Source organism: Drosophila bipectinata, chromosome XR, assembly GCF_030179905.1.
Source record: "Drosophila bipectinata strain 14024-0381.07 chromosome XR, DbipHiC1v2, whole genome shotgun sequence".
Classification (NCBI taxonomy): domain Eukaryota; kingdom Metazoa; phylum Arthropoda; class Insecta; order Diptera; family Drosophilidae; genus Drosophila; species Drosophila bipectinata.
The window spans coordinates 20,012,300-20,150,400 of NC_091735.1; the positions used below are offsets into that span (position 1 = coordinate 20,012,300).

The following is a 138,101-nucleotide window of genomic DNA, read 5'->3' on the forward strand; positions in this document are numbered from 1 at the left end:
AATTTGCATAAAAATGAATAATTTGTATTTATAATTGAAGGCTAATCAAAAAACAGGTTTAAAAATGAATTTTTATATGTTGGCTAAAAAATAATTAAATAGCGATCGAAAAATAAAAAGCCTCCCCCACCCACTGTGCGCCTAGAAGAGGAGCCCCCATAAACAAAAAAAAAAAAAAAATAAAATCAAAAAAACAACAAAGTACGCAAAAAATAAAAAAATAAAAAAAAGAAGCAACAGAAACCAAAGAGGCAAGAAAAGCGATTACGGCAACAGGCGCTGCCAACGTCGCTGCCAACGTCAGCGCCAGCGCTGGCGCCCCCAAACGGTTGGCAGCGCTTTGGGCTCCAAAGCGATTTAGTTGGCCGTCGCTGCCCGAACGCGTCTCCCGTGCTATTTTCTAAACACTACATACATATACATTTTAATATTCCAACCGAATCATATAAACCAAATACACCCAAACGTATTTGTAATTATGTTTATATCTGTGTTACAATTTTACGATTGATTTGTGTTATAAAAAAATGTAGGAAAAAAAAAATACATCAGATATGTGTTGACAAAAAACTTAGATAAGAGACCAAAAGGCAGGAGGTGTTGCTCATGTCTTTGCATTTTCCGTTTTTCTGGCACTTTGTTTGGATACACTGCAAGAAATACAATGTAAACAAAAAATTAAATACACTATAAGATAATTTAGACATTTTGTAATAAAATGAATAACAAAACCGTAAACGAAATAATATTGAAATAAACTTTAAATAAAAATATGAAATCTAAAAGTGATTTAATACAAATCTAACAATTTTTTTCATGTGCATGAAATTATACATACAAGTGGAAAATAAAGAAATTCAACTACAGAAAAATACAAATTATTTTAATGTTTAAAATAATGCCACCCCGTGTATTAACCCAAGAATTTTTTTCTGTGTAGCACTCCCACGTAACCTAATGAAATTAAAAATCCAAACAAAATAAAACAAAAAGTGAGTGAAAATTAAAGAATTAAAACAAACAAACAAGTGATCATGGCCGGCGATGCAGAGAATAAAAGGGGTTATCGCACCATTTTCCGCAGTATTTCCCAAGTATTCTACACGAATACAAAAAACTCCAATCCCCAAAATAATAATAATATCAACAACCAAAACAACAACCTCAATGGTAGTAGCTTAAATATTGACAACAACAACGAGGGCATCGGGAGATTAACAGTCACGCTCACAAGTATAACACCACCCACAAATACATGGACCTCGACATCCCCCACGATATCCACATGTACTACGGATTCGATAACATCCTCGTTGGCATCGGCGGAGAATATATCCTGTCAGGAGTGCGATGATCAAAGTAGAGAAACGGATTCTCAAATAGATCAAGAAATTGAGGAAACCCTCTCGGATCTACCAACTCCCAATGATTTGGATCGTTGTGCTGTCAAAAATCTATCCGAGAATCAGAAATTACGAGCCAGTTCAATGCTGGACTTGACCTCCAATAATCGCAATCAAAGTGCCTTGAGGGTAAGTTTATATCACCATGATAATTACCAGGGGGGATTGCTATGTATATAATTAGGCGCCTGTCCAGCCATCCATCACAGACATCCATCAAAACCAAAGTAGTTTATAAGGTCAACAACAAAGAAGTAATCAACTTTGGAAAATTAACCTTAAACTTGCTTGTAAAGCTATTCCAGACTTTATGGCTCTATCTAAGATTTTTATTTGATATATAGAGTCAAAGGTTAGGGATTTTGAATATAATAAAGTGAATAATTAATATAGTGAATATAAGGATGATTTACATGCATATTATAAAGTTTTAGATATTTTAATTGATTTTTGGAATTATTACATAGTAAATCTCTCAAAGTACATAGAAGAACCAGTACCTATATAAAAAAAACCAATAAATCCACCAAAACCCTTCTTGAAAACCTCAAAATTGTGATATATATCAACAGCTTTCTATAAATTCCCTTATTTATGATCTTTAGATTAATTAAATGTCTTGAATGGACATACAAAACACACCTGTTTCTATTGCATTTTAAATTTCCCCCAATAGGCTTTATCAGTTTGATTTATCGCTGATTCATGGGGATTACCAAGCCCACTAAATAAAACTATAATTTTTGTGCTCCGTTGGTCTTTTATTGGAGGCTTCAAACGTGTATGTAAAGCCGTGTCCAAAAATTTGCATTCAGGGTGAAAGTTAAGTCCGAAAGAGCCCCCATAGCTGAAACTGGAAAAAGATACAGATACAATAGAGATAAATCTTGAGAGTTGATATCCAGTTTAAGAAGTCATTTTAGACTAAAGATTGCTTGGACGATCCGGACCAAATTATATCCTGAAAATATCTGGCCGATATTTATAATTACCCAAAAAAGGGTACCCCTTCGTTTTAATGATATTCTCTAAAATATCTGACAAACTTATAGAATCTAACGGCCAAGTTAAAGATGGCATTAAAGCTCTCCATGATTAAGATTTCCACTGGAATCTTGATGGCTATATCCAATAATTTAAAACTATGCTCTATGCTAGATTTTTCTATTGGTAGCGAAATGGATGTTTTTCATCGAAACAGATCCATCCATCCATCCAGCTCCTAAAATTAATCGATTTTTTTCGAACTCTCTGTTTGAACTCTTAAGCGATCAAATGCTAAACTTAGTATCAGTATCTTGTTGAATCAATTCGAATTTTGCAAGATACTAATTCGGGATTACTCATTTAAAAAAAACTATCGTAAAAATTAGTAAACAAAAATTTGATATTTTGTACCCCGATGTTACAACGCTTATGGACTTTATAAAAAACGGAATATTTGATCTGTACTTTTTGGCTTTGAATTGAATGCTTTTCGAATGCCTACAATTTGGAACTGGGTTTTGTGGGGTTTTGTAAGGTTACCGAACCGCATAGAGGTTTCTATTATTTGCCCAGTAAGCCCCCGCCTCTGTTACCACTTTTTGTTAGCCCCCCTTTTCTGTTTCTCTTTTTTTACGCCGCTTTTCTCCACCTCTTAACCCACGAAGTGCACTGATGCAATGGCAAATGCAATGTTTATTTTTTTCATTATCTTGTTTTTTGTTTAGTTTTTTTGTTGTTGTGTGCTTTTTTTTGCTTTTGAATCTGTGGACTAATTAACGGAAAAGCTTTGCGTTTTTTTATGGTTTTTGAAGGGTTTTATAGGAAAATTAGAAGTATGTTTGTATTTTTTATTGATTTTGTTTGATAGTTTTTGTTTAAAAAGGGCCTTTAGGGTGTTTTTTATGCTAAGTCCCTTACATTAAAAGCTAATGAGCTGAAAATTGGTATGCAAGCTGGTTTTTATATTACATAATTTATAATTTAAAATCAATATAATCAATTACCTATATCCTCCAAAAAAACTGATAAACTCAACCGTCATTTTTTAATTTAATAGGATGGTTAGTTCTATAGATAATAAGCTAAATTTTGGCACAAACACTTAGTGTTAAGTGATGCAATAAATAACTTGAAATGAAACAAATATGTTAATAATATCCCATCTAAAATACCCACCATTTTTTAGGTCTCTTCTTATTATTAAGTCAATTGCTTTGGCAAATTTCTCTACAATAATCGAGTGAGTTTATCATTTGGTTCGTTGACTGACAAATTAAACAATTTTGTCATCAGTCAACGGGCACAAAACGCGGTCACAGATAGAGAGATACATTCGTATTATTCATCATTTTCTCCCCGTGCTCTTGATTTATTTATGCATATCATTTTCTTGCTCTGATTTGCTCAAAACAATTTCTTTTTCTCTTTCTCTTACTCTTGTATTTTTTTTTAATCTTTAGTTTTATTTTTTAAATGCTATCAGAGCGGTAGCAATGGTGAATATAAAGTCTCCCATCTGATTGACACTTGAGATGACATTCTCATTTCAATGAGAATGAAAATGAAAACCAATTCCAGTTCCAATTTCAGTTTCCAATTTTTTTTGGTTTAACCCTACAAATGTGTGATTTCCTTTACACTTTTTTCTTTTTTAGAGAAAAGATTTCTTATAATCAAGTTACAGGATGTTTACAATCGGGATACTTTTGAAGTTTTACAGTTGTCTTTTAGTCGGTTTGGCTTATGATGATTAGTTGGATGATCTATCTTTTTAAATAAAGCGTTTAGACATTCCATAAGATATAAAAATACTTATATCTTTCAAATCTTGAAGGCTAAGCCTGAATGTTAAGACTACAAACCACCATATCTGCTTTTAAATTCCGAATTTCGTTTCCCTTTAAACTAATTACTTAATTTTATAATTATACATATATTCATTTAAACAAAAAACTTCTAATAAAAATTAATTGTGCCATTTAACAAGCAATTAAGTTTGTTCTTTGCTGCCAAATTAATCAGGCAAAAATGTCCATCGACATAATTGCCATTAAGGGTCATAAAAAAACACACACAAAAAAAAAAAACACATTTTCAAATTGTGATTACTTGTTGAGTTCTCTCTTTTTATCGCCAAATTGTTTAATTTATCAATTATTGACTAATTCCAGCGGATTAGATTTCATTGGCCAATATGCATACAGTATTTAAGCAGCTAATGAGTCACACTTATGGGCCAATAAAAAAATTTAAAAACCATTTAGAGAGTGTGACTCTTCCTCAGCCAAGAGCTGTAACCGAAGTCACCCAATCCCACCCCTTTATACCATATCCGATCCGATCCGATCCGAGGCTATATAGTGGCTGCTGTCGCGCTTAATAAAATTCATTAAAAACAAACAAAAAAAAAAAAAAAACTGAAAAAAACGAGACAAGACGCTCGGAGGCCCAACAACAATAATAATCATAAAGTTAATGGGAGGGGGGAAATAAACAATTCAGACACATGCAGCCTGCAGCATCAGAGAAGCCCATTTGGCGGGTAGAATAGCCAAAAAATATTAAGGATAATTTTTAAAAAATGTAAGAAGAATATACAAGCCCAAGATTCAGTTTATTCAATCAATTATATGCTTTTTGAGAGATGTATCTTAGGGTTTACCCTTTTCTTAGTTTACCATCTTCATATCCCATGATTTTTACAATTTTGAAAGGAGTTTCATTAGAAAAATTAAGCTTTAATCTGAAAATGGTTAAATCTAAAATGTTGGTGCAAATTTGACGAGAATCGAACATGAAATGGTTTAAGATATGCCTCTTAAGGATCGGATTCTAATTACAAGAGATATAGACATTTTGGAAGACCATATCCATAACCATGTTTCGCGCTTTTCCATTTCTAAAGGGCTTATACAAAAATTTGCAAAACTATACACTTGTTTAAAATACACTTGTTTAGAATACACTTGTTTAAGAAAAAATATTTCTAACAAATGTTAATGCAGATATATAAAGAATCGATCCACAAACCATTTAAGAAGCTTGACTTACAAACCACATTGTAGATTGGCAAATATTATGTCTTACCAGTGATAGTATTTCCCTTAAATCTTCAAAGATTTGATCTTTTCCTATAGTCTCTTCGAAAGAACAACTAGAAGTACATTTTTTAAACATTTTAGATTCAAAATTGTGATGCAGTATTAGGAAAAAATAATTAAATAATGGCTTGAGGCTCAGATACCTTACAATCTTATGAATCATAGAGTATTATTATAATAGAGTTTCTTTTGATAATTTGTATGTTTTAACAATAATTTTATAATGACAATTTTTTAGTTAGATTGTTTTTTAAGAGCACCTGTTTATTCTGATAGAATCTAGCTATTCTTTCTGTGCTTTCGCTTTCATCACCACTTGCAGTCGCTGCCGCTGCTGGCGTCAGCGTCGGCTGCTCTGCTAGCGTAGCAGCCAACTCATTACCGACAAAAACACAAAAACATAAATGCTGCCAAAGACGCGAGTCTGGATCTGGATCTGGATCTGGACAGGGACATGGTTGAAACTGGGGGTTGTGGAGATATATATGGGAGAGAAGGGTTGGGAGGGGATGGGCGGCATGGACATGGACAGGGGCTATGAGCCATCAACCGTCAGCCATCATCCACGGGCCATAAGCGGTGGGTCACCCCTTTTTCTTTGCCGAAGACCCGCAGAAAAAGCCAAACCAAATATGAGGCGGGGTTATAAAAAAAAAAAATAATAATAAAAGACGGAAATTGAAAGCGAAAACATGAAAAATATGTTCTTAAGAAAATCGATGCTTTAGAATAATGAACTAGAGGTTACCCTGGAAATAACGAATTGTATATCGAAGAAGCAAGTATTATTGAGGTTACTTTTAGGAAAGGATAATTGTTTAAAATTTAAATTTAAATAATACATAGAAAAATTCGTCACTAAAATTTACATAAATCATACACATTTGGGTATGGGATTAGGTGAATGTGCATTCTTCACAGAAATCTAATCACTTTAAAACTTATATTTTTATTAAATTATAGAATATACAATTCTAAATATACAATAGAATATTCTTAAAAATAATTTGTAAGTTTATTTAATGATATCTAAAATATTTTCCAATATTAAATATTAATAATATCCATTTTTTACAAAATCTATATTCCATTTAGTATTATGCTACACAGAAGAATTCTGCCAACATTGTTTGGCCACAAAGTCTGAATGCATTTCTTTCTTTTATTGTGTGTGCTAGTTGTATCTGTATCTATGTATGTATTGGTCTGTGTATCTGTTGGATACATTTGAAACTGACAGCAGCAAAAACAACAACAACAATTGTGTTCATTGTGCTTAATTAATTTAGTTCAAAGATCAAGCGACCATAATGTTGGAACATTCGACTGCATTGCGATTCCTTCAGCGTTTTCTTCTCAATTTTCTACTGATTGTGATTCTCATTTCTGTTTATTATTTTCCATTCCCCCCTTTTAGATGCAGATGCATCCGTCAGATACATAGATGTATTGTATATTGGGTGCCCACATATATTCTCCCTATTTTCCATATAGATTATATAGGGTCTGACAAATATAAACTTTGATGTTTGCCCAACCTCAGGGAAATACCTCAAATATCGGACACTTGCTTGGACGCTGGGACGCAAGTTAAATACAATATAGAGCTGGGAACTTGTTGACTTTTTAGAAGACAATGGAGGGCAGTTGAATAGGTTTCTTTTTATACATATCAAAATATTTAGATTTACAATTAAAAGGATCTTAAAGCCTCAATTTAAAGTATCAAATATAAGACTAGTTATGATGATTAATATTTAAGAACTATCTGTTTCTGGTTTTAGGAACTATCTTTAGAGAATATATATTTAAAACTGAATTTATAATGTTTTCATAATATTTTTAGACAATAATTTTAGTTACAAACCTTTGATTTTTTATAAGAAAATCATTTTTCTAATAATTCTATTGAAAACCGTTCAAGGACCTCTTTTTTTGAGTTATCTAAGTTGTATTTAAAAACTACATTTCTGTTATTTGTCAACTAAATTTGTGACCTCGCTTTCATAGTATTTCATACAAAGTACAGTTCCCATTTCCATATCTCGAATCGCTTGCAAAAATTATACTTATAAAAGTAAGTATTAGGCAAGTATGAGTTTATTTCTTAAGTATCATGAGCAGTGATATAAAATATATATATACTTGAACTGGGTTTTAATATTTATCATTTGTATAGTATATATTATATATATATTATATATTCTTGTGTAACTCCCATGGCCAACCCCCTGTTTTTGTAACCCCACCCTGTCCAAAGTTAGGGTCCCCACCGCCCTTGGAAATGCTCTCGATATGCTTAATTAGGCAACGGGCGTTGGGTATGAAAAGCGTCTTTCATTCGTTGCCACGCCCCATGCGGCATGCCGCACTACCCACTACCCACTGCCCACCTCCCCCTCACAAACACACATAAAGGGTGTGAGAGAGAGAGAGAGAGATGGGCAAACACACATGTTGCCCATGTTCCATTACAAACATGTGGTTCTCGATTCACGATTCTCGGGGGATCGGTTCCGTTTCATTCTCCATACTCCCCAAAAACACTGATCTCTGGAAGGCACTAGTCAGCAGGGTAGTGGTTTATCTTTATTACATTATTGATGAAAATTAAAGGTAACCAAGTTAAGAAGAAAGGGTCAATGATATAGGCTAACTTAGTCTAATAACATTCAAAACAAATAATATTTTTCAGATATAATAGAAAACTTAGCTTAAAACTTACAAAAAATAAAGTGATTCAATTAAAATTATTAAAAAATACGATTACCTCGAGATTTTCAGTTCTCGAACATAAAAATTTACAAAAAGTATAGAATCTTATGAAATTTTTTATAAAAATATAAATATCTGAAGATTCAAAATTTTCAAACCCAAATCTTTGAGACCCCTTAGGACCTAAACCCATTTTTTGTAGACTAGTGTTTGGAGTGCTCGACTTCTCGATGTGACCGGAGGTCGGCATCCCGCCATCGCCATCGCCATAGCCATAGCCTCGCTTTCGACGTCGGCGTCGCTGCCAGCGTCCGTAGCTCTGCCGGCGTCGACGTCGACGTCAGTCGCCACCCAAGAAAAACTGCTCGGCGGCATCTTGAGTTCAATTTCAGTTGATATTCTGTTAAATTTGCGAACGCGTCGCGCCTGCAGCTCTAGAATCCACTCTCCACTAGTCTATATAGACTCTATATAGTAAATCCGATTTCGTAATAATATCGCAGGGCACAAAAAAAAAATAGCAACGAAAAACCAAAGCCCAGCCTTATCAGTGAACTCCAATTTGAATCCAAGTTTTGTTTTTGTTTGTGTGCTGGTTTTTGTGATTAATATTCAAGAATGAAATTCCTGAAACTATCCCCCTGGAATCACTGGATCAATGAAATATATAACTACAATATATAAAACAGCAGATCTATTGTAAGAGAGATAAACCTAGAATGATAGAGAGACAGAGAGAGAAATAGTGATATGAATAATGTGAGATAATACTTAGTGGAACATAAATGGGAAAAACAAGCGGGCCAAGTCCCGCTTTATTCATATATTATATATTTTCCATTCAAGTCTGTACTCTTTTTTTTTTGTTTTATTTATTAGTAAAATGCATTCATATATATATATTTCAATTACTCTGTAAACAGTCGTCATTATTCATGCAAAAGGCCACAAAGTAATGAATCATCGCCATAGTCAGAAATCCGTAGATAATTTACAAGCCTCAGTTTTCCCAAGCAAAAACTCATTCAAGGCTTTAAGTGCCTTTTAGTTTGGGATCTCATTGTTTGAAGAGTTTTTTCGTTGTTTTCTTCAGAAAGCCTGAAAGTAGGCTAGTTGGAATGGTGGTTGAGTGGGCTACATAAGACTGTTGGTGTGATTTTGATTTATTTATAAATTATTAGTATTAATGTGAAGTACAAAGTATGGTACATATTTAAATGATCTATCAGCAAAATTTGTTCTGGCTTCTGACTGAGAGTTATTAGTTATTAGATAAAACATCATTTTTCTAGTTTTAAACTAAGTTTAGAAACTTACACTAGTATTAAAATAAGATTTAAATTCAAGTTGTTGTTAAGTAAAACGTATTATACCTTATAAGTTAGAATTTCTAATTATCTTGGCGGCTTAGTTTCTTCAAATAAAGTTTAAAATATTAAATAGAATTGAAAGAATGTTGGAATAACCTTTTAATGTTGTTGGAATTGGTGGATAACCTCTCTTATACAAGTAATTTGCCTAAAAGTAATTTAATAGTGACCTGATGACTTTATGTTCATAAATATTCGAAAAACTCCCCCATCCAAGCAATCTATGCATTCCACAATTTGAAATTTCTGAATCGCAGCAATCCATGAAACCCAAAAAATGTCGACCTTTGGAAACCAGACTGGGCTAGGAATCAGTTTTAGTTGAGCTGCAGTACGAGCAGGACTGAATATAAAAAAATAAAATATTTTTTTATTTTCTTTTTTTTTTTTTGACCGAAATAGAATTTTAATCCAAATTCAAGTGAAAATTTAATCCAACGTTTAAATTAAGTACTCAATAAAGGAACCGTAAGTATAAGGTGAAAAATAAATTATATAAAATGGAAATTCAAATACAGTATGGTGGTGCCTAGGATCCAATCCGTAGAACGAACATATCCTGCTGTGGAAGCAGAATTATATATATAGGACCTTGATATATATATAATTGTTGAAACATGAACAAGTTGAGTGAACAACACAAAGCCGAATTACAAGAAATTTATGCACTACTTAACAAGAATAATACCGGGACTATAACCATCGATGGTCTGGATGCCGTAATGCAGCAACTCGGACGGAAGGCGACTCATGCCGAACTCCAGGACATGCTTAGGGTGGTCGAGACGGATAAAGATGGAGCCGTGGACTTTGATCGATTCTGCCGGATGATGGTCAGGGCGGAGCGAGAGGAGCAGCTGCGCGAACTATTCGAACGATTCGATCGGAACGGCGATGGTGTCCTGTCGGCCGATGAACTTTACCAGGCACTGGAAGACATGATTGGCGAAGAACCTGATCTTGCCACCGTTCAGCAGATGATGCATGAAGCAGATCGCGATGGGACCGGTCACATCTCCTACGTCAATTTCATTGAAATGGCCCTCAAATACCAGAAGAACTAATGAGCAAACCATCTACCATGCAATAGAGTTATAAGAGATTATAATATCCTCATTCGTTCCTCATCCATACTTTGGGGGCCAGAGCTGAATCGTTGCGTACGGGATGGCCTCAAGGATTCACGGATTAATCGTCCTACCAGAAATCCGCCAATTTCACACTATCTACACTTCCAACAGTATCTACACTTCCAACACTGGCTTTAACTCAACACATGTACTCCACCCTGGTTGATGGGGATGCCCAAACACCCTCGTTATATATTTTGTTACTTCTGCCAAATGCCTAATACCATGATTGCCAAAAATCCAAAAGGTTACTGTTTCTCACTGGGGGGGAAATGGGTTTTTTGAATGCTTACAGTGCCGATGTCCTAGACCAAAAATATGACTCATAAAGAATGATTTTATGATCTCTTAGCCAGATAAAGCGCGATTCTCTACGCCACTTAGCCTGATCAAGAGATTAATGGACAGACGTCGACCCTTGTTTCTTGGCACCTTAACTCCATTAGGGCGCCTCCGGCTTTGGGGCCTGACGTTTTGGATAGCTGGACACTGAAGGAAAAATTTTATCAAATATGTATGCTTTTATTTTAATAAATAAAATAATATGATGAAAATTTCCTAGCCTACTCAGGAGTTAAATAAAGTAGTGTATTTCCTAGTGTTCCTAGTAGGGTTTTATTTCCTATCAGTGACTTGATTGTTACTTTGGGAAGAAAAATTTATCACAATCAGCTTTAAAAATTCCCAATGAATATTAATTTATTATAATAGTCATACATTTTTTTTCTACTTCGGTGATCACTAATCTTTTAAAAATAGTTATAGACAAAAAAAAAGAGGAATTTTAATTTTTTTTAAGTCTTGAACTGAATTTTTTTACTTTAGGCGGAAAACTAAAATCTCCTGAGGTTATCATTACAGCTTAATTAATATATTAAATACTAATTCTTCGGCTATATACATAAAGCAGCCTTCTCGCTCTTCTATGCCTGCAGTTCGTTACCTACGTAAACTGCCGTACCCAGTGATATAGTTATATTTTAGGTATCTAAATACGTCCTAGCCAAAATAAATATATGTATATATTTAGCAAGACTTTTTCTTACATATTTGTCTTTTTTTGTACTAGTACTAGTAATAGTAATCGAGTGTTTAATAATAATTCTAAGCTAGAATAATATAAACTTTTTTCTGGGCCGGCCCTTTTAGATAGCTCTACACTGGGGGAAAAATACATAAATATAACAAACAATTTAATCATTTAAAAAAAATATATAAAATCTTTATGAAGCTTGAAGAAAAAGAAATACAATAGTAGCCACAATAATTATTGTTTTTAAATGATTTCCCAATAAATCAGTAAAATAAAGTTTTTATAAATTTGTATAAAAAATCTATAAGCAATTAAATGTATTTTAGAATATTTCCTCCATTAAAAGTGATACACACATTTCGACAAGTGTATTTTATCCACATTCCGTGGTGCACATTCCATTTACCTGGCGGCACCTGTGTGGCGTAGGTGAGGAAGTCGGCCAGCGTTACACAATTCTCGGCTGGCTAACCTGTTTCTCAGTCTTTCATTCTCAGGGCTTTCTCAGGGGATTCTCCTACGTTTCGCGCCTCTCTTTGGCGTTTAATTTGAATTTAAGACTCGGGGAGAGATCAGGGGACTGGGAGACTGGGGGACTGGGAAGACTGAGGGGTCTCGAGGCTTGGGGAGGGGACACGCCTCTTAAACCGACATGGTTTGGTGGACTCGACCGATGATTCATCCAATACCCATCATCATTGTCGGCGTCGTCATCCGAAACAAAAACAACAAATATCAAAAAAAACACAAAGCACTTTGAAAACCAGTAACCAAAAAAATAAAAATTAAAAAAAGAATGCTCGAACCAGAAGAAATGCAAACAGTTAATGTTTTTTAACCCTCGAGCAGTGATTTGGGCTTTTATGTTTTTTAGCTGCAGGCTAGCTATTCATTAATTAGAAGAAGGCATTTAATTTATAAAAATAAATGGGTGTTTTGAAAAATGATTTCAATTTATGTTAACCTTTAAGGGGCTTTGATGTGGATTTTTAGGATGTTTAGCTTCTTTTAAATGAGATTAATAAATTAAGAATACATATATTAAAGATTTGTTAAGGTTTATGTGTATATAATATTCTTTTTTATAAATCCCAACATCAAGAATATTTGAAAATTTGAGATAATATTGTAAGTATCTTGAGATACAATTAACATCTTGTAGAAAATGGATTTTTGTGCATTTTTTATTTTTGTTTAAGCTTATTAAGAACAATATTGATTACTCTTAAGATTCTACTTTAAATTATTCTTCTAGAGATAATTTTGGTGTTTAAAATATATGTTAATATTGATTTATTGTCAAACATAACAGATTTCTTAATTTCCAACTAAAGCTTAAATCTGTTTAAGTATTTTTAACAAAGAAAATTATATTATGGAAATTGAAATTATTAATTTTTAAACAAAAGAAAAATAATATATTATTTATTATAGAAAAACAGTCTTTGAAATAAGAACCAAAATCTGTACAAAACCAGCCTCCAAAAAATATCTCAAGTGTCACATTTTTTTTGAAATACAATCGGTTGCATTTTAGCCCACCCCGACCACCAATGGGTTAAGCTGAAGAAAAGATATTCCAATTGGAAGTGGAATGACTTGGGCCAATTGAGTGCAGAGTGCAGCGACTCTTCAGGGTGTTGCTGTGTGTACTAGTGTGTGTCTGTGTGTGTTAGTTGGGGTGAGAGTAAGATAATGAATGTCGGTGCAATTGAGATAGAGATACAGATACTCGGGCTTGAGCTTCAAACAAGAAAAAAAAAAAACAAAGTGCAGTTCAAACATCTCACAGTTCAAACTCTCTCTCTCTTCCTCTTTCTCTCTCTATGTATGTATTTGTGTGTTTATTTTCCTATCTGTAAATAATTATTCCATTTTCTCATAATTTTCTCACTTAATATTGAATTATGACACAGCAGCATGCGATAAGAAAACGAAAAAGAGTTGAAGAGCTAGAAAGAGAGCCGGAGAAATGCCCCAACAGCAGCAGCAGCAGTTGGAAGAAAGTCTTCCGAATGGATCGGCGGATATTAACGACAACTTCCGGTTGGGGGAGGAGTCTTTGCACCACATCTACGAGAATCTTCCAGCGGAGAATTCCACGTCCAGAAAGAGTCATCCGATCCCCGAGCTGAGAAAGTACTTTCCCCGCGAGGCCATCTATGAGAATCTGTGTCGCGGCTGCGGCTACGGGGTCTTCGCCGCCCAAGGACGATACTGTCATTTCTGTCAGTGTATCGTAAGCGGCGGTGTGGTGCGAACTCAGCCCACTTCCCCGCCACCGCCTCCCCCGCTCTTAAAGGACTCGAGAGATAGTAATATCTATGAAAATATCTGTGAGATATGCCGGGGAATATACAGTGACAACGAAAAGTGCGAGTGCCAACGGGGGGGAAGGGATACTCCCACCTCGGCCACGCCCTCTGCGCCGCCCACGCCACCCACTACCGGCAAAAGCAAGTCACGCACTCTCTTAAACTATTCGAAGTCCAGTGCCGCGACCTTGACCCGTCTCTTTGGCTCTCTTAAGCAACTGAATCGCTCGGCGTCGCTGCAGCGCAGGATCTTCCAGAAAGAGGCCAAAGAGCGGGAGAAAGTTCGCGCCCCGGCCGGGGGATCCCTGGAGATCATTCACAATGTGGACGAGGTCTTTCGCACCCAGGAGACCTTCGACATGCAGAGGATCTGCGAGCTGAAGAGCCAGCTTCAAAGCAGCCAGAGCGATCAGCACATCTACGGGCGCGTAAGAGAGCCCGAAAGAGAGCAGCGCAAGAAGCCAAGGATTTCGCGCATGCGCCTGCTGCAAATCGAACAGGAAAGTGATCTAGATCAGGAGCAGGAGAGCGTCGAGGTGGCATCCTTGTACCTCAACGAGAGCGTCTGCCACTGGATGACGTCACTGCGCAGTCAGGTCCATCACTACGACGAGGGGGCGTGGCAGCAGCCCAAGAGTGTGCCGGCCTCGTACCAAAGAGAAAGGGAGTGGATGCAACAGGACGAGGAGAAGGAGAATGTGATCCTGCGAAGAACCAAAGAAGATAGCGACAAGCTCGATCCGGTGGATAACTTTAAGAGGAAGCTCCGGCTTAAGAGAGAGCCCAAAGAGAGGCCGGAGGAGCAGCGTCGATGTGCCGTTACACCGGATCTGGTTAGTGAGTTTCTCAGCAACCTCCAAGACGATAAGAAGGAACAGGAAGAACTGGAGATTGCAAGAGTCCTGCCACCCACAACCACCATTCACTCTCTTTGGCAGCTAATGCAGGCCATTGTGTTCTCTTCGTCGCTGCATGTGTGTGTGCGTGGCTTTCTCACCAGCTATGACAAATCGTTGGCTCAATGGCTGTTTCTGCAGCAGCAGCAACAACAACCACACCAGCAACACCGACGCCATCACTCAACGATCGCCATGCGAGCTTATCTGAAAAGAGCGGGAAAAAGAGCTGCGGCAAAGAGAGCTGATCGTGAATCAGCGGGCAAAGAAACGGTGCTTCGGTTAGTCGCTCCGCCGACGCCAGAGAGTGACGACGTGTCTGCGGCGCTTCGTCGTCGGAAACGAAGCGAAGAGATCGTTGGCAAGCAAGGGGGGACAGCAGCAGTAGCAGGGCCAGTGATCGAAAGCGATAACAGCGGCGACGTTAAGAAAAACAATAACAGCGAGGACAGTCGAAGCAACAGCAACAAAAAGAATAACAGTGTACCAGGCGGCAGAGCTTTGATGGCAGCGCCAAAGACAAATGGCGAGGCAGAGCGCCCCAATAATAATAAAAACAACAATAACAGCAATGCAAACAGCACCACCACCGACAACAACAAAAGCTCCAGTGATGACAATGAAAGCAGCAGCAGCAACAATAACAACAACAATACGGGCAATTGCAATGTCAGCGAACAACAACAACAACAGCAAATCACACAGGTCAACACTCATTAAAAAAAAAAGCAACAATAGAAAAAAAAATATATTAAAATGCAAAACTAAAGCACTGAGAAAAAAGGTTAACAGAAAAAAGTTTCAAAAGTGTTTGTTAAAATAAGTGTGCCCAAAGTTGTATATTTTCAGAAAAGTATGGGCACACTAATGTATAATTACATTCAAAATTATTGAAAAATATTTGAAAGTGATACATTTTGCACAAAACATAAGTAAAACAGTGTGACCAGCTACTAAATTATGTAATAAATGGTCACGCTATTAACTAAAACTGTAGAAAAAGTGTCAGAAAATATTTTAAAAATGTTTTAACCTAAAAAATTTGTTTTAAATTATTATTTCATGGAATTTTTTCCCAGTGCTCTTAGTTTTTTTTTATTAAAGTTCGAAATTGATTAACGGTTTGTGTGCAAAAGGGTTGGCAATATACAGAATGTTATGGAATCATAAAGAAAAAAAACAATAACAATAACAAACAAAGTTATCTAATTAAAAACAATCATCAAACAATGCAAAAAAAAAAAAAAAGCAAAAAAAAGAAGAAATGGAAAAACAAAAAAAAAGCAATATGTGAAGAAAAACAAACAAGTCGGCAATGATAACAGAAGATAACCCTAAAACAATCAGCGTTCAATTAACGTTCTGCTTTTGTACCCAATTTTTTTACTGTGTGTTTTTATGTGTTAAAAATAAAACAAAGAAATCTTTAGTGATGACATTGGTTAAAAATAAAAAGGGGAAATTCCCAACAAAAACTCCCATTTGCCAGCCAAGTTTTCAATTTCAAATTTTCAAAAATGTTTTTTTTTTCAAATTTTTAAATTTTTAAAAATTTATAGAATTGCGTGATCAAAGTGCGACGTCCAGCCCCCAAAGTACCAGTACGTAATCCCACAACAGCCTTAAGCAAACCCCGTCAGGAGGAGGAATCCTCACCAAACGCAATGGATAAAGCCGATAGGACAAAAGGTGATCTGGATGTGGATCAGGTGGAGGAGGAGGAATCCATTTATCAACCGATTTGGAAGTTCAAGACCCTTGAACCCGATCAGGATATCATTCAGTCCCAGACCCTCGATGAGGAGGATGAAGACGAAGACGACGAGGAGGAGGAGGACGACGACGAGGATGAGGAGGAGCTGGAGCTGGTGGAGGACTACGACGAGTCGTTGCCCTCCGATGGGGATGCCGATGTGATGGCTCTCCAGGCGGCAGCCGTTTTTGCCGCCGGGGTGCGCCACAAAGTGTCCACGTCGACGCTTACCAAACGCTCCAAGCTGATGATGCCCACGCCCCTGCCTTCGCCCACCGCCTCCATGGACCAGGGGGCGTGGGAAACGGATGTGGAGTTCATGTACTCGAGGGAAGCGGATATGGAAGCCGAGGCGGATGAGGCCCTGAGCCTGGGCAGCACAGTGACGAATAGCACTGCCACCCTAGGCTCTATAAGTAGCCGGGGAAGTGCTGCTGCTCCTGGACTTGCACTTCCGGCTCCGCCACCTCAGGAACCGCCAAAGATCGTGCCCCTCGTTCATGACATTCTGCGGAACATCTGCATCTTCTACAGTCCCCGGGAGCCCATGAAGTACAGTGCTATCTTCTACGATTACCAGCGTTCATACGTCCATCAGAGGTTCATGACCCGTATCCGGCGACCTGCCCCACCGCCGCCCCCGCTCCTGCAGGCCGCACCTCCGCCTCCTGCTCCCCACACCGACGACAGTGGCTGCAGCTGCGAGGCCGAGGATCAGGAGGAGAATCATCGAATCCCCGTCTCCATACCGAAGCCCCTCAAGGAGGAGTGGGAGAGGGCGGTTCTGGCCGCTGGCGCGTTGGGCGGCAAGCGGGGTGTGGCTCCCCGGGCGGGTCGGAAGCTCAGGGTTCGCTCCAATGCTCGACTCCTCCTGACTGACTCGGTGCTGGCTTGGCGGGAACAGCTCCAGGATGTCAACTGCTGCGAGGACGAAGAGGATATGGTGAGTGGGATTATCAAAGGGGGTGTTTTTTAAGGGTATTTATTGTTTAATTAATGAAGTGTTTTTATATGAAGTGTCTTTTATATGAGACCTATTAAGAACATGTATGTATATATATTACATATTTAAAACAATTGATAGAGTATTATGTATAAGTTTAAAGCTACTATGTAGTTTTAGATCTGTAGGATCGTTACTGAAAATGATAATACCCAAGAGGAAGGGTTACAAGAATATACAAAGCAAAGTTGTAATTAAAAAGAATAAAAATTTATTTTTTAAATATGTGTATGTACAGGGATAATTGTGTTCTGTCTCATAAAGGTGAAGGTAGAAAGGCACCTTTAGTATATATACCTTTCCAGGCTCCTTTAGTATATACCTTATAGCATAAGGCTTTTCGTAAAAGGCTTATACCAATAGTACCTTTATAGTAGTACCAATAGCAATAATACATAGTACAAATAGCATAAGTATTTTATTAGTGTTTTACTTCAAATGACTTCTACGGCTTAAACTAAACCCAAAAAAACATCCATAATATAATCCTTTGTCTAAAAACCTATAAAAAGAACAAAAATAGTATTCTAAAAATATGAAACAATTTAGTTTTCAAGTCGTTTTTTCCAGTGCTTTCTTACATTCTCTTTGGGTTTCTTTTCTGTGGCCATTGTCTTCCACACATGTCACTTGTCGCATCAATTAAACCTGGCAAATGTATCTGTATCTTTTGTATCTTTCGGATCTTTTGTATCTGTGTATCTTTGTGTTTGTGCAAATTTGCAAATCGCAGAGTTTCATTGCAATTGTTTAAGCTGATCTATGGGAAAATGTTTTTTTGTTTGAGGGGGCCTTTTAGGGTGTTTTGTTTTGAGAGGGTTACCTAACTAGTAGTTGCATGAGAAACTATACTAGAACTACAATAAATTAGATAAATGAAAGGGGGAAAATAATTGGGTTTTATAGGTATTTTTATGAAGTAACATATTAAAAGAAAACATTTGTTTTAAATGGAAATTGGTTAAATTTTTTGATAGACTTGCCCTTACATTATAGTTTAGAGAGCATGTAAGTTTATATATTTTCCTATATATATTTTAAAAATCTACATAAGCACGTTTTCTGCTTTCTGCATAATTTATTTTTGATTTTATTTATTTTTTTTTATTTGCCTCTCACGTTTGTTGTTTTCTGTTTTCTGATTTCTGTTTGCTGCAGTTGCCGCTGCATGCGAAATTCCATAGAAATTCGCAGTGAGAGAGTTCAATCCCCCCCTACTTTTTTTATAACCCACAGCATGCCCCAACCAACCAACGCCTCTGTCTTTGTCCATAAGGCCCCCCCTCCCTGTCCTCGAAAAAATGTTGATTCACATTTTGCGTTTTCCCCTTTTTTTTTGTTGGTTCGTTCCCCAAACGACAATTATTTATTTATTTGGTATTTTATTTATTTTTCCCCCTTTTTCTCTTTTTTTTTTGCATATATTCTGGTAAATTATCTAACTGAGTCAAAGTTTGGTTTTTAGAAGTTTTGTTATTAGCTTTGTCACAAAAAACCGGTTTTCAAGAGAGAGTATGGGCATTTTATTGATTTTTATTCTGATATTTTCGTAATATCTTTTCAGAGTTTTATAAAATAAGAGTTAAATTATTTTTTAGCTTTTGAATATTTTAAATTTTAGTTTAATATATTTTCTTGCTATAGTTTGTATTTTCGGTTTTTTCCGAGTGTAGTTTTCAAGTCAATGTTTGATGTTCTTTCTCGTATTTATGTTATTCTCGGCAATTTCCTGCCTTCGTTCATCACATTTATCAGCATTTAATTGGTTAATCATTAGTCAAATATTTTTGTAACTTTTCGTTCTTGGAAATGTAAAAAAAAAGAAACGATTTTATAATCTTCAAGTCTCTGAACTTGAGCCTAAAAATATTATCACCTAACGGTTGAAAGAATAAAGAAAAACATGAAATTTTGATTTTTGGTGGCTTAGTTTTTGGTTTAAAATTTTGATAAATTAAAAGTCATAATACCCTTAAAATATATATATATTTTTTGTATTTTTTATCATCTTTTGAAAGTACTTTATGTTTTTTTTGAGTAATGCCTTGAATTTAAGATAAGCTCTTGAAAAATGTCTGGCTGTCAAAACTCAAGTGCTTGAAGCTCTAATTTTTGAATTTAGTTTCTTAAGACCTTTGTTTGGGTCGTACTTCATAAAACCTATATTTCAAAGCTCGGAATAAACTCCTGAAAAAACTAGCCAAAATCCATAACAACAAAGGTCAACTGTATTTGCCTTTGTTTGGTTTATTTCTCAGTTTTTATTTGTTTATTTTCTTTAGTGTTTTTATAGTTATTTTTTTGTTAGTGAATCATGTGGCCAACGGTAAGACAAATGTAGATACATAGATACTTGGATACATAGATACAGATACGCGAATAAAGCAAAGCAAACACATGTACTAGTCGAGGTCGTATCAATTAAATTGGTTTTATTTTTATTTTATTTGTGTTTTTTTTCTGGGGCTAGCACTCCCATAAATTTCCATTTCCACACACAGATATTTTTACGGATATTTACCCAAATGTTCCGTGTAAAATGAAATCGGGGCTTTTTTTTCAACGAAAATGTACAAAATCGAAACAATTCGTCCAAAACACTAATTGCTTCTAATCATTTCAAACGGCGTGGCTTGACTTTGCTGAAAATTATCAAGTGCTAATTGTGAAAATAATCGGGGGGAGTGATGGGGACTGGAAGGGGGGTCTCTATACAATACAATTATCGAAAAATCGAATTTGATATTCTGCTTTGGCTTTCGTGTGAATTTGTTTTTCTGTTTTTGGCCTACAGATTGATTTCACTCTTTCCATTTTTTTTTTGTTTATTCCACAATTTGAGTTTTTTTCTGTTTATTTAATTTGGCATAAACAAGGTTTTTAGCCGTTTCCGTTAGCCATTAAAATTGGTCAGTATTGTAAGAGAATTGGTTCAAAATATGACGGAACATTTAGGTTGCTAACTTGGTTTATTGTGAAATATTACATATTTTCTTCACACAGAACCATTACTTTTCCTTTTCTTTTTTTTCTGCTGAACAAATTAAATCATATGTGTTTGTAGAAAGCTTATATATTCCTAGTCATATTAGCTTACGTTATATGTTTTGATTTTCTGGCCGCCTAACATCTGTTTCAATAGACGCTATTCAGGGGAACTCAAGGTGGCACTTCAAGCTGCCACCTTTTACTTTTCACAAGATTTGCACTTATGGTGCAAATTAAATGTTTGGATATTAAATGACACATAAGTTTCAAAGAAAGCTAGCTAAAAAAAACTTTTTTTTTTTTAAATGGAAACAATCAAGGTTTTTTTTAAGTTTTAATTTAGTTTATTGGCGAAAATATGTTGAAAACTGAATGAATTAAAACTAATTAGTTGGGGATTTTTGCTCAATAGGGTGTTAAAATATTGGCATTTTAATACAAATATAATAATATTTATAATATATAAATTTTAGAATTAGACAATTATGCCTAAATCCATTGCTTCCTTTTTTATACCCTTGCAGAGGGTATTATAATTTTGTCCAAAAGTGTGCAACGCAGTGAAGGAGACATCTCCGACCCTATAAAGTATATATATTCTTGATCAGGATCACCTCCTGAGTTGATATGAGCATGTCCGTCTGTCCGTCTGTCCGTCTGTCCGTCTGTCTGTTTCTACGCAAACTAGTCTCTCAGTTTTAAAGCTATCGACTTGAAACTTTGCACACACCCTTCTTTCCTTTGCACGCAGTATATAAGTCGGAACGGCCCGGATCGGCCGACTATATCCTATAGCTGCCATATAACTGATAGATCGGAAATGGTATAACTTTGGTGTTTTTAGAGTTAGAGGGCTAAAAATTGACATGAGAGCTATTTTTGGCAAAATAATATGACATGCCAAATTTCATATGGATCGGCCGACTATATCTTATAGCTGCCATATAACTGAACGATCGGAAATGACCCAACTTTCGTGTTTTTGAAGATAGAAAGCTAGAACTTGGTACACATTCTATTTTTGGTCAGTTAATCCGACCTACAAAATTTCATTAGGATCGGCCGACTATATCCTATAGCTGCCATATAACTAAACGATCGGAAATGGTATTTGGTAGAAATATCAACTTTTGTATTTTTGAAGATAGAAGCTTGGGACTTTTTTTCTTTATGATGTAATCATAAGGATTGGCCAACTATATCCGATGTTTGCAATATATATCCGGTTTTAGCTGCAAGGGTATATCAACTTCGGCTCCGCCCGAAGTTAGCTTTGCTTTCTTGTTTTTAATACTACTAGAAAGAGTTTTCAAAATCTCTTGTCAGATTTCAAAGCATTTCTCACTTAGACATCTTTAAAGCCATTTTAAAATTTAAATATGAATCATTTTGAACAGTAAACCTAACACATTTTTAATGTTAATGTGTTAATTATTTAAAACTACAATTAACCTAAAATTTAATAACAATTGCTCCTTATATTATATGTTTTTTTTTTGTCCAAAGAGTTTTAGGGAGTGTTTCAAACAGAAATATGTCTTTAGGTTCTACCTTACAGAATGTTTGTCCTATATCATATTAATAGTATAATTACTCAATTTACGTTTATATAAAACGATAAACAAAACATAGATTATGCAATTCCATCAATATTAAAACTATAATAAGATTCTCTCTTGGTAATTTATTGAAACAAACGTTTTTTAAAAGGAACCATTTTCAAATAACAAGTACTTTGCTTCAAAAAAAAGAAGCATTTTATTTGGATTGAGATGATTAAATATAAATATTAATTACAAGCTTTCTGTATTAATTTTACTTTAAAAACATAATAGCCCTTGAAAGAACCTGAAAGCGATTCTATTTTGATACATTTTAAATTAGAAGATCTCTGTAATTACATTACATTTTAGTTAGATATCTCTTACATATCTTTAAATATGTAACTAACAATATAAATAAAATATATCAGGCCTTGTGAAAATATATGTGTACTAAGTATTTCTACTATACTATATAATGTAATACTATATACAAGTCCCATATTGATATACACAGGGTTTTATGGAGCACTTGTACTTTGGTTTAGAATATCCCCCCGATTGGCGTTCGGGGCTGTGTCACCGATAACCGGAGGATTTTGTTTATGTGGCTGTGGAGTAATGGCGCTGCCGCGGTGGTCTGGGGTGGTGCGGAGTCCCAGTGCCAGCTGGTGGGTAGTGGGTGGCGATCTACTAGTGGGCGCGGCAAAAGGCCTTAAATGCAACGGACCCAACACCTTGGAGAGCCATTCTGGGCTTAAACGTTATCTCGAGCACTTGCGATTATAGTTCTGGTTTTTCCTTAAATAAAAAATTAAATATTAAAAAAACATATTTAAAATTTATATTACAAATTTATTGAGAAAATATATTCCATATATATATTTTCATAGTGCAGTTCACACCATTTGAAATCAATTTCTTATCAATACGTTTATTTGTGTTTGTCGTGTTTTGCGGGTCTCTGTTTTACGTTTCGTTCCGTTCCGTCTTTCCGACCTTCCGTCCGGATAGATATAATAGAGTATAGCTAGAGCGAGAGGCTAGATAGTGTCGTCGGTAAAGATATAGAACGAACGAGCGATAACAAATGGCGTCCCGAGCAGCCAAGCAGCGCAGACAAACCACGGTAAGCGATGGCCTGGAACCTAGAGGGCACTACCATCTAGTTTCGTTTTTAAACTACAAAGTTAGTACTCCCTCCTCTAAATGTTAAAAGGGGCTAACGAATTTTAAATATCTCTTGAAATATAATGAAATAATTTGATACAATTTTTAACTATAGTTAAAATAAATTATAAGAACCTATTGAATTTTATAGAATTTCTAAAGTACAGTAAGTGGCAAAACAAGTTAAAGCTGATATTAAACTGGTTGTAAAACTAAAAATTATTTGTCTATAATTATTTAAGAAAAAAACCTATAAACTCCTTAAAAACCAGGGTATCATTTTTCCTTAAAAAAAAAATTAAAAAATAAACAAACGCAAAACACAATAAAACAACCTGACACGAAAAAGTGCAATTAATTTGCCGACTTTACTCCGATTGTCGGATTGTCTATCTCAATTGTGTTTAAACTAGCAATCGCAGAAATCTTCCCAAGAACAACACCACTCATTCGGACCCCCCTTAAAACCCCCTCTTAATACCTCTATAGACAACTTCCATGGATTTTACTCGTAACTTGCTTGAATATTTATGCGGATTGCGTGTCTCACTCTCATGTTCATGTTGTATCTTTGTATCTTTCAGATTGTGCCAGTGACTGACATTCTGCGGGCACAGCAGATCCAGGAGGACAATGAGGTGCAGCAGAGCCAACAGTCTACGATTCTCCAGCGCTTCAAGAGCGTCTCCATTGGCAATCTTCTGGACCTGCCCGGGGAGGATGACAAGAAGTCCATCAAGAATCGCATGCGCATGAAGTGTGAGTGTCTGCAAGTGTTCATAAAGTCTATTAAGTTATGGGTTTTTTTTTTTAAGTGCTGGGGTATATTATTTGGGTCGAAAAGTAATGAAAGATATATCTTAGGAGGTTTTTGAAGCGATTTATTATTATTATTTTTATTATAATGCGAGGAAAACCAATCTTTTTATTATATTTGATCATACTATATTTCTTATTTTTATTTCCTATATCTTACATTACAAAAAATATGTATATTAAAACAAAGCTTATATTTTACTTGAATTTAAGACTTTACTTAAAAAGCTTTGTTAAAAATTTTAAAATTCGATTTTTGTTAAATTATTGGCATTTTAAAATATCCTTGAATTATATTCAAAACTGGTACACAAAAGCTTTAAATTCGTATTTTTCTTTAATTCGATTGCAATTTTAAATAATTTTTGTTTACTAATATTAATAAAATTAAGTAAATATATATTACAAACTAGCTTTCAAGAAATTGTAATTACAACTCCTAAGATAGATCTATTTTAGATAGATCTAGAGCTGCTGGATAAAATTCCTTTTAATATTTCACTTTAGAACTTTTTCTTTTTTTAGCAATTTATAATACTTTTTAAGTATCACCTCTTTTGTTTAAATTTTTTTTTTTTGGCAAAATCGTAAGACTTTAAGCCCTCGTTTATAATGCAATTAAATGGTAACCAAATCCGCTTTGCTTTTGATGAAAAAAAGAAACTATCATTACTTTGGTCATCAATGAGTTTTTCTTTTACAAAAATAACCAATGAACCGGTTTAAACAGGGCGCCCGGCAGTCTGTGTCTTTGGGAATTTCTATTCCAAGTTTAAAAAATAAATGCAGGGCACTGAACAAAAGGAAGAGATATTAAAGGAAATTGAAAAAATTATATAGAAAGAAACTATAGGTTTGGTTTTAAAGAAAGTGCAACTGTGAGAAACTTAATAGAATTTTTAATTTAAACTCTTAATTTTTTTGTTAGCCAACAAATATTTTCTAAGCTGTATAGATGATTTTTTCGAGTGCCTGCCAAGTCAGAGCTTGTTGCCAGTTTGGCCTTTTAAGGTCGTTCGGCCCACACACAGAAAACCCAGTGACTGAGTGACTTCTGCTAAGGCTACCCAGTACAGTGAGGCCTCTATAAGAGGCATTTCCTATTATTAATGAGGCAGGTTTCACTTTGGTGGGGAATTCCTATAAAACTAACCACACACTCACTGCCTGCTGGCTCTCTTTCGGTTTCGGCTTGAATGCAAAAAATGCAAAGCGAGAAAATGATTCATGATCTTGCCCAAAAGGCAAGGAATTTTTAAAAGCGCAATAAACCGAATGAATGAATGATTGAGTGGCATATTGAGAGATTGACTTCGAGAGCTTTGCGTGGGCTCTGACCAAAAAAAAAAAATAAAATATTAATTCATACGCAATTTGTTGTGATTGAAAGTCGGGAGTGTCTCTCAGATAGTTTTGATTTGGATTCCGATTCAGATTTCTACATTTAAGTTTTATATATAGTTTTACACACAAATGTCGAAAAATTCCATGGGCATAGCCCTCATCGATAGACGTTTGTCGGAATGTGGGTTTCAGCCCAAAATATTATACTATTTAAGCCATAAATGAAATACAAATTTTTATTAATAAATTTCTCATTCCATACTTGGCGCCCCGTGACTTCGACGAATAAATTATTGCAGTTGCCGTCAATAGCAATGTGTTTCGCATGTAAGTAATAAAAATTGCTTAAAAAATATGTCATTAAATAAATATATTAATATATGTACTCATTTTTTTAGTAATCGCTCGCCGAAGAGCGAAAAGAAATCCCGTCAGCGTCGCGGCCAAGTTACCAGCCTGTATCTGGATGAGCAGCAAAAGTATCCTTTATTTTCGGCTCCTTTGAATGCTTTGGAATTGAATATGACGGATCATCCGAATGTTCCCCGTTTCGTGGTGGACGTTTGTGCCTATATCGAGAGACCTGAGTGCATCGAACAGGACGGTCTCTACCGTGCCTCGGGCAATAAGGTTTTGGTCGATGAACTGAAGAAGAAACTGACCCACATCTATGATCCGCGTTGGCTCCAGACCGACGACATCCATACGCTGACCAGCCTGCACAAGCAGTTCTTCCGGGAGCTGGCCGCTCCATTGATCACCCAGGAGGCCTACGACCGTCTGGGCCGTAATCTCTCCGACGATGCCGCCATCGAGCGCATGCGTATCGCCTTTGACGATATGCCGGAACCGAATCGCTCCACTCTACGCTTTCTCATTCAGCACTTGACCAGGTGAGGAACTATTTCTTTGAAATAGACAAATTATTCAGTTTAAAAATAAAGTTACTTATCTTTCTTTATAATTTTCCAGAGTGGCTGCTGCCAGTGGCTCCAATCGTATGCCGTCCACCAACCTGGCCATCGTCTGGGGTCCTTGCCTCTTGAGTGCCAACCAGATCCAGCTGGATATCGGTCGCATGAATATGCTAGCCAAGGTCCTGATAGAGAACTATGATCGCATTTTTCAGCCCGATAACGAGCGTCTTGTGTGCTAAACATATATCAGCCTCCTGCTGCCACGCCCCTTTCTATAACATAACATTTAGGTGCCTCAAAAATCACATCACAAAACAAAAGAAGAAACCCAAAAACTCACCATCCACCACGCTTTCCATTTTATTTTAAACATTTTTTTTGTGTGTCTTTATGTCAGCTTTAATTCGATGTCTTTTTTTGTTCACTAATTTTAATAATTTTTAATAATTCTTTTTAAAAACTTATTTATTCATTGGAAGCATACAATCATAGATCATGAAAATACTTACCAAAAAGACAGTAGACTAAGTTAACACTAAAGAAAAGCAAAGAAACTGCTAATAGTATAACATTAAAGCTGCGTGGCGGTACAGTGAGCACTGCCTGTGGCGGACCCCAACAAATATTAGTGAAACATGACGATATATTCACTCTATTAAATTTTTTTTTTGTCTAAATATCATATGTGAAAAGTGATATTCGTTGCAATGCGGGAGTCCTTGTTTGGCAAAAATTGCAAAAAAACTGAATAAAAATATTAATATATACATATATATGATATGCATTATATGGATAAAAACCAGTACAGTAGATAGGCTACATGTATTTTTTTTTTTTGTTACGAAATGCTCGGATTATAAAAGCCAAAAACATTGTATAATTTCTATCTCAATAAATAAATGGAGAACATTCAAAATGTAAATTAAATGGTTGTTTTAATTGTTTATTTTAGGGTGTTTTACGGATTTTTAAAAATAAATGAAGCACAACATTGGTTCTAGCTTAGAGAAACTAGCTGATGTTCTACAAGGAATAGTATTTTTTGAAGACAAATTTTTTTTTTTGTAATTGAATGTGGCGTGTCTGAAAGATGGCACGAATGTCCTGTCATTAAGTGCGTGCACATTTATAAATGTATGTTATATACTCCATTAATTAGCTAAACTATACAATTCATTGTTTGGAGAAATCACCAAGAAATTAAAATGTATATAAATTCTTCCTTATCAAATAACCTTTGACATCAGATCCGTACATAAGCTGTCTACGGAATTGTTTTCTTTTCCATATGCGTGCTATCATAGTCCCAATTCCGTTAAAAGCTCTCTCAAGAAGACTTATGAGAATCTCTTAACCTCAAGCTCGGTCTCAAGGTGGAGGATGATTTAAAAAGCCAGAGCCAAGAGTCTCGCAGCATTAGTTGAAATTCAGTCAGTGATACTTTAAGAAAGTTTATTCTTAACAAAAAAACAAATAAATGATACTACCAGTGATCCTCATCATTGCATTTATTTTTTTTCTAAATTTTATTGAAATATATTATTGAAAAAAAATTTAGCGAAGACATTGAAAAAATGGGGCAAATTGTAAAATCAGAAGAAATGTTAAGAAAGCTTCTGGCTAATTTCAATAATCAGACAAACTCTGATTCAATAATTGCAGACACAAAATGAAGACAAGATGGCCGAAAATAAAAGTTCGGATAATAAAGAAGTGGAAGTGGAAGTCAAAACTAATGATGCGAAAATTCTGGATAAAAACTTCTTAAAACAGCTAGTCCATCACTAGTGAGTCCATTTAGTAAATTACAGGAAATTAAAGTTTTCTAATCTAAGTCGGAAAACACATAAAGAAAAATCATCATTTTGATTTTCAGAAATTTCAGGATCAGCCTCAACCACTGATAAGTTATCTGGCGTCACCAGATAAGCGCCCCCTGAGTTCGAAAATTTAATGTGAAATAATGTAAACTACTCAAGCTAGAGTTGTATGATTTGTCTTTCACATAATTTACTTAATTTTAAAAATAAAGAGATACAATGGTAAGCAAGTTTTCCTTTCTTGTTTAGTTTAATAATTTTTGTAAAGTATTTACTTTTTTTATTTTTACAAAAAAAAAAAAATAATAAATAGCTTCTGATATATTGAGTAGAGCATTTTAAGTAAAAATACTCTCTATGCGGGGCGAAAGGCATACTCTCAAGATCTTCCTTAGGAGTCTCTTTAGATCATAAGGTGAGCATAATTTTTAAAAGTTGAATCTTTCAGTTTTTAAATTATTGAAATAAATACATTTTGTTGTACTTGTACTTGTTGTGTTGTTGTAAAGGTATTTATTTTAATAAAAATAGTGTAATAAACAAAAATAAACAAAGTTTCCTAATCGTCCTAATTTTTCTACAAAAATAAAGTTTGCTAATCGTCCTAATTTTCCTAATCGAAGATTTTGAGTTTTAGTTTTCAGTTTTAGTTTTGATACTAATGGAATAGTTAGTTTGCCAACAGGTTTATATCGACCTTTTGATATACATATTGTATATACATACATACCTATAAAATGTTTATGATGTTGATAATAAAGCTAAAAAATTCTTATAGTTATACTTCTAATATTAATGCATTCAAATTTAAAAAATGTCTTTTACATTTTATTTTTAGCTCTTTTTAGCTAAGGGTTTTAAACCAACATAGCTCAGGTTCTAAACTATATTATTGGTCATGAACATTTTTTAAACTTTAGAATGGTAAGTAAAATCTTTTTGTCTTAATAAACAAAATCTGAGTCTTTTGTGTTTTTTATTCCTGTTCTTAATATATATACATTTTGACATCAAGTATAGGCCTAGTTATTTTCGTTATAACTAGGTTATAATTTTAGTTATTTTCCACCGTTTTCTGTAGTAAATTTTGTAAATAAGCCATTATGAATATGAAGCATACTTTCAGGCTCCAAATTAGACTTATTCCAAGTATATAGAGATTCCCATTGTTTTTCAGTTTTAGTTTGGAAATTTTTGTGATCCATGATGGTTGTTCTACGTATTTCTACATTCTGCCTTTTCTTTCTGCTTTGGGTGAGTTGAGCTGAAATTGAAAATAAGTTACAAGGCTGAATATATTTTAAAAATAAAATATTTACACATACAGTTCACAATTTGTTTTGCTGCCGAAGACTGTTTAAGGCTTTATAACTTAACCAGCAAGCAGGTGGAAGACGTGCCGCCATTCTTGCCTTTCTCCGAGGTTCCCCACAACATCAAATGCTACAGCCGCTGCATAGCCGATGAATACTTTGGCGATGATGACAAAATCGACCTGAAAAAGTTGGAAAACCGAGCCAGAGATGATGAGAAAATTATTTTGGCTGATTGTAAACAGAAGTACGATGACGAAATCACTGATCGTTGCGATTATGCCTATCAAATAATTCAATGCTTGTACTTAGGTAAAAACAACTAAGCGATTGCGTCATAATTGTTGATTATAATTAATCGCTTTGTATATTAAATGAATGAAAATAATGATTATAAAAATAATATTTAATCTCTTTTGAAATCATTTTTGTTGGGCCCCTTTGTTTGGGTAATTATACCTAAATAGGTTTTGGTTGAGTGAGTTTTGTGGTTCAAATTAAATGATAGTTTATTGTATTTTTTTTTTCCTTTATTTTGTATATAGTTTTTAATAAATAATATATTCTTTATAAATGTTTAAAAGTTGTTTATTTCATGAATATCCAGCCTCAATCGCAAATAGAAAATGCAATAAACGAAATTGCAGACTTCCTTTTAGATTTTCCCAAAATTATACTAGTAGGTGAAAATCATAATGAATGGACTTCGACCACACAAAATAAAGATTTGGCAATTTTTCGACCAAATCACACGGAAACTTCTTGTACTCTGACCCCAAAAAACGGGGGGGAAAAAAAACCTTTTTGGGCAATCAGTGAGGCATTTCAGACTCGGCCTTTTCATCAAGTCACTCGAGTGCAAAGGACTAAGGCAACAGGATACAGGACTTGGGATACACGAACTCCTTGGGCGACACTGCGGCTGGCTGCCACAAAAACTTTCTATTTTGGCCAATCACCAAAGAAATACTTGGCCAAAATTACAGAATCCCCCTCTGGAAAAGTGGGCGTTGCGCAAAATTCTGAAAATTTGTGACCAAAATATATATAGATATGTATATAAAATAAATATATATATATATGTATATTAGCAAATATGCTGGTAATGCAATTATGGTTTAGTCTTTGGATAGCGATTTAATTGACAATGCAAATTGAATTAACATTTGTAACTGTCTAATCGAATTAGCCCCAGAAAATGTCCTTGGCATTTGTTGGAACAGTAGCCGTAGTGGCTCTCTTGGCCCATAATTCAATTTCTGATTCAACCAAAGCCCTCCCCTTCTCTGATTCTCCCACAAAACTGCTTTTTGATTATCAAGAAGAGTTACTTGACTCGTTGCAGTGAGAGAAATTTGTCTACAGGATTTTCAGTTTCTTAAAAAGGTTCATTTTTAACTATTCATACTCGATACTAGTGGAGTACTTAATAAATTTATTAATGTATGTTTTATTGTTTATAGAATAGTAAGAAAATTTAAGTAGATTAAAATAATATTAAAAATTGTTCTTTACTATCTTTAAGGTTTAGTCCGCCTTTTATCTGTATATTTTTATTTACTTACACCTTATTTATTATTTAAGGTATTTTGTAGTATTTATTGATTAAAAGTCTGTACTCTGTACTCCGTACTCTGTCAGTACTTATAGGGCGTTTTTTATGGTAAATCACTATTTAGAATTATTAAAAATATCTGCATAATCAAAATGAAGAATAAATTTCTTTGTGTGCAAAATCAGATTTTGGCTTTTGAGGTTTCGGCTGGACTTGAGTTTTTTGGTCCAGCTCAGCAAATAAACTTGGCGTTTCCACTGCGGCACTCAAATGCAGGCTAAAATGGTTGCAGCAAAGTGGTTCCGGGTGGTTCCGGATGGTGGCTGGTAGTGCCAAGGGTGCTACAGTGTGGTGCCTTGTGGTTCTGTGGTGCAATGACCAGGCATTAGAGTGGACCTAACCACTGGAACGTGCCTTAACTTATAAAATGTGGCTGCCAATTGCAGACTCTGGTTTCAAAATGTGAACTATTTATACAATTATTAGCGAAATGTAAATGCCCTTCAATTTCATAAAGATTTTAATATTATTTCTATATCTTTTTATGATTTATTAAAATTTATTGAAAAGTATTTAGATTTAAAAAACCGGAAGCTAAGAAAATTCAAGTTATATTTAGGCTTTTTTTTTTTGGCGCGCCACCTGTTGTTCAATGTTGAATTAGGACGAAACACTCGAAATATCCTTGTGGCATCCTTGCGTCACACAATTGCCGACATTAAGACGCTGGCAATGTGTAATAACTGGCAGCTCGAGATTTAGATGAAGGACACGAACGAGCCGCAGGACTTAGATGTGAGATTGAAAAGCAAGGATGCTGGCGGATGCGGAGATGGCAGGACTTTTGGTTTAAGAGCTCTGACAGGACGCTGAGCTGGCGAATGCGGAAGCGGAGCCAAGAATGTGACAATGCTGAGCCCATTTGACATGAGCATGATATAATAAAAACCGCAAACAAGTAATGCCTATGGAGCCCGCCTAGCCCCGCCCCCAACTACACAAGCGCCTGGTGGTCTAGTATCCTACGAAGGACAACAAGAGATTGGAAGCCTGCTGACTATTCAAGTGCATGTCCATTTTTTTTGTTAGGGCACTTAGAAAATATATATTTTTTTAATGTTTGTAAGAAATATTTAGAAAAAATGATAGTTAAATGATAAATTAAGAGTTAAGTTCTTAAAAGATAATATACATTTAAATAAAATATATTATTCCAATACAAATTATTCAAAAGCCTTAAGCGATATTAAAAAACTTGTATTTCAAAATATGTATATATATTTTTTTCTAAACATAATTTTCTTTATATATCTCTGCATTTAGACATCGAACCTATTCTTGCTGTGTAATCCTTGTGGCAGTGGACAAGCCGTTATCCTTTGGCGTGATTAAGCCACAAGTGCGTGACATTTTAATGCGACATTTATGCCCAGGACAAGAGATTATTATTGAAAATGCGCGACCGGCTCGCGTGACAACAATAGCAGTAAAAATCCGCCGGCGTGTGGGGGGGGAGTAGAAAAACGTAGCAGAAATCGGAGTGAAAGTAGGAGTGAGAGTGGGTGGAGACCAGGAGGCGGTAGCTGAGAACTGCAAGGATAACAACACAACTTGCTTAACGCCAAGACCGAGAGCTTATTTATTTATCTTTTGGCCAGAACTGACATTCGACTGACAACTTTTGTGGCAAAGAAATAGTCCAGGACAACCATGTCCATGTCCTGTCACAGGATTCTGACAGCGAATAAGCCAAACGAAATCCTAGAAAAAATATTTAATTAAAAGCCAAAAGTAGCAGCCGCAAGAATAATGCATTCCCTCTCCATTTCGACTTCCAATCCAATATCTAATGATCAAAATTCAAGTAAACAGAGTAACCGATATTTTGTGGAGGAGTTTCTCCTCTCCATTGGTAATCAATACGAATAAAAGTACTTGTTATCGATAATGAGTAAACAACTCTGAAGGATAATAATATCCTGTGTTAGTTAAGTGCATCGTCTATAGAAGCATTTTATGAGAATGTGTCGGTTGAGTTTTATGACCGCCATTCGATAAGATATATATTTATTTTTTGGGGGAAATATTACACCAAGAATGTGGTGTTATTTATTAAGCTGTAAAGTAAATGATACTTGTGGGTCATAAATACGCGATTCTGTGGCTTAAACGTTTCTTTTCCATGCAAGAATATATATTATTCAAGCCTTAAAAAATATTTAAAAAAGTTAACACTGTACAGCTCTTAAACTTTAAGCTTATAATTTACAAATGTTTTTTAAATGGCACATTTTTTCATAGTTTTTCAATATTTAAGAGATATTATGGCAGATGTGATTTTTTCGCCATCTGTCATCCAGCCTTCCATCGTAATCCAGTGGCTTATTTTTTATCCTTTTTTTATTTTAAGCCATTCGTAGTTTTTAGACTTATTTGCTTGATTGCACCTGTAAAAGCCAAAAAGCCAAACCAATTTCATTTAAAACTCCAACAACTGGACTTTTCTGATATTATTTTTTCCATTTTTTTTTGGCTTTGGAAAAATGTTTGCACAGGATCAACATTTACATCGAAATCATAACATGTCAACACACACATTTTGTAATGCAGCAAAACTAACCAAAAATAGTAATAAAAGTGAGGTCCTGCGACTGGCAAAAAAGGATTGGGGAGGGAGGTAGGGAGGAAATACGGGGATATAATGCAAATGCAAATGAATTCGCGACAGCGGGATGTCGGAATGTTTGGTCGGAATTTCGATGTCCATGTCTCTGGTCTCTGGTCCCTGGTCCATGGTTCGTGGTCCGTGTTCCGTGGTCCTTGGTCGTGAGTCCTTGGTCCTTGGAACAGGTGTTCCACTAGCTTCTTTATGCCAATAAAAACCGCTCACAACCACATTTACATGTGTTGTATGTGTGTGTGTATGAAAATGTAATAACAGAGTTGCCGGCATTGTTTTTTATGGCCTTTTTGTCATTGCGTTTCCCGTGTGTGTTTGTTTCTGATGTAAAAAACTATTTACCCAAAAACTCCTTTACTCTTTCCACTTCTGAAGCTCCTTCTTTAGGTCCTTCCACTCATGCTTTTCCCCTCTCCATGCAAAATGCCACAATGGTCACAAAAATTCCAAAAAAGCAGGGTGAATTGGATTAAGATGGTTTGCAAGGATTTTAAATTTTTTTTTAATTATAACTCAAATTTTTTTCTTGTAGAGTAAAGTTTTATGAGAATTACTTCTTAAAAATTCATTTTATTTATTATGTATTTTTTAACATTTAAATATTTTTTCCTAAATTTTACTAGTTATCTTGTTTAAGAGCCTTAAAACCGTAATTTAGAAAACAATAATATAGAAAAAATCTTAGACCATGTCTATCCGTTTATATATAAAACACAAAAGCAAAAATATTAAAAAAAAATTAAAACTTAATATCTAAAAAAAATAAACAAATTATCCAAAAACCGAGTTACCCCCAATGGAACTCTATTATTTTATTTTTAAAAACGAGATTTCGCATGTAATATCATTTTTGCGGAAAGCAACCGCACAACGCTGAAAAGTATGCAACGGAAATGGCATCTTTTTTGGACCCTCCTGCGGCGAAGGACGTCGAGTCCTGCAGGACTATCCGGTTGTCTCATATCCCAGTAACCAGATCTATATACGTAAATATATATACATATATACATATTTTCCATGTGCATTGGAATTGGCAGCTCCCGTCAGCGTTTTCATTTCAAATTCAAATGCTGTTTGCATAAAAAACGAGCCAAGACATCGAAAGGCATCACGTGCCCAGGAGTTGTGCATAGACAAACCCCCCCCTTTTTTTTTTGTTTACACTTCTAACTTGCCCCTTTTCCGCTGTCCATGTCCGCCAAAAAAACGGCGTATTTAGGGGGAAAACCCATGGAAATAGTGACAATAGCAACAAACGCTTGGCTGACGAGATGGATGAACGGACACTAAGGGCACCTTAAAAAATGTATATTTTTCTATAAAATAAATATATATTTATCATAAAATTAACCTATAGATATTATATAGTTCTTAAAATTTTGTTAAAGTGTTTTTAAGACTTCAAAAGTGTTTCTAAGCGTTAGACTTTTTTTATACAGTTGATTGACTTCTTTTGAGACCTTTTGATGTTTTTAGTTGAAATCTGATATTATAACGAAACATTTATTTAATTCTAAATAAAGTAAAATTAAATCTACATTTTTTCTCAGTGCCTGATGGTGTAGTGCACCAACCAGATTGTTGGCAATGTCGTTGGCCTCCATTTCGCCAAAAAAAAGGAAACAAAAAAATCGAAGCGAAATTGCCAAAGACGTTTCCTTTTTTGGGGAAACGGGGGGGTAGAGAAAAAGGAAAAGAAAAGTGAGCTGGCAGTCGCTTTGCATGTTGGTGTTGGGTTAAGTGGATTGTTTACTTTGATTACAAAAATATGGCAAATGTTTGCACGTTTGATGTCTCACTATGTGAGTGAGTGTGTGTTTTAGAGAAAGGATGCAATGGAGATGATAAAATATATTTTTACGATATTCAATAAAAATTAAATATAAAGATAAATTTAAACAATTTTTAGAACTTACCAAAAAACGAAAATTAACCATATTTGTAAGCTTTTTTTCAGTAGAAGTTCGATTCCAGGGGAAGTTCGATTTTATTTTTTTGATGAAAAGTATAAATTATTTTCCCTGGAAAAAAATTAAAATTTTTGAAGTTTATAAAACTCAAGGAAACATAAAAACTTTACAAATATTAGAAAAATATTCCCAAAAAACCGGACCATCTCTAGATCAAACAAAGCCATGGAGCACTCATGCCCATGCACAAATATTTACATGCAGACAGAAACTAAAAAAAGAAAAAGACAGCTATAGACAAAGAGAAAGAGAGGGGTATAGGGATGGCAGAGGGAAAAGGAGGAAGTACAGTCAGTCAGCGAGACAAATGGCGTTTGCCTTGGCGCGTTTGTAAAATCCAAAAGCTAACATTATTACAAAAACAAAGATAAAAAACGACAAGTTATACATTTGACTTTGGTTTTTATTTTTATGATTTTTACAATTTCAAGTTGACCGAGTGGGGAGTGTCTCCACCTCGTTTTTGTCCTTGCTGGTTGGCTGCATTTTTATTGTCCTGAGCCTGCGAACCGCTCACCAAATGCCAGATGGATATGGAAAGAAACTGTTGATTGTGCCTGGCAATAGTCAGGATACAGACAATGGTGGTCATTCAGGTGAAAGGATTGAAAAGGACCAATGAAGTGGGGAAGCTACATTTTCGAAATTAAAGTTCTTTAACAAATATAAGTATTCTAACTTTAAATACTCGGAAGGAAAGACAACTATAGGGATATAAGATAACCGGTACTTGTTAAAATCAATATTTAAGTAGATTGAAACGTAGATTGATTGATATATTTTTAATAAAAACCCTCTATACATATATTGTTCTTTCCAGTTGTTTAATGATTTTTAAAAACGAATCTAAACAAAAGAGTTCTCAAAAAATACATGATAATAATAAATGCTATAGCCAAAAACCCATATATAGCCCTCTTTTGCAATCCCAGAACGCCTGATTGGTACATTGGCCCCATGTGGGTCACGTCATCGAAAAGGTCAAAGGCATTTTTCACCCACTCGCCCGGGCCTGTCCAGCCTGGCTATTTGCATTTTTTTCAACTGTTTGCTCTCGCCAAAACTAATTTTGACAGGCACAAAAAAAGGGGAGGAAAAGCCATGGCTTTTATTGGAAAAATTTGTATTTGTTTGGGTGGGGGAGGGGGACGGTGGGCTTGAGTGGAAAATCTCGAAAGGACACGCCCACAATGTCAAATAGTGTTCATTCTTAGAGTCGTCCGGTTGCATTTTATTTTATTAATGGGAATTATTTTTTATTTCATACAGAAGAGGATAAAGCGTGCTAGTTGTTATTGTATTTGGTAAAAAGGATGCGTCCACAGCATGGTGAGAGCCATTTATTTGCACGCGAGTGGCAACTGCCCCACGGGGCGTATGCGCTATATAATTTTTCTCGCGCTCTTGGCGGTCTTCCTGCCACTATGCCACGCCCCCTTCCGCCCAGATCCCAGAACCTAAGTCCCCACTCCAAAACCGCCCACGAAAACCGTCCAGCAAAGACCACATGTCGCTCATGATTAATTGAAAGATTTTCCACCAACTTTCCACTGTTTTTTTTTTGTTTTTGGGGCTTTTCTATTATTTCTTTGGAATATTTTTCTTCTTTAGTGTTTTTTTAGGTGTTTTGATTAATGAATGAGGATAGAGAAAATTTAAATAAATAAAGGAGAATATTAAATTCCATCATTTATGACATTATTCCTTCCAATTTGGGTTGTACATATTTGTTATATATTATTTCTAATCTTTACTTTTCTATTATGGTTTCAAAGAAATTCGCTTTTCTTAAAGTTTTGAGCTTTTATTAAAAATTAATTTATTAATAGATTATAGCTGATAGCTATAGCTTTAAATATAGTCTAAATGAATATAGAATTATAGTATTTTTAAAATTAACAAATTTGCTAGTCTAATCTATTATATTTGCATTCAAAAGTAGTGTTTCAATTATTTTCTTAGGCATTGAAAAACATTGAAAAACCGGAAAAAAATATTTGTTCTAATTATTTGTACTATTTTTTAGAAAGAGAAGCAACGGGTTAATCAATTAATATCACCTAAACATTTTAACAATGTTTGAAACTGCCGGAAAGAGATTGCAAAAAATTGGAACGTTGCATCCAACAAGACTCGCCGCATAGATATTACTTGACTTCGGTACATCTATATATAGAACTGTCTCTCTTCTTTCCATACTCTTATGGGACGTTAAAATAAATTAGCAAATCGTGATTGAAATGTTGTGGCATTTATCAGTTTTTGCAATTCTTGTCTTATCACCTTTTTTGTTTTAAAGATATATGAAAGCTGTGTGTGTGTCTTGTGGGGAGAGAATGGCTTTCGATTATTTGGATCTTGGCAGTAGGAAAATGAAGAGTGAATATATTGCAGTAGAGCACTCGGTCTATCCAGTGCTACCCGGCGGAGGTAGACACAATCCTGGCCAGAAACTGGCCACCAGCCATGTCATTATACTCACCCTGATCGTGGGGACACTGTTAATAACATTGTATGGATACTGGGACGTGATGATGTTGACGGTACGTGCCACGGCCCCTCTAACCGGGGAGCTGAGAAACGAATCGCTGGCGGAGCAACTGCATCGCGAGGTAAGGATATTGTGTTGGGTCCTAACCACTCCCAAGTATCACAAAACGCGGGCGGTGCACGTTATGAGAACGTGGGGCAAGCGTTGCAACAAGATCTACTTCATGACCTCTGCCCCGGACGATGAACTGCCCACCATTCTGCTCAAGAAACCCGATCGGTACGAAGTTCTTTGGGGAAAGACCAAGGAGGCGTTCACTTACCTGTACGAGCACAAGCGGGATGAGGCTGACTGGTTCCTTAAAGCTGACGACGACACGTGGGTATTCTCTTATCTCTTGTTACGAGTGCGCCTGATACTCTTTCTGGTAGTCTCGTGCACTTTTCTGGATAATATCCAAAATTATCACTTTATTCAGCTAAAACTTTATCCAAATAAGTTAACTTTATTCATGAGAATAATCCACATTTATGAAATGACATCCAATGAAAGCTTTCTCTAGAAATGCTTAGGTTTTTGTTTTTCTCTTAAACTGACAGTATTTAAAAAGTCCCTAAAAGCTGTTTTTCCCACCAATAACACAGTGCGACTGTGATTTGGAACTTTTGAAGAGACCTAGTAGGAGTTGTTTACTAGGTAGAATATGGTGCAAAACTGTGTTTGAAATATTTCTAACGCCCTCAAAATCTTGATTTACTTAGAAAAAACGGTTTTTTTGCTATTAAAAATTTCTTAACGCGTAATTTTAAGTCGATTTAAAAATTTCCGACGTTTTTTAATAGTTAAATATTGTAGCTTTTGGAAAAAAAATATATGTTCAATTTATTTAAACAAAACGGATAAAAAATTACACAAGAAACTGACATTTTTGAATTTGTTCCGTGTTTTTCGGACTTTGCTGCCATTTTTTCGGTACAACTTCCAAGAAATGGTGTCATTTTTGACACATATCTATATTGTCACATTAATTCTAAATAAAACGAGACCAATTTACGAAATTATGAAAATTGTTGAAGTTATAACGCTTTTCTCAAAACAAGTCAGTGCAATTTTACTAGCGCTCCGTAGTAAAAGTGTGTCATAGAAAGGAATAAGCGCCTGGTATGACTAATGACTGGTATTTATCTTTTTTTTTTTTAATTTATCCTTAAAATGTGTTAAATCTCTTTAAAAAACTTTATTGAAAACAGCTATGTCTTTTTGGAAAATATGCGCTATATGTTATATCCTTATTCCGCAAATACTTCCATTTATTTTGGATTCAACTACAAAATGGTTGGAAATCATAAAAAGAATGAGGTGAGTTTTTTCCAAAATCAAAAATATATTTATTTTAAAAACTTTTTACTTTGTTTTCAAAGACTTACATGTCTGGCGGTAGTGGCTATGTTTTGTCTCGCGAGGCTCTTCGGACTTTTGCAGAAGGTCTAAATGATCCCGGTAAATGCCGACAGGAGGACGATCATGCCGAGGACGTGGAAATTGGAGAATGTCTCTACAATCTTGGCGTAAAAGCCGGCGACTCAAGGGACACTCAGCTCCGGAATCGGTTCTTTCCTATAGCACCCTTTGGGGCGCTACTCTCTGGGAATTACGGCATGGATTTTTGGCTCTACAAATATGCCTATTATAATCCACGATCGGTAAGCTAGAGCATTAGCTTTGAGTTATGTTTAACTCAAATTAATTTTGATTTTTTGATCAGTGCATGGACTGTCTGTCGGATTATCCAGTGGCCTTTCACTATATAAATAGCAAACAGCTCTACGTCTATGATTACTTCGGCTACCAGCTCCAATTCCCTGGACGAAACAAGCCGGAGGTATTGCCCAAGAAACTTTTGGACAAAGACATCGTGATACCAGATGGCGATAATTAGGTTGTGCACAGATTTAACAAACACAACGCAAGTTTCCATCTCCTTTCTACAATCTCGACACATTTTCCATACTATTTTCTCTTTTTTTTTGGGTATTTAAAATAAATGTATTATGACTTTAATGCAAATGATTCAAGGCTTTCTGATATTATTGTCCTTATATGTACGATACAACTTCAAAATTTAATAGATATAATTAAATATATCCTTATAAATTAAAATTAGCATAGTACTTATAAAATAGAAAATAAAGAAGTAAAGTTTTAAATCGATTTTATTCAAATTAAAATGAATGGATATTTGATATATTTTTAAATTAATATTCAAGGTGCAATAAAATGTTAATTCAAAAAAAGAAGCAGTTGGCGCACTTTTAATAACCTAATGTGACCGTTTCGCCAAACATATGGGCAGACAATATGTGGTGCCTCTCAACAATAATACATATTGTGTGGTTTCTTAAGAAGTTTGTATTCTCAAATTGATTACTCCATTTGTAACCACTGTGTATTTATTATTGTATATAGAATACATATAGATAGAGTGCTATTTTGGTATTATTTGAGTACAAAATGCCAAAGTAAACAAGTTGTTACATCTCTACAAATCAGTAGGCGCGATTTTTCATTCAAGGAATCGTTCGAGGTTAACACTGAGAGGCATAGAAAGCCTGATACTGTTTAAAAGCGGTCGCGTCAGTCTAATGAATTAGATATTTTATTATTTTTGCAAAAAAATATACGGAAAGATTGTTGTAATAAAATTGTACAAGTAATGAACAAATTAAATTAAATTCCAAAATTTCAGATCAAGAGAAAATGGGTAAATACATTGATTTGTTTATTTTATATTTATTTTGATTGTATATGGGCTTGTATTCTTATAGACAACGATCTAAAATCTGTTATCGAAATGGATCCAAAAACCATAACTGAGGAAGAAGTGGAGATTAGTGAAGAACTTGAGAACCGTCATAAAGAGGTGGGTTGCGATAAAGTAGTTCTCTTAATGAGGGAGTTAAGTTTTAGGCGTAAGTATTTAATTTAAACCTTAAAAGCTCAAATATCATAAACCTTTTCTTTTAGATGAAGATGAAGAATATATTAAACCGGAGCATTTTTTCCAAAAAGAACCGTCGACTAGCCAGGGCATTGGGGTATCTTCCCCAAAAGCTAAAAAAAACACCAACGAAGAAAAGCCAAAAGAGGTGCACTACTGTCTGTGCTCCATGCCCACTGATGAGGAAATCGCTGCCATGTCCGAGGACGAATTTATGAACTTTCTCCTTGATGCCGCAGTATTCTTTCCCGAGGATATGCGCTGTAAGCTTTTACCGTACACCTTCGACAATCTCAAGAGCCTGACCAGTCGCATCCTGTTAAAGATGGTTGCCCAGTTGTTGGGGGACTGTGAAGCAGATAAGAAACTGGCCGTTTTGTGTGGTCTGAAACATTGCAGGCGCACCACAAAGATCAGCAATCATATGCACAATATAAATCAGACACGCCAGGAGTCGGAAAGTCAGTCGGTATTGGAAGACAGTGCATCGTCGAATGACAGTATGGAGGTTATAAGCCCATCCGAGGACAGAATCGATGTGCCCATGCCAAAGAAGGCTGCTGAAAACAGTGTCGTGTATAATTCACATACTTGCGCTAAGATATGCGCAGTGAATTGCGCCAAAATATTTCTAGAAGCTCTTCAAAATAATACAATAATACCGTCTATTCCAAACATTCCGAATATGACGGCTAAAGATGTCGCCTCGCTATCGGCCCAGCTTGTCACCAAACTGTCGGCTCCGAAAGCCGCAGACTCCGCCGAAACTGGAGACGAAGATGAGAAAATGGTTAAAATGACTGTTGAGGATGTGGCTGCAGTCTCATGCGATCTACTATCCCAGCTGGGCATCAACGTCCCCGGCGATTCTATTAATTTGATTGATATTACTGACGTAGGAGTTAACAGTATCACCACTCAACTCGTCTCCAAGCTACAGGGTTTAGTTGCCGAAGATGATGCCGCGAATGCAGACACAATGTCCGTTGGTGGTGCCCCCAAAAGAGCAGGTATTTTTAATTTGAGTGGCGCTAGGGCTCCAAACTCTACTAGTGGCGGTGAAAAATTGAATGATGACGGTGGCAGTTGCAATATCGATGACACTTCCGGCAACTCCAACGGAGCAGCTTACAACACTGGAAAAAAGCAAACTCCTCCACATCCGCTATTGTCGCGAAAAGAAACAGACAGGTTGACAGCCGCTATTATATCAAGATTTATTGACCAATATTCTGTTAAACTAAGCGCAAAGCTTAGCTCTAGTGTTAGTGGCAAGTATTGTGGAACTACCTATATTGAAATAGAGGCTCTAAACATCTCTGCGGCCAAACATGCCGACATATCGGATGCCGTGACTGAGGATGATACTATACCGTACCCATTCGACATTCACGATTTTCCCAATAAGCCAATGGTTACCGCTAGAAGGGTCGTTCGTTTGTCCAAAAGGCGCTTGGAGCAAAATGGCCACTTAAACGAGTTATTAGCTAGATTGCAAGAGAAGTATCCGAAGCCAAAGCCGCGCAAAATCTTTGGCACCTTGATGGGAATTAAGCAGGGGCGCAAGCCCCTTAAGCTACAGGATGTTAGGTTGGTCACCGAGGGTTTTGTGCCCCATCGCATAGCGAAGCTAGCCGTGACTAGGGTCACTTACCAGGTCGAGGATGTCTGCGACTATATCTTTGAAGAATTGGGCTCATAGAGCGGGCCTCTAAGAAATTCCAATAAGTTGATGGCCAGGCTCGTTGATTTAACGAAATAGTATATGTTGTATTTAAGGGTTTATCATAAATTGTTTTTAATTAAAGATAATATAATAAATCAATATTAAATTATACAAGCAGTATAATCATAGTTATCTTCTATTTTGTAAATATAGGTGTATATGTAAGTTTCTTAATAATAATGTTTAGATAATACATATATCAACTTCGGCTCCGCCCGAAGTTAGCTTTCCTTTCTTGTTAAGCTTTTTCTTGTATAAAATCCAACATCTTATGGGAATGATTAATAAAACATGATTACTATAAATCTTGTCATGTATAAATTTAGTTGTTGGGGATGATCCTGAAATTGATGGAAGTAAAAATGTTGATTTTTTCTCATGTGTTTTCCGACTTTCTCCAACTATTTCGGTTAAAAAACTTTAGTTTCCTGTAAGTTACTAAAAAAATAGACTTAACAGAATAATAAAAGACTTTTAATTACATTTTTATTCATATTTTTATTTCATGAATTTTCGTACAACTTCTTCCTTTTCCAAACTCTGTTCAGAAATTCTAGTTAATTAATTCTTTGAATCATCCCAATTAAAACATAACCGTCTTTGGGGATACCAATTATAATTATAATTGTATCATGGTCGGAGGTACAATAAAAAAAAAAGAAAAGCTAACTTCGGCCGGAGCTTAAGTTGATATACCCGTTTTCCTTTTATTTCAAATGAAAATTTTTATTTCCATACCAAAGTATACTTTTGCTTTTATGTCATTTCCGTTTTTCTCTCAACTCTGAACGTAGTATCCAGATCTAGTGTCGAATCAGGTCTCGACAAACAAACATCAAATTTGCATTCCATCAAAAGAATTTTCCTTTTTCTAAATTATTTCTCGATATTAAAAACTCGAAATTTTGTTGAAATTTAAACCCGATAATCAACATGAATCGAAACGATTCTGAGCCTACCACCTCAGAGGGTATCAGCGAAGAAACCCTGTCGGAAAACTCGTCGGAGAAACCCATTGCGACCGTTTTTTCGCTGCGAGAGGAAGACCCCTGTGGAAGCCGTTTTAGCAGCTCGGTCACTTGTCAGGAAAAATTTATTTCGGATGACTCCTATGACAGCTATACCTCCGAAGATTCCAGTGATAGCAAGATCGATGCGGAGTATCAGCCTGGTCTGGATCAAGATTTCGCAACACCGAGCAGTGGGGTTATAGACTGGAAAAACGACCCTCAACTGCCCACTGGCTGGGAGGAGCGGGTGATGCCCCACACCAAGGAGACTTACTTCTACGACACGAAGACAGGGAAGGTATACTACACCCTGCCTGGGATCAATCTTTTGGACCGTAAGAGGGGTCCTTTTATTCGCATGCGATTTCGGCACATTCTAATCAAGCACGAGGAGTCTGAGTATCCCTGGTGTTACAAGCTGAAAAGAGTGAGTCGCACCAAGGCAGAAGCTTTGGAAAAGATAACCTTCATTAGGAATTTAGTTAAAAAAGGCACGATGAGGTTCGCTGATGTTGCAGCGAAGCATTCCGATTGCTGCTCCGCCGTGTGCGGTGGGGACATTGGGCCCATCATGCTGGGCGAATCACTCGAAAACTATGAGAAGATAGTGTTCCTGTTGGAAATGTATGAACTTTCCGAGATCTTTGAGACTGGTTCCGGCTACCATATAGCGCTGCGCATTCCGTTGTTGATGCCGGAGCAGCAAAAGAGGCAAAAAAAGTTGGAAAAGAAAATGCAAAAAATCAAGCTCGTCAACAATTTGAAAAAGGAGCGTGGTATTCACGTTCCTGACAAGGATTTCTCGAGGAAGAAGACTTTATCCTACGGTGACGCTGACCCAAGATTCTATGGGATCGATACTGATGAGATGTACTCTCAAGATGGCAGGCTGCCTTTGAACGCGGATGCCCCTGATCAACATTGTAAACGGGAAATGTTGGCCGTGCAACAAGCTCTGATCAAGAAAAATGTTGTCGATAATTCCGCTGTCATTGACGAATCAAAGATCAAGCTCGTTAAACCTTCTGCGGAGAAGAGCTCCAGTGACTTTGATCTCAAAACCCTCTCAAGGTTGGATAATTCGAATCCCGACGACTACCGCCTATGGTAATCTATGTACTGCTTAATCTTAATCTATACCAAATGTTAATAATACTTAATGCAACATAAATAAATTTAATTGTAATGTTTTAAGTGCATTAAAAAAATGTTTGAATTCATAATCTATATAAAAGTTTCGTTACTCAGTTTACTTTTGTATAATTTCAATTTTATAATAATATTTGCTATGAAGCTATAAATCTATTGAAGCATAAATCTACGCCACATTTGTTGCACATGACTTGAGAATATCCTTCACGGTTTGGGTTCCTGCACCTGGATGTGCAAGGAAGGAAGGAGTTTGTCCTTTTCGTGAAATTTTTCCAATGCGATACAATATTAAATACTTTCTGAAAAAAAAAAAAATAATTGTGGTCTCCATAGATGAACATAAGTATAACAGAAACGACAAAGACAACAAATACCAAATAATTATATATATAATACATGGCTATATCTTCCCCAATCCTAATACGATTCTCAAGCGGAGTACCTTAAACGATTTCTAGATCAATCCCCCACTATTATCGAACGCCCACTATTCTGCATAATAATCCTGAGACAAAATATTTGTTAGACTTTTTATCCATTTTTCGTGATGGGATCCCTTGAAAATGGGATTTTCCACTAACGGGTCCACAGTAATGGCTATATCTGCCCCGATCCTGATCCGATTCTCAAGCAGAGTACCTTAAACGATTTGTAGATCGATTACACACCATTCTGCATCAAAATGCATCGATTCCCCACCATTCTGCATCAAATGGGATTTTTCCCTATAGGGTCCACAGTAATGGCTATATCTTCTCATATCCTGATCCTTTTCTCAAGCGGAGTACCTTGAACGATTTCTTGGTCGATTTCCCACTATTCTGCATCAAAACCCTGAGACAAAATATTTATTAGAGTTTTTGTCCATTTTCCGTGTGTGTTTTCCCTTATATGGCCGACAGTGATGGCTATATATTCCTGGGGTTTTCTCTAAGGGTCCACAGTAATGGCTTTATATTCCCCACTCCTGATCCGATTCTCAAGCGGAGCACCTTAACCGGTTTCTATTAAGACAGACTGACGGACAGATATGCTTATATTAACTCAGGAGGTGATATGTATACATCGATTTTCTTCAAATCTTCATCTATGTAAATTTCAATTTTTTTTTGGAATCTGATTTTTTCAGTTTATATCTCTGACAATTTTTGTCCGATTTTTGAACGATTTCTAGATAAATTTTCTTCTAGATACATTTTCTTCTCAACCGAACCTTTTGCGAGGTACCTTAAAAAATCTAATCTGATTTCATAAAAATCTTTACTAAAATCTGAAAACAGCATTTTTTTTTATCAATTTTTTGTATGGGATTGGAGTTTTCAATATTTTTGTCCAATCCTTGTGCAGTTTTTTGCGAAACCTTAATCGATTTCTATATTTATTACAATTCTGTATTTTAATAAGTTCTTTTTGTATTTTTTTTCGGATGGTATGAATAAGTTTTTTGAGAGTGCGAGTTCATTTATTACTCAAAAGTCAATTAATTGGCTGTGGATTGTTTATTTTTAGTTTAATTACCAGAAGCACTCTCGCTTTATTTTTGTTGGGAATAGAGGCCAGTGTGAGATTAAGATTATGCATCGACTAAGTCGCCAAAAGCCAATTCCGGGCACTTGACTCTCATTTTCGTAGGCGGCTAATTAAGGTCAAGCTCCCCCACTGGGGGTTGGTGGTTGGGGTGAGCCACTCTCAATACGCATTTCGATAGAGTTTTCTAGGCTAATTAGGAATTTCCCTGCTCCAGCCCCCTGGTTAGTCCCGGAAAAGTCGCGTCAAATGCGAGTGGCATACAAATTTCCCAGAAAACCAAAGCCACAAAAAAAAAACACTTGCCTGTAATGCGGCGTCCAAGAATTGTGGGTGTTTGTGGGTGGGTGTCCTTTTTGGTGGCTGGTGGCCGCCAGTATTGTTTCATCCGACGACCCAGACAATTTCCGCTCGTAAAAGTGGTCCACCGTCTGGTCGGGCTCACGCCAGGACACTCGGGACAGGCCAGGCAGGACACCCCCGACTCTCATGGCCACTGTAATTAATACCAAAATAATTGTATTTGGATAACACAAACGTAATCAAGATTAATTGAGTAACAGCAGGTAGTTTGCATAATTAGAGCGCAGACAGTGGAGCCTCCTGGTCGGTTGTCGGTCCATCGCACTTTCCAGCGCCCCTTCTTCTGCCTTTCTCCTCTGCCTTTCTCCGCTTTCTCCCCAAAACATAATTTGCAATTTCAACTGTCTGCCTGACTGGGCGAGGAAGCCTGAAGGCTGAGGGCTAGTTGGAAATTAGAGTTCAGGGGTCACTTTTTGTAAAGGTATGATGGTCTTTGAAACTATATTATTAATTTTTTATTAAATTTATAAGATTAACTATGTTATTATTAATTAAAATGAAATATAAAATATATAACTGAAATAAAATTCTAAAATTTATTTATTTCATTTCAAGATACATTTTAGACGATGAAATACCCTTAAAAATTTGATAATGGTATCTGTCTTCCAATATCTAATATACTAGATCCCTGATCCACTGTACCACGGTAGTATGTATGTTTGTATGTGTGGGAGTATCCTTCTATGCTTGTGTGTGAAAGGAGGCTCACAAATCATTTTCAGTTTGTACAATTTGTATGTCAACTCGTGTTGGCTTTTCTTTTCCTTTTTTTGGCACACACCTCCTGCCCCTTCGACCCGAAATTCAGACTCGTTGTGCCACTTTTGTTTATGCCTGGCTCAAAAATACACCCCCGCACCCATACACACAAGCAAACAAACGCATACATACATACATGCCGAGTCCTTGCTGCTCGACTGCACTTCCGGCCTTTTGGGCCACACCGCCATTGACTGTTCAACCATGCAGTTGCACTGCCACACACATACGAAGGGGAACCCACACACACACACACGCAATAACGGTATCAGGTTTGCCGGTATTTCCGGCCTTTATGCCTAGCTATGGACTTGGCGAGAAAGCTACAAATCTCAACCACCTCTCAAACACTAGAATTTCTAGGAATTTTATTATTATTTTTGTAATACAATATATATTTTATACTTTTTTTTAAGTATTTAGGGAAAATTAATATTATTGAGGATATTAATAGAATAATATTAAACCTATTAAATATATCCAAGTTATGAAAAAATAAAGTAAAAAATAATAGCAATAATAAGGACCATATGCATATAATCTTTCTTCTAAAAACTAGGTAAAGTAAGAATTAGAGACATTATATCCGGATAAAGTAAGTACAGAAGAATATTCTTCTACTCTAATAATTTATTAATAATATAATAGATAAAAAATATTTTAATAAAGAAAATAGCAAATAAAAGATCATTAAAGAAAGAATCAAATTTAAAAAATATTTTCTATAGGGAGTATAGAAAATATGGAATAGAAGGAAGGTATAGATATTGAAGAAATATTTATGAATTGTAAAGTATAGATGTAAAAGATATAGGTATAGAAACCACAAATATAGGAACGAGTAGATATAGTCTATTGAAGGTATAAAGAGGAAATTATTTATAAGAAAGGAAAGTAAAAGTAGAAACTAATAATTATAGTATAGTAAAATAGTATAATAATTATAGCGATAGAAAAGTTATGTTATAGGAAAATATAGATATAAAAAAGTAAAGGTATAAAAAAGTACTAGAAAAGTATAGTTATAGGAATTTATAGTTATATGATAGTTAAAGTGTAGCAAAGTGTATTTATAGGAAAGAATAGCATATAGCATCTACCAGGCATCTAATTGTAAGAAAATTTATTGAAAAAGTTAAGATGATTAAAGGGATTTCATTTTTAAAATTTCTGAAATAATAACATGTAGTATTTCTATAGAACAAAATATTATCCGCATGGTTCTCTTAAATATAATTATATTTTATGCCTATTTATCGTTTACTCCTTACCTTTTAAAAAAATAATATCTTTTCTTTAAAACAAATAACCTCAGGTTTCAACTCCACTGTACGTGTTATATGTTTATGATGATTTTTTTTTTGAGTGGATGGAGGTGGAGGTGGCTGTCAGCTTTTTCAGCTTCAAACCATTGAAAAGTTCTCAGTTGCAACTGCAAATTATGTTGCCTGGTGTTGTTGATTTTTGTTGTTGCATTTGTTGCAATTTGGTCTTGTTGTTGCTACTGGTGTTGTTGTTGTTGTTGACGCTGACAGGACCTGATAATGGCATACAATGTTTATTTACTTGCTTTAACATTTTTGGTGCTGGTGTTGCTGGTGCTGCTGCTACTCCTGCTGTTCATTTTACTTAAATTTCCATGGCCTGAGCTGCATGCAACATGCTGACAATGAGACACTTGAGCATTTGGCGCCTGATTGCATGCCACACAGCAAGAGCTCTAATACAGTAAACAAAATGGGAGAAAAGTATGGAAAGTCTTAAATATAAAATAATATAAAAAATTATATTATATATTTTTATATCGATATAACACTGACAGAAAAGCTTAAGTAATATTAATTATTAAATTTTAAAGATAGTCATTGGAAAACTTGTTATATTCCTTTTAATGAAATATATATTTTTATAGCCATACCGTTGACAATAATTTTGTTTCTATAATTTTCTTCAGTGCAGTTGCATTGTGTGCAAGCGAGAAGGTTGCCCTTGTCCGTGTATTGCTTTCTCGCTTTGTTTGCTTTTTTGACTTGGACTTAACTTATTTGTTGTTGGCGCTGCTTTTTGTTGTTTGTTTTGTGATGTAGTTGTTGCAAAAAAGGACACATACGCACCCACACACGCATGATGCCTCTGCTTCTGCCTCTGCCGCAGTCGACGCTGTAAAGTGTCGTGTTGGATTTGCGTAATTTATGCTCTATTTGCCTTTCGGCTTCATTTCACTTTTTGTTGCTGCTCCAGCTCCGGTTCCTGCTCCTGCCACTTTTTCCTTTTCGGCCCAAGCAGGACCTGTTCCTCTTCCTGTTCCTGCCACCTCCGCCAACGCCTTTTTTGGATGGGTGTCCCTAGCAGGACATGGTAAGCTTTTGGCTAAGCCGACTGTCGACGACAATGTCCCTACCCTGTAGCTTGCTGGCTGGGTGTTTTGATTTTGTCCATTAAGTGGGTTTCTCAATTTTATTTGATTATATCGTTTTTATAAAATTAATTATTTAATTTAATTATTTTTTGTATTGAACACAATTTATATAAATGGGTGTTTGAATCGGAACATGGGTCGTATACGTAATATTTATGTTGTCATGTCGTAAACGTAATCTATAGATTTTTTTAAACTTAAAAAATTTACAACATTTAAAAAGTTTTGCGGTTTTAAGATCAAATTTCTAAATTGTGAAGTAATATAGTAATAGGGCTTAAAAAATACGCAAATTTGTATATTTTTGATCGTATTTGACTTTAAAACAAGTTGTATACATTATAAGTTAAGTCCTTACGTTTTTTTGTTAAAAATGTTATAATAATAATTTCATGCTCTAAAAGTTCTGTTCTGTTCTGTTCTGTTTCATGTCCTACTATTATATTTTATTTTCATTTCCTCTCTTGTATAAGAATCTGTTACAGAGAGCTTTTTATTTTAAAGCTTTAACAGATCCTATAGACAAGTGAACATGTTTTTGTAGATAATTTTCAAAAAATTACTGTTTTTTTTAAGAGAAAATCTCAAAAGTATGAAAGTAAAATCTTAAAAAATGTCTAAAATGAGTATATGGGTATAACTGAATATAAAATAAATTGCAGTTTTAAATGCCTCTAAAACACGTCGTATACTTAATGTTTGGTTACTTTTTACAACATTTTGTGCAATCGTTTGAAATTTACAAAAACTGTTAAAAAAAAAAAAACAAAATTGTAAAATTACAATTTATTTTATTTAAAAATCTGAAATATAGTTTCTATTAATACTTATTTCCCTTTAAAATGATAGAGTATTTATTTTGTGTTTCAGTCTCCGTTGATGAATATCCTGCCCCGCACCTCCTCCTACCTAAATGAAATCCCCTTAGAAACCTCAGCAGGTGGTTTTTCCACCTTTTCAGGGCCCGGATCTGGCTTCATTATTTTTATAGCATTGCTCAATATGAGAACTCAATAAATTGTGGCTCTCGCACAGTGCGGTGGGGCTATTTTCAACAGGCGATTAGTTTTGCGAAAGGTGCCAAGGCACCTCGACTTCGCCCAGGTCCTTTTCGTCCTTCTTTTTGCGCAACAGTTGAGTGGGTGGCTCGGAGGGTGGCTAATAGCTTTTGCATAGCACACACACGTCGCAAATAAATCTAAATGCAACACACAGCGACTGATAGAGATGGCGAGAGTGTGCACAAGAGAGAGGAAGGATACTGGTGAAAAATCCTTGGCAAATAAAATTTACATAGAATCGAAATGCTTGATTTTCTTCGTTTTTGTGTGTCTTTTGATATTAGTTTTAGTGATACTCTTTTAGATTTGGACGAGAACCAGTTATGACGAAGATATAGAGCTGTCCGCGTGTCCGTCTGTCCGCTAAAGTAGGTTTTTGTGGAAAATCTACATCTGTGTTCCAGTTATTAAAGTGAAACTTCGTATAGCGGTTTATTTATAGAGTAAGAATTATCTTAAATCTTAAATATTAGTGTAGGATATTTTCTTCTTTTAATTTTTAAAGGGTATATTAAGTTCGATTCCCTGACACTTTCTTATTTCTTTTTTCGATTTTTTCTTGACTCGACCGACCCATGTGAATTTATTTGAAAATTTATTGAGTTTTCGTGTTAACCATGCATAATTACGTTTTTCCAAGTGAAAAACTGGCTGGGCGTTACCTTAGCTTTTTCAGCTTTTCAGGTTTTTCTGAATTCGGGCCAGACCTCGGGCCAGAAGCCTTGTTGTGGGCAGGTCCTTGAAGATAGGCTTTTGGCTTTATTTACGAGCCAGGTGCATGACTTTATCCAACCTCCATGGAAATTGTTGTTTATGCGTTTGCGGCAAGGAAATGAAATGAATGTGGGTGGACCTGGGCAGGACTACGGACCTGGCTTTGGGAATCAAGTTATCCTACCTGTCTTGGCCTCGAATTATTATTCCTGATTGCATTTATTTGCTTTATTTTTCTTGCCGGCAAGTTCATCAATAATGCATACATGTCTCCCTTTTTATATGATTTTTGCAAAAAAAAAAACTTTAAAATCAAATAATTTTCCTGTTTGTCTCACAGCCACGTTTATATAGTATTTCTTGTAAAATTTCCATCTGTTTCTTGGCTTTCTTTTCAATTTTTTTTTTTTTAATATAAATACACACTTTGTGCTGTGGCGGTGGGTTGAGGTTCTTCCGGGGGAGATGCTATTCGAAATGTTGAAAGTAATTTCCTCAAGTCTAGTTGATGGTCTGCCTGCAGATCCTGGCTGCTCCTGCTTCAGTTTCTGTTTCAGTTTTTGCTCTTTGTGAAGCAGTAGCAGCAGAAACAGCAGCAGCCTTAAACTATGCAACACACTTCCTTCAAGTAGCTTAAAGAACAAACAGTGGTGGGAAATATTTTAGAAAAATATTGAAAACTTCAAAGATGTCTGCTAATGATTTTTAAAAATAAAAACTCATATCTTTAGGGCTAAAATATTTTTACAAAAATTATATTTTTTAGATTTAAAATTATGGTTGGTCCTCAAGTCAAGGTAAAATATTATTTCAGAAGAGAGAGATAGAGTCCTGATGCTGATGCTGGTCCTGTTCTTGGCCCCTTTGCCATGCAAGCCGATTCCAAAAATAGCAGAAAGGATACTCACCCACACACACATACACACACCCAGAAGGACGGCGTATAAGTCCTCTAATAGAGTCGAAATTGAAGCTTAAGTTTCTACTTTTATTTTGCAGAGAGAGGGCGCCAGGCAGAGACTGACAGTAATATGGTTCCTGAAGAGGAGTCTCCTACAAAAGCAGTATTAAATGAAAAACTAAAGACTTTCAAGCTTTACATTCATACAATTGTATTAAAAATATTATTTTATAAATTAGAGATAGAAACGCAAATGAAAAGGGATGCGGACAAAGGCTGTATTGAATATGCTGTTGAAAATTTGAGGGTATTATGTTTCAAGGAAAAGTAATAATTTGCTAATAAAAGAGTTACTCGACTGTATGATACCTGGTATTACATTTTTCTTATTGAGTTAGCTGAATATAAGTTTCAAAAATATTCCAAAACTACAATAGACCCAACAGGCACCCTAATTGTAAACTGCTTTATGAATGTTGTTTAAGTAATAATTTAATGCTTCTTGTGTTTTTGTATCCAACAGGTATTGTTTGTCTTTGGTTACAATTCCCTTTGATTGTTCTCCATCCAGGGTGGGCATGTTTTAAGTCCGATTTGATATCAGCCCCTGAAAAGGGTGGGTTGGCCACTCAATCTTGAGCAATTTGTCAGAACGACAAACTATGAGTACAATAGACTGACTGATAATTGAGTACTTCTGCCAGAAATCAGAAATCTGGACCCAGTTACTGGATGCTGGGGGAGAGCAGATAATGGTATCCTGGTGGAGGACAGGCAAAATGGCAAAAATGAAAGGCCTGACCAGGAACGAGGACTCAGTAGGACAAGGAGTCGGAATGCCGCTTTTGTGCTTTTCTGTTTTTCTCAATTTTGCAATTGGTTTGTCTTCGCAATTCATTTGCCTTGTTCCTCTCGGTTTGTTTATTTTTTTTTTGGCATATTTCCTTGCCATTCAAAATGGCATTTTCCATCAAGTGGCCCTTTGTGGGCTCATTTAGTGATTTTCTCGGCTCCTTCTCGGTTTTAGTTTTATTTATTGGTTATTTCCTTAAGGCTCTTGGGCATTTATTGAAATACATTCAAAACTGAATTGTAAAACACAACTATTTGCTTTCCTTCAGCTTTTCTCTTTTTTTGTTTTTGTTTTGAAGTCGGCCCCAATCCCCGCCTTAGTCCTTGGATTTTATTTATTTTTTTCCTCTACTGGGCTGTGCTTGAGAGGATGTGGCATAATTTTGCATCATTTTTGGGGCTTGGGTTTGTCGCACAGCCAAATCGAAATGTTATTTATACGCCGTACGTGAGCCGCCTGCGAGGCACTTCCGGGGCTCTTTTTGATTCCCTATAATGACATTTTTGAGGGGTATATATATTTTATAGTTTCATTTTTAATAAATTTTCTTGATTGCAGATTTTTTGGGTTTTCTTAAACTAAAGAAATATATAAGATAGAGCTTGTGGTTGAGTAAATGTATTTTATTCGTAGTTTTTATAATAATATAATATTTATTTCGTCACAAACTAAAATTTTTATAATATACCAAATCTTTATAATATAAATTTGTTAGAGAAGGTAATCATTTCTATGTGTATATATAATTCTGAGATATTTCCACTTCTGGGTACCGGAAGTTGTACAGTCTCGGATATCTAGTTTATTTCAAAAATCAATATTTTTCTAGGATACCTTATACAATAAAGTTATAGATGGGGTGGAATTTGAAGAGGCTAGAGTGTTTTAATGAATGTACATACCTATTTCTTCCCATATTTTTATAAATTTTGTTACATTTCCTACGTATATAAGCATATATGAAGTACGTTCAGTTTAATTAAGATTCTGTTTATAATATTTTTAAAAATCTTCGAAGCTTCTAATCTTCTTCTAAAATCTAAAATTGTTCATATACTTTCTTCTTTTTTTATTCGTTTCTTTTTAATACTTTCTGAGTAGTACTGGGTATCTTATAGCCCATGCCTTCGCTTCGTTCTTTATTATCCGCTCTGCATTTCAGTCTCTGGCTTGAGTTTCTTTGGGTATGTGGGTTTCTTTCTTTCTGATTTTTTTTTTTAGTTGATGACGACAAATGCGAGTGGAATGGCGACAACGTGCAGGGCTTATCGCTGCCATGGCAAAAAGGTGGGGCTTTCTGGGGTTAAGGCAGCACGGGGCACAGAGTGGTATCGTTGCGGTAAGTCTTTTGTTTGTGATAAGATTTTTACGTGTCTACAAATTGGCCAGCGGCTGCCATGGCATCGCCCTTCAATTATTAAAGGTGACCAAGGGGAAAATGCAGGATGAAAAAACGCAAGACAGGATTCAGGACTATCCTCCTGCAAGGATAGTGCAAAAAAAAAAAAAGGAAACCCTCAACAAGGAACTCCCTAATTTTCTTCCCCTTTGTCTGGCATTTAATTAAACACATCACACGGCAGAGTCACGGTGCAAGAGTCCTTTTGGTCCTGGGTAAACCATTATTATGCACTTGACTGCCCTTCAAAGTCACTCGAATTTCTTGGGACTGTTCCGCCACGCCACGCCACAGTCTGTTTTGTTGCTGATAAGTTTGAGTAAATAATGGAATAATGACTCCAATTACCAGGTCTACCAGTTGTAGTTTCCTTAAAATTCGAAATCACACAAGAAAGTTCTTTTAATCAGAAAACAAATAATTAATAGTTAAGGCGAAAACAGACATAATCTTAAGGCATAATCTTGTTTCCTTTAATATTCATAAAACTATATTGTTTCTCAAACATTTATATTTTTTAACTTTGTTTTTTTTTTCAAGTGCTTTGGCAAATGAAAGCCGAGAACCACCTGTCTGGGGCCTTGTACCTGAATGAAGCCTCCTGAATGCCAGGATGCGATTATAAAGTGCATTGGCTTATGACGCTTTTGGTCTTGGGTTTTGAAGACAAAACTGCGAAATAGTCCTTCCTGGCCAGGAAAATGTGCACACCATGCTCTTTGGCTCGTATGCCTGGCGGGTGACGATTAAAAGTCAGTCTTTTGGCAATATTTTTTTTGCTTTTTCTAGACCTAATATTTATTTTTTGAGTACATTCCTTAAAGGATTTCTTGAAAATGTCCTTTCTTTTTTTGTTGACATTGTAGTGTTTGGCCCGTAAAGTAAGTCAATTTATTGAGGTTGCACCTTCTGTGCCACTGCACCACTTTGTGGCAACAGAAAATTGGCTGCACCTCTGCAAAGTTTTTCACTTTTCCCCGCTGCACTTTTCTTTCTTTCCGGCCATTCTTTTCTGGCTGGCTTGCCGCAATATTTGAGCTTCGAGTGCATAATAAATATGCAAACTTTGTGGTTGAACACTCTTTGGTTGGTTATTTTGAGGGTGGTGGTTCCTAGGTGGTTTCTTGGGAAGAGTGGGTGTTTCTTTGGGCGGGTTTCGAGTGGCCTAATCAATGCCAAAATCAAATGTAAACATCCAACTGCTGCCGTTTCGCCCACGTGGCTGCCACTTGACTTTTCCTCACAGTTTCTTGAGGCCAAAAGCAGCGGAGTGGGTGGTGGGCATGGGTCGGGCTGTGGTGGGTCAAAAGGATCCTAAGGCAAAAACAGTACCACAAGCAGCAGCGGAACCAGCAGCAGCCACTCTGTTTCCATTTCTATTTCTATTTTCCAGCTTGCACTTCATCGTCAACGGGCCATCAATGGCAACGTGTCGCATTACTCAACATGGCTACGTGACTTAAATGCCATGGAGCTGCCATTTTGTGGTGCCCCCTTGCCCTCTTAGCCACCGCCTCTTCCCTTTGTGTCTGTCTTCCCCCACCAACTCTCCAGCGTAAAGATGAAGGCGACGAAGAAGAGACCACCGCCACATTACGTAATGAATGAAAGGAGGTTGCCCCACGAAATGCTTATGCAAACAACAGAAGTGTAAGGGATATTACAATGCCAATGTCAGGATATAAAGCATGTATGTATATGGGAACTATGGGGGGGAAGATTACTAGGAACTCTTTAAATAGATGAAATATACATATTTGGAAAGTTTCACCTTAAATGAGGCAATAATATTTTATTATACTTCAATTTCCAGAAAGCCTTTATTCAAGATCTTAATTTATGTTAGAATGCTATTGGTTTCTGACAAAGTGAGATTACTTTTAGAATATTGAGAATAAATGTAAAGTTACTATTATAAAATAGCTATTAAAATATAATTCAGAGAAGAAAGGTATTAAGTTCGAAACTTTTTTCAAATTAAACATTTCTATAGAAAATAGCCCTGGAACTCATAGTCTCTTAAGACCACCTTTCCTAATTCTTGTTATTCAGTTTATAGATGTTATACCCGACTATTCAACTTTTTCGACAAAAAATATAGGGAATAAAATAAAAAATAGCTTTATATAGTAGCTGGTAAACTAAAAACCAGAGAGAAAGATTCTTTTAGTTCGAAACGTTGTTAAAAAATATTTTTTTAAAGAAACAAACCCTAGAAATAATAGCCTTACTTGACCACCTTTTTCAATCAAGATTTTTTTTAAACAAAAACAAATCAATTTAAAAACAAAATGTATCTTAAACTCCTCTTAAAAAATACTTCTTATTCAAGATTAATTATTTTAAAATGCAAAGCCATTTATTTTGTTTACCATCTCCATTTGAGAACTTGGCATTTGCAGGCTGGCCGGCCAACTTTCACACAATTTTCGCACAGACACCAGCTGTTGCTCGAGTTTGGAGTTTTTGTTTAGTTGTGTTTTTTGGCCAAGACTCCCCTACACCCTCTCGCTTAGTCTCTACCCCCGCCTTATTGGGCAAAAGCAAAGTGGAAGACTGTTTGCTTTTGGTTTGGCTCTGTAACTAATCTCGTTTATCACGATTGTCGTGTCACGCTCGCGTCATTTGACCCACACACACACACATCAAATCTCTTGCCACGTTTCTTGCCACCCCCACTGCCCCCTCCTCTCTCTCTTCCTTCCGGCCAAGTCTAGTGGCTCAAGTTGCACTTCTGTGTGTGTGTGTGTGTGTGCGTGTGACTTTGGCCAAAAGGCTTTCTGCCACGTTCATTGTCATTGCCAACATCTTGTGACCGTTGGCGACACGTATGTAGTTTCCACACTTGCCACCTCCCCAGTCATCCTGCCACCGCCCATTTGGGGCACAACCCTTTCGGCCACACACTCTCTAACCGCAATTTGCATTGGCTGCTGTCAAACGCAGCCAGGCGACTGCCAATTTATGAATGGGCCAACAACGAACAGCCAACGACCGGTGACCCTTGACCCCAGCTTGTCAGTTAGCGACCCTTTTTTTGTTGTGCAATATTTTATACATTTTTTAAGCGCCATAAAAATTGAATTAAATATAAATCACAAAAAAATCTCTGCCCAGTCAGGGACCAGCCATCAAGCTCCCTGAAAAAAACCGAATAGATTTTTCAAAAGTGGAAAAATTTCAAGTTTTAAAGTATGTACTCTGAACGGATGATAGAAAAGTTTGTTCCAAAATTATAGATTTTCTTAAAAACTAATTGAAGTTTTCTTTTATTTAAATGTTTAATTCTTAAAAGATATATATAAAAAAATGTATTGAAAAATAAGAAACCGTGACTTTGCAACCAGAACTTTTCATAACATTATATTTATAGTTACAACTTAAATTTATTCAAACAAAAAAAATATTTTGTATTATTTGCATATTTAGTTAAATTTTAACCCTAAAAAAATGCCCTAAAATCAATATTAGATCTAGGATGAGCAAAAATTGTCATTAAATGAGACTGCCACCAGGACCATGTAAAGTTTTCAACTTTTTCGCAAACCGCAAAAATTGCCACATCGTTTTGCAACACACTCCCATCTACACCCGTACACACACCCACACTCTGTATGGGTTGACCATGCCACGCCCACTGGCTAGGGCTGTACGCCTTCCGGTTCGGTGCGACTCTTCAAATTGGCCACAAAAACCAAAAAGTGCCAAAAACGCAACAGCAACAGCAACATCAGAGAAATGCAACGAAATTGTTGCCACTCGTTGAACAACCGCCACGCCCCACTGACTCTGTACCCGCCTTCGTTCCGCCCACCAGTTACGCCCCCTTTTGCACCCCTCTAGCCCGACACTCTTGTCCCCTCTTGAAACAAAAAACAAACCATAAAAAATAGTAACCTTTCTATTTTCATCGAAAGAGAGGCGACAAAAACTATCAAAGCAATTGCTTTTTGTTTCTTTTTTTTTATCTGTTTTTTATCTTTATTTATCTATTATTTCTTTTCAAAGAGAATAAAGGATAGAAAAAAAACCTATTCCCTAAATCCCTTAACAAGTATTTTCCAAAACTTTAACTTTTCACAGAATATTTTTTCAAAAAATCATTTTTTTAAAACTTCAGTAAACTGTCACAGTTTATTGTTTTTGATCATTTATTTGGATTCAGTTTTATATATTTCATTGATTATTATTATATTATTATTATTTATTTGAAATTGTTATTAATATTTATTTTAAAAGAAACTGCGCATATTACTTTAGTAATATTGCTGCCTTTTAATATATATTTTTTTTCATCCACTTTACAGTATTTTTATGCAGTTTTTTCAGTTTATTCGGTTTGTTTTTTTCACGATTGCCAGCCTTACTTTCTCGATGCTTCCTTTGATGATGGGAGGTCAGAATTAATCGAATAATCGATATATCCGTATTCCGTAGAGCTCTCGCTCTCTTTCCGCTTTCCAGCCGTGGGTGCATTTGTGTGCGTAAGTGTTCGCTGGTGTGTATCGGTGTGTACTGCAAATGCGTTTCAATGAGCACCGTTATTCATGCACTGATAAAAAAAAATTAATATTATTAATAAATTGTTGTAATAAAAAATGAAAAATTTTTTTGTAGATTTTGGAGAAAAATGTAGGCTTTATAATGATAATCATTCAAGTAATTATATTTTTTTAAAAATTGTTTTCAGTGCAGTTGCCTGTAAGGGGAGTCTGCAACCGGAGCTTTGTATAAAAGTCATATCCATTGCGTGTTTTTGTCGCGTTTTTTCAAGCGTGCTGTAATTTTTTTATGTCCCTGCGCCGAGCTCAGTGAATCCTTTACCCCATGTCCTGCATCCCATGTCCTGTGTCCTCAGCATACATGTGTGTGTATATGTATGTTTATTGGTGTTGGTGCGGCTAGACGCATAAATATTCTGATTTGGCAAAAATTATATGCCCGTACGTGCAGCGAACGGGTAAACCGATTCTGGATTCAGGATTCAGGCTTCAGGCCTCAAGCTACAGGATTCGAGTACTTCAGTAATATGGCGAATTGCTAGAGTCGCCTGGCAGGACCCCCAGAAGTTGCAGGACGGCTGCTTTATGACAGCGCATAATTTACAAATGGGAGGCCCAGAAAAGCCTGTTGCATAAATTTCACACAAAAACACACAGCAGAAAGTCGCCATTTGCGCCGCCAACGGACGACCGGCCAGTCCTTGAACAAGTCCTTCGGATTTTAAGCGAGTCCTGTGGCGCGAACAGCAGTTTCATTTGCATGCCACGACGGCGGAAGCGGGCGACTGTGGGAATGTTGAGGAACGGGCATCCCTTCCGGCTTTTTTCCGCGGTTCGTTGTCGTCTTATCGCTGCCCTGACGTCTTTCCTATTTTTCGGTTTTGGGCTAAGAGCTGCGGAGTCCTTTTTATCTTTAGCCCACAACGGGATGATGTACGAGCGCGGAAAAACCCAGAAAAGTTCCATTGGCCGCTTAAATGTGCCAAAAAATAATCGATTTGTTTCTTTCTTGTGCCAACTCTTAATCATTAAAGGGGGAGTTATATATTAAATATGATATTTATGAATTTAAGAGTATTTACGCTTGTATTACAAATAACGAGAAAAAATACCTACAACAGGGACAGCTATATATTTATATCCGATAAATCTCTCAACTAAAACTAAAATACTTAGATGATGTTTAGGAATTTTATAATATTATAATATATATGTTTGTTATAAAAGTAAAGAGAAAAAACAATAACTAGACGGATAACGATATTAATCGATATATCCCTTAACAAAAGCATAAATCCATACAAACACTCTAATACTTTTCTGATATCTTTTTTTCTTAAAAAAAAAAACAAAAAAAGAAAGACACTCTCAAGAAAATGTAAATTTTGGCAATCTTTAATATTTGATTGTTGCTTGTCCTGTTTCTGAGATTTCGCATTCCAGAGGCAGCGCCTCTTGCATTATTAATTTTGTTTTTTTTTTCTCGTCGAGATTTTTATATTAGATCTTGAAAGTTGCGTTGAAGATTTTCTATTTGGCCGAGTCCTTTTTGGTTTTCACCCCTCGTTTGGCCGTGATTTATTTGGCTGGATGATTTATGTCGGTCGGGCGAGTCGCTGTCCCTTATCCTTGCCCCTTTCTCCAAGTTTTTCCCAGCTTTCTTTTCCCAGGATTCCCATACTGATCATACTGATTTTGCCTCGAGATTCTGTTGAAGCTTCGTGAGGGGTCGGCGGTACGAGGGGCGCTTACTAACTTTCCTTATCTCCCCAAAAGTGTTTACAATTTCAAATCTCGATTTTCCGTATTAATTATTCAAGTTGCAGTTTAAGTTGGCCATTGGTTTGTTGAAGACATAGTAAAGCATAGTTAGTTAAGTAATAATGTTTTTTTAATTAAATACATATATTTATAAAGATTTCTTGTTTACAGTGCGTATACGTGATATTTATCAATTGATTCATTTTTGTAGCATACATTTTGGGATATCCGATTTTAGTTTTTCGATTTGTTTATATTTTTCATGGGAACCTAGAGGGGAACCACCAGCCATAGCCAGTTTCCTTGGCCCAATTACGAGCAGGATTCCCATACTGATCATACTGATTTTGCCTCGAGATTCTGTTGAAGCTTTTAGGAAATTATGAAAAAATCGTTTAAAGTATTCTATTTAACTATCAGGTAGAAATTGACAATGATATATATCCTATGAGAAATTCTGATTTTCAGCCACAACTTACAAATAATTAAAACAGTGGATATATTTTCTTACGTTTATTTATTCTTTTTTTTTTTTAATTTTTTTTTCTTTTTTAATTAATACCTGAATTTTTTAAAACAATTTTATAACCAAATTAGACGTATGACTGCAACTTTCCCGATAACAAGTAATCTAGATTTGCCAGCGCCTTGGAATTTCAGAATTAAGTTGATTAAACTGAAGATCGAAATCCGACATTCGAGTATATAGAGTCTTGTGGTAAGTCTTGAATGGAGTCTTGAAAAATTAAGCAAGTCTTGAGATTTCTAGTTCAAATCGAGTTTTAAGTTCATTGCAAACCCGGTTGTGACCAAAAATATGGGCTTTGATGAAAAACTAAAATCAAAACCGGCATTGAGAGTAGCAGTCACAGTCCAATAACTCTCATATGGAAGACAGCTGTAATTAAAAGCGCAAATCGATCCAAGGTTGTCCAGGCCGGGGTCCGTCTCAGAAAAGTGCGATTTAAATCCTACGGAATCCGCAGTTCAATCATCAAAATAAACAATTTTTTTTAAGATTTTTACCATCGAGCTGTCACATAAACATAACATCAGAAGCGCACAATTTTGAATTCCTCGCGACAACTTCAACTTGGGAGGAAGGTATTCTCTATAATTGTTAAAAAAAATCAGTTTCAAAATATTTAATAGATTAGATTGGAAAGCCAATAAGTAAAAAATTTTTTCAGTATTACATTTTACATTTGACCTAAGATAACTTAAGACTATCTCATAATTACAGTCAAGTAACTAATAACTGTTCAGATGTGTTAGAACTCTAATTGAAGTGCTTGTTTTTTATAGATTCAATTAGAAACTTATTATCTAGTTTGGCCTTTAACTTTAATGAATTACGTATTATCAAAACTAAAGACGCTTCAAGATAACAAACCATAGTAGTGTCTTCTTGAATTCAGTGCGAATCTATTGAAATTTTTTATTTTTTGAAATGGTTGCTAAATTTTGTATTTCCCAAAACTGGCCTTGCAAAGATAACATTGTCTCTATAGAGAATGTCTCTATGGATATATTACATCTTATTGTAACAATTTTTTAACGTCCATGAACTTTTTTTTTGAAATATTTTGAACTTATTTATATATTATATAAGATTATATTAGCTTTCAAATATTGTTCAGCTTTTAATTAGTATAAAGAAAATAACTACTTTATACTACGCAAAATCAGTACTCACCTAATAAATACACTTTTTTTAAGCTATGTTCTCTTTGGCGAAAAATATTTCTATAGAAAAGTTCAATAATGCATGTTTAGATTACTGGGCGCCTTGAATGTTTCGCTTCGAAATCCAAATTCCACGGTTTGTTCGCCCACCGACATTTCTTGGATTAGCTTGGCTCGAAGATTGTCCTTTTCCCGCTCTTCCTTCGAGTCGACGCGTTGCTGATAGTAATGAGCTTTCTGGTGAGCTTTCTTCTCCATCTTCAGTTCAGGCAGCTCCTCGTCAATGGAGCGGTTCTTGTCGAACATTTTCGAGCGACTAATCGCCCGATTAATCGCAACCATCTTGCGAACTTTATCCCTCAGTGTATTGGAATCCATTCTAGTAATTTTTCAAATGTTTCAAGTCAAAGTTTTTGTTTTCTATTAGGGAGAGTATTTTTTGTGATGTTTTCAGCTGGATAGTATTTTGTTGAATGAGGTTTCTGTCAAACTCCATATGCAATGTCTATATTTCATTTTGTTTCGAATGTTATGGCCAATGTGATCCCTAATTTTATAAAACTTAGAAAAAAAACAGGTTCTTAAACTATAATACGAACTACGTAGAGTTTTTTCCTGAAAAGATACAATTTCAAGATACAATATTTTATGCTGTTGTATATTATTTATTCTATTATTCAAAATATTATCGTATATATCGTACAGTATTTTCCTTATCCTTTTTCCCTTCTTGTACATTTTGGAATAATGGGCCTCAGACCAAATCCACCCAACAAAATAAACACCCGACCGATTAGATATATTCGGAAACCTACAATCTTATGTTGAATCGACCATGAGTCTATTCTAATCACATATTTATACCCTTGCAGAGTGTAGTATAATTTTAATCAAAAGTGTGCAGCGCAGCTAAGAAGACATTTCCGAGCCTTGAAGGTATATCTATTCTTGATCAGGATCACCTTCTGAGTTGAATAATTCTAAATGAATCGAGGGTAATGATTAAAAACAGTGCACCATCATATTCAATGCTTTGAATAACATGTATCTTTAGCTTCTGCCTTCATAGAGTTTCAATATTGAAGTACATTCATCTTAGTCAGTTACTGCATCTCATTTGGGTTCCCAAAAGCCCTGGCAATTTGAATAATCAACTTGAAGTATGAGTATGCCAGTCCCAAGGGGCTGTCGTCGACATTTTGGTTTCGCTGCCAGCCTGCCAGTATTTTGTAATATATCTGTATTTGTCTGTGGTATATATCAGTACAGAGTGCAGAGTAATGTATAGATGATTTCCATCCTGATCTCGATCAAATGTGGAAAATTTGTTGCCCTGCGAAAGCCTCAGAGCTGAGCCGGTCCTCCCAAGCTCCGTCAAACTTTTCACCATATATCCTTCTCGTCGATTCCCAATCTGAAAGTTGTCGCCTTTTTAACTTTCGTTATCATAATATGAAAAGAAGAAATGAGGCCTTCCATTCTTCAGCAACTGCAATCGTCTGAGTTCGATAAAGAACTCATCCCGCGCCTTCGTTCCGAAATTTCCAAATGCAGTTTCATATTCCTTATATGTGCGATTAAATTCTTTTGAATCATAATATTTAAAAAAAAACCTCCAACCAACCAGATCTAGTCCGCAACTCTAGTTTTTGGCATTACTTTATCTTTTTCTCCGGGAAGTTGTTTCGTTAACATTTCTTCACTTTTTACTTCCGCTTCCACTTTTTTATTATCAAAACTTTTATTTTGTGCCATCTTATCTTTATTTTGTGGCTGCGACTTTGTCTGATTATTAATATTAGCCTGAAGGTTTTGTAAAATTTCTCCAGATTTCACAATTTTGCCCATCTTTTCAATGTCTTCGCTTAATATTTTTGTCAACATTCCAAGCTCACTTTTCTCCTTTAGGTCACTAATTTGATCCTTTAAAGATCGATATTTTTTCGGGTATTTTTTTTCACCTATGCGAACTTTAAGTTCGTCAACTTCCAGATGTTTTGATTTTAATATTTCATATTTGGCACTAAGTTCATTGAGTTGAAGCAGCACATCTGAATACCTTTTCTGCAAGTCAGAAAAATCGTTCTGGAAGCGCGATATCTGGGCATATTTTACCAGTTCCCTTTCCTGAAACTCCAAGTGCTTTTTCTCTAAAAGCGAGTATTCCTTTTGAATCTGTGACATTTGAGAATCCTTGTCCTGGCATTTCTGGAAATACCTCAAGAGGGTCTGAAAGATTGGATACCACACAGAAGCAAACTCCTCCTCTTGTTCTTCCGAAAGGTAGCAGGACTGTGGAATTTTAATATTAATTAATTTTCGAAATAATAACACTTTTAATATTACGTCTTCTGATGCTAGGGCAGCGGAAATAAAAACAGTTGCAGAGATGAGGACCACTGGCAGCATCATATTAGTAATTTTTTTGTTAGACAAAATCATTGACTTTCTTGAAGAATCTCTGACTGAATTTCAACTAATGCTGCGAGACTTCTGGCACCCGCTTTATTATACCATCTGTTGAGCTTGACTTTCGCCTTGACGGTTCTGATAAGGAGATCAGTTTTCGTGCGTGTGATTTTTTCGGATATTAGACTCTAGGTGCAAATCTATTAAGAAAATCAAAAAGACCCAGTCATCGTAAAAGGTCAGAAAACATTTGATTGGCAACAAGAACTTAAAATATTCTTAGAAGTTGTGCAGAAAAAAGCTTCAACGCACTGTATACAGACATATAAGAATATATACAGTGCTTCGCACCTTTTTGAAATCAACGTATTTTTTATACCCGGTACTCATCTCTTCCACCTACAATTTAACTTACCTTTCTAGTGTAAACTTTAAACGAATGGATTCTCAGCAACATCATTGTTGCCCCCCTACTAAGTTTTTAAGAAATTGCAATCTGATCTAAGCTTTAAGCTTACATCATATTTATGGGTCTCATCAATCTGAATATAAACAATAAAGTTTTTTTATAAGATGTTTTTTTATAATTAGGCAGTTTTAATAATATTTTATTATTATAGACCTATAAGCGTCCGGTGTTCTTTTTAAGAAACTTTATGTTAAAAAATGGAAAGTAAAATAATTAGCAACAAATGCCAAGAATATGCATTCTCTAGGGATGGGATCATTAATACCTGCTAATAGCTACATCCGTTTCCCTACTCTTTACTTTACTGCACTCGTTTTTTTTTTATTTGAAAAGACAATTTTTATTTCCATACCAAAGTATACTTTTGCTGTTATGTCATTTCCGTTTTTCTCTCAACTCTGAACGTAGTATCCAGTGTCGAATCAGGTCTCGACAAACAAACATCAAATTTGCATTCCATCAAAAGAATTTTCCTTTTTCTAAATTATTTCTCGATATTAAAAACTCGAAATTTTGTTGAAATTTTAAACCCGATAATCAACATGAATCGAAACGATTCTGAGCCTACCACCTCAGAGGGTATCAGCGAAGAAACCCTGTCGGAAAACTTGTCGGAGAAACCCATTGCGACCGTTTTTTCGCTGCGAGAGGAAGACCCCTGTGGAAGCCGTTTTAGCAGCTCGGTCACTTGTCAGGAAAAATTTATTTCGGATGACTCCTATGACAGCTACTCCGATGATTCCAGTGATAGCAAGATCGATGCGGAGTATCAGCCTGGTCTGGATCAAGATTTCGCAACACCGAGCAGTGGGGTTATAGACTGGAAAAACGACCCTCAACTGCCCACTGGCTGGGAGGAGCGGGTGATGCCCCACACCAAGGAGACTTACTTCTACGACACGAAGACAGGGAAGGTATACTACACCCTGCCTGGGATCAATCTTTTGGACCGTAAGAGGGGTCCTTTTATTCGCATGCGATTTCGGCACATTCTAATCAAGCACGAGGAGTCTGAATATCCCTGGTGTTACAAGCTGAAAAGAGTGAGTCGCACCAAGGCAGAAGCTTTGGAAAAGATAACCTTCATTAGGAATTTAGTTAAAAAAGGCACGATGAGGTTCGCTGATGTTGCAGCGAAGCATTCCGATTGCTGCTCCGCCGTGTGCGGTGGGGACATTGGGCCCATCATGCTGGGCGAATCACTCGAAAACTATGAGAAGATAGTGTTCCTGTTGGAAATGTATGAACTTTCCGAGATCTTTGAGACTGGTTCCGGCTACCATATAGCGCTGCGCATTCCGTTGTTGATGCCGGAGCAGCAAAAGAGGCAAAAAAAGTTGGAAAAGAAAATGCAAAAAATCAAACTCGCCAACAATTTGAAAAAGGAGCGTGGTATTCACGTTCCTGACAAGGATTTATCGAGGAAGAAGACTTTATCCTACGGTGACGGTGACCCAAGATTCTATGGGATCGATACTGATGAGATGTACTCTCAAGATGGCAGGCTGCCTTTGAACGCGGATGCCCCTGATCAACATTGTAAACGGGAAATGTTGGCCGTGCAACAAGCTCTGATCAAGAAAAATGTTGTCGATAATTCCGCTGTCATTGACGAATCAAAGATCAAGCTCGTTAAACCTTCTGCGGAGAAGAGCTCCAGTGACTTTGATCTCAAAACTCTCTCAAGGTTGGATAATTCGAATCCCGACGACTACCGCCTATGGTAATCTATGTACTGCTTAATCTTAATCTATACCAAATGTTAATAATACTTAATGCAACATAAATAAATTTAATTGTAATGTTTTAAGTGCATTAAAAAAATGTTTGAATTCATAATCTATATAATAGTTTCGTTACTCAGTTTACTTTTGTATAATTTCAATTTTATCATAATATTTGCAATGAAGCTATAAATCTATTGAAGCATAAAGCTACGCCACATTTGTTGCACATGACTTGAGAATATCCTTCACAGTTTGGGTTCTTGCACCTGGGTGTGCAAGGAAGGAAAGAGATTCCTCGAGTGTGCGAAAGAGTTTGTCCTTTTCGTAAAATTTTTCCAATGCAATACAATAGCAAATGCTATTTGAAAAAAAACATAATTGTGGTCTCCATAGATGAACATATAACACAAACGACAAGGAAAACAAATAATTATACATATAATTTATGGCTATATCTTCCCCAATTCTCATCCAATTCTCGAGCGGAGTACCTCAAAATCTTGACAATATTTTTTAGATTTTTTGTCCATTTTTCGTGATGGGATCCCTTGAAAATGGGATTTTCCCCTATAGGGTCCACAGTGATGGCTATATCTTCCCCAATTCTCATCCGATTCTTAAGAGGATTACCTTAAACGATTTCTAGATCGATTCCCCACCATTCTGCATCAAAATCCTGAGACTAAATATTTTTTAGATTTTTTGTCCATTTTTCGTGATGGGATCCCTTGAAAATGGGATTTTCCCCTATAGGGTCCACAGTGATGGCTATATCTTCCCCAATTCTCATCCGATTCTTAAGAGGATTACCTTAAACGATTTCTAGATCGATTCCCCACCATTCTGCATCAAAATCCTGAGACTAAATATTTTTTAGATTTTTTGTCCATTTTTCGTGATGGGATCCCTTGAAAATGGGATTTTCCCCTATAGGGTCCACAGTGATGGCTATATCTTCCCCAATTCTCATCCGATTCTCAAGAGGATTACCTTAAACGATTTCTAGATCGATTCCCCACCATTCTGCATCAAAATCCTGAGACTAAATATTTTTTAGACTTTTTGTCCATTTTTCGTGATGGGATCCCTTGAAAATGGGATTTTCCCCTATAGGGTCCACAGTGATGGCTATATCTTCCCCAATTCTCATCCGATTCTCAAGAGGATTACCTCAAACGATTTCTTGATCGATTCCCCACCATTCTGCATCAAAATCCTGAGACTAAATATTTTTAAGATTTTTTGTCCATTTTTTGTGATGGGATCCCTTGAAAATGGGATTTTCCCCTATAGGGTCCACAGTGATGGCTATATCTTCCCCAATTTTCATCCGATTCTCAAGAAGATTACCTTAAACGATTTCTAGATCGATTCCCCACCATTCTGCATCAAAATCCTGAGACAAAATATTTTTTAGATTTTTTGTCCATTTTTCGTGATGGGATCCCTTGAAAATGGGATTTTCCCCTATAGGGTCCACAGTGATGGCTATATCTTCCCCAATTCTCATCCGATTCTCAAGAGGATTACCTTAAACGATTTCTAGATCGATTCCCCACCATTCTGCATCAAAATCCTGAGACTAAATATTTTTTAGACTTTTTGTCCATTTTTCGTGATGGGATCCCTTGAAAATGGGATTTTCCCCTATAGGGTCCACAGTGATGGCTATATCTTCCCCAATTCTCATCCGATTCTCAAGAGGATTACCTCAAACGATTTCTTGATCGATTCCCCACCATTCTGCATCAAAATCCTGAGACTAAATATTTTTAAGATTTTTTGTCCATTTTTTGTGATGGGATCCCTTGAAAATGGGATTTTCCCCTATAGGGTCCACAGTGATGGCTATATCTTCCCCAATTCTCATCCGATTCTCAAGAAGATTACCTTAAACGATTTCTAGATCGATTCCCCACCATTCTGCATCAAAATCCTGAGACAAAATATTTTTTAGATTTTTTGTCCATTTTTCGTGATGGGATCCCTTGAAAATGGGATTTTCCCCTATAGGGTCCACAGTGATGGCTATATCTTCCCCAATTCTCATCCGATTCTCAAGAGGATTACCTTAAACGATTTCTAGATCGATTCTCCACCATTCTGCATCAAAATCCTGAGACTAAATATTTTTTAGACTTTTTGTCCATTTTTCGTGATGGGATCCCTTGAAAATGGGATTTTCCTCTATAAAGTCCACAGTGATGGCTATATCTTCCCTAATTCTCATCTAATTCTCAAGAGGATTACCTCAAACGATTTTTTGATCGATCCCCCACCATTCTGCATCAAAATCCTGAGACTAAATATTTTTAAGATTTTTTGTCCATTTTTTGTGATGGGATCCCTTGAAAATGGGATTTTCCCCTATAGGGTCCACAGTGATGGCTATATCTTCCCCAATTCTCATCCGATTCTTAAGAGGATTACCTTAAACGATTTCTAGATCGATTCCCCACCATTCTGCATCAAAATCCTGAGACTAAATATTTTTTAGATTTTTTGTCCATTTTTCGTGATGGGATCCCTTGAAAATGGGATTTTCCCCTATAGGGTCCACAGTGATGGCTATATCTTCCCCAATTCTCATCCGATTCTTAAGAGGATTACCTTAAACGATTTCTAGATCGATTCCCCACCATTCTGCATCAAAATCCTGAGACTAAATATTTTTTAGATTTTTTGTCCATTTTTTGTGATGGGATCCCTTGAAAATGGGATTTTCCCCTATAGGGTCCACAGTGATGGCTATATCTTCCCCAATTCTCATCCGATTCTCAAGAGGATTACCTTAAACGATTTCTAGATCGATTCCCCACCATTCTGCATCAAAATCCTGAGACTAAATATTTTTTAGACTTTTTGTCCATTTTTCGTGATGGGATCCCTTGAAAATGGGATTTTCCCCTATAGGGTCCACAGTGATGGCTATATCTTCCCCAATTCTCATCCGATTCTCAAGAGGATTACCTCAAACGATTTCTAGATCGATTCCCAACCATTCTGCATCAAAATCCTGAGACTAAATATTTTTTTAGATTTTTTGTCCATTTTTTGTGATGGGATCCCTTGAAAATGGGATTTTCCCCTAAAGGGTCCACAGTGATGGCTTTATCTTCCCCAATTTTCATCCGATTCTCAAGAGGATTACTTTAAACGATTTCTAGATCGATTCCCCACTATTCTGCATCAAAATCCTGAGACTAAATATTTATTAGATTTTTTGTCCATTTTTCGTGATGGGATCCCTTGAAAATGGGATTTTCCCCTATAGGGTCCACAGTGATGGCTATATCTTCCCCAATTCTCATCCGATTCTCGAGAGGATTACCTTAATCGATTTCTAGATCGATTCCCCACCATTCTGCATCAAAATCCTGAGACTAAATTTTTTTTAGATTTTTTGTCCATTTTTCGTGATGGGATCCCTTGAAAATGGGATTTTCCCCTATAGGGTCCACAGTGATGGCTATATCTTGCCCAATTCTCACTCGATTCTCAAGAGGATTACCTTAAACGATTTCTAGATCGATCCCCCACCATTCTGCATCAAAATCCTGAGACTAAATATTTTTTAGATTTTTTGTCCATTTTTCGTGAAGGGATCCCTTGAAAATGGGATTTTCCTCTATAGGGTCCACAGTGATGGCTATATCTTCCCTAATTCTCATCCGATTCTCAAGAGGATTACCTCAAACGATTTCTAGATCGATTCCCAACCATTCTGCATCAAAATCCTGAGACTAAATATTTTTTAGACTTTTTGTCCATTTTTCGTGATGGGATCCCTTGAAAATGGGATTTTCCCCTATAGGGTCCACAGTGATGGCTATATCTTGCCCAATTCTCACTCGATTCTCAAGAGGATTACCTTAAACGATTTCTAGATCGATCCCCCACCATTCTGCATCAAAATCCTGAGACTAAATATTTTTTAGATTTTTTGTCCATTTTTCGTGAAGGGATCCCTTGAAAATGGGATTTTCCTCTATAGGGTCCACAGTGATGGCTATATCTTCCCTAATTCTCATCCGATTCTCAAGAGGATTACCTCAAACGATTTCTAGTTCGATTCCCAACCATTCTGCATCAAAATCCTGATACTAAATATTTTTTAGACTTTTTGTCCATTTTTCGTGATGGGATCCCTTGAAAATGGGATTTTCCCCTATAGGGTCCACAGTGATGGCTATATCTTCCCCAATTCTCATCCGATTCTCAAGAGGATTACCTTAAACGATTTCTAGATCGATTTTCCACCATTCTGCATCAAAATCCTGAGACTAAATATTTTTTAGATTTTTTGTCCATTTTTCGTGGGATCCGTTGAAAATGGTATTTTTCCCATAGGGTCCAGAGTGATGGCTATATCTTCCCCAATTCTCATCCGATTCTCAAGAGGATTGCCTTTAGCGATTTCTAGATCGATTCCCCACCATTCTGCATCAAAATCCTGAGACTAAATATTTTTTAGATTTTTTGTCCATTTTTCGTGATTTCGTGGGATCCCTTGAAAATGCGATTTTCCCCTATAGGGTCCACGCTGATAGCTATATCTTCTCCAATTCTGATCTGATTCTTGAGCGGAGTACCTTAAGCGATTTCTAGATCGATTCCACACAATTCTGCATCAAAATCCTGAGACTAAATAATTTTTAGATTTTTTGTCCATTTTTTGTGATCCTGGGGGCGTTTCATAACAATACAATTGTCATTCTTATATTCATACAATTTTTATAAAAACTTATATAATTGTTACAATTACATTTAAATAATTATTTAGGTACAAAATATGTATGTTTGTGTTTTCTTATAATTCGTTTTGTTCCAAATTCCTCGTAGAATCGCCGTTTTCTTCTTTAATCCTTTCATCGGATCATCAATAAAAACGCATGTAAGGGTTCATTGTTTCTATCAAATAAAAATATAAATTAAAAAAAAATTTTTATTTAAAATATAAATTAAAAAAAAATTTTTATTTGATATGTTTTTTTTTTAAATGTGCTGTTGGAGATAAAACAGAAGCTTAAACAAAAATAGAACAAGTACTCAGAATTGAACCACCAGCCATAGCCGATATCCTTTGCCCAATTACGATCGTGATTTCCGTCCTCGTCTTGATCCCAGGTGGAAAAATTGGCTACCCCAAGGCTTAACCTATAGTAACCGTACACTCGCCAGTACTCTTCAGCATGTATCCTTCGCTTCGATTGCCAACAACAAAATGGTCACATTTTTGAAAGCTTAAGTCTAACTCATAAGTGTTTTGACTTGTCAGAAGGTGCCATCTTTCGAGTCCGATAAAGAAATTACTGAGCGCGTTCATTTTGACTTGTCCGAATCCATTGGCATATTCCTCATACGTGCGATTAAAATATGTTGAATTATTAACTTTCCGATAAACAACCATCCAGCCAGGTCCTATCTTCTCGTTTGAATAACAGGCCACAATGATCGGATCTGTTCCAGGGATTTGGAATTCGTGGACGGTATAGAATACGCTTTGGTTTTGTGGACAACGATCTGGTAGAACTAAGGCATTCGATGTTTTATTTTGAAAAGGATTCGGTTCTGCCAACTCCCCTCTTTGATTATTATTATTAGTCAGTTGATTTGCTAAGCTGTCTCCAATTGTTTCCGTTCTCGGCATCTTGTCAATTTCTTCCCGAAGCTGATTTTCTTTTCGTAGGGCAGTATTTTGTTCTTTTAATAGATCGATTTCTGCATTTTTTTTATTTATCAGAGCTTCAAGATACTCAACTTCCAGATGCCTTGATTGCAACTTTTCATTTTCAGCACTAACTTTATAAAGTTGATGGACCACTTCCGAATGTGTCCTCAGCAAGCCCAAGTAATGCTTCTGGCACTGTGATGCTGCTTCTTCCGATCCCAGAGAGGCGGAACTAAACGCCGAACGAAGGACCACCCAAAGGATCATTTTTTTTATTTGTTTTTTAAGTTTGAATGGAGACTTATTCTTGAGAAGTAACTGGAAAAATTTCAACTGATGCTTAAAGCTCATGGCTCCGGCATTTTATGCGGAATTGGGACTATGAGAGAACAAATATAAGTATGTATGTACAAATGTTGAAATATGCCACAGTCGAATGTGATATCCAAGGCCAAAAAAAAATATTTGACAAGCAAATTTCTTATCAAGAATCCCATAGGAATCGGTAGCGAAATAGCTCAAAAATTTCAATGGATTTGGAAAGTTTACATCATTTTAGCCATTTTCGAACCAGCTCAGCCTGACAATTAGATTTTCTATATACTTTGATCACTTGAAATCTCTTTTTCCAATCAACTCTATTTAACTCCAATCAACTCAATCGAAACCGATTTTAAAAATTTTTATGGTAGCCCCACTACTCCAACGGAATGATAAATGAATCGCAGTGGAATCCCAGCGGAATCATGAAGCTGAAAGGTTGTACATTGGCTGTATAAAATTGGGAATATTAGAGCATTTTGAATCATATTATTTCGTATTTAACGATAATGATACTGTAATTAGAAATACACTGCTCTAATAAGTTTTAACCTGGAATTTAAGCGGAGAGTCTCAAAATACTGGATAAAAATTAATTAATTGTTTAAACTGATGATATCTCTATAATGTATGATTTTTAAATTTTTGTTAAGCCGATTTATATTATTAATTATAATTAACTTGTAGGCCCTTAACTTTTTAGTCTTGAATCGTATCTCAGAATCTTCAAATTGGCCTTATTTGTGTGTGGGATGGGTGATACTTTATTTTATTTATTTTTATTCTATATTCTTTTTTATTTAATGGGTTAAATAACCTTTTTGTTGGAAATTTCAAAGCGATGCCGGGTCGTTGGCTGGCTGACAAAAGAGCCGACGGAGTGTGAGTGGGTGGGGGTGGGGGTGTGGGAGTGGGAGGGAGACAGCCACTTGCACGCGTGTCAGCGTCAGTTACAAGACATACCTCCCCCACCACCCACCAACACACTCCCCTTGTCCGCCCGGCACACACACCACCCACGTCCTTGTGCCATCCTTTAGTTGTGTCTGCGCTTCCGCCATTGTCGCGCTTATCAACAGGATAATTTGTCTTGGCGTGCGACGCAGTCACTCTGGGCTACACTGGGAGAAATGTAATCCCAAGAAGTAAGGTTATTTTTTAATTATTTATGACTTTAAAATAAAAAAAATATTCATATATTCTTAAAACTCTTATATTTGTTTATATCTAAGATAATTCGAAAAGAAATTATGAAATAAAAGTTTAATTTAGTTTAATATAATTTTTAATAATTAAATATACTCCAAAATATTTAATTGTAAATTTGAAAAAAAACATTTCCAGTGTAACCGCCAAATATCTCACTTTCCATAGCCCTCTCTCTGTCGCTCTTTGTAGGACCATCTCAGTCGGTCTCGTTTTACACCAAAATTGTTGTTGTTTTTCTCACGCCTCCCCCCTTTTCCCTTGTCCCTGCCTTCTAGCTTCTAGCTTCTGGTTTTGGCCATGAATTTGAGCCCTTGGTCCTCCGTATCCGCAGCATGGAAGCCACATCCTCGAAATCCTTTTCCCAGGCCAATGTGTCTCCACATTACATACGCAAATTGGCAGCTTGCTGGTTTTTGTCAGTCTCTCTCTCTCTCTCTGTAGTTTTGGTGACTGTGTGTCCTGGCATATATCCTGACAGAGTTGGGGCCGCCTCGGCCCATCCCACTTATAAGCATAATCTAAACAAATTGATCGAGTTGTCGCGCGAAAAACTTGTTAGCCAAGTGGAGTGTCTTTTCCTTAAGTTTTTGGGGTTTAAGTTTGATTTGGAGTTTGTCCTGTTGGGTTTCTGGGTGTGGGGTTTTTGGGTATCTAGTTAATAAATGGGTTTTACTCAAGATTATATTTGGTTTGGATCTTTAACTCCTTCTAGCATTCAAATAATGAAAGAAATAGCGTTGAATGCCTGAATTTTTAGTCTTATAATGGGAAGGCACAATGGAGATGGTTGTAGGATAGGGAGATATTCATTGTAAAACTTGTAATTGTCAGGAACTATAATCATTTTTTAGGTTTGTAGACTTTGTGGAGGTTATGGGCTGGGCGTTATGGATTTCCTACCCAATAAATTGGTTTTACTTTGACCATATTTTTCTTGAAGATCTTCAAATTATTATATCAGATTTATATTTATAGATAAGAACGATTAATACATAAATTTTATCCGGCATTATATTCTTAGTTTGTTTTTTTTTGGTGAAGGTTTCTGGATGGGAGTTACGGATTATTTGGCTAATTAATGGGTTTTATTTATAATAATATTTGTTTTTTAAAACTCCTCTATAAGTCTTTGCATTATTACAATATTGCAATGAAGGATATCTTATAAAATGGGTTCCATTCCGGTCTAAATTACATCTGTATCTAACAATATAAGTAGCTTGTTTTTTTTATAAGACTTTAGAATGGGGTTTGTTTAATGACTCTGTTTCTGGATCTATCGGATATACCTATCTATATAGTGATATATTAAAAGATACCTAATACAATGCAACATTTTAAACATCTACAAACTTTTATAAGTATCATGGATTATATTTTGAATCTAATAATGTTTCTGGCAAATCTTCATTAGAAGATTAAGAAGACTTTTAATATTCTAGATCTTTTAAATACTTTATTCTAGATCTTATGAGATTGAGTTGCAATTTGTCCAAACTTTTGGAGAAGGTTTTAGAAATAGGGTTTACGGGTAGTCTTAGTAGTTCGTTAATATTATCATATGGAGAAGATATCATTTCCCAGACCTATAGCGACTAATTTGTTGATACTTGGTTTTATTTCTGAGATCCCCAGAGTGGGCCCTCAAATGGTGTCCTTTTATTAACAATCTGTATGCTACATAGCCCACTCTTTCGTGCACTAGTAGGCCATCTTTCTTGCTCTTATCCGCGCTCCTCAAGTCTTACTTTCTATATCTCTTTCTGTCTCTGACGATATCTTCTATCTTTGCCAGGTACCAGTGGCGCACAAATGTTGCTTACACCCCTCCGCTTGTCCTTGATACCCCTCCCCCCACTCCCCGGCGGAAAACCCTTCCCCTCGCCCTCAGCATCGGGGGGTGTAGAACGTGTAATTTCCTTTCAAGTTTGGTGTCGGGCTGGCAATTTGGTTGATTGCTTAATCGCATCACGATGCCGGCGTTGCGAAATCAGCTCCATGCCACGCCCCACCGCCCTACCGCCCACTTCACACACACACACACACACTCACACATAAAGAGAGCAACACAACACAAACACTTGTATACAAAAGATGTCGCGTATAATTTAATGACTTTGTATGCCTTGAATTTTAATGACAACAACAGGAGAGCGTTGAGCAGAATAGGACCTCCCTCCACACCCGCACTGTCCTAGCCCTCTTAGTGTCCTGGCCGAAAGGATAATGGATCAAGTGGAGGCGGCAGGCAAACAACAAGCGACACCACAAATTGCAATACACTGAGCCGGCTAGAAGGATTTTCTTTAAATATTTTATTAATTTAATTTTTAATTCTTATTGAGTTTTTATAAATTAAGATATTAATTTTTAATTAAATAAATTATTTATTAGTCAAGTCCTTTAATTTATTTAATATTTTGGTTCATGCAAGTATAGCAGTTGAAGATGAAGACCAAGATGCAGGACTCAAGGAAGGTCGGCGAAAGGGTCCTTGGACTGGGGGGAGGTGGGGAGCTGGACTAGGGGGCGTGGCAGGTGGCAGTGGCTAAGCAGCAAACATTGCCATGCATGGCACTATGCAGCTCCCGTTGTGTAGACAACGGGATTTGTTTTGTTTGCAGCAGCGATCTGACCAAGTCCTTGCCTCCTGCCACCCTCCCCTCCCCCTGTGAGTCCCTATTTCGCGAATGGCAAAGATTTATGGCTTTATTTGTTCATTGTCCTGCCGTCGTCGTCGCCGTCGCAGTAGCCCCCTTGCACTGTCGTTCTCTGTTAGTGTTATTTTTTATGCGGACATTGCGATGCGACTCAAAATGCGCAATGGACAGGACTAGGGCCAGGACTACGACTAGCTGAGAGAAGGAGAAACAGTCGGGGAGTGGAGGAAAAAAGGGAAAAGATAAATCCCAGCTAGAAGGAGGGCAAGGATATCATACTTTCCCTCGAAAGCCAACACTATCCACAGCCACACTCGCCCACACGCAGCGGGGAATTGTCAGTTGATGAAACTGGCCAAGTTCGAAGGGAATTTCAAATGCAATAAACACTTAAAGAAAATGTTAATAAAATATTATTGTGCTTATTATATTATTCTTCGAGAAGTAAAAGAAAAAAAATCATATTTTTAATGGATACTTTATAAACTTTAAGGAGTAACCACTTTCCAAATATCCTTGCCAGCAACCCTTGCCGTGTCCTTGCCGGCTGGCTTGCTTTCTTTCCGCTTCTCTTTTTTTCTTTCATTTTTTTTTTTATTGCTGCTTTGACTTTTAGCCTGGCACTCGCTTCCTGTTTATTGACTTGTCTCTCAATTAAGTTAGAAACACCCAACACAACCGCACACTAACAAGGACACTAACACACCCAAGCACATATATAGATATGTAGTGGTGGCTTGGCAGGATGACATTGCGTAGTCGTGTCCTTTTCCTGCCCGTTGTCTTGATGTTTTTTCCTTTTTTTTTGTCCTTCTTGCGTTTCCAATCTCAATTAATTTGCTCATAAATTTGTTGCCAACTTGCTGGCCAACTCAGGCAGGCCCCGTGGAGTCACCCCATCGTCCGAGTCCTCCATTTCTGAACTGACTCCGAGAATTGTCGCTGTTCGGCGTTGTCCTTCTTGGGGTTTCCTTGATGTTCTCATGGTTATGCTTTTTATTTTTGTTCTACCCTGTATGGTTAGTTTATTAATTATGTTTATATAATTAATAAAATATAATTAAGCGGAATTGTAGGTTAATATTTGATTTTTAGGATGAGATATAGTCCATTTGAGAGTTCAATATATGATTTTAACTATATATTGTATAAGAACACCATTGGAATAATTACATTATTTTTTTTATAGGATATCCTTGAGTCCTTCCGGTTTATTTTATTTCTTTTTTGTTCTCAGCTTGACTCGAAGGAAAATTCCGCTTGATTTTTCCGGCTCTCGTGTTTTTTTCTTTCTTCTTTTTTTTATTGTAATGCCATCTTATCTTCTCCTTGGTTGATGTATTTGCCTTGGTTTTCTCTTTGGGCTCTTGCTCCTGACCCTGTCCACCGCCCCTCCTACTGCCACCACCCACCACCCCGTCGGGTGGCCTTGTTTTTTAGCCTTTCCTTTATGTATTTTAATTTATGCTCGGCTTCTGTCCTGAGTTTTTTATGCTGATTCCTATCTATTGAGATTGAGACAACATTCTACTTAAGAAGTGAAGCGGAGAGGGCCGGAGAGGAGCAAAAACAAGGACAAGAAAAGCGACAAAGGATCAGGAGTGGGGCTAAGATGGGGTGGAGCTAAGGCGCACGGGACCCCTTCTTCGGTCGGGAAATGTCGTTTTTATGGCGCTTAATTAACTTGGCTACCATTTTCTAATTGCTTTTGCTGTCTGATTGACTTTTGTTTATTTATTGTGATTAGAAAATTGCCTTAACAGCCCGCAAAACAAAAAAAAGCGGTTGCCTTTGTGTGAGCTTTTTTTCTTCTTGTGCAGGGTACTCCTAGGGTTGCAGGGTATATTGGATTTTCGGTAGTTATTCTAGCATTCTATTAGCAATATAATGTTTATATATTACATGCAAATCGGAACTATTTTTTGCTTTCATCAAGCTGTCTTTATCATTAAGTATCTTATAAAGTGTCTTCTTCTATAAAATACTTCTAAGTATTTTAAGTTTCTAGTATTTTAGTATTTTCACAAGTATCGGGTATCACAAAGTCTTTTTTTTATTGATTTTTAAATGAATATTAATAAATATAAAAATATGTGAATGTTTTTATTGAGTCTAGTCTAATTTTGTATAGAAGACCTATAGAATTTTGTTATTTTCTTTTACATTAAGAGAAATAGGTAATTCAAAAGTACCGGGTTTTTATTTTATTTTGAATAATTGCTCAGTTTCTGTTCCTTTCAAGTCTCTTACCAAGTAATTCACAAAACCCATTTTATCTTCCATTTTTGGGAAGTTTTGGATACTAAATGACTAAACAACATAAAGAAAATCATCAAGTACTAAGTAACTAAGTAACTATGTATGTACATGTATGTAAAAAAAAATACTACAAAATAAATACCTTTAACTTTCTTTAACTTTCACCCAGTTTTCTCACCTAGTAACTTACTATGTATACAGTTTTCACATTTAATAGTTGAAGACATTCATGCATATTTTCATGTTTTGATCCTTTCTTAGTAACTAAGTAATAACCGGGTAAAATTACACTTTTTCTTACATTTTTTCAAAGTTTTCTTTTTCAATAAATAATTTATTGAGTAGTTTTATTAATTATAGGTATAGTCAGCTATATAGTGAAATTTTGTTTCCTTTCTAAGTAACTAAATAAGAACCGGGTAGTCAAGAAAAAGCACAAATTCTCTCACCAAGTACCTGGTATCATAAAGTTTAACTTATATAGTCATTTTATAAGGTTTTTATCCTTTTTAAGTAACTAAGAAAGTATTAAATATTGTTGAATCTAGAAATGCATACATAGGTATTTAGAGGGAAAAAAACACCTTTATAAGTACTAGGTATTATCTAGTCGAGTAACAGCACCTCCTGATTATTGTTTGTATTTAAGAAAAGGCATGGGATTAGCAGAAAGGGACTTGACTTTGCAAGCAGCGCTAATGATCACACAACCCCCTCATATACTTAAATAAATATATATTTTTTTTGTCCTTTTTTTGTGGCGGGGTGGGGGTGGTAGTAGGGGTAGGTCCTTTGTTTCCGCCTTTGGCTTTTACTTTCCACTGACTTTCAAATGCGCAGATTTATTGCGACAATTTGTTTAATGACAGGCATTTATTTTGATGGCGCCATCCAGAAGCTCCAGAAACAGTGCCAGCATGTGTGTCTGTTTCTGTTCCTGTTCCTATGTGTGTCTGTGCTAGTGCTGGTGTTGGTGTCCTTGAGTGTTTTTGTGTCCTGGAGTGCAAAGGGTTCTCCGCTACATAGACATCTAATGAGTGCTACCATCCATCCATCCATTCCGTTGCCACTGACAATTTAATTATTTCAAGCCTTCATCCGCCTTCTTTAATATTTTTTTTGTTTCTTCTTTTTTTTTGTGTTTTTGGGATAAAGACATTTTCCGCGACGGAACCAAAACTTTTCTCCAGCGAGAAGTCACTGCCGAAAGTTTCTATTCTCGTTCGGGGAATTCGGGGCGGAAAACTTAATACTTGGGGTATTATTGCAATGAAGACGTCTCGCAAGTTTGATCTATGTTTTCCCCCTAACTTGGGGATCAAAACTAATTAGATGCTTGACTTTTAAATGAATTTATTAGGGGTAGTAGATACTAATGTTATTTGTTTTTAAGTTTTTTAGTTTTAAATGTAAACTCTATGAAAAATATTTAAGAAAAGCCAAAATGGTAGTTACTTAGAAAAGTTAGAACACTTACCTTCTTACACTTTAAAAGGCTTTTTTGAATTATGCTTTGTCTGAGCTTTTTAGATAAACCTAACCAGTTTTAAACCTAAAGAATGAATATAGATAAAAAAGATAAAATAATATATTTGTGCTTCAAGTTGTTTAAATCTCTTCCTATTTTATACCTTGTATGTATCTTATGATTATAAGGTCTCTTTTCAGTCTCGTTTTATATGTTCAAATCACTGCTGCTTTTTATGTTTGTATTTATTTAATTAAGAGATAATACATATTATTTTTAAAAGTTTTTTAGTTTAAATTAATAAAAAAACCCTTAACAAAATTACTTATATGTATATACAAATTTAGAACTTTAGGGATTAGTATCTTAAACCTTTCCTGAATTAGTCTTATTTTAAAAGTATATTCAATACCCTCTGCAACCAAGAAGAACCAGCCAAATAATATAAGTTAGGAAATATTTGTGTTTAAAGATTTTGTTTTAATTTAAATGAATACAAAATTTTTAATAGAAAAAAGAATAGGTCAATTTTTCTTGCATGAAAAGTTAGAACTCACTCTAACTCCTACTTATCTCATACCTTTCTACTTATCTCATGCTTATATATTATTTTCAATCTCCCTTTAACCAAGAATATTAAAGTCTTAATAATAAAAGTATAAAAAAAACCAAGCCAACCACAAAACAGGCGCATATATTTCGCCAACTTCCAGCCCCAACCCCCTAACATTTTCAATGCAATGCTGTTTTTGACAGTTTTGTGTACTGTCAATTTAAGGCAGCAGGGTGTGCGGTGCGGGGTGTGTGTGTGTCGCAGGGGGGGTGTGTGTATTTGACCCATTCTCACCCCTTGAAAAAAGAAACCCCCCCAACACTACCACTGAATACAAGCGTCTGCCAATATTGTCTGTGTGCTGGTGTCCTGACTTTAAAAACATCTTCAATTTTTCTTGGTTTCGTTTTTTTTTAGTCTTCTTTTTTTATACTTGAGGGGGGGCAGGGCGGAGGGGCGTGGGCTTTGGGCCACGCCAGAAACTTGTACTTCACAGACCCTTGTCTTCATATGTGCCACAACTATCGTCGCTTGTTGGTTGTTGTCCTGCCACAACTCCACCCCCTTTCTGGTGACCTGCACAGACCCCACTCCTGCAGGGGAGGTGAACTGCACTGTAGAAAAAGTTGGGGGCACTTAAAATCAATAATAACCTTATTTTTTTTGGTTTTGTGGACATGTTCCTTTATTAAAAATAGTTTCTTAATAGTTAAATAATATTTGTTACACTTTTTTCTTAAAAAACTATGTAATTTTTGAGTCGCTTTAGCCAGACCCCCCTTAACAAGACGTCTGCTCGTTATTACACTCAGTTATGTTAAAAAAATGTATATATTTTTATGAAAAGAAAAAAAAAAGGAACCTGAATATATCATTATGTGCGCCTTGAAGGGCGTTCATACCCCGCATAAATTGTCGCTGCGGGTTAGATGTGATGGGCACAAGGCTATACATACATATATACTACAAGAAAAAAATATATATATACTAAAGTGTGGTGTGTGTGTGTTGTTAGGACACCCAGAGCCCGCCTGGTGTCATCACATTTGCACTGTATGATTGATCGTTTACAAATAAGCACAGAGTTCACATGATGACAGCAGGGATGGCGGAAAGGATCCAGAATTATACGGCAGGATAAGCCAACTGACACAGCCAGACAGTGCCAATGATATCTGGCTAATTTGTGAAGGATAATAAGCACGAAAGGATATATCCTTACAAAGAAATACTACTAATTGGAAGGGATTTTTTTAAGACATTTTAAGGTATAGGGGAGTAAATATATAAAAGGATTTCTTGTATCATATAAATCTTTGTTTTTTGTTGATTTTTATTTATCAAGCAAGTATCCTTTTTTTTCGGAATCTTAAGCAACCGCAATTCTTTTGTTTCCATTTGCATTAGTCCTGCCAACTAGGCGGAAACTTGTTGGAACAAACACTTAAAAACACACAAGACACATACTGAGGCATAGACAGGGAATAAATGAAGTTGCAAACACACCAGGCCACCCCCTCCAGGCCACCTCTTATTTTTTGCAGCCACTTTTTTGGCAAACAAATGCGAAAACAACGACAAACTACGCAAAAAAGTATGCTATACAAATAAGCGATGTGCGCTTCCTGTCTGCTTTCCTCCAGCATGTCTAAGTGTCTGAGTGTCTGAGGGAGTGTGAGGGTGTGTGTGTGTGTGTGGTTGAGTGTTTACATATATTATAGCCCAGCTACTAGTACTGCCACTGCGTTTTAGAACGCCACATTAACTACACAACATTTTTGGGGGGAGGGCGACCAGTACCAGGACGACAGGAAAGAAGAAAGTCAAAGGAGAAGCAGTTGGAGAGAAAAAGTGGCTAGAAAGTGGAAGGAAAAGTGATAAAAACTCGCAAAGGCAACAGCAAAATGGTCTTCATCGTCAACATCGTCGCCTGTCGCAAACAAACGAAAATCTCAAAAAAATATAAAACTGAAACTACACTGAGAATTGGATTCAAAAATACGCATCTATACAAAGTCCTGTACAAATAAAATATTTTTCAAAAAGGAAGAAGCCAAACACTGTTTAAAAATAAACAAAACTCATAATGCAGTATTCGACAGAAAAATGACATTTGATTTCGCCCGCCCATAGCCTAGATGCATGTATTTTTATCGTTGTAATCACCTGGGGATATATTGTACAATATGAGAGAATATCTGGCAGCTTTCGCCTCGAGGCGATGGTCCTAAACGGATCACGTCAGTGGCAGCAGAGGGCAATACTGACCAATCCCCGTCCTCAGCCACCTCCTTTGTTGCTCACTGGATGTCCTTAGTGTCCTTAGAGTCCTCGGGGCCAAGCCGGCGACTGTTTATGTTGCCATAGACGCTTGGTGTCTGGCAGAGGCTTTGGCTCATTCCCAGCTATCTCGGGTTCTGTTTTGTTTATCCTGACAGTCACAGTGATGAGTAAATTATTAAAAAATAAACAAAACAATGAATATTTTTAGTTTCTTATATTTTATTTAATTTTAATTTATTACTTTAAGACGTGTTTGATTTGAATGTAATGTATTTAAAGTATGGAGAAGAATTCTCAATTTCCACTTTGTTTATGGAAATTTTTATAATGTCTTCCAATAAGTAGACATTACAAATAATACTTATAAAACATAATACTAAAATTTAAAGTATTAAAAACATACTTTAACAACTAAATATTCAAATTATAAATGGCTATCTTTTAAGCTTCTTCTCAAAGTTTACTTGGAAATTAAAACACACTTTACAAATTCACCAAACATAAAAATACCATAAAACACAGAATAATACTGACAATAGAAACGCTCTTCTCTGCGCTTCTCATTAGAAAAAGTATTAGTAATAGTTAATTAGACTAATTAGAAAAAGTATTAGTTTTAAACAAAAAATACTTAAAATAAACCCTTTATTGAACAATCTTGACAGAAAAACATATCATCTTTGTAATTTAAGAATATAAATCATCCATAAATCATCTTTGTTCACAGATTATCCTAATATATTCCAAAGCATTAATTATAAATCTTTGCTTTGTTGATTTTTTTATTAAGAATTTTTCCATTTTTTACTACACGATTTATTAAACAGCTAAGTTAAAAAATGACAACACTGTTTAATAGCGAAGTTTGATGCCAGCATTTAGCCATTTCCACCAACCACCACCAAGCATGGCTTTCGCTTTCCTTTTTGCCACGATGAAAATTCAAATTCTTATGGTCCACCCACCCAGGAGTTGCCACCCGCACTTGCCCACCGCTTTCCCACAATTTCCACTTTCCCCCAAGCTGGCCTTGTGTACTTTTTATTCTGCCATTTGCCGGTTGCCCATTTTTGTCAACGTAATGATGCGTTATGCTCAGACAGCTTAGCCAGGATGCGTTTTTGTTATCCTTTTTATGCCCTTGCATGGCAGGGTATTATAATTTTTGGTTTAAAAATAGGGTAGAGTGGGATTTTTTATTATTTAAGGGGTAAGATTTAACATTTAAGATCTTTGTTCGATTTCTATATTTTTGAATGTGTTTTTCCTTAATTATACCATTTCTGAATATGCCATATGAATGCATGCAGGACTACTTTCTCAATGACTGTAGATCAGAGTGTAGATCTAGTTTAAATCATTTAATTTCATTCGTTCATAATTATGAATGATTCATAGTTTAGATCATTAAAATTGTCCACTTAGAACTAATTTCTAAGAAAAACCTCTTTATCTAGAAGGTTTATTAAGGATTCACTTTCTAATAAGAGTATGAGGACTACATAGGAGTAGTCTTTAAAACAACATTTACAACCTATTTGAAACTGATATATAAAGTTTTTCTTTGTTTTCAATAAATGAGGCTTATTGAGAACTACCTTCCTATTGAGTATAGATAAAGTATAGATCTATTATATCTATTATTAAGAAATAGTCTTTAAAACTACGCTTTTGGATCCGAAATATGAAGTTCTTATTGGTTTCCCATCTAAAGGGCTTATTTAGGATTACTTTTCTATAGACTATGGATGCAGTATTCTGCCCATATGGCCGTGTGTCTGTTATAGTTGGTATATTGGAACCTTTATTTTAAAACTTATTTCAAAGGTATATATTATATATATGTATTTCAAGGGTATATAGAAATGTATTTATAAAAAAAATTCCAAAAAGGGATAGGATAGAGGGGTATAAACGGCACAAGGGTAGCGGTGTCAAGCGGTTTGCTGAGTTTGCTTTTAATTTCCGTTTGATTTGCGCCACGCCCACCGACAGTTTGGCAAACTTTCCACCGAAGGGCGGTCGGTGGGCGTTAATGAGAGAGCAAAGGGAAAACTTTGACGGCGTGTCACACATATGTGTGTGTTCTGGCCAAAAGGGCCGGGGCTTTTTAGCCAAATTTTAAAACAATTTCATTTAGTTGCGGATAATGAAAAAACAAAGAGTGAAAAGACAAAAGTTGTCCTCCCAGGCCATTGGTCTAAACTTTCTCCACAAACTTTCCCGGCTCTGATGACTTTGATTGCTCTATATATACAATATCTAAATATACATCTATGTGAAATAATACATACATATATGTGTTTATATGTATTTGTTTGTCCTTTGAGAGTATAATGTTGCAGTATTTGGTTTGCTGCTGTTGCTCTGGCTGTAGCTGTTTTGATTTATTAATTACAATTTATATTGTCGCATCCGGCAGGACAAATGTGGAAGTGACACTCGACAAGGACCGCCGCAAAATGGCAAACTGAAAACTCTGGGAACTCTGGAAATTCTGTGAACTCTGGCGTGGGGTAATCTGATTGTTTGCTGGCTCATCAGGAATGAGTTTGTTTTATTTATTTCTTTTAGACAATCAATTTAGTCTCGAAACGTGTTAGTTTTAAATTTAAAGAACTATTTTCCATTTAAGGAGGAAAGGTTTGTTTGAAAAATTCTTTATAAATGTTTATATTTTTCTTGGAAAATCTTATTTCTTATAAATCTGTATAAATTCTCCTCGACAAAAGCAGTCTGTTACAAGTGTAACAAGTAATAAGTTTATTGTTAGCCCCAGTGGCGGATTTAACAGGTGGGCAAAGGCGCGCTTGCCCACTGGGCCCCCCCGACGAAAGGCTTTCAGGGCCCCTCGTGCTGAAAGTTACACCTTCGATTTCTTTTCCACAAATCTGCATCAAAATCTGGAAACAAAATATTTTTAAGATTTTTTGTCAAATTTTCTGGGCTGTCCCCTTCAAAATGTGCAGAATGCATGGGGAGCCCCGTATGACCCACTGTAAAGGTCATATCTTAGGAAATATTCATCCGATTCTTGAACGGAATACCTTAAACGATTTGTGGATCGATTCTCCATAAATCTGCATTAAAATCTGAGAACAAAATATTTTTAAGATTTTTTGTCAAATTTTCTGGGCTGTACCCTTCAATATACCCTTCAATGTACCCTGAAAAAATTTTGCCCACTGGGCCTTTTTCCTTAAATCCGCCACTGGTTAGCCCTTAAACGGTGAATTAAGCCTCCTATAGCCTCCTATAATTAAAACAAACCTTGTTCTTTATAATTTTTTATTATTTTGAATTCAAAAGTATTGTTTGTTTTTGTTGTTATTATGATAAAGAAAATGTTAAATGGAAAAGAAAAAATTTTTTTTTAAATCTATAAAGGTGGTATCTTAAATTTGTATTACCATATATGGTATATTAACGCTAGGCTTTGTTGTTTTACTGTTATTTCTAAATTTACTTACTCAATGGACCGAAATGTCATGTTTTTTTACGCACAATGAAGTTTATTTAACCTATAATACATTTTTATTTATATTATTCTAGTCAAATATGCTTGCGTCTAAGAAGAATGGCTGTTAACATTCTTCATACATATATAGTTATTGGTACCTGGAATCATATAGTTTTGAAAATAAACCGTTTTTAAATCACATCCTTATAAGTTATATCTTCAAAACTGATCCCTTAATTGCCTTCAACGCGTGCCTCTCATCAAGTTCCACTCCGGTACTTTGTGGCATGGAACATGTTCGATGGCCAACATGTTGGCTGGCAATATTTTCCCCTGGTTTTTCCGGAAAATCCCCCAGCCATGCCACGGCCAAAGCAAGCCCTGTCATATTTAATATGGTCCTAAGACCATTCACGAAGGCTTTGATTTCGTTTTTGGTCTGAAGTCCAAAAGCAAAGAATGGAAATGTTTGGAGTGGAGCTCAGCCTGATTTTCTGATTTTCACTTTTCCATCCTTGGCCCGTCTGCTGGACGAGGCTGGGGAACTCATTTCGAGGCTTTTGGGCTTTTAATATTCTCAAGGCTTTGTGGAACAAGGATGAGGGGGTATGTTATTTTATTTAACACGTTTTTAGGTTACTAATGTTACTATTATTTATTAACATGTTTCAGAAAGGGTTGTATTTATTTATCAAGACAATATTGAATAATAATCGTATTAAAATATTTAATTTTGATACATTTTGCCATCTAAGGGTTAATATTCTCTACTCTAAACGTTTTCTATTTTTTTCCAGTCATTTCCCAACAATGGGACATTGATCATCGCCTTTTGGGAGAATTCCTTCCTTTGGCTTGTTGGTTTATTTTATTTTTGGCCTTAATTTTCTCCCTTTTTTTTTTGTAATTTTTTTTTGGGAGGGTATTTTGCCGGCTTTGCTGGCCAAGATGAATTACCCGAGGGACATTTTTAATTTAGTGACGGACTGTGGGGCAAAGCAAACGCCAGTGGTTGCGATGTCCTTGTTTGCTTCTAATTATTAATCAGATTTATTCTGTGTCGGCCTGGCCTCCACTCTAAAAGGCTCTCCACCTCCTCCTCGGTCCGCAGTCCATAAAATAAGTTCCATAATGAGGCACACTGAAAATAAAAAATAGGAATGGGGGATGGGTGATGGGAGATGGCTTTTGGGGGATTTAGTTTAAGCTTCAAATAAATGTTTGACATTAATGGGGTTTGATTTTGGTAATAATTTTTGGGCCAAAAAAGGTATCTGGAGCTTAGGAATTTGTACAAATTTAATATACAATTTGCCTACCGTTTTATTGCAGTGTTTTTAGTGGCAATTGCATTGGCTTTAAGCAATCAGCAGGTGCATCATTCGTTTTCGGACATTTGTACAAAGGGTGGAGCTATTCCCCTTCATTGTTGCTCCCTGGGAGGGTGAGTGTGTTTGGCTGTGAGTGTTTACTGTACAGGCATACCTTCTTGTGTGTACCAGTGTGTGCTGTGCCGCCGCTCAATTGATTGCGAACTGACAGTCAGTCAATTTTCAGCGCGTTTGCATTTCGATTTGTTTTGAAAGGGCCGCTTAATTGCTCGAATAAGTGCAGCCAGGGCGGCGGGGAGTGGCAGCGGGGCTTAGAACCTCACAAAGGGGAGAGGGGGTCTGGTGGGACCAGGGGAACGTATCAGGAAAGCCAACTGGGGAATAGGGCCAACGATAGTTGTATTTATGGTTGTATTTATGCTTCCCAGTAGACTATTAAACGCGGCCTACTATCATGCTACTGATGGTGTTCTTCTATCTAAGCCTCGCCCCCCTTTTTTTGGCAAGTCCATCTAGGCCAAGTTTATATGTACTTATATGGTGTGTATATTGCTATTATGCCAATGGGAATTTCAATTTATTCGATGGCTGTTAGCAAAATGAATCCACAACTCTACAATTCATCACGGAAAGTGTAAATGATATTTTCAATTTTTATTCGGAATTAAAATAATGTATAAAATATGTAATAAGTTATATTTATTTTAAATGAAAACTCAGTATTTGTATTTTGGACAAATACTATTTTTTTTTGTAAGCACAAAAATTAAATAAATTGCAGGGAGACACAACACCTTGAGAATCATTTTCATAGATTCTCGTTTGACTTTCTTCTTGAAGACAGGACAAATTTAAACTGATTCTGCGAGTCTCTTGGGTCTAGCTTTTTCAATTATTCCCGACCCTGAGCTCAATCTTCAGAGTTTCTGATAAGAAAATCAGTCTTCTTGAGAGAGCTGTCTACGGTATTGGAACTATGGGCTAGAAAATTCGAAATATTGCAGCGGCAGAATGCGTATGGATGGATGTCAAAGGTTATTAGAGATTAGTGAAAGGAGATGGGCAGCCAGAAATTGTTTATATTATAATATTCTGCTTATATGTATATTTAAATGTCTTGAGCTTTAGTCTTTTAATCAAGTCACATCATAATAATAATTATTTTTTGCATAAATATTAATCGAAATTGGGCCAGTTTAGCTGTAGACCAGCATTACATAAATTTATTTATACATTTATAAATTTGTATAGCCCCTCGTAAAGTGGAGGTAACTGAGTCTATAGCTTTAAAGTTTAAACATGCTCTTCTTGGTTCTGCACAGAGTATGTGGGCTAATAGCTAATAGCCAACTTATAGCCGCCATATAACTTATATTTTCATAAAAAATTCAAAATATTTCACAGACAGAATGCGTACAGACGTGATGTTATTAGAGAATAGTGACAGAGATTAGTAATAATCAGCAAGTATTTGTTAGTATTTGTATAGATTTCTATATATTATATATTACATACAACAGCGAACGAAAGTAATAATTGAATTTATTGAAATATTAGGAATAGAAAAAATAAAATTCCTATTCTATAATAATTTGTCATTTATATTTATCATGTTATATATCGAGGCCTTAATAACATATAATATACCTAAAATTAAGGATACATTTAAAAACTGTTTCCAGGAATTAGTATGTAATATTACAATCAATTTAAGGTTATTTATAATCCCGAAGATGTTAGTTTAAAGATACTCCTCTGTTACTCCTCTGTGGTCTTTGTTTTGTGATGTCTAGTTTATAAATAAAATATTATAAATATTCCGATGTGCCTAAATGTTTTTTTTCAAGTATTTGCATATTGAATCGTATAATTTATCTTGTTCGGAAAACCACATACGCCCCTTGTGATAGTATCATTCTATTTATTTCAATCCTCATAACTGACAAGGAATTAAAAAAAAAATACTCTGCTAGAGGAACAACAAAATTGTTAATATTTAAATTTTAAAACGTTGAAATGAAAGACGCTTAGAATAATTTAACTAAGAAACCCACTAAGATGGTCATACATATATGTATGGTACCTGGTACTCCTCTGCTCCTCTTTATGATGTATAGTTCTTAACAAATATTTGAATCTTTGTTTAAAATAGTAACACATTTAATCTTATAGTGTTAAGTCCTCTAATATCTCATTCGGAGAACCACATATGTACATTCCTAATCCTCGCATCCATGTAGATATCCCCAATCCTCATAACTGATGGGGAAGTTATAGAAAAACCATCTGCCGGGGGGACAGTTCGCTTGTCAAATTCATTAAACAAATGTACAAAAGTCGGTGGATGGGGCTCTGGGAAGATGCTTGCAATAAATAATACCGTATGGGAAAATCCTTGTTCATTTTTCAAAAAAAAAAAAACAAAACAAAAAACAACATGGCCACAAGTCATGAGAGCCAAGAGGGGAGGCGTGGCAAGGACCTCACTGTAGTCATTCGGCATCATCATTGTCATTGACGACGACAAATGTTGCCGTCTTTTAGGCGTTGACATTTGATAAATTAAACATTTTTGTACAGTTGCCAAGCTTAGAAGCTGAGCTGTGGGCCCAGGGAGGACAGTGGCGGGGGCTACACCGAATTTTTTGTCACTTTCTTAAATACATTTTGGCTTTATTTGTTGGCTTTTGTTGTTATTCTTTTTGGCTGGCAACCTGCCTCGTCCCGGCAGTGTCTCCTGCCCCCTGCCACTGCCTTCTGTCTCCGTTTCTGTTTTGAGTGTTGCGCAAATTAGAAAACACTTTTGACATTTGCTTTTGCCTTTCTGTTTCTGTTGAATGCCCCACGGGTGACTTAGATCCATCCCACAACCACTCAACCACCCAGCCTCTCCAGCCTCTAACCCACACCACACCCTCTCATCCTTTTCTGTCATTTTGTTAATTGAGCAGTCGCGCCCACGGCGCTAAACAAACTGACGAATTGCACTGACGACTACCAAAGCTGGCTGACTTTTTTGGGGTTTTTGGGGTTTCTGGTTTTCAGTTTTTGGCAGCTAAACCTGGTCCGCCTGCCAGTGGCCTACCAAGGCCGTCAACAGCTTTGGGTTTCAGTTATCAATAGAATCGTTTTCCAGGAAACACTAATGCAAAGGGCTCTGGTAAATTAATTAGTTATTTTAAAGCCAACATAATCCTTCATTTAAATATAACTTGTAACTTGGATTACCGGGAAGAGAATACTTTGTATTCCCGTCCAGAGTGTTGTTTCCATCATTTTTATCAGAAACCGAAACGATCTGCAAAGCCATCAATATATGGCACCCCAGCTGCTGGACACTAAAGTCCTCATCCCAGAAAATATACAAGAATAAAATAATCCCCTTAGGTCGTAAAAAATATGGCTAGCATAAAAGTACAAAATGTATCTGGCGGATCGCAAACTGCGCTCGCCTATCTCAATATTTATTTGTATTCGCATTTCGCTGGCCATTTGCCAATGCTCTTCGATGCGATGGCGAGTGCTGTTTTGTTTTTACAACGCCCGTAAAATTGACCACAAATGGTGACCACTCTCCCTTCTCCAAGGACTTTCGTTGCTTTCTTTCCCCTTTTCCCTGTCCGGGAACCCCCTTCCGGGCCAAAATTCAAGGCGTCGCAACCTTGTGCCGAAAGTTTCGTTCAATGTCCGTTCAATTACACGCTCGATTTCCGCTTCCTGCGGCGACGACGAGCGAGAGAATCTTCTGCACTCTTCTTCCCCCTCTCTATCTCCCTTACTCCCATCCGCCCCCTCAAATAACAAGGAAGAAAAAAGCGTGCGGAAAACATACGAAAAACACACGAGGAGTGGGCCAAAGTCGAATACTGAATGCCTTTTTTTCCAGGACAAATATATAGAATCTATATAGATATAGAGAACCGATTCTCAGCGCTATTCTCATACACGATGGCGTTCTCCAAAAAATTATAGAATCCGTGTAGGAATGTTTATAGTTCCAGTACTCAATCCTTTTTCAAAGTTTGTGACAAGAAGTGTGACATTTTAAATATAAAAATTCTGAATTTAAGATTTTTATAATATTATATAATATAGGACATAGAGAGCGGATTCTGAGCTATACTCCCAGATATCAAATATGGTCCCAGATATTATCAAAATTCTAATATAAGGTTCTATGTTGTCAAATGAAAGAAGATATTGGATATAGAGAACTTATTCTTACAATATCTAATAATCGATGTGTTTTCGCAAAATATTCACTTTAAGGAATCTCTAAATCCTTAAAAAGTTTTAAGAGTTAAGAGTTTTATTAGAAAAGTTTGGAATGTAAGGTTCCATGTAGACAAAGAATAGAAAATATATTCCCAGATACGATATGGTGTTTCCCATTAAATATTTAAAATTTATGTAGAATTATCTATGGATATTATCACACTAGTAAGATATGTATATTATTTAAGAACTGGTTCCCAATAAGTCTAGAGAAAGAAATCTCAAAGTTATTAAAATAATATATTAATTGAAATATATAATTGAATTTTATGAGGTCCGAGCTTATTTCGAGTTATATTCTCAGATACTATGGTATTTTCTATATAATATTGTTTTCTCTTTGTGTTAATGTCGGAATTATTGACTGAATTGATTAAAGTCAATTCTCAAAAGCCTTGGTGATTTATGATAGCGATTACTATTATATACAATTACTATATACTACTATACTACTTACTATACTTACTTATATACTATTACTATTATATTACCGCGCTCGATTGCGATATACTATAGTCTGTAAAATCTGTAGTCTGAAATTCTAAAAGTTTACAAAGTGAACTGATTCTAAACACTTATGGTACTTACCATATAAAATTATAAATATAGGCAATAATTAATCTATAAATGCTTATGCATGTAACAGTTCTGTATATTATTCTGTTTGCTTTTATTCAAGAAACGATCGAGTTACATTTTTACCGAAATTGTAAGTTGTTGTAGTGTCAAGAAGTTGTAGGTCACAAACAAAATTAAATCTATGTATTTCTTTGGATATTATAATTCCAGAATGGTGTTATTTGGAATCTGTGTTGTCTGAACCACAAAATAAATAAAAAAAAAATATAATTTTAAAGCAATACAGAATACAAGTTAAGTTTTTATATATAGATTCGAATGTATCTACCCTCCTTGACCTTGCCGTTGCAGATGGGGCACTTCTTATTATTCTTTAAAGCCTGATCTATGCATCCCCGGCAAAATACGTGCCCGCAGCGGGTCGCCACAGGCCTCCGATACGAGACACAAGAATTACAGATTGGACACGTATATCCCCTTTCCATGGTGTCCTCCTCCCCATCCTGCCGGGGACGTTTTGATGGCGGCCCGGCCTGATTCTGATCGTCGACTTCATTTCCGTTTTCAGCACGATGGCGGCGGCTTCCTTGGCGCACGTTCTCCACCTCTGCTTCTGCTTGTGGGACCGCATTTCTGACTAACTGGGCAATGCGTTCGCTGCGTCGCACAGCCTGTGCGCCATCGATCTGTGCGCCACGGTTCCCGAAGATCGCTTCAGCAATGCCCCAACGACCGCGGGCAGCATGCGGCCTTTCCTCATCAGGGCCAGAAAGGTCGATAATGACATCCGGAATACGGCCCGCGGCCGCGCGCCGATGTATAGCGGCGTGTCGTGGGTAATTGAAGTACGGAGGATACGGCACTTGTAAAACACCGACCGGATTCAACGGCACTGGTAAAGCACCCTCACGATTCAATGGCTCACTTCGGGCACGGTTTCTGGCCAAAAAATTAGCTCGAAAGCGCATAAAAAGGGCGGCTAGATTTAAGGGACGATCTGGTTGCTCGCCATTCTGGTCAGCGGAGGTTCGCATAGGATTCATTCTAGAACTGATGACGAAATTCGGACTGATAAAAGCCCGTATTTACTTACTTTTTATTGCTTAGACTCACTTTATTCAAGAACTTACCTTTGGTAGTCAAAGAAGAGCAATTAATGAAAAAAATTCAGCAAAATGTGGCAGTCAAAGTTCAGTAAAAAAAATTTGACGAGTGTCACGCCGTATCACAGAAACTGAAAAGACAGTGTCAAATTATTCCAGGGCCTACTATAAACCACACGATTTAAGGTCACACTTCAATTGTTACTAGCACACTTTGATTGCAACCCTACCAAAATCGATTTACCAAAATGTGTAATGAATCATACAAAAAATTTCAAATATTACAGAATTAAATCCTTTTGAATTTATACAATAAAAAATATACAAACAAAATTTATACAAAATATATTTATATATTTTATTTTATATATTTTTGTCATTGAAATCTGTACTTCGGTAAAAAGTTGAATTCGATATTTTTGTGGAAGTGCGCCGAATTGCATAATGTTTAATTAAATCTTTATTTTTCACTTGTTTTTAATTTAATTTAAATATAATTACATTAATTATGGCTACTGCAAGAAATCGTTATCGCGTGTCACGGTTGATATCGATAGATCGATAGCTTTGGAAAACTTTAGAATTAGGGGCTTCTGCACGGAAGCACGAGACTTGCATGATGCGGTGAGCGTGGCACTAGATCAGTGTTGCACAAAACAAAAACACATACATACATACATTTGTTTACATTGAACTTTTCTTGGAAAAAATCATAAATACCCTCAATAAGAGTATCAAGAACCAGACACACACACACACCCCCACAACCGGGAAAACTTTGGCCAATACTTTTGGTTTTTTTTTTGGTTATTGCGGCGGCTGCGTTTATTTGACAAATATAAAACACATTTTCACCCCAGATGACGACGACGCCGTCATCATTGTCCTGTGAGCGTCGTCCTCACCCAAAAGTCCAGACGAGCATTAATAAAAATAATATTTTTGCACGCTCCAGAGTCCGGATAAAAAACAAGCACAGCGGGGGACGCAGCCATCCTGTTACACAGGACGCAGAACGCCGGAGTTCTTGGTCCAACTTCTGTTTGCCACTTTGCAAATATTTGCTAGTCGCGCAAAACACTTTGCGGGCCATGGCCAACAAGGAAAAAAAACGCAAGAAGGCCGAAGGACAGCGACCTGCACGGACATCCAAAGACACGGTGAGAAATTTTTGTTGAAAAGTCCCCAACAATATAGCCTTGTCTTTTGCTTTAATTTCAGATTTTGAAGATCTGGCTAGAGCTCGATTAAAGCGTCAAAATCTGTGAATGAAAATTTTGAGAAAAATACATTTTTAGAGACTTGCTTAAAAAAAAGATCGGTTCGAAATGCACTGCTTGATTTATTTATTCCTAGCCCTCGGCACCAATTTGCTATTGATTATATTTCTAGGCAGAATTTATTATAATATCAGACCGTTAATTGATGAAATTTTGCGCCATCGCTAAGCAAAAAATTTCGGGTAAGTTTTTCAAGTTTTTAAGAATATAAATCATAAAATATACCTCCTATTTTAGCTTCTATTAAGAGACATACTATTTTTAAGGAAACACAAGGCTGCACAGAACCGAACTTCAGACTTATAGACACGTTTATGTCCTAGGGCACAATTCATGCAACTGTCCTAGGGAACAGGTATACGTCGATATCCATATATCTTAAAAATAATATAATAATAGAGTTTAATATTACAGTTCTTGTACGGCGATAGAATACCATCTACACACTTATAACACTATACTTGGAAAACTTGGATACTAATGAAACAACAAGTAGAGAGTCTCGTCGGAGAGGTTCTTCCAAAAGAGCTATGATACACCTATAACATTCAAACAGGATAACTGGCCTACGAGACTTGTAATGATGTCCTTCCCTAACAAATAAAGCCTGGAAATTCTATCTAAAGACTTGGATTTCTTGGAGTGTATGGCGGGATTTCTTTGGCGCTTCCTGGGGTGTTGCATGTGTCAGAAAACTTTGCAAACTTCATTACAGTTATTTGCTCAACGCAAAACGTGGCAACTCTGCCACACCACCACGCACACACATGCAAATGCAGCATAACGGTTTCTCCCATTTTTTTTTTCTGCCCTTCGGTTGCCGTTTTTTCTCGCTTGGCCAAGTCCAAGTTATTACCGTTAATTTTGTTTGCGCCAAAGTTTCGGTTTTTTTTTTTTTTGCCCTCCTAGGCAATGGCATTTCCTTCGTAGAACTCCGCCGGGAAAGGACTTCCGGCAAAATGATAAATTATTTTGTTTACTTGCCGTTCGACAATCATTTCCTTTCCCAAAATAAAAAAGGCCAGAAATCTTTATCGATGGCCAATCGATTCCCCCCTTTTTTTTGTATTTTTGTTTTTCCTTCCCGATATACATAATGTATGTACATTTATGTATAAATTGTATTTTTCAAGTTGAAAGCACCAGTGGGCGGGCGGTTCTTTGGATTATTGTTTTTTAAATTTCGTTTTCATTTTCATTTTCAATGCCATGAATATTCATTTTCCCACCCATACTACGTTCGTTTTTTGGGTTATTCGAATGCATTCGATCGGAAATTTGCTGCAAATTGTATTTTATATTTGCTTTTTATTTGCTCTTTGGCCCGCCGAGAACGTAAAATAAGTCCGTTTGCTTACCATTTGCATTGATAAATATTCACAATTGAATTTTGGAATATTTCATAATTTATTTCCAAGCGGGTCTTCTGTTAGGAAACAAGGCCCATCTTACTTCAAGACCCATTGGAGAATGTTATATTTTTTAACCCAATTTAACTCAACTTGTTTCCACAGACGAAAAACCAAATAAAACTAACCCCTCTTTATAGCCAAAATACAAAAAAATAAATAAATAGAAAGGACCAAATTGCAAACGGAAAAGTGAATTACTTTGTTGTTGTTCTTCCTTTTTGGCCAAAAGGGAAAGAGATGGATAGCTGATTATTCAAGTTTTAATGATGTTACGCAGCTGAGCAAGAAGGGAGCCCTCGTCCAAGAGTCCTGTAGGTGGGTTAGTCCTGCGGAGGGAACACAGGACATGGAAAAGTGGCAGAGCCAGATAGCCAAATAGTTTTTACGCGTTCTCAAGAAGCTTTTAACGTTTTAATGGATAGGCGGCCTTCAGTTCAGCTCAGGGGGGAGGTGGGCGGCCAGTAGACCACCCACCTAGCACCCACCCTCCTCCTGGTAGCCACTCACCCCGCCGTTCTGCTTTTACGACCAAAAAGTGCTGACTGCTGGCCATTTTCTCTTGTTGGCCAAGCGAACAGTTTCGGTTTCTATTGACATGAAACTATCCGCTGCACTTGGAAAAAAAGGTTTCAATTTGAGACACTTTTTATTTGTATTTTTTCTTTAGTAAATTATTATTTATTAAATTTAAGGAACAACAATACAGATTTAATAAATGGTAACTGTTTCTTTCAATCTCTTTTTCCAGGAAAATGTTTAAATAATTACAAAGAAAACAATAAAGTCTCATTAATTTATTGATTTATTTATTTTAAATATATGTATATGATACCCGGTACTGTCTCTGCGTTTGAAACACGAGAAACAGGGCTAAATTAAGAAAATATTATAATTATTAAAACAGCTTTTTTCAAATAAAAGCCGTATTACCAAGTTTTATGACTAGTTCGGGGCTTAAGCCTCTTGAAAAATTTTAAATACAAGACCTATTGAATATTCAGACAATTTCTCGCAGTGCCTTTGAAGGACCTCCCAGTCCTCTGGATACTTGTGCCGATTTCCATCTATCGCAGTTGCTGACTGTGGCCGTATGTTTGTGGTAAATGGTAACAGTTTTTTGTGTAATTGTCAACAGCAGAAGCAGCAACACGACCAACAAAAATAACAACAAACAAGCAACAACTAAGGAACAAACAACAACAAACAAACAAACCATCCAGCGACAATGAGAAATAACGTAAACAAGTAAATGAGCCTGAGAGAATTTTTGCGCAAATGTCAGCACTTTTTGTCTCCAGTTAGGGGGTAGTGGGGGACGCTATACTGAGAGAGAGAGAAAGGGAAAAAGATTATTTTTCTCCATCCCCGGGAACTCCCACTCCCACCCAAAAACACCTCCCTTTTAGACCAAAGCCACTTGCGTTTATTGAGTTAACTAAACAGCAACAAGGAAAACAAAACAATCGCATCCAAGAGACAAAAAGGTACGAAGGATACTCCTGCTCCTTTTGCGTAACGATATTTCCGCACAAGGATTAAGCTTTTGGCCAGCGGCAAGCAGGTGGCCGATGCCCTCGTTCCTCTGTTGTTGTGGGAGAGAGTGGTAGGAGGACGAGTTACCCGGCTACAGATGCTATGGGATTATCGCTCTGGCTTTCCAGGACCAGAACAACAGGAGCTTGTAACATTACAGGACAGGACCGCAGGATAATGCAGGTGAGCGGGTGGTTCTATATATACCTTAACTTAAAGTGTTGAGACTTTTAAAATACCCATCATTATAGGCCTTAAAAATAAAATAAACCAAATAATAGGACTATCTACAATATTTTACAAAGGAAACCCATTAAAATGCTATGAGAAATGTTAAGATCCTACCCAAAGTTCATCATATCCTTCAAAAGACAGTAATTGTTGGTCAACAGCCTGCAAGGGTATCCAAAAGCCACAATAAAAATGTAAAAAGGTGCGACGGTTGCGGTTGCGGTGAATCCCCTCATCTAGTGGGGGAGGTACAAATAGGGAAAGTTAACTAGGGGTAAAACCGAAGAATGAATGTTCTTGCAGAGACAATATTGAGTCTTTTAGTACAAAAGGATACAGACAAATTTTTCGAGTAGATTTCGATTTTTAAAAATGAACCAATGGAAGTAATGAATATTAATTAGGAAATAAAACACTAAAAGATGTACTGATTAGGAAATAAGAAAATAAATAAATCAATAATAAAATTAACCGTTTGTCTAATGATTGAATGAACAAATAAAAAATTATTAAATAAACTAATGAATAAATGAGTATATGAACCAATTAAAAAAATTAGGAATAATATGAACTAATCAACATGTGAGCAAAAAAAATCAATGAACAAAAAAACAGATGAACCAAAGATTGTATAAAAAAGCCGAAAAATATTAAAAATGTGCAACTTATCTAATAAAAAAGAAAATAAAGCAATGAACCACCAATCAACAAAATATCAAAAAAAAAAACGAATCAAAAACCCATACTTTAGAAAATATAGACTCCATAGCCCTATATATATAAAGCTACAATTTCCACCATTTTGTCACCAAATTCTTCTAAAAAGCAACAATACCCTTTGTAAGGATAATGGAAAAGGGAAAAAGGACTCAACTGCTGCTGCTAGATTATTCATCTTAGATAAAAGGAAACTTTAAACTGAAACTGAAACAACGACAACCGACAACCGCTGACTGTGCAGCTTAACGGTTTTTCTTATGCACCTTTAGTTGTAGTTGTTGTTGTTCTTGTTGTTAAATTATTGTTGTTGTATTTTGTTGGTGTTGTTGTTGTTGGTGGAACTGCTGCTGATGCACAAAAGCCGCTTACAGTTTGACAACAACTGGCTGATGATGCAGCTACCATTCCACCCACTCGGCCTGATTGTCAAGGCAACGGACCTGGTATATATAATTTTATATAAAATATATACTAAAGAATGCACTGAACCAAAAATTAGGACTTAATAAGGATGGTTTTTCGAATTTTTAAGGCCTTAAGGGCTTAAAATTTGGACTAATATTAGGGACTTGAAATAATTTAAAGGCCAATAAAAAATGGACTTTTAAGTTGAAATAGGGTCTGGAAATAAAAATTATTATCTATTAAGCTGAAATATAAATTTATAAAAATTATTTTTGCATATGAAATGTTAATGTTTGTTAAAAAATGTTTGTAATAGATTTCCTTTTTAATTCTTAAAACACCTTTGTATTATTTCGAGTGCAAACTTAGTTAATTTGTTATTTTTATTATAGAACGCCTTCGGCGACTGCTTGGGAAGGCGTGGCACATGCTTTTATGACAACAGAGCAGCTGCAAGAGAGCAAACGAGAGGGAGACAGCCCGTCTGATAATGCCCAGGGGCGTTGCAAAGAACGGGGGACAGGTTAGGGGGGTCTGTCAGAGGAGACGACAGGTGCCGGCAGATGCGGAAAATGTGCTGCAGGGAAATTCAGAGAAAGTCCTTATCAATTTTTACCGACATTTACAATATTATTATTTTAAAATAGTTTATGAATAATTAATGAAAACATAAACATTTTCTTGATTAAATTTTAAAATGATCTAAAGTCTTTATATAATTCGTTATCTCAGTGTAAGAGCTGGTGGTAGTGGCATTAAGATAAGCAGCCCAGCTCAAAACAGCAGTCCTTGCCAACGCAAATGAATGCCAAACACCCATCAAATGTAATGAGTGCAGTGAATGAGTAATCGAGTGTCCTGATTTGATCACATCCCTGTGCCAGGACCTCCCCTCCCAGGCAATACCAGCGCCCTGTGCCAGTAATACCTCCTGTAACCCTAGAAATCAGATGCGATTTTCTCAGCACTCTGTGCGTGTGCACAATTTGTTCATTCATTCTGAAGAAAAAAATTTAAAAAAAAAGAGACAACTTCAAGTACAACAAACTAAACAAATCACTGATTGCCGATTGAATTTCAACTTAATTGTAGCTTTTAGATAGAAGATATCCTCTTGTTATAGTAATTTCCAGTGATTAGTATTTATTTATGAACTTTATTCAATGACCTTGTAGAGTCTCGACAAAACTGTTCACTTTATTCATTTGCCCAATCAGTGAACCATTCCCCTGTATTATTCACTCATTTATTCACCAGATGGTTGAATGGCCGTTAGGCTTTCTTTTCGCTGTCCGATCTCGAACCGCTGTCAATGTCCTTGCCATTGTCCTTAAATCGTGGCGAAGGGGGCATGGATGGTAGCATGGGGCATGGGGCGTGGCAGTTGGGGCAATGAAAATACCTGCAAGGAAATTATACGAAAACTGAACAAGCCAAAAACAACGGAAGCTTGTTATTTTAGAGTTCAAGTTAAAGTTAAGCAGCGCCTGCAGCATTCGACGTTCTCATCGCCAGTACTCCTCCAACAAGAACAAGGACGAGCTTTGAAGGACATTGAGTGGATAGGGCAGGCGGGCAGCCAGGCAGCTAGGCAAGTCAGGCATCCTGTGGATTGGGTAGATGCGACAGCAATGAAGTGCACTCGAAATGTGAATGGGCTGGAGTGTTTTGGGTGCTCTGTTTGTGTCCCTTTTCTCTCTGTGTGTCTTTTTGTTTGAGTGTGTATGCTGTGTGAATGCTGCTTTTCTTACATTCGAGCACTGGAAGGAAAAAGGAAGTAAGTAAGACATCTGGTCCTTAATATTTTAGATTTTTTACCAAAGATTATATTTTAAAAGGAATTGTTTCTGACCTCTTTCTGGTTTGTCGGTAGTCTTTACTATTTAATCGGTAGTTTTTATTAGTTGATCGTTACTTATTCATCATTACCTGTTGTCGGTTACTTGTTTATCTGTAATTTTCATATTTTACTCCTTTTACTCCTTTACTTGTTTATCATATATTTTGAAAAACCATAAAGCCTTCTTTAATTAATATCGTATATATTTATCGTAAATATTTTTGTTGCAGTGCCTAAGCCCCGGCAAGGATATCCTAGCCCGCGCCACCATATAAAGTTGACTCCATCTCCTTGGCATGGACTCGTTACTCGTATCTTTGTGGAACAATTTTGCCTCAATGCAGGCGGCAAAATGGTTGAATGAGCGAATGAATGAATGAGTGAATGGGCATATCCCTGCCACTGGCTCGTCCTGCGAATCCTTCGCATCCTTCCTATCTGCTGGCTACCATTCGAATGGCGCTGAAAAGTTTCTCTCACTTTCGACTTAAGTGCCGCCCGCCCACTTGTGCTATGTGCTTTTGCTTTTCAGTTGCTTTTGGCTTCTGCCTCTGCCTCTGCTCGGGCTTTTGCTTTAGTTGTTGTTGTTATTGTTGGTGCTGCAATTAGTGAAGAGCTCACTATTATTATTATCATTATGAATTTTAAGTAATCAACTGCGAGAGAGCAGCAGCAGCAACAATTAAACTTAAAGTTGTCGACTGGCGCAAAAAACTTAACCACTCCTCCGCTCCGCTCTCTGCTGCAAAAATCCACAAGATAAAATATATTAAAATAAAAATAAAATATAAATAGGATTGCTGCGGGGTAAATGTAAATAGAGTATGGAAATTGAATTGTTGCCTTTTCTTTCTGTTTTTCCGCGGTGTTTTCCGCGTATTTATTTTATTGTTGTTTACCTATGATAATTGTGATGTTTATTTATGGGAAAAGTCGAAAGTACCATTGGGGTTTGGGTCTGGGCTTTGCTTCTGGGTCTCGGTTTGGGTTTGGGTTGGTTGGAGAATTGTGTTCTGTGTTCCACCAATTGGTTTTGTTTCTCATTGTTTTATTTATTTTTATTGTTTTATTTCCCCTAGAAATATTTTTGTTTTCATTTAGCTATTATGACTTTTTCTATCAAGTATCTGGGAAATAAAGAAGGTCCCCGGGTGCTGTTTTTTAAATTTATAAGTTTTCTATATTTGTTTATATTTTAAATTATTTTAATAACATTCTTTAAGTTATTTGGTTTTTTCTAGTCGTTATAATTGTGATATAGTTACATAGATCTGGCTACTCTTTTACGAGGGAATTATTAGGTATTAGACATCATTTCAATAACCTATTTCTAGTTTTAAAATATAAAAAAAATAGTTTTTGAATAAATTATTGGATAGTTTGATAAAATACTACTCACTTTCATTATAACACATTTACTTGTTACTCGTTTCTTCCTAACCTTTTCCCAGGACGAGAAAATATAGATATAGATGCTATTTGTTATTTGATAGATGTATTAACTAGATGTATCAACGTACTATCGTATCAAATAGTTTAGAAACTGAGCCATAATTTCCCTTTCTTAATATTTTTTCCAGAAACTGAAATTGAAAACCAAAAGCGGAAACCTTTTATTTGTCCATCCATTGTCCCATTTATACTTCCATTTCCATTCTTGGCATTGTGTAATCTTATCTTTTAATTAGACCAAGCGGAATTTAGCGATTTATGGTTTGTGAGAAAAGGGAAATTGTTGCACAATTAAGTAAACTTCCTTAGCACTGAGGCTCCCAGAACCCACATACCACACACCACCCACCACCCACCACCCATCAACCCATCCAGACGTCATAGTTTTCTTTTCTCAACAATTCTCCATTTCTCTACATTTCTCTCTCTTATTTACAGCGCAATCAAATTTAACTGTTTAAACAAGCGATGAAAAGATTCCCCTTTTCCCCAGCACACCCACATATGTATGCGACTGGTGGTGCAGTCATTGTCATTGCCAGGAAGAGTGGGTGGTGTTCTTGGGTGGTTATGATGTGGGCTGAGCCTTTGGGTTGCCAGCGATGGCTGCTTGGGAAAATGCAAAACAATTTCAGGCGAATTAGCGTAATTGTCTCGCCGCTGCTGTTGCTTCTTCTGCGCCAGAGACGTCTTGGCCCGAGACAAAAGGACCCAAGAAGGAACGGCGGCAGGACTCTAGCTACTTAATCCTCTAATTTGTGTGTGTGTGTGTGTGGGTGTGGGTGCTGGTGCCACGCCCCCTTTTTTTTTTAGTGCCCGAACGAAGCAAAGTTTGCCCTCATTTATATGCAAAAATGTAAACCAAAAAATCAGCGAGAATGTTAAATCCAACAAAATGCATTTAACACATAAAAATTTGCATAGAAAGTGGCTCTGGCAAACCTCCTATATATATTTGTATTTCTCCAGAAGAACTACTTCACCCACTATCTATGTATGTTTGTAGGGTGGTACGTGAGGGGAGTGTGAGAAGTGGAACAATTGAAGTTAATTTTATTTTTATTTTTATTCCCAGAACCCGCTTGGGTTTGGGTTTCACGCCCTAATTTAAGTAGCTAATGGCGTTGCCAGATATTGGACATTTAAGAGTGCACCTTTCTACGCGATTCTCAAAGTGTGCACTTGTACGAGTGTGTATTGACTTTGGTTATTTTACTCGTAAGAGAATTTCCATCGTCGTGCACTTGATCTCTTCGCCCCATCTATTAGATCGGAATATATATTTCACATTTGCATCTGATTAATTCCAATAAAATGAACACCGCCTCTCTATGCGCTTCTCAAGTTCCTTACTTGCTTGCAGCTTTTTTAACATTTCACTTTTAGAGCTCGTGTCCCCCCCTTTTCACTGCTCTTTTCCTTCCTTTTTTTGTATTTCTGTCCATTTCTTATAATGTATTTGTAACCAATTGGTTGCCAAAACCCCCCACTTCCTCTGCATTCATGCTCAGTCAATTTTTTGCTGCCACTGATGCTGCCACTGCTACTGCTGCTGCTGCTCCTCCTGTGTGTCCTTTGTGTTGTTGTTATTGCATGTGTTGAGATTCTCATGGAAATTTGCATACAAATTGCGTCTGGCGCGTAGATGGCAGTCAGTTTTTGGTGCGGGGCAGTAAGGGGCATACACATGTATCTCTATATGTACGACAGCATGGGTTAAGGAGAGGGGGCGAGGGACAGCTGGCCCGACATGCGTATGGGGTTAACGAAGGGTTAACACAACACGACAAAAAACGGAAAAAAAAAGACAAAAACAATTCCAACAACAGCAGCACCTGACAACTGTCAAATTTTGTGGGTTACCATCGTCGATAAATAAAATTCTGGGAGGAAGGTTATCCCGAAAAGCGGGCGAATCGTTAGAGAAAATTGTTCAATCAAAATTATACAAAACATCCAGTAAGCTGGGGAAGGGACTTCACAACCAAATACCCAACAGACCGACCCACATACTACATTGATCAGAGAACCTCAGACGAGAAAGGTGACTACTAAAATATAAAGTTAAAATCAAATTAAGTAAAATGGGCGAGAACATCGAGAACATCATCTGGACGATCAAGAACGGCGAGTTTGAGGCCGTTAAGAAGGCGTTCCTGGGCCAGCCCGAGTCAGAGACAGAATCGGGCTCGGATGCCGGGTTCAAGCCCCGAAACGTAAACGATCCGATGGGTGTACGATTTCCGTTGCACTATGCCGCCGATTTTGGGCAGCTGAAGCTCCTCAAGTTCTTCGTGCATATGGGGGCTGAGGTGGACCGCAAGGACAAGTACGGCATAACGCCGCTCCTGGCCGCCATTTGGGAGGGTCACACCGGGTGCGTTGAGTTTCTGCTGCAGGTGGGCGCTAGCCGGACGGAGCGCACTCCGGGTGGACAGAGCTATGTGGAGGTGGCCGAGCAGGAGGACATTCGCCGCCTCTTGGCGCGTCCTGAAAGCCAAGTGCCAAAATAAAAGAATAGGTATAGGGACGGCGGCAGCGATATCGAGAGCGACGATGAACGGCGATGGTGAAGGAGGAGGTCCTTGAAACTTGCGCTGTAAATTCCTAGTTTTAAATTAAGCCTTGTTTTAAATTTTATTTTTCAAGAATTTTCGGATGAACAATGTTACTAATAGTGTTTTATTGGAACAGAGGCTTATTTTCAAGTTTGGGAGAAGGACCCAGAAATAAATTAATTCACAGTTATCACACAAATAGCTTTAGTTTTGCTTTTGTTTTTACTTTAGATTTTATTTCACACAAAACTTTGGAATCTATCGTTTCTTTTCATACAACGGTAGGAATAGTGTTGCGAAATGTGTATCTGTATTGGAAAACGACCAGGGCTTCGATTTATGCTTCGGCGCTTTCCAATACTCTTGCCTTTTTTTTATCCCTTTCCTATCTGGCGGGTTTCCGCCAAAAATATATATTATTTTTTATTTTTAGGTTTTTAAGACTTTCAAATTTAAACCACAATTCTTGTTTAAATGATTTATTATTCACTATTATTCATTACAAAAATTTCTTCTATTTCTGTTTTTGCGTTTCGCGTGTGTCTATTAATCCTTTGTCCTAAGCATATTAAGGTTTTCAAAAACTTACCTATTTTATAATGTATAACATATACATACTACATATATTTAAGCGATGGCCATCACGAAGTCTTGAAAGCGTGATATCAAAATAGCCCCTGTTTATGCAACATATGTACTACATATGTACATATATCATTTCGTGATTTGATTTTAGTTTAAAGACGTTGATTTAAAGACGTTTTTTAAGTCCATGAACCGTGATTGTCCATGGACACTTTATGGGTGCAACGAACCCCATTTTAAAACTAAAGAAGCATTCTAAGCATTGTCAAGTTATAGCTATTCTTGAAGCGGACTATTGCAAACGATTTCTAAATCTAAATCCTGCATCAAAATCTTTTAGAACATTTTTTCTTTTTTAAAAAGTCTATAAAATCTTGAAATATTTTAGGGCGCGATGTGTTATTTATTGTTGCTTAAAGATATCCATTTTCATCCGATATCTATATGGTTATCCTCTTATTCTATTACTCATAATCTGAAATGGAAATTTTGGTTACATTATTTGTCCATTAATTGCTGTTTTTAAAGGATTTTTTTATTTTTATAATTTTGTTTATTAATTGAAAAGTATTTACATTGCGAACTGAACGGTAAGATAACAAATGTTGGCTATGGATATCGTTTACCAACCGCTCTGGGCCCATCCGCCCGAGGGAGCCCAGCCGGACGAGTAGCCACCGGCACCGCCATGGCCGCCGCCGTAGCTGCCGCCACCACCATAACCGCCGCTAGATCCAGAATCGGAAATGACTTTGATGATCTTGACGTTGCCACCGCCTCCGTAGCCGCCACCACCTCCGTAGCCGCCGCCTCCACCGGAGGACCAGCCGCCTCCGTGGCCACCGCTGCTGTAACCGCCTCCATAGCCACCGGATCCGCCAGAGGACCAGCCACCTCCATGGCCACCGCCTCCATAGCCGCCGACGCCTCCATAACCACCACCGTAGCCGCCTCCAGCTCCGGAATCGGTGATTACTTTGATGATTTTAACGGTGCCACCGCCGCCATAGCCACCACCGCCTCCATGGCCGCCACCTCCATAGCCACCGCCTCCATAACCACCGCCTCCATGGCCACCGCCACCGCCGCCGTAACCACCGCCTCCACTATATCCTCCGCCGGAGGACCAGCCGGAACTAACGGCACTGCCGCCGCCCAGGAAGCCGCCGTGGGCCAATCCGCACAAGGCCAACAGGCAAACGAAAACCTGCAAATAAATGGCCAGGATATTAATATTTCACTTATAATTCACAACCAAAAAAAAAGAAAAAAAAATAAAATTGTTGAGTCGCACCTTCATGTCGACCAGTTGGTGTGTATACAATTTTAGAGAGCACTGTCTTGTCCGGTTGTGTCCGGTTGAAGGGGCGATCTTCGACTGTGGCTTTGCAGATTTTGGCCGTTGCTTTTATGGCCAAGATTTTGGTTGGGCGACTTGGATTTGGAAGCTTCGGTAACCAGCTCAGATCGACTAGCCCTGCCCTTACGGCGCGCGGCGAACAGTGGGCTTGGAAGTGGAAGAAAGAAATTGTTTTCATATAATAGCTTAAACGGCTTATGAAAGATATATAATTATAAATGGGCTTTATTCGGGATTATTTGTAGAGATAGATACTTTTGAATAGATTTTAATTATAAATTTTGTTTTAAAGATAAATATAAATAAATATTATAAATATAGATAGATATATATCAACATTTATGGGTTTCATGGAAACTAAATACATATATAAAAAATAGAGTTTACTCTTTTAAAGGACGTTTAAAAGTAACTTTCAGGGATTATTGGATAAGTGTTTACTATTACGTATTCTTCCTTTATCGGTCTATAAATTATGTACATATATGTGTTTATATATTTAAAAGATTTATGGAATTTATAAATAAAATGTAAATAGGGCTTATGGGGAAAAATATGGCCATATTTTTTAGAAACTTTGTTAAAAAAAAAACCTAAGTCATAACTATTTTTACTGACAATATGTTTAGAGCAGAGGTCGGCACGGCCCTATCTCGGGGGCATAGGAAATTTCTCTGCCCGAGCTCTGCCACACACACACAGTATAAATGTGTGAAACGTCATGCTCAAAGCCTACTTTCTGCTATACGTTACTAACACTAATGCGGTAAAATCATATCAATGTATTGGGGTGCCGACCTCTGGTTTAGAGTTTTGATCAGAGTTTACTTGGAAAATTACTTCATCATAAATCAGAATCATAAAGCAATACAAGATCATCAAATATATTTCCTACTTTGCAAAATAATAGAAAAAATTTTAAAATAAAGACAAAAAAACTGAATCGTACACCTTGCAGTAGAGCAACATCTGGTAAGTTTTTAAATATTATTATACAAAATAGAAATCACAACGGTTTGGTAAAAGAATTCCACCTTATGGCGTTTTAATCGCTAAGACTGTTCCCTTCCTCATTAGGAATACCACCCACTATATCATTAATGGGGCTTATGGGGAAAAATATGGGCATATGTTTTAGAAACTTTGAAATAGTGTTAACTATGGTAAAATCTTTCGGAAAAAGGGTTTAAAAATAGACATAAATATTTTCATATGAGTTTTGCAACAGTTTTAAAGTTTTTGGAGTATAGCTTACTTTAAAATCTTAGTTTCAAGGAATATACCATAAATGTGGTATTTGAAATGTTACTAGAAAATACATATATGTACAATGTCTAATATACAGACAATACAAAATCAATAAAAAAAAAAAAATTTTGGAATAGTTGTTGCCTATTGCCTATTTAAATTAAAATATAAGTGGTTTGTTTATGTATGTGCATATGTATGTGTTTTCCTCAAGGCATGTTGTTTACACATTTAAGAATGGAGTTTATTTTGAAGTTCTTGTTAAAAAAAAAGCCCTAAAGCCCATGTTTGGAGTTTTGATCATAGTTAATTTGAGAAACTACTTAATCATAAATCAGAATCATATAGAAAAACAGGCCTTTCAAATATTTCCTACTTTGCATATTCCTTGATCAGAGTTTACTTGGAAAATTACTTCATCATAAATCAGAATCATAAAGAATAACAAGTGTTTCGACTATATCCTACTTTGCAAATTAATATAAACAAGTAAAAGAACGACAACTAAACTAAAGACAAAACTAAATTGGACAGTTTGAAATAGAGCTTATCTAGGTAAGTTTTTAGAAATTATTATTCAAAATAGAAGTACAAATCACCAATAGTTTGGTGAAAGAATTCCTCCTTAGGACGTCTTAATCGGTAAGACCGTTCTCTTATTTATTAGGAATACCACCTATATATATCATTATATGTAAAATTTTTTGAGTGCACTTTCTATTATCTAAGCCCATTGTGCGGATATGTATGACACACTAATTGCCGGTCCACGCGATGCTCCGTTCGAATTGCGGCATCATCATTACCATTACCATTAGCCATCAGCAGTGTCTGCAAAAGGGCAACGGCCCTGACCCCGCCCCACCCCCACCCACAGGGGTCTTCCTAGCCATCCCCCCATCTCCCATCCACCAACCCCTTAACCCTCTCACCTGACTGCCAATGAGCTAATTTATGTCTCAGGTTGTGTTGCAATCCGAACAGCTAACTTGCATCCCGAAAAAAACAAAACCAAAAAAACAAGAAATGGTTAAAAACCGTTTGAAACCCTTTCGGCCAACATTGCACTTGTTGAATGAAAAAAAAAAAATGATAATAATAACAAAAACATTTAATGGTTATGCAATATACCGTCAAATCGACACAAAGTTGGCAAAAAATAATAAACAAAATAGCAGCCCGCAGCGTGCTCCAATAAACTGGTAGCAGCTCTTGGTTAGTTAGAGATGGAAAGTGTCTGGAAAAGAAAGAGATTTTTTTAAAATTTTATTAAATGCCTCTCCAAAAAAACTACTTAAATAATAAGTAACAAAGATATACCGACTTAGTACTGTAGTTCTTTGGAAATATTAATAATTTTTCCATCACTCGGATTCGGCTTGGATCTTGATTGATTCGAGCAACGCGAACCAACACTGGGCCATTAACTTTTGGCCCGCAGTGTCGATGCCGGGTCAGGCAGAATGCTATTATTAATTGTCGGCTACATAGTCGCGGCCCGACTCGATTCACCTTCACTCTCCGATAGATCTGATAGATGAGCCATACATTTCCAGGCGATAGCCCTCGCAGCTGCACGATAAGCCATGAATTACAAAATCTATTATAATCACTTTCAATTAAAGTTTAAAATAAAACCCAAAAGGCTTGAGAATTGTTACAGGAGATTTGCAACTTTATGGTTTATTATTTTTTTTTTGCTAAATATAATTCATTTTTCACTCAAGACTCCTAATTAACAGTTTATTGCATCAAAAAACAAAAAAATAAACAACTTTAATTATACATTCCCCCTCATAATACTATTCATTTTTTTAGTGAAGCTAAATCATAAAACGCACTTTAACATCTCTGCCGGCACTGAATAAATTAATGTAACCTTACGGTTAATCATTAGGCTGTCAGCTTAAAAACATATACAAATTCAAGCGGTAGTCTAGCATACATGCACGAGGAAAAACACCAGTCTTAATTAGTCAAACTATCAGTCCAAGTATCCATAAATTAAGCTACAAAATATATATTCATGCTACCTGAAAAAAATTCAAAAAAAAAAGTCTGTGTTTTGGCCACGAAACTGGTTTGCGGCGTCCAAGACATCATCAAATAATTGTGAAAATCCAACAAACAATTATATCGACTGGCTGGTTAAGGGGAACTACTTGTCTCAGCCCTCGCAGGGGGGCCAGAATATGAACATAATTGCCGATTGCCAGACGGTAATGATTTCTGGCCACGATTTGACCTTGGCTTTTAACCCGTTTCTGACTAAGCTTCGATTAATGGGTTAAGTTTTGTTTTGGTCAAGAGTAATTATTTCTGGGATGACTTATAGGGTGATTGGAAAGTTAAGAATCATACATATATTTATTTTAAAAGAAAACCTTACCCTTAATACCAGTATTTTCCCATTTATTTAAATAATTTAAATATAAATTTTGTGATACTATGTAGCCATGAGAAATAATTCATTATTTTTTTTTGTATTTTTTAAAAGGTTAACTTATATTTTTATACCCAAAAAGCCGAAATTTTAGAATTTTTTAAGGAATAGAACTGTTGAGCGAAATTAAAGCGGATAATAGCAAGCCGAAAGAGGATAATACCAAGCCGAATAGGTAAATAATTTTACTTATTTATTTAATTGTTTCACGTGTGTAAGCTTTATAAGGAATGCCATCTTTTTAGACAGCAACAAATTGTATCTGATCAGTAAGTCTTTATTCATTTGTGGAAAATCGAGATTACCAATTTTAGAAACAATTGTAGAATTTTTTTGAGGAATAAAACTGTTGAGAAAAAAATTTAAGAGGATCAAGTTGATAATATCAAGCCGAAAAGGATAATACCAAGCCGAACAGGTAAAACTTTTTACTTATTTATTTAATTTTTTTGCATCTGTAAGCTTTATAAGGAATTCCCTCTTTTTAGACAGTAAACATTTCAAACTGATCAGTCAGTCAGTATTCATTTTCGGAAAATTGAGATTACTAACTTGATAAACACGGTTTTCAGAAAATCACTTTTAAAATACCCCGGTTCCCCTTATGGCACTCTGACATGGACACAAAAACTAATGTATAGGCCCGATGTTCAAACAAACTTCCCATACATATTAAGATTATAATATTTAAAAAGAAATGTTAAGATCTTTTATTAAATCCTACTACGTATAACTCTTTAGTAACAGGTCTATGTATATGATTTCCTAATTTCCTACAATTTCAATAGTCTTTCCAAATAAGAACAAGTATTTTTCTATACCAACTTCCAAGCTGTAACTGATCGTAACTCATTTATAACTATAGTAACTTATTTTTTTACTGGACTGGTTCGTCTGAAACTTCCTGAAGAGGTTCTTTATAGAGTTTCGGGGCATGCTTTTGTACATATTTAGCGGTAACGTCATCAAAATGGCTAGATGGAAACTCATTGATTTCGAAACACTGTTTCTATTGAAAACGATATCTCTAAACTATGGACCACTGTTTTTCGAAAAACAGTGTTTTTGTTTTTTTTTTTATTTTTTCACGTTTTCTTACAGGAAAGATCTATCCATAAATGTTTGAAAACGTTATTTATAAAACTTCTTTGTTCTTGAACTTAAAAGATACCTAAAATATTTTAAGACAAGACTTTTAAGTTCAATTTATTCTGCAACTTTGTTGAAAGTATAGTGTATTTATTGTAATTTCTTTGCTCTCTATTGTTTTTACATCCAAAATGATGACAGATTGGAGCCCATTTATTCCAAACACTTTGTGTTTCTGGGCCGTTTCGTAGAAAACCATACCATAGATATTATATTTCTTCTGGTCTAAGTGATCTGACTCTTTAAAGGTGTTGTTTATAGTTAGAATTTCCTTATTTCTTATTGTATTAAGCCAAACTCAATAGATTGGAACTAATTTTTTCTTCTGGAAAATTGAATCCTAAATAATCCTCCTCAATGTAATGTGTAAAGTAAACAAAATTTTTCGTTCAAAAGAGAAATAAATCATTGTTTCTAGCTTCAAGTTTGTTTGTTTATTTTAGCCTAGTCTACCATTACATCAATCTGCACTCTTAAAATTTTTTTTTCGAATTTACTTTAGTTTTTATTAAAAACCCTTAAAAAAAAGCTAATCTCTTTACCTAAAAAATAACTACCTCATTGTGACAACTATTCAATTGTGAAAAAATAAATTATATAATATCATAAATGGGTTAACTGGAAAGCAACATCATCACCTCAGAAAAATCCCCCTCTGAGATGACTAATGAGTTATCATTTATTGGATCTTCCCAACAAAAAAAGTAGTCAAAGACTGCTGTGTTTTTATACCCTTGCAGAGGGTATTATAATTTTGGTCAAAAGTGTGCAACGCAGTGAAGGAGACATCTCCGACCCTATAAAGTATATATATTCTTGATCAGGATCACCTTCTGAGTTGATATGAGCATGTCCGTCTGTCCGTCTGTCCGTCTGTCCGTCTGTCTGTCTGTCCGTTTCTACGCGAACTAGTCTCTCAGTTTTAAAGCTATCGTCTTGAAACTTTGCACTCATCCTTCTTTCCTTTGCACGCAGTATATAAGTCGGAACGGCCCGGATCGGTCGACTATATCCTATAGCTGCCATATAACTGATTGATCGGAAATGGTATAACACTTTGGTGTTTTTAAAGTTAGAGAGTTCAAATTTTAGGTGAGAGCTTTTTTTGGCAACATAATACGACATGCCAAATTTCATAAGGATCGGCCGACTATATCCTATAGCTGCCATATAACTGAACGATCGAAAATGACCCAACTTTCGTGTTTTTGATGATAGAAAGCTGGCACTTGGTACACATTCTATTTTTGGTCAGTTAATCCGATCTACCAAATTTCATAACGATCGGTTGACTATATCTTATAGCTGACATATAACTGTACGATCGGAAATGGTTTTTGGTAGAAATACCAACTTTGGTATTTTTGAAGATAGAAGCTTGAGACTTTTTTTAGATTTTGTATTGTAATAAATTGGATTATATATTCATATTCCCATAAGGATCGGCCAACTATATCCGATGTTGGCGATATATATCCGGTTTTAGCTGCAAGGGTATATCAACTTCGGCTCCGCCCGAAGTTAGCTTTGCTTTCTTGTTGTTTTTAATATTGTTGGTGGTTTATTTGTTAAACTATTAACGAGAAAAAAATGTTCACACACAGAAAACGTGAGCTAGTCTTAAAAATAATGGAAAAGGCCAATACCAAAGTGGCAGAAACTCCAACAACAGAAACAAGGGAGTTGATGCCTGACTGGTGGTTGGCTGGGGGAATGTTCTTACAAGTCCTTACCAGGAGGACCAGCCGCCACCGGAGCCGCCTGAGGCCCAACCACCGGCTGGCGCCCATCCTCCGGAGGAGTGTCCGCCACTGGCAACTCCCGAGCTGATCAACTTGACGATCTTGATCTCCTCCTGGCCGCCATGTCCTCCGCTCGAGTAATCGTAGCCGTGACCGTGACTGTGATCCTCCTCCTGGATGACCTTGACAATCTTCACCTCGCCCCCGTGACCATGTCCGTGACCGTGATCGTGACTGTGGCCATGACCGCCAGATTCGCTGATAACCTTGATGATTTTCAACTCCTCGGCGCCACCATGTCCGCCGGAATAGCCACCAGAGTAGCCGCCACCTGCCCAGCCGCCGTGTCCATGGCCGGCCTCCTCGCTAATGACCTTGATGATGGTGGGGGCACTGCCGCCGCCAGAGGACCAGCCGGATCCACCGCCGGAGGACCAGCCACCGCCACCTCCAGATGACCAGCCACTGCTACCGCCGCCTCCGATGAAGCCGCACTGGGCCAGGCTGAAACAGGCAATCAGGCACACAAACACCTGGAAGAAATGGGGATTATTATTAGGAGATATAGCTCCAAGACTTCCCTTCTTTCCAACTTTTTTTTTATAAAATATCACATAAAAAAAAAACAAAACAAAAATCACTCTTAAGACACTTTTTAGAAATTTAAAAATCCCTTATCTGAGAATCCTTTACCTTCATCTTGTTGTCGGTCTTGCTTGGGTTTGGAACTGCCGCTTGACAATGGAAAAGGAAGTGGGTTTGTAGAGCTAAGCTCGGAAACTGATGATCCAACAGTGCCCCGGGGCTACTATTTATATATCCAATATCTGGGTCATCGCACAAATCTCCACGAGAAATGCTAAAATCAGAGAAAGAGTCTTCCATTCGCCCCCGTCTTCCATCTTCCATCCGGAGGTCATTCGTAACTAAAGTGACATTCGCTAGACCTAAAGCATAATAATGAGGCGATGCATATGTATTTTTCCATAGGATTTTTCCAAGAGAGTCTTAATCATCCAAGCTATTAATCAAAAGGAGGGAGCTACCTCAAGATCAGGTTTTGGCTAGACTTTATGGAGAAAAATGATGACTGAGGAAATCAATATTATTTCTATAATAATAGCTTGTCAAAAACCCTTTCCCTGAGACCCTTATTTACCTTTAAAGTCCAAGCAGTAAAGTCTGTGATGGAAAACACAGGTGAGGAAGCCCAACAGGTGTCCCACCAGCAACCGGTTTCTGCACTCCGTTCGCCGTTCGCTATTTTGCCATTTTTTTTTCGCACTTTCGTGCACCAAATTGGCAAGACACTTTAGATGGCTTAATTATGCAAATGGCCCCATCTCTCTCGGGTCAAAGTGAAAGAAACTAAAGCGAAATCCGAAAACCAAAACAAAAACCTAAACCCAAACCTAAACTCAAGCCGCATAATATTGCACATCTGCTTAATTAAGGCCATAAAATGCACAAATCTTTGTGTTGTTTTTTGTTTCTCTACTTATTTTATTTCATTTAACATTAATGTGTGTCTCGGATTGGAACGGTTGATAAATAATTCCCATATTTTATTAAAACGAAACCATAAACTTTCTCCCTCTCCCTCGCAACGGCAATGTGTGATAATATTTTGTCTAGATCTTGGGATTACTTGGCCTTGCTTACATCAGATATATGTATTTATGTATGTACAATGCCTATATGTATGCCAGAGTACTTCATCAGTTGGCAAATATCGATGACCGGCAGGTTTATGAAACAGCACTTGAAACTTGAAATCGTCTACTGATTTTTGCAAAAAGTGCGAAAAGAAAACCAATCCCCAATCCCCCAAAGCCCTTTTCTGTTTGTGTTTCTTTAATGACAAGCCATGGAGACAAGCCAGACAAGCACACAAATTATTGTTTGTAATGGTAATTTTTAATAAATTATGTAATCATTTTTGAAAAATCCAAAAAATAACTAAAGTCAAGTCAGGGGTGAAGTTCCTATTTTTTTCAGAATAGTCTGCTGGGCTGACCCCATTCTACAGCCGACTGCCATTAGGTTCGATTTATCATCGTTATCCTTGTGTTCAGGACAACAATATGCAAATCGGGCTCACGCATGAACGCCCAAACATATGCAACAAGACACGAAGGCAACCAAATGCGATAAATATGTTGATGTGGTCGTGTTTCTTTTTTTTATTTTTATTCCAAATCTCTCTCCTCCCGCAACTAAAGCCCTTTTCCGCTTTCCAACGCTTTTTTTTCCCCAGCATTTGCAATTCTTCATTAAAAATAATGAAAATTGAATTTAATTCGCTTGTCAGGCCTAATTATAATTATGTTAATGGCACATGTTATTATTTATTTATTTTTTTTTCGCTTGTTGTTCCTTTTGTTTGTATTTATTCGTGTTGTTGCGCCGAATGTACAGAGCTTTGGGGGAAATCGTCAATGAATATTATGGCAGTATTGCACAAAAATTTCATTTTCGGTTGACAATAAATGTTATGAACTTAAAGTTTCGTCAGGAATGGAAAATGTTCCACTTAAAGACGGGTTTAGAGAGAAAGAAACGATAGAAGCCTAAAAGTATGCAACATATGTCCGTGGAATAAAAAATTCATATCAAGTTGAAGGAAAATAAGTATAGGAGTGAGAATAAGCGAATATTACTAAAACCAATAATTCACTAAAACTGAATTTCGGTCCCGGGGGGTACAACTCACGGGCCCCCATATAATAGAAATATTTTTGAAAATAATGAAAATTAAAATTTTTTGAATTTTGTTAATGTATAGTCTATAATTTGATAATTTTAGCCTACACAGTTTATTTGAGTTTTCGTCAAAAATCCGGGCCCCTCTCAGAAGTCTGGGCCCGGGGGGAAACACCCTGTTCTGATCAGGATGATACTCCGCTTCGATCAGGCCATCATCGGAGTTATGGCTGTCATAGAAATATATGTTTCCTGGCAGGTGACAGAGTTTTCTTCACCCCCATAGGTGTCTTCCTCTCGGGGAAAAAAATCGGTCGCAATGGGTTTCTCCGACGAGTTTTCCAACAGGGTTATTCGCTGATACCCTCTGAGGTGGCTCAGAATCGTTTCGATTTATTTTAGTTATCGGGTTCACAAAAAAATATGCAACTTATAAGAACAGTTGTGAAATACCCAGATGGTAATGGTATAAAACTAGTAAAAAATAAAAATAAATTACCACTACTATGTAAAAATACTGCAAGTATTAAAGGTTGGCATCGTAAAACATAAAAATACAAGAAGGTACCAGATGAATTATATTCTTGGTATATTTTAAAGAATTATTCTCGTGATGCTAATTTTTCTACCTTAGATAAGTATATAATATTGTAATAATATATATTTATATAGTGATTTGCAAACAGTGGTAATTATTATTATTATTCAGCTTTTGTTTTTTTGACTTTAAGTTTCATATATTAAAATTACTTTCTTGTGAAATGGAGATAATTTTAAAAGAAAATATATAACAGATATAAGCCTAGAACTTGGGCCAATATTCAAGCTTTTTGATGGAAATTAAGGAGAGATAATTAATTCAATACGTAGTTAGTAACGATAAGCAAGCAGTCATGGTATATTTTTCAAAATTCAGTCGCTCGTTGCTAATTTTTCCACTTTAGTTTATCCAACGATACGGAAGCAATCGGTTGAGCTTTAACCAAAAATCTGAAAACTGAGAGGCCATGGTCTATGGGCTTCCAGGAGGACTCCAGGGAATGGCATGGGTATGGGCATGGGCATGGGCATGGGCATAGGGTGGCATTTCGGTTTTTGGCCAAGTTGGTTACAGCGATTGAATTTAATTAGCTTATCATGAAAGCGTATTCCACATAAATTTATCAAAATTGCTTTACACACAGAGGCTTGCTCGCGGCTGGTGGATGGGGGTTGGGCGGTTGGGCGAAAAAGGGGGTACAAATTGCATTACGACCCGCCCATTAAACTGATAAAAACGAGAACCGAGAGTGGTGCTACCCGGTGGTTGGGCGTACCACTTTTTTGGGGGGTGGTGCGAGTGGTGCGAGTTTCAGATGAGCGACACTTTAAAGTTGATGGTTCGAGAGAATCTAAAATCAAATTTATTAACGCACATTACAACGCGCACACTTCACAGCACACAGCGAAGAGGGGGGATTGGGTGGTAGGGTATAAGCTGTGTGGGTGTAGGTCATAGGGTGTAGGGTGTAAGGTATAGTATGCGGAGTTTGACTTTGAAATAATACAAAGAGCTCGTTGCCCTTTTGTTTTGCCGGAAAACGCGTGCGGAAATGTATTTATTTTCCAGAGAAGCAAAAGGCTATTAAAAGGCTGTACTTATTTTTTAGGGAAAATTTTGTAATGTTCTCTTTAAAGGATATATATATATTTAATTTATCCATGAGCCTTCTCCTTGCAGGTTCTCATTCATCGCTTGATAATAATTGATCGCCGCTCCAAGTCGTGGAACTCACCATGGAACGATCCAACCAAGAAGCTCGCGAAGGGACCCTTCAAGCCGTGGCCGAGTTCAACCGCATAGTTACTGAGCACAACAACCGCCAGCCAGCCAACTCCATACCCCCAGGACCATCCAGCATGGGAAAAAATCGGGCTTCGACTGGAAGACTACAAAATGAGCTGGCCAATTTCATGCGTGACCCTCCAGATGGCTGCAGAGTGGAGGTTGTCAACGACAACTTGTTTTATTGGCGAGCAACAATTATGGGGCCCCCAGAAACCCCGTACGAAGGTGGCCAATTCGTGCTCAACATAATTTTTCCAATGCAATACCCGTTTCAAGCACCACACGTGACCTTCTCTAGCAGAATCTACCACTGCAATATTACCAACAGTGGGCACATCTGTCTGGATATTCTCAATAAGGAGTGGTCGCCGGCACTGACTATTGACAAGGTCCTTATTTCAATAATTTCATTGCTGGCAGATCCGAACCCCGACGATCCGGCAGACCATACTACTGCCCATCTCTACAAACACGATCGCAAGCAACACGACTTTAATGCTCAATTGTGGACCAATCGATATGCGCGCCCTCGTGCTGAGGATGACAACTAGAACACCACCGCCATAATGCCACCGTCTACACCGACATTTAAGTTATTCTTTCATTCATATTCACAAATGCTGATTGGATATTGGGCCAACACTTTTCACGAATATATATTTTCTTAACTGTTCAGTTTATGGATACGATTTTTGAAATTTAATAAAAAAATACACACAAAACCTACAAATAAAATGTATTAACCAAACTACTTGTTCAAAAAGCATAAATATATGTAAAGCACAAATTATTAAAATGTAGTTCCCATCTATTTCCACAGTCTTGATAGCATATCTTTATAGGTGCACCTTAAAGCTGCGATTATTGACCTCCGTTGCCGTAATATCACCTCCCATTAACTTTTCTATATCTTTAGCTGCCTCCGATCCGCCAATCGATCGACTTGGTCCGTCTTATCAGCGCGGCAGTTCTGTGATATGCGGCGAGGTAAGTGTGTCAATGATAAGCGACTAGCACTAATCGCTGATAAATAAATATGGAAAGAAGTGAGAGACCCCACGGTGAGTTGGCTAATGTCCTATATCCTTTCCACACACACACACACACACACACTCTGAAACACCCACTCTAAAGCGTTGGCTTGTAGTGTCAACCCGATTATGATGATTATGCCGCTTCATGGGTTTTTGGCCAAAACCCCTAGAAATAGGCCGGATTTGCATCCGTAGTGTGAGGCATGACGATGCACACAAGCGCACATCTACACTCACTTATATATGTATATGCCTAAAAATATTTATATGTCAGTATATATGTATAATATAGTTGGGGTAGTCCGGGAATGGCAATTTGAGGCAATTCGGGCGTAAAATTACATTGAAAATTTAATTGTGCAGGTCGCAGTGCATTAGATACGCAAAATTTGTTTATAAATTTAAATGCAATATTACCTTCCCCCCTCACACGAACAAGGCCCCCCCCTTGGTGGCTCCGATAAGGAAGGGCTCTTATCACTAAAGACTCGGGCTCAACCCCCACAATCAATGTCGTTGATATTACGGAAGCTTATCGTATTTGAATTTATTTATAAACTCTTATCAAGTACTTTCTTTGAGAGTCTGACTTTTAGATAAGGGGTTAATCCTTAAAAACAGGATAAGAATTAATAGAAAGGATAAGCTTCCTCTGATTAGAAAAGGTTTATCGCTTGAATTTATAAACATCGGGCGGAGAAGTATTATCATCTGTAACCGGCACGGAGCTCGATACAACTTTCAGCACGCAATCATTAGTTGATTGTCTATCGATCTGAAAGATTTCCGCACTATATCCTTGCCACTATCCCCCTCACGGCAGGACACGCCCATCTGACACACGTGGAAAGTTGTCTGGCATTTCTCCTGTTGCGGTTTCAAAAAAGAAAAAGGGTTAGAAGGTTGGAGTGGAAGTTGGGGTTTGGGCAAGGAGGGGGGGAGTAGATGCAATTTTCCTGCGAAAATTAACAAACAAATACACTCAAACACACACTCTCACACACACACACTACACTCATGGCAAATGAAAATGCGCGCGCGAGAATTCAATTTGCGGAAAAGAAAATGGTGTGTTTGGTCGAAAAGGGCTGGGGGATCTGGCGTGTTGTTAGGTTTAGGCTATGGTTTAGCCTGCTGCCTGTTTACTTGAGGTTTTCCTCCCTCCGCACCCCCTCCTCTGGCTCCTCCTCTGGTAGCCGCCAATTTTCCATCGCCTTTTCCAGAGCCGGAAGGAAATGCAAGCGAACAAACGAAGCGCACCAGGCAAATACTCCACTGGAGGGCACTTTAACAAAAAAAAAATACCAGAAACAGCAGTCAAGTAAGTATAAGGGAATAAATAAAAATGTAATAATTTTTATTAAAAATATATGTAAAAAAAAAAAACAAAAATATGTGTAAAATTTAATAACTTATGAAATTATTATAGATAATCGGATGTTATCATACTAGATAACAACTCTTAATAAGTTAAGATATTTGTATAAAATATTTTTCCAAGTGCACAACCATAGAGTGCCTGACAAGAGGTTGGGGCCCAGAGTTGTCGGTTTTGGCTAGGCTGTGTGGTAAGTAGCGCGAATGTCTTGGCCCAGACCAAAAATTGGCACAACCGGAAGTCGATTGAGTTGCTCCTGCCAACGCAGACTTGTCGCCAATCATTCGCGGGGGTGTTCTGGTTTTCAGGCAATGAGCTTCCAAATAGTATTTAAGTTAAGCCAGAATATAGGTACCTAGAAGTGCAGACAACCTTGAGCAAAATAATGCTTGCAATCTAATCGCATTTCTTGTCCAATAATTGCATACATACAGGAAACAAATATAAACATTTGGCAAAAAGCTTAGATTATAAGCCAGCAGCTTGTTTGCTTCGTATTATTGATTGATAAACACTCGTGCGGACATACGTACAGCCTTGATCTGGCTTTTGCGTTTAACAAACTAATGATTTTGGCTTCCAAACTCTGGCCTGAATCGAAATCTCAGCCCGAATAGGATTCGCATTCATCCTGGGAAGGTGTTGTCCGGGGCAACCGTGGAACATATTCAACAGACGACTCTGCGCCCACAACTCCAATGTGCACCACGGCACGGCATTATGCAGCGCCACTAAAACCAAAAGAATGAAACTGGAGTTCAATATTTACACTGGGGGAATCTAGAAGATCAAATATCTAGAAGTACTGGGTAACATATATGTGAACAAATTTAATAATCGAATAAGTCGAATAATCTTTGTAAGAAACGGGGTTCATAAAGTTTAGAGCATTTGGCAATAAGACCTATGGCATACGGCCCCGGTATCATATTCTCAAGTAACTTTACTTAAAAAGACAAAAATGGCCTCCTATAGTCGCTATATATAGTCGCTATAGTAGCTTGTAACCTTAAATAGCCATAAATACCAGGTGCCATATAGTCAACCTTTGAGAAGCTTAAGCAAACTTATGTATATACCAGGTATCATAAAGTCAAGTAAAAAATAATGCACAAAATAGGGGTAAGTATAGGGTGTCATATCTTACTAATATTATTTATTACTAATATCATCTTAACTTAGATATTCATGAGTACCGGACTTCATATAGCAAAATGTAATAAACAGGGTAGTTTAATGACTCAAAATAACTAGATGTACCGGTAATGATATACTCAAATAACCGCAACTCTCCCCAAAATCCCCTAAAACAACTCACTCCTAAGTACCGGGTATCATAAAGTCAAATAACATAAAACATAAAGAGGCATATCATATAGTAACGTAGGTATCATATAGTAACGTAGTCGAGAAGGGTAGTCTCCAAACTAAAAATAGCCACAAGTACCAGGTATCCAGATAGAGTCTAGAAGCTCAAATAGACAAAAGTATGGTGTATTATTGTGTCAAGTAACGTAAGTAGCATCATTTGCAAAATTTCTTTCCTATAGTTTCTAGACTAGCTATTCTAATCTAGCTTAACAATCTATATTTTAGAAGCTCATCTGGCCTTAAGTACCCTGTATTATATAACCATATTACTACTATAACTCAAGTAGCCATAAGTACCGGGTAAAGTAAAATATTTTATAATAGAAAATCCCCATATAGCTCAGAAACCCCAATGAACTTTAAACTATTATCAACACTCATTAATATTTCCCAGTGTAGCCCCCTTCTATAGGTAGTTTGTACTGCTAGCTGGCGGAATACAAATGACGGCAATCTGTTTGTCGTGGGCGGTTCGAATGGCTTGGGTGGCTCCAGTGGTTGGGTGGTTGGGTGGATGGGTGTATAGGTGGGTTGGGTTGCTTGGTCGGTCGTTTGGCTGGGTGCTTGTATGGCCAAATATTTCTATTATTAATGTCTGTTTATCTGCATACGACGATGTCGCTGTTGCTGTCGCTGTATCTGTATCGCCACCACCAACAACCACCGTATATATGTATGTATGTATATATATATAGTATATCCCGGTCCGATCTGTCGGGGTGTCTTTGTTTACGCTGCTTTATGAGCTTCGATTAATTTTGCGCGCAAATAGCAAACGAGAAGTGAAGAGTTTCCTCTGGCAATTTGTTGTTGTTATCAGCTTGGCTATATTTAAACATAGTTTATTAGTTTTAGTTGTTGCTGTTGTTGCTGAAGCAATTAGCCCAAAAAGCGAGTGAGCCAACACTCTCATTAAAGCCATTTCAATCGATTAGTTGAAATATTTCATATTTTATCACTCGCTCAGGGAAAAATCTACTCGTAAAGGTCATACATTGTACATTCATTTAAATGCCATTTTTTCACACCCAAAAATAATCTTCATTTGGGAAAAAACTGGTTTGTCATTTTTCTACAATAAAATTCAATAGTAATTATCATTGCATTCCTCCTCTCGGAGACTGACTAAGTCATTAGGGCTGGGCCTGTGCAAATTTCTAAGCAAACATGAAAGGGAAATCTTGTGTCGGGTCTGGCGATTAAATGTTTGCCCTGAAATACAGAAATATTTGTGCAAAAATTGTTTAGATAGTGACGCACCCCGTTCCGAGATTAGGCGTTCTTGATAAACATGGCTAATAAACAGAGTCCATAACGCAGAGCTTCGAGCCGGCTGGTAAACAAACAGAAACATTGCAAAAATATATAAATATCAGATTTGCGCAGAAATGTGTTTATAACATACACTTGGGAAAATTATTTGTGGTTTAATATTTTCCAATAAGTTATATAGAAAAAAATAAAGAGTTTCATGATAAAGTATATCTATATTATTATATTGAGTTGATTGCCTGCTCAAGAACTACAATTATGAGCCACAATATATCCTTCAATTATGGTTCTTTAATTTTGGAAATAATTTTTAGGCCTTAATCCTTTTTTCGTACACACTTTCTCGCTGTGTAGTGGGCATGTTTGTAGTACATATGTTAGAGCTTTTCGCCATCAGAGTGCGAAATGGCTCTTATCTAATGAGTCGATAATGAGGCGGAGTGACGGCGGAGGAAGTGCATCAGAAAATTCTAGGGAGCTTTTAGTTTGCCTGCCGCTTTGCCCTGGAACCTGGAGCCGGGAACCTGAAGGCGTTTGGACGACGTGACCGCCGGCACATCGGACCGACGGAAAGCTTCCCGGGGTTTCCGAATAGCACTACCACCAGTCATAGTACTACTCAACGCAGTCCACTTTCTATATAAAGCCCGAGGGTTCTCCGGCGTCCCGCGCATTTTGCAAGCAATACTTTTTGTGTTCGGTTCGGCTTTGAATAAAAAAAGAAAATAAAATAAAATCAGCATGTGGTCGAAAGTAGCTATCGGTGGTGCTCTGGCTTTGATGGGTGGAGTTCTGTTCTCCAGCGTGGTGGACAACTTTGCTTACGTGGACCGATCTCTGGAAACGGCCATGCCCCGCTCCAAGCGTTATGAGGCGAACGAATGAGCTCTCCAGGATGCCCCCGGGTTGCAGCTGATTGACTGGCTAGTTCCTGGATCCTGGAATTAATGCCCTGTTGTGTTCAGCGGATATTTATTGGCCAAACACTGAAGCAACTACTCCAGCTTAATCAACACAAAAAATACAAAAAAAATAAGCCGGAAATAGTACTCCTTGGCCTTCAAATTACTCAAAGCCCCCTAAACCCCCATCCACAAGAACAAGCTTTAATTTATATAACTATGTGTGTGTGTTTTTTTTTTATTTTAATAAGTTCATAATTATATAAGCAATAAAATATATAAACCTCGATGACCTCAACTCTGACGGGTCACTCAAGGGTTATTCTGACGGTTATTCAAGGGTTTCCGATTAAAATATTGTGATAAGATGCTAAAGTATAAACTGATAAGGTGGCTAGTCTGTATGTACAGCTCATTAATGGTCATTGAACACAAAGAACTCTGTCAACCTTACCATAAAGGCAGCCAACTCGAGTCATGGATAATGTAATTTTTGAAGTAAAAGTAACGTCATTTTCAGTCATTCTCAATCCCCGAATCGTTTTCTGATTCATAATAAAATGGCTCAGGTGCTTCTACCTCAGATTCATCGTCGTCATAGTCATCGGTATCGTTCTCTATAACCGGCCGCTGCGGCCCCTGGCCCTCATTCCGTTCAACATCCATACCTAGGGATTACAACCTCTTGACCACAGACTATAGGCTCTTTTCTAAGACACTCTGGGGCTTCAATACTTTGAGTTCGCTTCTCTTCCCTATTGTATGGCGATAGTCAAAAATTTGTTTCTATTTTCAAAATTTTTTTACCTTGTTTATCTCACAATGTAAGTCGTTTGAATGTATAATATCTCCGTAAGTCTGCTGTGACGTTTCCAGTTAACTTCAATTTCTAGAAGGCCTACTCCAGTATTCTTTTTTTTTTTTAAAGTCCTGCTTGTAAGCCCTTAGTTACTGTAAAATTATTCATTATTAAAATTATTCAGATAAATTTTGAATAATTTTTGTAAGCTAGTGGTGTGGTAAATCAAACAAACCAGGAAGAGAGCATTTTCCATTTGTAGTTCTAAACATTTCCCAATAAATTAAGGCTATAAATATTCCCTATTATAACTCAAAATTGTGCCAAAATTTGTCTACAATAGCCCTACAGTTTAGGAACTCGTTTAAGTAAATAGAAGCTCTTTAGGGAAACTGTTCTGCAGAAACTTGTAAAATAAGATATCTTTTGCTTCGAAAGTCAGTCTGTGGCCTTATGGGTTCAAGACTAATCTTGCGACTCCTTGTGTGATCAACAACCTTGCAGAGAAATCTTTCTTAAATAAATTTAAATCTATGGATAAAATATAATACGGTATACCACATCCTCGATGCAAAGTCTTCTACAACTAGGTAGTGTAAAAGTAACCCTTATTTCTTTTCTACGCGAACTAGTCTCCCAATTTTGAAGCTATAGACTCCAGACATTCCGCACCTTCTGCTTACCTTTCCACTTTGAATAAAAGTAGTATGGCCGGGATCAGTGGAGTATATTCCATAGCAGCTAAATAAATCCAAGATCAGAAAAACTGTAGAGATAAAATTTTTATTAAGAACTCATCTGTGTCAGTAATTTCCGCAAGGTTCTCCCAACTATATCCATCATAGCTCAGAGGTCAGCTAACTTTTATGGTTTTTCTTTTATAAACTCCCAAATCTTATGGGAGTAATTAATAAAAAACGATTACTATAAATCTTGTCTTGTATAAATCATATCAGGCTGATCCTGAAATTTCTGAGACTCAACATGGTGGTTTTTCTTTATGTGTTTTCCGACTTTCTCCAACTTTTTCGGTTAGAAAACTTTAGTTTCAAATTGTAAAAAAAAAATGTATTTTTTCGACAAATTTTCGGCAACTTTTATCAAAATTTTCATGTTAATAAGAGTACAGTTTAATTTTATTTAATTTTTTAATTTATATTTTAATTAATTACATTAGGAACCCTAGTCAATCTTCTCTTCGGATCGAAAAATTTATAGAATAAACCTTTTCGGGGATACGGGGGAGTTTTTCGGGGAGTTTTAGTTCTGAAAAATAAATTTCTAAAATTATTATTTCATTTTAGTTATTTGAGTTATACTCTTGTTTAGTTATACATGTTTCATATTTATTAATTATTTAAACAAAACAAAATTAATTATAAAAAAATGTAGAATTCTCTCCTAGAATCGAACCACCAGCCAAGGCCATTTTCCTTTTCCAATTATGGTTAGGATTTCCATCCTGATCTCGATCTCGAAGGTGAAAAATGTAGGATCCTGCAAATGCATAAGAACTTGGCCGGGGCTCCCACGAGAAAGGGCGGTTATGTGGGGAATGAAAGAATGTGATGGACGCTAGTGATGGACTAGCTATTTAGTATCCAAAGTTTTCGCAACATTAGTTTTGACTTTCACTTCCACTTTCTTATTTTCCGAACTTTTATTATCTGCCATCTTATCTTCATTTTGTGTCTGCGACTTTGTCTGATTATTGAAATTAGCCAGAAGGTTTCTGACCATTTCTTCTGATTTTCCAATTTGTCCCATTTTTTTTATTGTCTTCGCTAAATATTTATTTGTCAACATTTCAAGCTCACTTTTTTCTTGTAGGAGAAGAAAAAGGATTGAAAAAGGAGGATTTTATCCTTTAAAAGATTGATTTCGGCATTTTTATGATCTATCCGAGCTTTAAGCTCGTCAACTTCCAGATTTTTTGATTTCAATATTTCATATTTTACACTAACTTCATTAAGTTGGAACAGCTCATCCGAATCTCTTTTCTGAAAGTCAAATGACTTCACTTTTGGCATCTAAAATTTAGATTAGATTTAGATTCTATTTAGATTCAAATATTTAGATTCAAATATTTAGATTCTAAATATTTGAAATTCCTTGTCTTGGAATTTCTCGAAATACTTCAGGAGGGGATTGACCCTTGGAGAACACACGGAAGCACACTGATCCTCTTGTTCTTCCGAATGGTACGAGGGCTGTGAATTTGGATTATTGAGTTTATTTGAATTTTAATTAAATTTCGAAAGAAAACCACCCATACCCCTATTACCTCTACCGATCCTAGTGCGGCGGAAATTAAAACACTGGCAGAGATGAGGACCACTGGTAGCATCATTATACCCTTGCAGAGGGTATTATAATTTTGTCTAAATGTGTGCAACGCAGTGAAGAAGACATCTCCGACCCTATAACGTATATATATTTTTGATCAGGATCACCTCCTGAGTTGATATAAGCATGTCTGTCTGTCCGTCTGTCTGTCCGTTTCTACGCGAACTAGTCTATCGACTTGAAACTTTGCACACACCCTTCTTTCCTCTGCCATATAACTAAACGATCGGAAATGGTATTTGGTAGAAATACCAACTTAGGTACTTTTGAAGATAGAAGTTTGGGACTTTTTTTTAGATTTTATATTATAATAAATTGGGTTATATTATCATATTCTCCTAAGGGTCGCCCAACTGTATCCGATGTTTGCGATATATATCCGGTTTTAACTGCAAGGGTATATCAACTTCAACTGCAAGGGTATATCAAGTTATCTTTCCGTTCTGGTTTCTAGTTTATTTTAAAATAAAAAATGCTTTTTCCTATTTTATTTTATTTTCTTATTTTATTATGTTTTATTAAGGTTTTTTTCACTTTTAAGAGGGTAATGTTATTGTGGAATATATATCCTTATTAAATATATATATTTTTGATAATGGACACTTTTTCTTTTTAATTAACAAAAATTACAATTAATTTTTGCATTTATACATTTATATTAAATATATATGTATGTATATATGTACAAACATAAATTAATAATAACACAACTTATTCGATGCATTTTTGTATAATTTTTCCCATTTCCCAAGAATCGCCGTTTTCTTTTTTAATCCTTTCTTCGGATCATTAAATAAAACGCAGTGACGTACGTAGCACTTCTATTAAATGAAAATTAATTAAAAAAAAGGTTTTTTGATATTAGTCAAAGTAGTTAAAAGTTTCTTTTTGGAGGTAAAAGAAAATATAAAGCGAAAACAGAATACATACCGAGTTTCGATCCACCAGCCATAGCTCCTTTCCTTTGCCAAATTACGATCGGGATGTCCATCCTCATCTCGATCCCAGGTGGAAAACTTGACTTGCCTAAGGTTCGGCAATATGTCTCCAGTACACCCTTTGGTATCTTTCACCATATAGCCTTCGCTTTTATTCCCAACGACAAAGCTGTCGCATTTGTAAGGATTCATTCTTAACTCATAAGAGTTTCTAGATGTCAGGAGGTGCAATCGTTCAAGTCCAATAAAGTATTTATCGTCCCACTGCGTCCCGACATCTCCGATTCCTCTTTCAAATTCCTCATACGTGCGATTGAAATAATTTGTTTTACCCCAATGGTTATAAACAATCATCCAACCAGATCCAACATCCCCCTTTGAGTAACAGACCACTTTAAAAGGATCTGAACCAGGAATTTGGATTTCTTGGAGGATCTTCGTTTCATTTTGGCTTTGCGGACACCGATCTGGAATAGCTAATGAATTCGATGTTTTATTTTTCACATTCTTGGGTTCTGCAAACTTACCTTTGGAGGGTGGAGGTTGTTGCTGGACTGTCCTGGTTGGTGAAGGACTGGATTTTCCATTATCCGAATTTATATTCTTTACTATTTCGCCCAATTTGGCAATGTCGTTGCGAAGTATTTTTGTAGCAAGTTCATTTGTTTTATTCAATTCACTAATTTGATCTTTTAGAAATTTGATTTCCACATTTTTTGAATCAATTTGAGATTGTAGATTTTCGACTTCAATCACCCTATTTTGCATGTCCGATTTTTCCTTTTGTAAGTCCGATATATCCTTATGTAACTGTGATATAAAGGCATACTTCTCCAGTTCCATTCGCTGCAACTCCGAGTGGCTTACCTCCAAGTCCGCATACTTTTTCTGCAACTCTGAGTTTTCCTTTTGGAACTGGGATTCTTTGGCCTGAATCTTCTCAAAGTACCTCAGGAGGGGCTTTACGATCGGATGACAGACCGCCGCGCAGTCGTCCTCCTGCTCTTCAGTAAGATAACAAGACTGTGAAATAGAATTTAAATTAATTTTCGAAATAAAAACACTCGATGCGGGTATTACTTCCTCCGATCCCAGGGCGACGGTAATAAAACAAATCGCAGACAAGAGCACCACCGGCTGGACCATTTTCGTACTTTTAAGTTTAAGTTTAGTTTAAGTCTTTTAGGTTTCCTCTTGAATAGCCACCGGAATAATTTCAACTGATGCTGCGGGACTCTCGGCTCCGGCTTTTTAAATCCTCCTAGAGCTTGAGCTTGCCGATAAAAAGATCAGTCTTCATGCAGGTGCTTTCTTCGGAATTGGGGCGCTGAGTCCAAAAGTATACGGATGTGATGTCAAAGGTTGTGGGAGATTAGTGCAAGCTGATTAGCAACAGGAACTTGTTTAGCAAGTACTTTTATATAGATTTCCATGACGTCATAGTCACGTTATCTCTGACAATTAAAAGTCTAGCTTAACTTATATTGAATCTGTGTTTATTAATTAAATAAATAAACAGGCGATATACAATTATAAAATATAATATTAAAACAAGAAAGGAAAGCTAACTTCGGGCGGAGCCGAAGTTTATATACCCTTGCAGCTAAAACCGGATATAAATTGCAAACATCGGAAATAGTTTTTAAAACCAATAAAACCAATTTATTGTAAAAGCAAATCGAAAAAAACGTCCCAAACTTTTATATTCAAAAATACCAATTGGTATTTTTACAAAATACCCATTCTGATCAGTCAGTTATATGGCAGCTATAGGATATAGTCGACCGTTCCCACTTATATACTGCATGCAAAATAGGGTAAATGCTAAGTTTTAAGTCGATAGCTTTAAAACTGAGAGACTAGTTCGCGTAGAAACAGACAGACAGACGGATAGACGGATATGCTCCTATCAACTAAAAAGGTGATCCTGATCAAGAATATGTATATATACTTCATAGGGTAGGAGATGACTACAGAAATTCGCTATTTGTGAGAGCGGGAGGAGGCTTGGCAAAATTTTGAAACAAACTTGAAATGCATGGGTATTTAAGGAGTCTCCATACCAAATACTACAGCTCTATCTCTTATAGTCTCTGAGATCCACGCGTTGTTACGGACGGGCGGACAGACGGACAGATGCTGATCAAGAATATATATACTTTATGGAGTCGGGGATGATTCCTTCTTTATGTTATTTACTATAACATAAAAATTATAAGTAAAAACTTTTCTTAAAACCCCCTATGGTAGAGGCCATAAAAATAATTACTTAATTCACACGACTACAATATACCATTGTACTCTACGAGTACCGGGTATAAAAAGAACTTCTCTGCCTCCTGGGAGCCTTGTCTAATAGAGCTTATGGGAATCGGAAACTATTAAGATCTTTGGTAAAGTAATGTACTATTAAGTACTTTGCAAATATATTTTTATTTAATAAAATTAAAAGGGAAACTAAATTTTTCATAATTACGTGTGTAATACAGTTGCAAAGCTTTCAATCACAGTTTTTTTTAAACCAATATTTAAAAGCTACCTCAAAAGCTACAATTATAAAAGTGACTTTGCTATTACTCAGACAAACTAAAGGCAATATTTATTCAGTTGTTTTCGTTAATAGATTTATGATAACTTTTATAAAATAAAAAGAGTAGAGTTCTTACAAAAAAGTAGTTCCCTAGATAGACTTTCTGACTTTAAGATTTCTTTCTTTCCTCAAATTCTTTTCGGAGAGATCTTGTATTTTGGTTTAAACTTTAAAGTAAAAACTTTTCTTAAAACCCACGATTGTACAGGCCATAAAAATAATTACTTAATTACTGTACGAGCTGGAAAGTCGTATAAAAAGCGTGTTTTTTTCAAGAGTGGATTAGTCTTAAGCTAGCCGTCATGGCCTTAAGATGGGTATTGGGACTACCGTGCGCTATCCTGGTGATCGTTGTCCTCGCCCAGGAATCTAGTGCCTCATGCTGTTACGGGATGCGCATCAAGTTCAAGACGAATGGCTTCTGTGTTACGGTCGATTCGGTGAAGCACGAATATTATTCCCATTGCGAGAGCGTCATATGCGCCGACGGTAAGACGATCAAGAGCGGTCACTTCTGCGGCCATGGCAAGTGCAACGTCGTCGGGTGCAACTGCGAGGGTGGCTGCCGCAGCGGACATTGGAAGAAGACCTTCACGGAACGCTTCAAAAACAAGGAGATCTGGTTTTCATAGGTCTATACAACATGACTATATGTTCCGTAAGATGTGCTTCGCAAATCAATTGTAAATTATTATAAAATATGATTCTTTTTATATGACTTTTCGGTTTTAAATATTTTTTAATAATAATGGATTTCTGTGACTATTTAACCTTTAAGGCCATTTTACAAGTAGCGAGTCAGTGCGACAGCCGGTATGAGATCCATACTAGTTCGGGGACTCCTCTGCCTACTCCTGGCTATCGATGTCCTTGCGGGGAACCTTTGTTGTTCCTGAAGAGGTGCTTTCTAAGTATCGTGTGGTCAATGGGCTCTACTGGAAAAAGAAAACGACTTCAGAGCTCCAGTCGTCGGCAAGCTGAAGCTCCAAGCTGGAATATATCGAATCATGAATTTCTAGACTGAAAGACCTTCTCAAGTAGTGCTACCTGGAAAGATGTGATATTTTTGTTGAAAATAAGTTTCAAATAAAATTAATTAAAAATAAACACTTTATTGATTTTCCTTGAAAGGAAATCTAACTTAGGACATGTGTTTTTCTTTTTAAACTTTTTCAAAATAATTTAAAACTAATTTTACTAATTTATGGTACTTTAAGATGTCGATTATTATTTTCATTAAAAATCAAAAAACATAAGATAATAGTGTTGGAGGGGCCATCATGGTATAATGAAAGACAAAAATCTTGATCCAGCAGGCCATGTGAAAAACGTCAGAAAAAAACACCTGGGTTTAGGCTCATGGCAGTTACTGAAAGTTCTAGTAAAGGGGAGTCAAGTATAAAATCATTAAAGAATAATCCTTCTAACATGTTAGTGAGTAAAACGAAAAAAATTTCTTTAACTTGAATAATTTTTTTTAACCTTTTAAATAGTCAGCTCGTCAACTAGAATTCTGGATGCTTGAACGTCTTTACCAGTGGATTTGGCTGTTAGTTTGGTTCAAGGATCAAAGCATGAAGCTAATCGATCGCTTTGCTTCAAATGATTCAAATGAAGACGATAGGTCCGTTTATGAGGAATTTTTCTCTGACGAGGAGGATTCAGCCATGGATTCTGGTGGAGATTCGGACAGTGAATACGCATGGAACTCAGATTTTGTGGATTCCGAAGACTATGTATCTGAAGTGGCCACCGATACTGGGATTAGCTCGGACTACAACAATAACTCCGACTAAGAGATAGTTTCAAGGAATAAATGATGCTCGATGAGGCGGATCAATGTATAGATAGATCCATTCGGTCTTCTAGGGTTTTGACAATAGCATGGCCTTTCTCTTCGCTTCCTATAATGATTACCTAATAAAGCTCCACAATAAGATAAAAACATAAAGCCCTTCATTTTACAAAATATGGTTATTTATTTATTTATTCCGTCCTCGAATATATCCTTACTACAGTTGGAGCTTACTTACTATCCGTGGCTACAGTATAACAACTTACATGCCTGATAAGCAATCCTCTAAAACCTCTTTTCAGAGCTCCGCTTCGAAGGCTAGGCCAAGGTTTAAAATATGAAGGGGCCTGCTAATCGGCTTCTTTTAAAGGTAACTGTCCCTGCGATACCTGATGTAAAAGGAACGAAGGTACGAAGATCCAGTTGAAGGGTTCCCAATCTAATAAATCCCAAAAAAAGAAGCCCTCCTGGGCAGAGTCTCCAAAAATCTCAGAGGCAGAAGAGTACATTTTGTTCCAGAATTTCCACAGAAGTCACTCTATTCTATAAAAGATCTATAAAAGCTACGGCCCGAGTATGGACTTTTAAATAGGGATGTCGGAAATATATCAAAATATCGATATATCGATATATTTTCTCTTAAAAAAATATTATTATCGTGATATTTTTTGGGCAAAAATAGTCGATAATAATATTTTTGAGTTGGTGTTCTCCGATATTTGTTGCGAAAGAAAGGAAATGCAGGTTTACTTGAGTATGCCATTTTGTAGTTGGGAGACAAATCCGTTGGAATTCTGGAACTCACAAATTTCAACGATGCCGATGCTAGCGAAGGTTGCTTTAAGTTTTCTTATCACGCCTGGAAGTTCAGTTCCATCTGAACGGTTGGCTTCTGCCATTAAATGTATTGTCTGTGACTCCCGTAGTCGAATGACAGACCAGCATATAACCGAAAGAGTTTTTTTTAAATCATTGAAGAAAGATTTATTTTGTAATTAAGAGTAATTAAGAGCATTAAATAAGAGAATTAAGTAATTAGAATTATTAAGTACATATTCCATGAATTCCATGAAACTTTTTTTTTTTGTATAAAGTTTTTTTTATAAATAAATTTGAATACAATGTCCTTAATAATTTTGTTATTTTTTATTTCAAAGAACTTAAATAAAAGTTGCTTGAGAGTGGGTATAAATATTTGTTGTTTTTTCAATTCACTTTTTAAATAAAAAAATATGTCTTATTTGCAGTTCATGGCGGACAAAAACACATATTAAAACCTTTTTTTAAATTTAAAAATAACCTTTTTTCAAATTTAGCTGACTATAAAAAATATCGAAAATACTCGATATATCGATTTTTTTGGGTGATATTTCTGAATATTATCGATTGATATTTTTTTCACAGCAAATATCATCAATACGATATTTTTTCAAAAACCAACAACCCTACTTTTAAATTGGATCGCGTGCCTCTTCACGAAGCCCAGCATCGCTTTGCCGGTTTAAATTCGTAGGGATCAGCTGCTTTAAATTTATGAATTATATGTATATCGGCCAGTGCAGATATGAAGTGTCATTGGTAAACTGACACTAGCTAACCGATTTAATGGAGGAAAGACCCATAGAGCTACCGACTAAAAAGTGTAAGAAAAGTATACAAAATAATACTGCAGCTTTCATTTGTATTTATTGTTTTGCCAGCTTGCGGCCTTTACGAAGCTATACATCTATATAAACACAGTTTGTTATTTTGGTGCAGTCTTCCATTTATGATAATAGTTATTGTAGCTAATGAGTGTCTGGTTTGGTACAGTATACTTATGTTTGTGAGAACCATCATGGTAACTAATAGGCGTCTGCTTTTGTGAGGTCTTCATCATTGTAGCTGATGATGCCTGTCTGCTTCAGGAGAGTGTTCTATTTATGGGATTGATCATTGTAGCTAATGCCCAGAGTCTTCTGCAGCATCGTTTCCTATCAATCAATGTGTTCATGGAGATTATTGCAAGAGTCGAGATCACTCCGGGTCATAATGCTAGTCGCTGCCATTCTGATTCCAGTCAGAATTGTTTATTTGGAGAAATGCTTCATCAGCATTTCATCTGTAAAGAATATCTAGGTTAGTCTCCAATTAGTCTTCCAATTAGCAATTAGTCTTCCATTTGCTCCAGTACTCAGCAAGAGTCACGAGCTCCCAGTCGAACTCGTTCTCCGTGTCGTAATCGCTTTGAATGTTTGAGTTTTGATTGTACGTATTCTCGTTACTCGAGTTCTCGTTCATGGAGTTCTTCTCATTGTCGTTGGTCAAATTTGCCAAGTTGTTTTCGTTTTCCGGGCTGTACTCGCTTTGATTGCCTGAATTCACGCTTTCATTGCTATTGAAGTTGTTGCTTTCATTCTCAGAGGTGGCTTCGTATTCCAAGTCCGCATAGTAGTAGAGCTCGCTCTGGTTGCTGGACTCCTCGTCCTGATTGGCCTCGTTACTCATATAGATATGGTCCTCGTCCTCCTCTCTACTTGCCTCATCATCATCATTGAGGCTGTTCCCCTCGATGTGGCTTAGAGTATTTTCGCTGCGGTCTTCCACGTCAACGAAATCTTCGATCCACCTGGTACTATCACGTTCTTCATCATCATTGAGGGTGTTCCCGTCGATGTGGCTTATAGTAATATCGCTGCGGTCTTCCACGTCAACGAATTCTTCCATCCACCTGGTACTATCAAGCTCTTCATCATCTTCGATTGTTATGATATCTTCCACCCATTCATCGTGCTCACAGCTATCTTCTGAAATGTCAATGATATTATTATCGGTGTAAGACTTATCTTCGTTACTGGATTGCAAAGGTCGATTATTGAATTGAATCCCGCCGCCAACATGGTCAGTACTTCTATTGAAAGATCCATTCTGGTCCCCAAAGTGCTTTTGGATCCAGTTACTCACGAAGTCACTCTTTGAGATTTGATAAATCTAACACAAAAATAGAGGTAGTTTGTATTATTTTTTTTGTATAATTTTTTTTTTGGAGAAACTCTTACGTGGTTCATTTTGAACGAATATGGTTGAACGAATGTACTGTGACATCTAAGGCCGACGACTGCTACGTTTTCAAATTATGTTAGGAGTGTTAAAAGGTAATGTGATGCCCGAGAGTGGGACCCTTTATTTGCAAAGGAAACTAATCATCTGTTGACTCGTTTAGTTCTGCGCATTATCTCTGTGGTTCCTGGCTTATGGCCATTATTTTGAACCTCCTACCGTCCTGCCACAACTGGTCGCGAAAGTCGCAAAGTCTTGGCCGCAGAAAGTGGCATAAAATACGGCGGCTGGGAAAGCTCAAGCTCAAAAGTTGGCTTAATGCCGGGGGCATAATCAAGGATCAGCCGGGAGGAGCACTGTGCCCTGCAAACTGAAGCTGAAAGCCCAACTACGTGTCCACAAAGTGGCAGGACGACGGAGTCGGAGACGGAGACGGAGAGCGAGAGATAGTGGCGGAAAAGAAATGATAATAATGCCGGGGTCAAAACAATATAAATGCAAATGCAACTCAATGCTTTTTATGCTCCTGCAACGCATTTTAATCAGCTACGCTGCTCCCTCAGTGCCTTTCGCATGTCCCGGCTCTGTGGATGCCCCTTAGGTCCTTAGTCCTGCCCGTCTGGGAACGGAGCGGGAGTGGGGCTTAACGGTTGCCAGTGTCCTTTCTGCATGCCAACTCTGACGTCACGGAGGACAGTTTTTCGAAGAGGTGCAAAAAGTTTACCTCCTCCTTCACAAAAAAAAATCGTGCATTTCCAGAAGAAGAAGGGGTATTTATTATTTTCTTTAATATAAGGTATTATAAGTAGAACTATTTTAGTATTTCCATTAAAGTTATTCAACTCTAACCATTTTTGAGTGGAATCCCCTCACATCCCACATAATCCTTCATCCGTTCGCCATGTCCGTGTCTCACCTGTTGCCTTTCCATAAATCATAACTGAAGGGATGCCAAGACTGGAGAGCAGCTTAAAACCAGAGTCCAGAGTCCTCCGCAGTAAATCAATCGGTCCGGCTCGGATAATTCCCTTTGATGCGATTTGCCACCGAATCGAGAAGTTAATCGTTTCAGTCGATGAAACCACAATTCAAAATTCAGATTTTGCGATTGCAGGATGCAGGATGCACAGGATGCTCCGCCCTCAAAATGTAACAAAAAAACAAAAATAGGATGAAACTTTGGAATCTTATTAGTTAATTAAGGCGACTGGCAACCCAGATGTCTC

General features: G+C 36.6%; 17 protein-coding genes across 30 annotated transcripts; 11 read left to right on the top strand and 6 right to left on the bottom strand.

Annotated features, from left to right (window-relative positions):
- Window positions 1-366: 366 nt before the first annotated feature.
- On the top strand, window positions 367-27,400 carry RhoGAP18B (Rho GTPase activating protein at 18B). 3 transcript variants are annotated; one of them, XM_017232612.3, is made up of 6 exons: window positions 13,656-15,655; window positions 16,510-17,646; window positions 23,990-24,164; window positions 25,865-25,892; window positions 25,964-26,458; window positions 26,538-27,400. In XM_017232612.3, the coding sequence occupies exons 1-6, from the start codon at window positions 13,712-13,714 to the stop codon at window positions 26,719-26,721; spliced, it is 3,963 nt and encodes a 1,320-aa protein (XP_017088101.3). In that variant the 5' UTR covers window positions 13,656-13,711; the 3' UTR covers window positions 26,722-27,400. The 3 variants fall into 3 exon arrangements, with proteins under 3 accessions (XP_017088102.2, XP_070139049.1, XP_017088101.3); XM_017232613.3 differs by lacking the exons at window positions 13,656-15,655; window positions 16,510-17,646 and adding an exon at window positions 367-1,532 and having other exon boundaries at window positions 26,538-27,394; XM_070282948.1 differs by lacking the exons at window positions 23,990-24,164; window positions 25,865-25,892; window positions 25,964-26,458; window positions 26,538-27,400 and adding exons at window positions 8,754-8,905; window positions 22,753-22,959.
- Window positions 9,889-10,952, top strand: LOC138925561 (calmodulin-like). Its single transcript, XM_070276326.1, has 2 exons — window positions 9,889-10,044; window positions 10,110-10,952. Exon 2 carries the CDS (start codon window positions 10,194-10,196, stop codon window positions 10,638-10,640), a length of 447 nt encoding a protein of 148 aa, XP_070132427.1. The 5' UTR covers window positions 9,889-10,044; window positions 10,110-10,193; the 3' UTR covers window positions 10,641-10,952.
- A 2,088-nt stretch (window positions 27,401-29,488) lies between the features above and the next one.
- On the top strand, window positions 29,489-30,025 carry Obp18a (Odorant-binding protein 18a). Its single transcript, XM_017232610.3, has 2 exons — window positions 29,489-29,556; window positions 29,630-30,025. The coding sequence occupies exons 1-2, from the start codon at window positions 29,506-29,508 to the stop codon at window positions 29,939-29,941; spliced, it is 363 nt and encodes a 120-aa protein (XP_017088099.2). The 5' UTR covers window positions 29,489-29,505; the 3' UTR covers window positions 29,942-30,025.
- An 8,131-nt stretch (window positions 30,026-38,156) lies between these two features.
- Window positions 38,157-40,378, top strand: tgy (twiggy). The gene is made up of 4 exons (XM_017253595.2): window positions 38,157-38,689; window positions 39,562-39,670; window positions 39,733-40,014; window positions 40,077-40,378. Exons 1-4 carry the CDS (start codon window positions 38,157-38,159, stop codon window positions 40,248-40,250), a joined length of 1,098 nt encoding a protein of 365 aa, XP_017109084.1. The 3' UTR covers window positions 40,251-40,378.
- Window positions 40,379-40,864: 486 nt separating this feature from the next.
- LOC108133598 (uncharacterized) lies at window positions 40,865-43,149 on the top strand. The gene is made up of 3 exons (XM_017253596.3): window positions 40,865-41,072; window positions 41,137-41,280; window positions 41,336-43,149. The coding sequence occupies exons 1-3, from the start codon at window positions 41,069-41,071 to the stop codon at window positions 43,009-43,011; spliced, it is 1,824 nt and encodes a 607-aa protein (XP_017109085.2). The 5' UTR covers window positions 40,865-41,068; the 3' UTR covers window positions 43,012-43,149.
- Window positions 43,150-43,824: 675 nt separating this feature from the next.
- Window positions 43,825-45,231, top strand: LOC138925567 (uncharacterized). The gene has a single exon (XM_070276352.1). The coding sequence runs from the start codon at window positions 43,969-43,971 to the stop codon at window positions 45,154-45,156; it is 1,188 nt and encodes a 395-aa protein (XP_070132453.1). The 5' UTR covers window positions 43,825-43,968; the 3' UTR covers window positions 45,157-45,231.
- A 16,787-nt stretch (window positions 45,232-62,018) lies between these two features.
- Window positions 62,019-63,631, bottom strand: LOC108119442 (uncharacterized). Its single transcript, XM_070276536.1, has 3 exons — window positions 63,156-63,631; window positions 62,486-62,570; window positions 62,019-62,430 (listed from the first exon to the last, which is right to left on the bottom strand). The coding sequence occupies exon 1, from the start codon at window positions 63,521-63,523 to the stop codon at window positions 63,218-63,220; it is 306 nt and encodes a 101-aa protein (XP_070132637.1). The 5' UTR covers window positions 63,524-63,631; the 3' UTR covers window positions 62,019-62,430; window positions 62,486-62,570; window positions 63,156-63,217.
- Window positions 63,632-93,908: 30,277 nt separating this feature from the next.
- LOC108132479 (uncharacterized) lies at window positions 93,909-95,095 on the bottom strand. The gene is made up of 2 exons (XM_017251913.3): window positions 94,950-95,095; window positions 93,909-94,887 (listed from the first exon to the last, which is right to left on the bottom strand). The coding sequence occupies exon 2, from the start codon at window positions 94,860-94,862 to the stop codon at window positions 94,122-94,124; it is 741 nt and encodes a 246-aa protein (XP_017107402.3). The 5' UTR covers window positions 94,863-94,887; window positions 94,950-95,095; the 3' UTR covers window positions 93,909-94,121.
- Window positions 95,096-95,526: 431 nt separating this feature from the next.
- LOC122321954 (uncharacterized) lies at window positions 95,527-96,827 on the top strand. 3 transcript variants are annotated; one of them, XM_070283150.1, is made up of 5 exons: window positions 95,527-95,546; window positions 95,878-96,082; window positions 96,144-96,384; window positions 96,440-96,557; window positions 96,617-96,827. In XM_070283150.1, the coding sequence occupies exons 1-3, from the start codon at window positions 95,539-95,541 to the stop codon at window positions 96,171-96,173; spliced, it is 243 nt and encodes an 80-aa protein (XP_070139251.1). In that variant the 5' UTR covers window positions 95,527-95,538; the 3' UTR covers window positions 96,174-96,384; window positions 96,440-96,557; window positions 96,617-96,827. The 3 variants fall into 3 exon arrangements, 2 of the variants coding, with proteins under 2 accessions (XP_070139251.1, XP_043069031.1); XR_006246371.2 differs by lacking the exon at window positions 95,527-95,546 and adding an exon at window positions 95,651-95,810; XM_043213096.2 differs by lacking the exon at window positions 95,527-95,546 and having other exon boundaries at window positions 95,566-96,082.
- An 8,951-nt stretch (window positions 96,828-105,778) lies between these two features.
- Window positions 105,779-106,466, top strand: LOC108132473 (myotrophin). Its single transcript, XM_017251906.3, has one exon. It carries the CDS (start codon window positions 105,880-105,882, stop codon window positions 106,306-106,308), a length of 429 nt encoding a protein of 142 aa, XP_017107395.1. The 5' UTR covers window positions 105,779-105,879; the 3' UTR covers window positions 106,309-106,466.
- A 985-nt stretch (window positions 106,467-107,451) lies between these two features.
- Window positions 107,452-108,340, bottom strand: LOC108132469 (ctenidin-1). The gene is made up of 2 exons (XM_017251903.3): window positions 108,233-108,340; window positions 107,452-108,145 (listed from the first exon to the last, which is right to left on the bottom strand). The coding sequence occupies exons 1-2, from the start codon at window positions 108,236-108,238 to the stop codon at window positions 107,561-107,563; spliced, it is 591 nt and encodes a 196-aa protein (XP_017107392.2). The 5' UTR covers window positions 108,239-108,340; the 3' UTR covers window positions 107,452-107,560.
- A 793-nt stretch (window positions 108,341-109,133) lies between these two features.
- On the top strand, window positions 109,134-120,148 carry LOC108132457 (uncharacterized). 8 transcript variants are annotated; one of them, XM_070283165.1, is made up of 5 exons: window positions 109,134-109,270; window positions 112,044-112,164; window positions 112,218-112,258; window positions 112,316-112,407; window positions 119,304-120,147. In XM_070283165.1, exon 5 carries the CDS (start codon window positions 119,360-119,362, stop codon window positions 119,960-119,962), a length of 603 nt encoding a protein of 200 aa, XP_070139266.1. In that variant the 5' UTR covers window positions 109,134-109,270; window positions 112,044-112,164; window positions 112,218-112,258; window positions 112,316-112,407; window positions 119,304-119,359; the 3' UTR covers window positions 119,963-120,147. The 8 variants fall into 8 exon arrangements, with proteins under 8 accessions (XP_070139266.1, XP_070139263.1, XP_017107380.2 ...); XM_070283162.1 differs by having other exon boundaries at window positions 112,235-112,258; XM_070283164.1 differs by lacking the exon at window positions 109,134-109,270 and adding an exon at window positions 109,954-110,101.
- Window positions 114,680-115,677, bottom strand: LOC108132464 (uncharacterized). Its single transcript, XM_017251897.3, has 2 exons — window positions 115,574-115,677; window positions 114,680-115,413 (listed from the first exon to the last, which is right to left on the bottom strand). The coding sequence occupies exons 1-2, from the start codon at window positions 115,577-115,579 to the stop codon at window positions 114,868-114,870; spliced, it is 552 nt and encodes a 183-aa protein (XP_017107386.2). The 5' UTR covers window positions 115,580-115,677; the 3' UTR covers window positions 114,680-114,867.
- Window positions 120,149-125,125: 4,977 nt separating the features above from the next.
- On the top strand, window positions 125,126-125,702 carry LOC108132468 (uncharacterized). Its single transcript, XM_017251902.3, has one exon. It carries the CDS (start codon window positions 125,208-125,210, stop codon window positions 125,349-125,351), a length of 144 nt encoding a protein of 47 aa, XP_017107391.1. The 5' UTR covers window positions 125,126-125,207; the 3' UTR covers window positions 125,352-125,702.
- A 182-nt stretch (window positions 125,703-125,884) lies between these two features.
- LOC138925651 (cilia- and flagella-associated protein 58-like) lies at window positions 125,885-130,760 on the bottom strand. The gene is made up of 3 exons (XM_070276518.1): window positions 130,532-130,760; window positions 129,979-130,474; window positions 125,885-126,036 (listed from the first exon to the last, which is right to left on the bottom strand). Exons 1-3 carry the CDS (start codon window positions 130,595-130,597, stop codon window positions 125,885-125,887), a joined length of 714 nt encoding a protein of 237 aa, XP_070132619.1. The 5' UTR covers window positions 130,598-130,760.
- Window positions 130,761-133,342: 2,582 nt separating this feature from the next.
- LOC138925664 (uncharacterized) lies at window positions 133,343-133,980 on the top strand. 3 transcript variants are annotated; one of them, XM_070276548.1, is made up of 2 exons: window positions 133,343-133,475; window positions 133,535-133,980. In XM_070276548.1, the coding sequence occupies exons 1-2, from the start codon at window positions 133,401-133,403 to the stop codon at window positions 133,835-133,837; spliced, it is 378 nt and encodes a 125-aa protein (XP_070132649.1). In that variant the 5' UTR covers window positions 133,343-133,400; the 3' UTR covers window positions 133,838-133,980. The 3 variants fall into 3 exon arrangements, with proteins under 3 accessions (XP_070132649.1, XP_070132650.1, XP_070132651.1); XM_070276549.1 differs by having other exon boundaries at window positions 133,343-133,471; XM_070276550.1 differs by having other exon boundaries at window positions 133,367-133,475; window positions 133,539-133,980.
- A 1,534-nt stretch (window positions 133,981-135,514) lies between these two features.
- On the bottom strand, window positions 135,515-136,989 carry LOC122321947 (putative uncharacterized protein DDB_G0289263). Its single transcript, XM_043213077.2, has 2 exons — window positions 136,875-136,989; window positions 135,515-136,806 (listed from the first exon to the last, which is right to left on the bottom strand). The coding sequence occupies exons 1-2, from the start codon at window positions 136,881-136,883 to the stop codon at window positions 135,979-135,981; spliced, it is 837 nt and encodes a 278-aa protein (XP_043069012.1). The 5' UTR covers window positions 136,884-136,989; the 3' UTR covers window positions 135,515-135,978.
- Between the last annotated feature and the right edge of the window lie 1,112 nt (window positions 136,990-138,101).

Bases quoted from the DNA above. Each gene is read 5' to 3' on its own strand.
- LOC138925561 (XM_070276326.1), top strand. From the start codon at position 10,194: ATGAACAAGTTGAGTGAACAACACAAAGCCGAATTACAAGAAATTTAT.
- RhoGAP18B (XM_017232612.3), top strand. From the start codon at position 13,712: ATGCCCCAACAGCAGCAGCAGCAGTTGGAAGAAAGTCTTCCGAATGGA. The intron at 17,647-23,989 runs GTGAGTGGGATT...TGTATCTTTCAG, and splicing joins GCGAGGACGAAGAGGATATG to ATTGTGCCAGTGACTGACAT. The intron at 26,459-26,537 runs GTGAGGAACTAT...ATAATTTTCCAG, and splicing joins CTCATTCAGCACTTGACCAG to AGTGGCTGCTGCCAGTGGCT.
- Obp18a (XM_017232610.3), top strand. From the start codon at position 29,506: ATGATGGTTGTTCTACGTATTTCTACATTCTGCCTTTTCTTTCTGCTT. The intron at 29,557-29,629 runs GTGAGTTGAGCT...TTACACATACAG, and splicing joins GCCTTTTCTTTCTGCTTTGG to TTCACAATTTGTTTTGCTGC.
- tgy (XM_017253595.2), top strand. From the start codon at position 38,157: ATGGCTTTCGATTATTTGGATCTTGGCAGTAGGAAAATGAAGAGTGAA. The intron at 38,690-39,561 runs GTGGGTATTCTC...TATTGAAAACAG, and splicing joins CTTAAAGCTGACGACGACAC to CTATGTCTTTTTGGAAAATA. The intron at 40,015-40,076 runs GTAAGCTAGAGC...TTTTTTGATCAG, and splicing joins CCTATTATAATCCACGATCG to TGCATGGACTGTCTGTCGGA.
- LOC108133598 (XM_017253596.3), top strand. The intron at 41,281-41,335 runs GTAAGTATTTAA...CTTTTCTTTTAG, and splicing joins GAGGGAGTTAAGTTTTAGGC to ATGAAGATGAAGAATATATT.
- LOC138925567 (XM_070276352.1), top strand. From the start codon at position 43,969: ATGAATCGAAACGATTCTGAGCCTACCACCTCAGAGGGTATCAGCGAA.
- LOC108119442 (XM_070276536.1), bottom strand. From the start codon at position 63,523: ATGGATTCCAATACACTGAGGGATAAAGTTCGCAAGATGGTTGCGATT.
- LOC108132479 (XM_017251913.3), bottom strand. From the start codon at position 94,862: ATGAATCCTATGCGAACCTCCGCTGACCAGAATGGCGAGCAACCAGAT.
- LOC122321954 (XM_043213096.2), top strand. From the start codon at position 95,783: ATGACGACGACGCCGTCATCATTGTCCTGTGAGCGTCGTCCTCACCCA. The intron at 96,083-96,143 runs GTGAGAAATTTT...CTTTAATTTCAG, and splicing joins CACGGACATCCAAAGACACG to ATTTTGAAGATCTGGCTAGA.
- LOC108132473 (XM_017251906.3), top strand. From the start codon at position 105,880: ATGGGCGAGAACATCGAGAACATCATCTGGACGATCAAGAACGGCGAG.
- LOC108132457 (XM_070283165.1), top strand. From the start codon at position 119,360: ATGGAACGATCCAACCAAGAAGCTCGCGAAGGGACCCTTCAAGCCGTG.
- LOC108132468 (XM_017251902.3), top strand. From the start codon at position 125,208: ATGTGGTCGAAAGTAGCTATCGGTGGTGCTCTGGCTTTGATGGGTGGA.
- LOC138925651 (XM_070276518.1), bottom strand. From the start codon at position 130,597: ATGGTCCAGCCGGTGGTGCTCTTGTCTGCGATTTGTTTTATTACCGTC. The intron at 130,475-130,531 runs GTAATACCCGCA...TCTATTTCACAG, and splicing joins TCGCCCTGGGATCGGAGGAA to TCTTGTTATCTTACTGAAGA. The intron at 126,037-129,978 runs GTAAGTTTGCAG...TGTAATCCCTAG, and splicing joins ACAACCTCCACCCTCCAAAG to GTATGGATGTTGAACGGAAT.
- LOC138925664 (XM_070276548.1), top strand. From the start codon at position 133,401: ATGGCAGTTACTGAAAGTTCTAGTAAAGGGGAGTCAAGTATAAAATCA. The intron at 133,476-133,534 runs GTGAGTAAAACG...CCTTTTAAATAG, and splicing joins ATAATCCTTCTAACATGTTA to TCAGCTCGTCAACTAGAATT.